This window comes from Arvicola amphibius, chromosome 9 (genome assembly GCF_903992535.2).
Source record: "Arvicola amphibius chromosome 9, mArvAmp1.2, whole genome shotgun sequence".
Lineage (NCBI taxonomy): Eukaryota > Metazoa > Chordata > Mammalia > Rodentia > Cricetidae > Arvicola > Arvicola amphibius.
In genome coordinates, this window is record NC_052055.2 from 60,281,894 (window position 1) to 60,408,145 (window position 126,252).

Consider the following 126,252-nt stretch of genomic DNA (forward strand, 5'->3'; position numbering starts at 1 on the left):
CCAAGCAGGCAGGCCTTGGACTTGGGCTGCAGAGGTCCCATGGGTCCCCTCCCAGAGCCCTCACTCCCACTCCTTAAGACAGAGAGAGACAGACAGGCTGGAGAGTGAGAGAGGGCGGCCCAAAGCCCTAGCAGGCAGGAGGAAGAGCGGGTGTGAAGACTGCGGTATAGCCAGGCTCCCAGTTCCACAGCTAATAGTAAAATTTTAAAGTGGCCTCTTCAAACTGGAAACAGAGACTGTAACCATAGTGCTCCTTCTGACTGCATTGCAGTCTGTCCTGAGGCTGAAACTCGCTTTGCTGGGGCTCTGGAAATTCAGGAGGCTCACAACTCAAGAAGCTGCCTCGGTGTATGGTGGTGAGGGTTCAGCAAAAAGAGAGACATCAGTCAGTCTGAGCCACTGGCCATTGTCTCCCCCAGCTTCTATTCCTGCCAGAGGCTCAGACTAAGGACAAGATAGGCACCATCTTTTTCTGTTTGTAAGATAGTGTACCATGTTCATTAACACATAGGGCTGAAGCCCTGGAGGTGTTCCTAGGGTCTCAGCAACTAGCCTGGATTCTCAGTCGGTAGATGTACTTCAGAGTCCGGGTGGACGACAAGGCTGAGAATAAAGCCCAGGTCCTGCCAAGGAAGGCCTGGACTTCCCCACAGTCCCAGCCTGTACAGCAGGGTTAGGAAGAAGACTGTGTTATCACCACCACCGAGTCCTTCTGTCCCGCTCCCCAGCTGCTGCACGACCCAACCTCAGGAGGCTCCACGCCCAAAATTTTAAAGTTCATCTGGTGGCACCCCCACCCCCGCATCTCGTGGTTGCGTTCCTACCCCAAATGGACAGAAAGTCCAAAGCATCCTCTCGCTCCATTCTGGCCTCCACTGATGGAGAGGTCAACTGTCAAGCCCTTAGGGGCTCGGATGAGACTAAGACTATCTGGATGAATCTGGACTTCTTTAGCCCTCGGCTGAACATTGATGGACAGGACTGCAGAAGAGGAAAGGAAATGAAAGTATAAAGGGTGGAGGGGCAGGAGCTTGGAGGCAGAAAGATTTAGGCCTCCTGGGGAGTCCCAAAGGGCGGAGCTAACTGACCAAACCCTCCCAGTCCAAACTCAGCTCTCGCTGCGCTGTTCCCTGAGAACCTGGAATAAGGTAGGTAAGGGCTGGTCCCTCCCCAGGTGCCCACTCTGCTCCCGCTGGAGCCAGAATCCAGGTTTCTGCCTCTCCGTGAGCGCTTCCCTCATCCTTTCTAGGGGCCCAGGCTGATGCCTCGGCTACCGGTTGGGTCCCCGCAGGCCTGCCCAGGACCCACGGGACCCCAAGGCCCGAGTTCGGGGGAGGGGGACTGGGGCGGCCGCAGTGAGGTCTGCAGCCCTCTGGAGCGCCAGGCCCTGAGGCCGGGAGGCGTGCTGGGCAATAGGAAACGGGTTATTAGGAGGGAGTGGTGGAGCCGGGCCAGGCAGGAAGAAGCTAGAATAAGAAACATTTTTGCTCCAGCCCCTTCCCAGTCCCGGGAGGCCGCCGCGCTAGCTGTGCGGACCGAGCCTTTTCCAGGCTCCAGACCGGCTCTGGACGTGAGATCCCAGCCGCCTCTGGGGAGGAGAGGCGGGGGTCCTGCCGCCCCTTCCAAAGGTGAGTCGAGGTCACGTTGGGCCGAGCAGGGTGACCCATCCCTGGTCTCAGTGGACTTTTCCTTCACGCAGATCTCAGCGACCTCTCAGAGATCGCTGAGATTTGTGCCAGGAGAGTTCAGTTTTAGCTGAATAAGAGAGCCAGCAGTCCCTGGGTTGTGGACACATACCTGCCTGTTACCCCACCTGAGAATGGGAGAGAGCTGGACAAATTCGGATGGGGAATCAAAAACTTTTCCTCTTGCTAGGTGTCCTGAGGCCTTTAGCTTCCCTTACCCAGTTCCAATCCATTCACTTAACTCTCTCTTCTATGCTTATCTGAGAAAATAAAATGGGCCGAAGGATTCTTCTCCTCCGGGAGCTCCCATGCCCCTCCAGGGTGCTGGGTTGAACTAGGGGTGACTTCCCCATGCCATTGAAACTCCTCACGGAGCCCACATTTTCCAGACCAGCTCTTGCTTCAGGAACTTGTCATTACAAGGCCATGTCCCAAATCTCACCTTTAACCCTAGATGGTCATAAAATTCCCCTGCCGTGGGTGTCCCTTATATCCAGGCCAAAGGGAATCCTAGTCTTTCCCCAGGCTGGGATCCTAAACTGTCAGTCCATTCTGGAGAGGCCTGCTCGGGCTGGCGGCTTTCTTAGGCACACTCCTCTGTTTATGAGCAGTCTCAGTGAGAGTCAGGGTCTGTCCTCTCTGACCCCCCCCACTACTGTTTGTTCCCCCACCTGTCTTCTCAATTGTCCTTCTATATAGCATGTAGTTTTCTATGTAGCATGTAGTATTCTATGTAACATAATTAGTATTCTATGTACTATAGGAGATCATTGTACCCAGCTTGTAGAAGAGAAGCCTGCTCCAGGCTTTGGTCAATGAGACTAGGAGACATCATGGCAGGCTTGTTCCTTCTGAGACAGAACTGGCCTCAGATTCTCAATCCTCCTGCCTCAGGAGGCCCTCGAGCGCTGGTCTGTGCCACCACACCTGACGATGGTTGACCTCTCAGTAACACCAAGTGCATCTTTCATACCACTTAACATACTGCCAAGTTACACTTCTCCATTTGCCTGGGAATGGCACACGATCTTGCGCCAAACCCATGGCTGAAGGTACTGGAGGCTTGGTCAGCCAGAGCAACCCGTGGACCCCTGTACTCCACAGGAGGCTCCTCTATCTGGAATCTCCCTGCTAGGGATTTCAGTCACTGACAATCAGCTGTGGTGTGAAAATAGTTCACAGGAGCTTCCAGAAAGAAGGGGTTTTTAAGGTTTAAATCCATACTGTCTCCAGAGTGTAGTGAGATCTCATTATCGTCCCTATCCCATCGGTCATATGAATCATCTCTTTGTCTATGGATTCATGCTGTGTACGTTACCTGCCTGTTAGTCACCTAGTAGCTGTCAGCGTTATCAGGTTGGCTGTGTAACACTGTGCTTATGATCAAGTAACCTCTATTTCACTTCACAGCCCAAAGCGCAAGCACAGCGGCGCTGACAGCTCAGATACACCAAGGAGAAGCTAAAGGTGCTTCCTTTAAGTTCAAGGACAAAGTATTTTCTTATTAATATTAATGTCTTCTGTGCCCAACATACAAGTTAAACTTTAGTATAGGTTTGTTATGAGTAGAGAGGAACAGGACGTGCAGTTTGGCCCTGTCAGTGTGGTTTGGGGATGCCTTACCTCAGATGGGGTGGGGCCATTGCACTGTACCACTTTGCAGATGCCTAAGACTCTAGAACCCAGGCTTGTTCCACTATAGCCCAGCACCATCGTGTTGGTAGACCGTGCAGGCAAATGCTGAAGGCAGCCATCCAAACAGCTGGGTCTGTGAGGCCCAGTGAGTGCTGAGTGCAGAAGATAGTTGAGAGCTTCTCACAGTACTTTTCCACCTTGGGACAGTCAGTGTGAGAGAGTCCTGCTGCTGGGGGAAGCAGGAAAAAGATTGACAGCCACCATCCAGGCACACACCTGAGGCTCAAACACTGAGAAATCTGGCAAAGAACAGACAGTTTCTGGGCCACGACGACACTATGCACCAGTCAATGACACCAGGGGGACAGATTGCTAATGTCTGCTGAGACTGGAGATACCTTTGTCCTGGGCTCACCTAACTCCAGGCAAATAGGAAGAGCAACGATTGAGGAAGGACTTGCTGTCCACCACTCATGTTTACCCAGTCATGTTCAGCACCCTTCCTGTAGGAGGGTTGTGAGGCTCCGCAGAGATGAGCCAGAGAGCTCAGCGCCCGCAGAGTAAGAACAAGAGGACTTTGCCTGCTATGATTTCCCTGCCTTAAGTTAATGTCTGAAAGTCGTTTAACACTTGTGATTTCTGGCCAACAGCAGCAATGTTTTTGTCCACACGTCTTTCATGCAATTTTGCTAAGGAGTAAAAGAGAACCCTAAGATCCAGATTATGCCCTGCCCCTGCCCCTTTCTTTTTTTTTTTTTTTTTTTTTTTTTTTTTTTTTTGGTTTTGGTTTTTCGAGACAGGGTTTCTCTGTAGCTTTGGAGCCTGTCCTGGAACTAGCTCTTGTAGACCAGGCTGGTCTCGAACTCACAGAGATCCGCCTGCCTCTGCCTCCCGAGTGCTGGGATTAAAGGCGTGCGCCACCGCCGTCCGGCCTCCCTGCCCCATTCTTAACCCGAGATGGGACTTGTTCCGTGCTGTCACATTCCCAGGGCTGGACCAGGAGTGGCTTCCACATGACCGCCAACCTTCCCCTAAGCTGCTGATGTTTAGAGCACGTTCTTTCCTCCCACACCCATGCTTACCCTCGTGCAGCAGCGTCACCAAGTCCCTGGTCTTGTGTTACTCGCTTTCTTCCCAGAGAGATGGGGAGGCACCTAGCAGAAACTAAGGGTTTCTTCCCTTTGTGGCCCATGTCCACCCAGCCAGCAATGTGGAAAGAATGGAAGCAAAGGGGATAGTTTGGCTCTGTGCCAGACACCTTTTTCTAAACTTGGTGCATCTGATCGCAGATGGATCAGAATTCCCTGGGGAACTGTTTACAAATACATGCATTTATTTATTTATATTTATTTATCCCCTTATTTCTTGATTTTTGGAGTCATGGTCTTGTTATGCAACCGAGGCTGGCCCCAGCATCTTGACTCTTCATTTGACATCCCCCCATTCTCCTGTCGCAGCCTTCAGAGTGCTGGATCGCAAGCACACTGTACCCTGCTCAAAGTACATTTCTGGCTGATCTCAGACAGACTGAATGAGTGACAGACCAAAGGATCTACATAGTTAACCCACTGCATAAAATTCTGAGATGCAGTAGAGCGGCAAGGGGTGCATGGGGGCAGTTCGGGAGGCAGAAGTTTGGTAGCATGTCCCAGGATGTCTTGTTGCTAGCAGTTCCCATCTCATGGTCTCTCCTTAGCTACTTTCTGGGCAGGTGAAGTCTGCCACCAATGGCTTCCTGCCCATGGCCTCAGGACCTCTGCAGAGTGCTTATCAGAATCCTAACTGGCTTCTAGCAGGGGCAATAGGCAAGAGGTCAGGCAGAGGCTGGGACACAGCTGCAGCTGCCCAGGTCTCTATTTCCTCCCCCAGACTGGGCCTCTGGAGCAGAGGAAACCCAGGCAGGAAGGCCAGGGCTGCCACTAGCCAGAAAGACCCACCAAGCCCCCCCAACCTGACCCTAGACATCCAGCTCCCAAAGCCTCGGCATCTTGGGTCTTCGTTTGGTACCAAGATTAGAACACGGGCCTCTGTGGTCTATATGACTGTATGTCCAGACCTTCTCCTGTCATATCACAGGACACGTATGTCCAGCCCTTCTCATGACACATCACAGGACACGTATGTCCAGCCCTTCTCATGACACATCACAGGACACGTATGTCCAGCCCTTCTCATGTCTTATCGTAAGTCACTCCATGTGCTAGCTCGCCTAGCTGGAGATTCAGCCTGTACATCTGCCGTTCAGACAGTCTATGTTTTGACTTCTGCCCTTCTTGCACAGCCTCAGCACCTACCCTCTGGTCCGAGGCATGGTGAAGGGAAGACTGGCACAGCTCCTAAAGTCCTAGTTGATTTGGTCCTGAGTTTCATTCAGGCACCAGAATCCCCCTTCTCCCCAGTGCTCATCCAACTTCTGAAGAGTCAAACACCAGGCAACTTCGCAAGGCCCAAGTGTGTTTCACTTCCCATTACCAATGACTCTTCTCACACCCTTTCCCAGGACAAAAGAGGGGGGCAGATGGCTCTGAGGGGGAACAGACTCTTTCCACCTAGACAAAGGCAGGCTGTGCATGGCTGCAAGCCTGGGGACGTGGCAGGGGCTGACACCACTGGCTCAGGACACAGAGAAGAAGGAGCAGTGCTGGAGGGGTTCTAGGCTCATGTTCCGGCTCAGGACACAGAGAAGAAGGAGCAGTGCTGGAGGGTTCTAGGCTCATGCTCCACTCTTGTTACTGCAGGACAGTTCTAATGGAGCCTGGCCAGTCCCCTCCCCTGGCCTGACTCCCTCCTCTAAGACCAGAGCTGGGAGGGGAGCGGGACAAAGAAATGGCTAAGGAGGTTATGGTGCTTGCCACGTAAACTTGGTGACAAAACCCACGTAAAGGTAGGAGGAGAGAACCAACTCCACAGAATCGCCCTCTGATCTCCACACTTGTGCATTGGCACAGGGGCCCTTAAACACAGACACAATAATAATGAATGGAATTTAAAAAAATCATATAACTGAGCTGGGGTTGGTGGTTTGTAAGGTCCTGGCTCCAGGTGCCCCCTTTAGACCCTGTTCTACTTCGAGCCTCCCTGCTGTGCGTGACTCCAGCCTGTCCTATCCAGACTTCAATCTAAACAATCTTGATTCCTGTTGCCGGCCTGGCGGGACCCTGAATGGCAGGAAGTGGAGACAGGAGCCTGTTTATGTTTGAAGCAGCCAGGCATGGGGGTGGGGGGCACTGGGAAAGGGTGGGCAGGGTGGAGACTGGAGGGGTTGGCAAATGGCAGAGGACAGAGGGGAGCTAGGAAAGACGTGTTCTTCCACTGTAGCTGCGACCTTCTGCTGCTGCCCACCCCCGAGTCTGCTCCTGTCGGAACCCAGCAGTGGGGCACAGAGCCGGGATGCCCTCTGGCTCACATCATTTAAACACAGCTCTCCACCCTTCACCCCCAACAGATGGTTTCCATGGGGAAGTGAAGCAGGACTTCCCTTGCAGGCCCCGCCCTAAAGTCAGACGTAGGAGTGGGGAGGTGGCTTCCCTGCCTCCCCCTAGAAATACTCCCAGTGATTTCCTCCTGGTAGGAGGGGACCTTGGTCACCACGGCTGTCACATTTTGCAGATCTTAACACATCTCTGCTCCTATCTCCAAGGACCATGACCTCAGAGATCCCCAGAAAGGGCCTTCTGATGCTGCTGGTGGCCTTGGGCCTAACCAAGGGTGAGTATGGGAGGGGCAGTGTGGAAACAGGGATCTGAATGGAGGAAGGCCATCTGGGCTCAGCTCAGCTTTAGCTGGGGCTGGATCTGAAGAGCTGAGAAAAGGAGCCTAGCAGGAGGGTAGACAGTGACCCCTATAGACTAGTCCCCCAGGAGCCTAGCAGGAGGGTAGAGGGTAGGCTCCTATGGACTAGTCCTCCAGGAGCCTCACAGGAGGGTAAAGGGTAGGCTCCTATGAACTAGTTCACCAGCTCCAAGCTCCTCTTTATCTTGATGATACTGACTTGTAGGCTGAAGTTCCTTGCAGGGTAGAACCTACATCTTGGGTGGAGGCAGTAGGGGTGTGAACAGGCGAGCCCAGGACCAGAACAGGACCTGTGGTAGGGAGAAGAAATCCCAGCACAGACAGTAGACCAAAGCTGGCTTCTCACAGTCTCCACGGCCTGTGTGGCTGGGGGTTAGTCTCCCAGAGAAGGACAGCAAGTGGATGCCACTAAAGACCAAGTCCTGAGGGTTTGCCTGTGAGATCAAAAGGGACAGGACAGCAGGAGGAAGTGCCTGGATTTCTCTTGTGTCTTCCAGGAGGTGTGGTAAAGGCCTCCAGGGATCGGCTGGTGAACTGCACTTGTGACAGCCCACACTGCAAGAAACCAACCTGCCAGGGGGCATGGTGCACAGTGGTGCTGGTTCGCGAACAGGGCGGGCAACCCCAGGTCTCTCGGGGCTGCGGGAACATGAACCAGGAACTCTGTTTGGGACGCCCCACAGAGTTTTTCAATCACCACTGTTGCTATCGATCCTTCTGCAACCACAATGTGTCCTTGGTGCTGGAGGGTACGTCCAGAGGCTCTTCTGCTCTCCCTCATCTGAGAAGGTGTGGGGAGGTGGGATGCTGGGATCTAACTGTCAGAGTGATCTGGCGCAGGGTCAAGAGAACTGGCCTGGTGGAGCTGGGACTCAATATCCCTCTCTCCCCAGCCACCCAAACTCCTTCGGAGGAGCCAGGAAATACCTACCTGCCTCTGATCTTGGGTCCCGTGCTGGCCTTGCTAGTCCTGGTGGCCTTGGGTGCTCTGGGCTTGTGGCATGTCCGGCGAAAGCAGGAGAAGCAGCAGGGTCTGCACAGTGACCTGGGCGAGTCCAGCCTCATCCTGAAGGCGTCCGAACAGGGAGACAGCATGTTGGGGGTATGGACCTGGGACAACCTGGGACCTGGAGGGTTGGGTATGTAAGCAGGAGCACCAGTATCAGGGGGTCACCCAAAGACGGCAGTGAGAATCAGGCAGTGGCCCAACAGTGGGACAGAGGTAGGGAGTGGAGAACGGGGCTGTGGCTGATGGGCAGCCACTCAGTGGCTACTTGGTATTCCTAGGACTTCCTGGACAGCGACTGCACCACGGGCAGTGGCTCGGGACTCCCCTTCCTGGTGCAGAGGACAGTAGCCCGGCAGGTCGCACTGGTGGAGTGTGTGGGTAAGCAATGAGTAACCAGGGACTAAAGGCTCCAGTAACCCTAGAGAGAACAGGAAGCTCTTGGCTTCCAGGATCACTAGTGGGGCCACCCTGGGCCGGAATAAGGGATTCCACTGGGCAGGACACGGGTTGGTTATGCATCAAGGTTAGGTTCTTCTGCAAGGACAGTTATGATAACCTAAGGGTAGCTCAAATCTGGGGCAGGATGTGTGGATTAAGTTATGTAGAGATTCAGGTTTGGGGTGAGCAGGATAGCTCAGAAGGTGAAGGCACGTGCTACCAAGCCTGAGAGCCTAAAGCTAACCCCTGGTGTGTACTTGGTGAAAGGAGAGATCCGTCTCCCACGGTTGCCTTTGACTTATACACGTGATCCTAGCCCGTGTGCATTAAACACACGCACACACACAAATAAATAAATAAATAAATGTAATTTTAAAAAGTTTAAAAGCTAGATCTGGTGGCATATGCCTTTAATCCCAACACTTAGGAGGCAAAGGCAGGCAGATTTCTGTGAGTTCAAGGCCAGCCTGGTCTATATGGCAAGTTCTAAGTTGGCCAGTGACACACAATGAGAACTTGTCTGGAAAAAAAAAGTCAAAAACTAAATTCAGGATTTGCAGAAGGTGTCTTTGCAGCATTCAGAGTTGGGGGTGGGGCTTCTAGGACTGTTGTGTGTCCAGTGTGTGACCCTTACTCTTCCCTTGGTCATTCATTGGCTTAGGAAAGGGCCGATATGGCGAGGTGTGGCGGGGTTCATGGCACGGCGAGAGTGTGGCGGTCAAGATTTTCTCCTCACGGGATGAACAGTCCTGGTTCCGGGAGACGGAGATCTACAACACAGTTCTGCTTAGGCACGACAACATCCTAGGCAAGGAGGAGACTCGTTGCTATTCCAGGCCTAGGTGTCCCAAGCCCCTTAGCTCAGGACTGGGATAGACAGAATGCTGGGCATTGCTCTAACCCTGAGTGACTACCAAACCTCTTCAACCTTTAACCTCTGACTCCAGCCATGTCATCAGCCTCTGCCCCTCCCCAGCCCCTCAGCCTTAGCTTCCCCTCAGCACCCCCGCCACTCCTTCCTCCTCAGTGCTTTGACGGAATCACACTCTTTTACCTACAGGCTTCATCGCCTCTGACATGACCTCACGTAACTCGAGCACGCAGCTGTGGCTCATCACCCACTACCACGAGCACGGCTCCCTCTACGACTTTCTGCAGAGGCAGACTCTGGAGCCCCAGTTGGCGCTGAGGCTAGCCGTGTCCGCGGCCTGCGGCCTGGCACACCTGCACGTAGAGATCTTTGGCACTCAAGGCAAACCAGCCATCGCCCATCGTGACCTCAAGAGCCGCAATGTGCTGGTCAAGAGCAACTTGCAGTGTTGTATCGCAGACCTGGGTGAGCAGGACTGGAGGGGCGGAGCTTCACAGGTGGGCGGGGCTCGTATGCTCGGTTCTGCCTGTTTCTGTGCGGGAGAGAATTAGCGCTTTAAAACCTGAGGCAGCCGCAGGTGGATCTCTGAGTTAGAGGCTAGCCTGGTCTACAGAGTGAGATCCAGGACAGCCAGGGCTACACAGAGAAACCCTGTCTCAAAACAAACAAATTGTTTCCAGTCCAGACTCCTCCGCCATTTACTCTACTTCCAGAAAGGGGACGGGGAGGCAGGAACGCCTTACTCTGACTTCTTCCAACCTGCCTGAAGTTCTACGATGTGAAATGGGCATCATAATGCCTACTTTGCCTTTGGGTTCTTGAGAACCTTGAGAATGGTATAAAGCAAAGGGTACATGGGACAGAAGTTCCCCTTTGGCCCCATCTGTATTCCAGGCCGTCTCAGGACAGGTCTCCATTGCCTTGCTCCTCTGTGTCTGTCCCTGTCCTCACTGCATCTGGCTCTAGCCTCGCTGCATCTGGCTCTAGCCTCGCTGCATCTGGCTCTAGCCTCGCTGCATCTGGCTCTAGCCCGCGCTCCTCTGGATGGGAGTGGCCATCCTCTGTGGGTGCCCTGGAGGACTGACAAGCCAAATACCCACAGGACTGGCTGTGATGCACTCCCAGGGTAGTGACTACCTGGACATTGGCAACAACCCCCGAGTGGGGACCAAGAGGTACATGGCACCTGAGGTGCTGGATGAACAGATCCGAACGGACTGCTTTGAGTCATACAAGTGGACGGACGTTTGGGCCTTCGGCCTAGTGCTGTGGGAGATTGCCCGGAGGACCATCATCAATGGTGAGGGCCCACCATATGCAGCGTGTGTGTGTGTGTGTGTGTGTGTGTGTGTGTGTGTGTAATAGATAGAGATTGGGCTTCCTTACTGGTAGGGGTGAGGATGGAGGGTTATGGGAGGTGCGGGGAGGGGGGGGCTGGTGCCTGTGACCTGAGGATTTGAGACTAGCTCTCCCAGCATTCCATTACTGCTATTTATCAACTAGTTTAGCACAGATGGACTTTTAAGGTTCCTCTGAGCCTGTGAGGGTGTGGATCTGGCCCTGAAGTCTTGAGTTAGAAATAGACACAGCTCAGTGGTAGAATGCTTGCCTGGTGTGTTCAAGGCCATTGGTTTTGATGCTGAGCGTGGGGGTGGGGGTGGGGGGCAGGGAAGCAGCTAAGCTAGCATTTATTGACTTAGTTATGTGCCACGATACACACTCCGAAGGTGTTGTCTTAATGAAGTCTCCTGTGGTAGGAGTTGGCATTGGTCGGTCGGGTTGCTGGGTTCAGTTACAGTTTTTGTTATGACAGTGAGCATTTTAGCCTCTCTGTGTGTAAAATTAGAATTAAAAAAATAATTGTAGTTGCAGAGATGATCCAAATTAAGTATTTAGAACAATATCTAAAGCTGTGCTTAGTGGCCCACACTTATAATCTCAGTACTCAGGAAGCAGAATTGCCCCAAGTTCAAGGCTGGCAGGTCTATATAAATAGTGAATTTCAGATCATCCAGGACTATAGAGAGACTCTGACAAAAATAAAAAAGAAATAAAAATGAAAAAGAATGAAAGAAGCAAAAAAGCAAACAGTGCCTAGAGCCAAATATTAGCGGTCATCGTGAAAAAGCACCTGTGTAAAATTATTCCATTTTATAAAGAAGAGTCTAAGAGGCAGGGGTATCGCTGGCTAGAGCAGCATCAGGACTTACCAGCCACCTGACTCTGGGCCAGTGTCCTCTGTCATGTGACAATTAAATGTTGACCCTTAATTCTTTGACTTCTTTGTTCACATGTGAGCTATCTGGTATCTGTGTTGCCTGCCTCTTGCAGCCTCGTTATGACAGCCGATTGCCATGGGAGACCTTAACTGGAAGAGGCTGGCAGAAGCCCTCGCCCTGTGCTTGCTGCCCTGTGCAGCCCGGGTTGATGGCCTCTCAGTCTCGGGGTAGATGGAGGAACACAGGCTGACGGCTGCGATGTTAGCTTTCCTGGAGGCTGTCCATGACCACGGTTGCCAGGAGTCCAGAAAGATCAGGGCCATCCCTGGGCCAGACTAGAGCTCTGCTTCCAGGGAGCAGAGATGCTCTCATTTCCTGGGCATCTACCAGGAGCCAGCCTTTTGCAACTTCATTTTTCCTCAGTGGTCACCTGTCGATAGCAGAGACCCAGGTGTCCCCGCTCTCCTAGAGTCTCCAGGGGTTCTAGTCTCTGAGCATGAACCGCTAGAGTCAGCTATGTGAGGCTGGAGCTAGAGAAGGGGCACCGCGACGAAACCAAAGAACTCTTGGGCCTGGCTACAGGCAGGAAAGGAAGGACTGGTGGACCGGCCTTGGGCTCCCTGGGCGGAGGGGAAGCTCTGTCAGCCCCACACAGACTCCGAGCGCATTATAAACACTGTAATCTTGTGTCAGCCCCGGGAACTGATTAAAGGCTCATTAGACACGCTCAGGCCTCTTCAAATCACTGATGAGGGCGCCAGCGGCACAGGGGCGGCCTGGAAGACCGCCATGAGGAGAACAGCTGGTGAAGGCTTCATTGAAGTTGTGGCCTACATGGTCACAAAAGCAGCCTAGGGTTGGGAAGCGGAAAGAGCCATGGGACTGCTTCTGACCCCACAGACATACCTTTCAAAAGGGCTCCTGTTTCGGTGCCCTTGGGATAACACGGGGTGGGGACGCTGCTGGCTGTGGGGTCTGCAGAGGGATGAACCTTCCCTGATAGGGAGCAGATATGCTATGGACCAGGGAATAAATCATTTCTTCTTTGGAGAGGTGTCTTTTCTGTCCTTTGTCCCTGTTCCAGCCCTACCATAGATGTAGCTGAGAGGTCAGAAGCATGGGATTCGGTGTTGGATTTTGGCCTTCAGTCGCTCACTACCTGCCCATCCTTAGAGACAAGTCACTGTCTTTAGAGCTTCTGTTCTGGCTAATGAGGAGAAGCTACTGTGCTACGTCCCTATGGGCTGCTGTGAGGTCTGTGCTCAGCGCCAAGGACCCTGCCTGGCACACAGGAAGTGCTCTGGAATACCAGCTGTTAGTATCACCAGTCAGGGAGTGGTACCCTGGCTACCCAGGTCCAGGATGGAAGACAGCTGAGGATGATGGAAATGTGATCCTGCCTAGGAAGCTAAGACGGGTTTTAAGTCCTGAGCCTGCTGTGACTGGCTGGACAAACTGAGTCCGGTGCTTCTTAGCCTGAGTCTCTGCATCCAGGACATGCACAGCATAGAGCTACCGTGAGGACTAGTGGGAGAGTGTGCCATGTGTTTATTAAGGCAAATACCACCTGGGAAGTACAAAATACATAGTAATTCTGTGCTATGCGTACAATTGTTACATTGTAGGACAGGGATTATACTGTAGGATTGGACCTTTAGCAAGCAATATGGTTTAGCTTCAGGTCCCTTGGGACAGAGGCCAGGCAAAGTTTTCCCCTGGGTGCTCTCTGGTCTCCCTAAGTCCCAAGTGATCACACTATCCCCCTCGAACCCCCAGGCATTGTGGAGGATTACAGGCCACCCTTCTATGACATGGTACCTAATGACCCCAGCTTTGAAGACATGAAAAAGGTGGTGTGTGTTGACCAGCAGACCCCCACCATTCCTAACCGGCTGGCTGCAGATCCGGTAAGGCCTCTGTGGGGGGTGGGCTGCAACTGGGCTGGGATTGGCCTGGGACAGGTGGATTCTCAGCTGGGATTTCTGGATTCAGGATCCTGTGCTTCCTGGATAGATCTTGGGTGTCCTGGGTGTTCCCCCTACACACCCAGCTTGTGAATCGCTCACCCTTCTTGGACCTTCTGGTCAATGTAAGATTTTTAGAACCTTTTTCCTTACCCATGAGAATCACAGGGTCGCTGCTAAATTTCTTCTATCAGGTTTTTCTTGTTGATTTTGATTTTTTTCAAGATATTCCACACTTACACAAAGCAATACAAGTATATATAAAAACATACATTATATATATATATACACACACATATATATAAAATATAATATAAATGCTTTTAAATACTCACTCTCAGACATGTACACAATACACATCTAGGCAGACTCGGTACCATGAGGACAAAAATTCTGTTTTTTAGCTTATCTTTTTTTTTGAGACAGGAGTCTTACTGTGTAGCCCTTTAAAAATCTCTTTAAGAGCTGGGTGTGGGGCTGGAGAGATGGCTCAGCAGTTAAGAGCACTGACTGCTCTCCTTAGAGGTCCTGAGTTCAATTCCCAGCAACCACATGGTGGTTCATAACCCTCTATAGTGAGATCTGGTACCCTCTTCTAGTATGCAGGCAGAACACTGTCTAAATAATAAATAAATCTTTTTTTTTAAGAGCTGGGTGTGGCAGCACAGGCCTTAATCCTAGCACTCAGAGGCAGAGGCTGGTGGATCTGCAGAGTTCGAGGCTAGTCTGGTTTACAGAGTGAATTCCAGGACAGCCAGGGTGACATAGAGAAACCCTGTCTCAAAAAACAAAAACAAGCCAGGTGGTGGTGGTTCACACCTTTAATCCCAGCACTCAGAAGGCAGAGGCAGGCAGATTGGATTTCCCTGAGTTCAAGGCCAGCCTTGTCTACAGGTTACACAAAGAAACCCTGTCTTGAAAAACAACAACAACAAAACCCAATATAAATTACTCCTTTCAACTTCATGCAAATATAATGTATTTTGACCACATCCACCTCATTCTTCTCTCTTACTCCCCCACCCCTGCTCCTTTCAAGAAGCCCCTCCTACTTTTCACTCTAATATTTCCACTTTAGTAACTGGATGCACTCAGTGAAATTTTACTGAAAGATAATAAATATATGCATGTATACATAAGAGGCCACATAGATGCATTCCTGTGCACACTCACATACTCACTCTCAGGAGCCAGAGGAGACAGGCTGCCACATCCAAGGGCCACTGAACTTCTTGGGATAGGCTCCTTCCTGGACAGAGGCCCACCCTTGCCACACTCTTGGTCACAGTACCCTGTGCACCAGGTCTCAGGCTGCAGAGGCTGTTCACCAGGGTGGGCTCTCCTGCTGGCTTGCTGCCACCTTCTTTCTCACTCTCCATCTTTCTTCTTCCATTTATCCTCCCCTCCTCACCCTTGCCTTCTTTCTCCCTTCTATTCTCTTTCGTTCCTTGCCTTTCTCCCCGCTGGCCTGGCCTTTCTCCTGCTATGTCTCCCACACTGAGCCATTGCTTCCTCTCCCTCTGCCTCCTTTCCATCTTCCTGATTCCTCTGCCTGTCTCTCATCCTCCCCCCCAGGTCCTCTCCGGACTGGCCCAGATGATGCGGGAGTGCTGGTACCCCAACCCCTCTGCTCGCCTCACTGCCCTACGCATCAAGAAGACTTTACAGAAGCTCAGCCACAACCCAGAGAAGCCCAAAGTGATTCACTAGCCTAGGGTCGCTGGACTCCTCCACCTGAAGCGTGTGGTGGGCAGAAGATGAACCCTATCTGGGTAGAGGTAGTGCAAGTGTGCACGCTGCCCTGTGTGTGCCTGCCCAGCTTGGCCCCCAGCCCATCCAGTCAAAAATACAACTGGGCTGAAATTCGATCTGCCTCTGTCTGGCCTGCTCAAAGTGGCGGGCTCTCTGACGCCTGGCTGGACTTCCCATCCCCAGAGCCAGCAAGGTACACCCCTGCCACTCCCAGGGCAGAGTAGACAAGCCGGAGAACCCCGGGCTCAAATCCTGGGCTTGCAATCTCTCCTACCCTTTGTCAGCCTTACTGCCCCACTGGAGCTGCCAGGATGGCACGGCGCCCTGTCTGACTTCAGCAGACACTCCATCGTGCCAGGGCCTAGCGGAAGAGACACAGCGGCCTCAGTTTCTCACTGTGGGTTTTTATCACTTCAGTGATGCCTTTCTTGACTAGACCCCGGCTAGTGAATGCCAGTCTCTCAGGTGAGGTGGCGCCTGATCCTGCCACCCTCTGTCCCCTTACCATCCCAGCTGACTTGTGAGGAGAAGGAAGGTCGAAACTGGTGGAGAAGAGCCAGCATTGCTCTGTTTAATAGGAGAGGGACCTGGCTGTCTTAAGATCTTAGATTTGGCCCGAGTGTCCTTTGAGGCGTCTCTGACCCCGATTTTCGCTGAAGCTCTGCATGCATGAGAGCTCAGTCCATCAGCCATCAACTGCTCCTGTCGCCCTCCCCAGTCGTTTGCCTCAAGCTGGGGTGTGTGATAACTCTGGGTCCAGGACAACCTAAAGCATCTCCTGGTCCACTCTCCAAACCCCAGTTCTTTCCTGCAGCTGTACTAGTGGCCACCGTAGGACTCGGGTCACACTGGACCCTCTGACTCCCTCTGTGGCTTGGCCGTCCTTGTCCCAGGGCTCAGGAGTGGTTTCCAAGACTGAAAAGAAATATGGCTCCTGTCAAGAAGCTTCCAGCTACCAGGGTTCTGCTCCCTCCTGGCCTTGACTCGTCCCGGCCCCAGAAAGTGTACCTCAGGAGGACTTGGCCTAGAACAACACCAAAAGCCTGGCATTTAGACATGTGAGGGGTGTACACTCATGTGCTGACAAGGGCAACTGAAGCCTGGGCAGATAGACTGAAGAGCAAGGCTTAAGGAGGAGAGGGGGTGGGGCTCAGGCAAGAGACAAGATCATCCTCAATCTTAGGAAGACCTGGCCTAGCTTGTCCCACTACACACACACACACACACACACACACTCCCCATGAGTGTCTCTGTTGTATGTCCTCCCATCGCCGTTTTTTCTCAAGCCTATCTCAGCAATGTACAAGGACCAAGGAGAACCAGGAAATGAAACTATATGAAAACAGAAAGTAGACCAGCGTTCCCCGGACCAGTGGGGCACAGTGGATGATTCTCTGGTGACTGCAGCCAGGGACTTGCGTTCCCACCTACAGGATTTTATTTCTACCGGACTTGGGAACAAACTCCTCCTTGAACTCCACAGCCAGAAACTGAAGACAGCAGCTCTTCCAGGGCTAGGAAATCCTAGCGGAGAGCAGCTGAAGGAGGGCGGAGAGCTGCCGAAGGAGGGCAGAGAGCTGCCCAAGGAGGGTTTGAGTGACGGGGGGCATAGAAAAGAAAGGGGCTCTCTAGAGACAGTTATGTCCAAATGCTTCTAAGTGCAGATGTACGGATGGAACCTACCTTTCTGTACTTAAAGATACACTTTATGGGAGCATTTAGCTGGTGGCATGCATGTAGTAGGGCCTGAATAAACCTTAGTTGCCCCCTGAGTTTCTGCTACGTCTTCTAAGGCTAGTACCTCCGCAGTGGTCCAGCTGCAGAGGTCCGGAGAGAACCCGAAGGGACGAGAAGCAGAGGATCCCAAAGCACACATCACCAAATTGCCCTTGGACAAGACCGCTCTAGAACGAGAACCGCGCTGAGGTTCAAACTTTAAATCTCTCCCAGGGTAGGAAACAACTTGATCCACGCCAGCCACGTCGCCCTCTGCTGGCCAACGGGCTGCCCAAGGCCGCACCCCCACCCCCTCTTTCCCCCGCCTCGCGGAGCCGCCTGGCTTCTCCCAGCAGGCCCAGGCCCTCCTCCCTATCCACACTGCGGCGTGCGTGCTTGCGTTCCTGCGCTCAGCTCTTCTCGGCTGTAGGGACTGTGCCTGGAAGCCACACCTAGCAAAGGAGCTTTTTGGGTCCTTACTCAGAGTTGGCTCCGCCCCTCCCTGTTCAGTTCCTTTTAATTCCCTCCTCAGATGCTTTCCACCCCTTGTCTGGAATCGGTCCACACCCCCAGAATGAAAAGCTCCTCTTACCTGAAAACCGATCCCTGCTCAGATAACACCTCATGCCCCCTCCCTCGCCACCCGGAAAATTGTGAGCGACATGTCACTGGAGGGGTGGGATAGAAAATGGAGGACAGGTACCCAAGGAGCTTTTTGGTACTGTCCAGCCCAGAAATACAAAGTTTCTAACAAAAGGGTATTGAACCTCTCTCAAGAAAATAGGGAGAGTGCCCAGTTTCTTCTGCGGTTGACAAGTTGGTGTACTCCCTGTTATAATTATGCCCCAAACCTGCAGCCTTCTGCACTGGAGCCATGGACCCCCTCCCTCGCACACACCAGGCAAGATCTTTCCAGAGGACTCTGGAAGAAGCCCCTAGACGATGGGGATGTTTCCCACCTTTTTCTCCTTCCAGGGCCCAGTGGTCCCACTGACATGCAGATGGTCACAGTGTGGTTGAGGACTGGAAAAAGGACAGTGGGAAAACGGCTTTGCGAGGTTTCCCTGTAGGCTGGGCAGGATCTGGCAGGACCAACCCTTTTCACCACGCTTTGGAAGAGTCCTTGTCAGGTCACTGTGGCCCAAGCCCTTGGGCACACGCACATCCCATTACTGCCTTGGAAAGAAGAGAACCCATAAGTCCTTTGCTCTTTGCTTCTTTTTCTTGATTTCCCCGGGAACCCCAGCCTCCAACTTCCTTATTACATATAAAAATTGAGGGTGCCACAGCATGCCGAGCTGAGGTGCCCCTGAAGCATAGCTGGGATACTGAGGCTCGACTCTTCCTCTGCCAAGGCCTCTTGGTACCCAGGCCCTCCTGGGCAGTTCTTTTCCTTCCTAGGCTGCACCTCCCACAGTCCTGCCTCACACCAGCCTGTAAGGAAGGTGCCCTGCTTCCTCTGCTTTATCCCTCAGCCAAGCGGTGTGGTGCACACTCGCAGTTCCAGCACTTAGGAGGAGGAGGCAGGAAGATCAGGATTTCAAGATTATCCTCAGCTACAACTCAATTTCAGGGACCAGCCAGAGCTGCAAACGAATGAAGAAATGATTAGTAGCCCAAGAGATGGCAAAATCATACTTTGAAAGCCCACCCTGAGGTGGACTGGAGGGTGCCAAGTCCAGTGTCCCGGGGCCGGCACTGATGGTAGCTCTGGGTGGGCGACTTTTGAAACAAGCTGCCTCTACCAGGGCCACGTTCAGTTTGCTAGAAATAGAGACAGAGGACTTCTTGACTTTGCATATAATTTGCATAATGTCATAGACACACTGTCTATTTTCAGGCAGTTTCCAGGTTCAAGTGTTGCCACCGATGCCCTGAGGGGTGTCATGTTGAGAGTCTCTTTTCTGTTCTTCCTCACCCACCCACTCTTATTGACCTACATCCCAACCGCAGGAGCACACAGGGTTGGGGGAGGGCTGTCCGCGGAGACCCAGCCCGCACCTTATCACCTCCATCACCAACAGCCTGACTGCTTGCTCAAGGGCAGCTGAGAGCAGCAAATGAGGTCTAGGACTTGGGTGCTCTGGCTCCTTTCCTGCCTCTGCTACCAGAACTGCCAGTCTGAATGTTCTGTCTTCTGACAGTTTGGAGCGGGGGATGGAGGACAGCTGGGAAAATAGATTAACCTGGGCTTGCTTGCCCCCAGATAATCACGTTAGGGCGACAAGTCTAACCTTCAGTCAGCCACTCCCGGAAGACCCCTCTGAGCCACCAGACTCCTAATTTGATGATTTTTGTTTTTTTAAGACAGAATTTAGAACTTAGGCTGTTCTCCCTATCGCGGCCAGGTTGGCCTCAAACTCTCCACCCTCCCGCCTCAACTCCCCGAGTACTGAGGCTACCAGCATGTGTCACCACACCCAGGTGGTGAACAATATCTCGAAAGCATCTGCTAAATAGGAAGAGGCACAGGCCCCTCCTCCCCTCCAGCCCCAAGTCTATGCCACATGACTGTGCCTGTCCCATGGCTGTGCCTGTCCCATGGCTGTGCCCTTCACCAGCACCAGCCTAAGGATTCAGAGGCAAACACCCAAAGGGCTGATTGCGATGACTTATGGCTGCTTGTGACCTTGGCTGGTACTTGGCTTCTCCTCTGGGAAGGAGGGGGACTGGTAGAGATTAAGGCAAGACAATTCTTACTTTATAGTGACCTGTCCTTGGTCCCTGAGGCTCCTGCTGGAGCTCCTTCAGCCATCACTAGATGCCAGGGCAATGAGTCTGGATCCTGGAAATCCCAAGGCAGCTCAGCCAGGCAGATCAGCAGCAAGGCACTACCCAGAATTCTTAGTCTTTGGCGTCCAATCCCCCTGGACCTGCCTCATCCCTTCAGGCAGGCGTTTCCTGTTGATAAGAAGCTCAGTTACAAATACTGATAAAGAGATGAAAAAGGAAACGGCAGGCTAGGGTAGAATGGGTATTTGGTCTGCCTTTTCTACCCGCTGCCATCCTCCCCCTCCGACTGCTTCCCAGAACTAAGTAGAAAATAGGCCCCCACCTCCACACTGGGCCTTATTCTGGAGGTTCCAGGAATTTGGTCTGAAGACTTACATAGTTCTCAGAAGCCTGTCCCGGGAGGGAAGATCTGGAAGCAGGAAGCATTGGGTGCTGAGTCCCCAAGTCCAGGGACAAGGGCACAGGCACAGGAAGGATGGTCCCACAGGTTGGTCCGTCTGGGTTCCCCCCCCCCCCGCTTCCTCTATCTCCCTCTTCTCAGAGGCCTGTACCCAAGTTGTGCTTAAGTGATTGGCTGGCCTATAATTAGTAGATTTTCCGACTTTCTATTCTCAGGCTTATTGATGGAAAGTCTCATTAATTTTGACTCTACTAATTTGGAACCTATGATCCTTCAGGACAAAACATGTGACCGATGTTTAAAAACAAGCAAAGCAAACAAGTTTTCAAGGCACACCCTATTGCACTCCTAGGGTTTGGATTTGCAGAGACCAATCTCTGAGTACTTTGCCTGTAGTTAGGGTGATATGCCACCAGGTGGGTGAGGAGGCCCAGCCTGCCTCCGGACTTTAAGTTGTCCTTACTCAGGGACAGAAGGTACCACGGTTTCATGTTTTGCAATTCTTTCCCCCCTCCTCCATACACAGATGCAATTCCTTAATAAAGCTGGCAAACATAAAGAAGTGGAGTAGGCAGTTCTGTGTGCTCGAAGTTTAAAAATTAACTAGCCTGGGCATGTAGCACTGTGCTTGAACACTTGCCTAGCATGCACAGATCCCTGGGTTCCATCCTCAGCACCACAAATAAGACAGAATAAAAGGAGCTGGAGAGATGGTTAAGAGCGCTGGCTGTTCTTCCACAGGACCCAGATTTAATTCCCAGCACCCACATGGCAGCTCACAATAGTCTGTGCTCTCTTCTAACCTCTGCAGTCACCAGGCACACAAGCGGTGCATGGACATACATATATATACATATATACAGGCCAAATATATATACAAACATACAGGCAAAAGATCCTTACACATAAAATAGTAATTCTTAGAAATTAAAAATAAAGTTTCAAAAAAAAAAAGAAAGGAAGGAAAGGAAAAGAAATAGCTACATACAGTTTGGAGCCTGCCTCCTGAATTCTTCACTGTTGCTAGGCCTGGTTCCCACCCAGCAACGCCCCCGTCCTACTTTGTGGTTCTCACTGTACTTTGACACTGACAGGGCGAGCAAAGGTCAGTAAAGGATTTTATCCTCATCAAAACCTTCGGAGCACTGACAGCTCCTGCGGAGGACCCAGGGTTGGCTCCTAGCTCCCACATGGTGGCTCACAGCCTTCTGTGAGAAACTCGGTTGTAGGGGATCTGAGGCCCTTTTGGGACCTCCTTGGGCACTAGGCATGTATGCACAGACACACAGGCAGGGAAAACAACTGCCTCAACAGATTTAACTTTCACCCAGAGGAGAATGTTCATGAAGTCCTAAGTCATTGTTTCCTTTGTTTGTAGGTTACTTTGCTTCTTCAGTGCTGAGACGAAGCCCAAGTCTTCAGGCATGTTAGGCAATCTCTCTGCCACTGAACAAGGGGCCGAGGATTTTGGTTACTTTTGGCAAATGTATGCTTTCATGCAATTTTACAAGTGTGAGTGGCGGGGTGCTGTCCCTGTCCTTGCTGCTCTGCTGCCTGAGGTCCCAAAACCTCGAAGAAACCCTTGGTCTTGGTTTCTTGTGTTTCTGTCCTTCCAGAATGACCTTATACAAATAGATTTGAATATGCAGTTTTGCCTCCTCATCCCTCAAAAATAAGCATATTATATACACTGTTCCATGCCTTCCTTTTTCAGCTGTGTAGCTTCGAGGACTTTATATACGGTATAGGTAATGTTTGCTTTATTTTATTTTTTTAATATTTATTTATTTATTATGTATACAATATTCTGTCTGTGTGTATGTCTGCAGGCCAGAAGAGGGCACCAGACCTCATTACAGATGGTTGTGAGCCACCATGTGGTAGCTGGGACTTGAACTCAGGACCTTTGGAAGAGCAGGCAATGGCTCTTAACCACTGAGCCATCTCTCCAGCCCCCATAATGTTCGCTTTATTTTTAGAACAATCTAGTACTCACTGTTTGTCACTGTTTTTTGAAAGTTTTTTATTATTTCCAAATTTTGGCCCTTATATCATGCTTCACAAGTAAATCAGTATAAATAAACATCAGTTTGCTTCGTTCATGTGAGTCTATAAGATAACTTCTGAAAAGTGGGATTCTTGGGCATATGACTTTGGCAAAAGACATCTGCTCCCACAGCAGTAAAATATGAGATTGGTTACGGGATGAGAGAACACAACCAGGCAAGCAGACAAATAGAAATTGCAAAGAACTCAAAAGTCAACCCAGGCACACTTGTGTACTGCTGCACACATGAGAGGGTCAAAAATCAAAGAAGTCAAGCCAGGCGCGGTGGGGCACACCTTCAACCCCAGCACTCGGGAGGCAGAGGTGGGTGAATCTCTCTGAGTTTGAAGTCAGCCTGGTATACAGTGGAGGACAGCCAGCATTACACAGAGAAACACAGTCTCAAAAAACAAAAGCAACTATAACAACAATATATATGTATGTTTATATGTATATACATTTATGTATATATGTGTATGTATACATGTGTGCACGTGTGCATATAATATGTATATTATACACAGAAATATACATACACTGCATACATACACACATACATATATACCTACATATACACATACTCACACACACATATACATATGAAGAGAGAGCTCTTGAGACTGAGGTGAAGGCCAGCCTGGGCTACACAGGGAGTTCCTATCTGAACAACAAAATGAACAAAACAAACAAAATGAAAGGCGTTTATGGAGGATGGACAGAAACGAGTGGGAAAACATTCTAGAACTGGTCACAGTCACCGTTGTACAGTTGTGTGAGCACTAGAAGCAGTGAACTGAATGTGTGCAGCAGCATGGTGAGATCTTTAAAATACACAATCGGAGCTAGACCTGAAGGATCGTATTTGCAGTTCCACCCCTTGGGAAGAAGGCAAGATTGCTGTAATGCAAAACCAGGCTGGTCTGTGTAATGAGTGCCAGGCCCAGGGCCACACAGTAAGACCTCAGGCAAACACACAAAAAGAATGTATATATACATGTATACACACACACACACACAATTTATTGGCAAAAGAAAAGACTGTAGTCGATAGCACAATGCCTTTTTATTTAAATTTAGAATGCATACATATTCAAGACAACGTTACATCCTTAACAAGGATGTGCACATATCTCAGGACATGGAGCAGCTCACTAGAGTGCCGTGGGTGTGGGGAACAGGAGAGGAGGAGACTGAAGTGAACCGGGGATGGAACTGGAAATCATATCTGGAGAGGCCTTGTCACCTTATGTAATGTGAGGATACCGTAAGACCTGATTCACCTGAGGCTGGTGTGGAGGCGGGGATGGGAAGGAGTCCAGACTACAAAGTTGAGTCTTCACTCCGTCACTCTTGTGCTCATGATCCAGCAGGAAACAGAAGAGAAGGAGGCATGCCATGTCCTCACCTTGCTGAGAGGGTTGCGTGTGAGGTGTCATGATCGTGTAGGTCAACGGCCTGGCCAGAGCTACAAGAGATAAAGTATTCCAGCAGCTGAGGAAGATGGCACACAGCCTACAGTCCTGGAGGTCTCAGCACTTGGGAGGTGGAGCCTGGAGGATCAGGAGTTCAAAGTCATCCTCAGCTACCTAGGGAAACTAGGAAGCCAGCCTGGGCTCCACAAGAGTTGACACTTCGTATAGCTAGATAAATAGTAAGTTTGCCCGTGGTAGAACATGATCCTTGCCCATAGCATCCTGCCTTCCATCTTATAGTGCTCTATGCTTCTCAGTGTTTCTGGCTCCCAGCCACTGGGTTTCTTACCTCCCTAGCCTCCTCCTGCAGGAGCTGCAGCTCAAAGGGAAAACCTGGAGTTACATATATGTATTTGTATATTCCTCTAGTTATATTTATTTGGATTAGCAAAGAGCTCTCCTTCCTGCATTTACTGGCTGCTCCCTTTGGATCAATACTCTAGTTAGATCTTTTGAGAAAGGAAATTTACATTCACACCCACACAGTTCCCTTAGTAACAATCTCCCGCCATCAGATCTGCCTGAGGTGACAATGGCCTTTGGGAGCACAGGTGCAGAGAATGACCTTACCTTGCTAGAAGCTGTTTTCTGATGTAGCCAGTATCTTTAAAAAAATTTTAAACTACATTTAAGCAGACTTAACAAGGTCTTAAAATAGATACAAAGTGGTTTTACCCACAAGGGGATTCTTAAAATATGAAATACTGTTTTTGCGCTTAGTCAAGGACTTCAGAAGACAAATTTACATTGCAAACAATTTCTATGCTAATTACAAAGTATTCTCTTCCGACCAGTAGGTAACAGTTTATGTTTCTGTTTATTCCTGAAATGAACACAATTAATTCTTTCTTCTTTTCTTTTTAACTAATGTCCACTCATTCAAAATGTCCTTTCCTTCTGGCAAGGTGGTGCAGAGCTCAAAGGAAAAGGCAGGAGGAACAAAAGTTCAAGGCCAGTCTCATCCGGATAATGAGTTCAAGGCCAGTCTAAAAAAGACAAAAGAGAAAGCAAGAAAGTAAAGAAGAAAGCTAGAAAGGAAAGAAAGAAGAAAGGAAGGGAGGGAGAGAGGGAGGGAAGGAAGGAGGGAGGGAGGGAGGGAGGGAGGGAGAGAGGGAGGGAGGGAGGGGGGGAGGGGGAGGGAGGAAAGAAGGAAGGGAGGGAAGAAGGGAAGGAGAGAGGGGGAGAGAAGAAGGGAGGAAGGAAGGGAGGGAGGGAGGAAGATCTTTACACCATTTTTCTAGATTTACCTTTTCTTTAACTTTCACGTGTAAAGTGGAGAATTTGAGGGAAACGCCATAAAAACCAATTATTACAGTAATCTTGAAAAGGGGATTGTGACTCTCAGAGCCTTCAATACATCTTCCAAGCATTTTAAACTCTCAGACCTGAAGCTCCCACTCTTTCTTGCTTTGAAGGTACAGGAGGTCCTTAAATACAACCTCTCCCTTTCAGGCTCCCTTCCTCGGGCCTCACTCCACCTACTGCTTTCTGAGACAGAATCATAACTATAGCTCTATGTGGTTTACACTGGCCTCGAACCTTTGCCACAGCCTCCTGAGAGCTGGACTAGAGGCAGTTCCATTCCCAGATAGCTTCCCCACTTCTGGTGACCATCCACCCTTCTAATGAAGTCAACACACTTTTCTCTTGGGTCTTTCCCACGGATGGGTAACTTTCTCCAGGCCCTCACCCCTCTATCTCTCACCCCACCCCACCCTTCCTTCTCCTTCCTGTCCCCTTTATGGTCACATTATTGGAAAAGTGTCTGCCTGCTCACTCCCACTCACTCCTCAGCCTACTGCCTTCTGATTTTGCCATGGAAACTGATCTCTTGGAGGTTACCACTGGCCTCCTTGTTACTAAATCTGGCGGCTCCTTCTCATTCCTTCCTTATTTAACAGCACTGACCATGCCCGCCCTGGCTTTCCCACCACCCACCGCAGGTGCCCCTCCACTGACTGCAATGCCCATCTGCTCCCCGCAGGGGTTCTAAACACCCAGACTGGGGTTCTCAACTTCGCACAACTTTCCTGCTGTCTCAATGCAATGTGGTGTTAATGTGAATAAATGACCCCCAAATGTGTGCTTCTGTTTGTTAAGACAGGGCCTCAAGCAGCTCAAGTGGAGGATTACCTTCAACTCTTGGTGTTCTAACTCTAGCCCTGGAGTGCTGAGACAAGCGTGTCCTATTGTGCCTCCTCTATTGAGTGCTGGGGACTAAACCCAGGGCTTGGGTTCAGTGTACGCTAAGCAAGCACCATAGCAACCGAGCTACATCTCCAGCTGCCAGAATCTGTGTCTCAACCCCTCTCCCTTCCGAGCTTGAGGCCTCCAGACTTAGCTCCTTCTACATGGTTCCTTGGTACAATCATGTCTGACAGAGATCTCCCACAACCTGTTACAGCCCCTATCTGAGAGCGGCCTGTTCAACAAACAACCTCCATTCGAGATTTTCTGTTACCTCCCACCAGCTCCCCGAGCCAGTCAGCTGAACACAAAACTTGGTCCACCCGCTCCCGAAGACGTTCTCCAGCACTCAGTTCCCAGCACTCTTGCCTAGGCCACTGGGCCCCGCTCCTGTTCACGTTACCTGTCCTGATCCATCCAGCTGGAAATGCCCCCTTGGCATGTCACTGTCCTCCTCAGACCTACAAATGTAGAAAGGCCTTGCTTACAGGTCCCTGACCAGCATGTGCCCCTCCCTCCCATAATCTAGTCCCACTGAATTTTTTTCCACTCCTTAGTTCCTTTGGCCTCTAGGCCTCCGTGTGTCCTGTCCCCTCTCTCCGGGACACGCTTAGTCTGGCTAACTGGCACTCATGGGTAGACATGGGTGGTGAGGTGGAGTGGACCTTGAAGGGTGACTCTGTTTCAAGTCTGTTAACTAACTCCTCAGGGTCTCCTCCACAAAGAAGTGTGTAACAAGACCTGCCATGCCTAATGTGTATTGATTTTTCAGCTATCTGACTTACCTCTACCCATCCTTTCTTCCTTATGCATGTAGGGATGGCAGGGATCCATAGAAACTACACAGGCAGCACAGCGTGACACAGCCCACCCCCACAGGCAGCTGGACCATCAGTTCTGTCTCTTAAACTCAGTTCTGGAGTCCGGAGAGACCCAGTGCTGGACAGCAGGTCTGAGTAGCAGGCTGAAGCAGATGCACGGAGGAAACAGAACAGAGGAAGAGGCTGCGGAGAGAGAGATGCTCTTCCGCAATTCATGTCCTTGTTGCAATGGCTGACGGAAGCCACTGCACTGACCTGTGATTTCGCCCTGCATTTCTAGACCAGACAGGGAGGAGGAAGGGGGTTCCCTGGGTTTCAGTACAGCCCTAAGTGACTTACATATCTTGTAAAACAATCATGGTTGAGGCCAGGGATGTGGCTTATTTGGTAGAGTTCAAAGCTCACACAAAGTCCGGAGTTCAATCCCCAGAGCCTCATAAAACCAGATGTGATGGGTGGGGCACGCCTTCGATCCCAGCACTTTGGAGTTCGAGGCGGGAGATCTGAAAGTCCAGGTCATCCGAAGCTACAGAGTGAGTGAGGCCAGCCAGGGTTTCAAGAGACCGTGTCTCAAAAGCAAGCAAGCAAACAGAATTTGCTTTGGAAATGAAACGAGCTTGGCATGGTGACTCATCCTGTAACCACAGCAATTGGAAAGCAGAGGGAGAAGGACCACCACAGATCTGTGCCAGCCTGGTCTATACGGTGAGTACCGGGCCTCCTGAGATACAGAATGAGACCGTATCACAAGAAAATAAAAATTAAAAAGTTTAAAGAAAATTAGAAGTGAGGCATTTACATATATAGTAGGTAGCAGTAATGAAGCCATATACTGAATGGGTTCATGAAGCAAGGGGCTGAGGTGGAGGATTGGGACTCTGCAAATGTGTTAGAAATAAGGCCCAGTGCTGAGCACTGGTCCTCCCTGTGAGTACATTCTCTCCTTCCTTTCTTCACTCTCTCCCTTTGTCCATGTGTCTCAAACCTCATTCCTTTCTTTCATCTTCCTCTGCTTCCGGGTTTGCTTTCAAATTTTTTTTAATTTTTCTTCTTCTTTTTGTTTTTTTTTTCCATACCCTATATTTGAATTGGTCTTCCCTCCCAAAACTCTTCCCCATCCTTCCCACCTCCTCCCCACCTGATTTTATTCTTTATCTTTCAAAAATAAAACCCTCAAACAAACGAACAAACAAAAACTCCACAAAAAGAGAAAATCAAAAGAAGAAATGAGATTTCAAAAATGCCAAAAATAAATCAAAATGAAGCAAAAAGTACACACACACACACACAAAATGGAGTTAGTTTGTGTTAGCCAACTACTCCTGAGCATAGAGTCTGCCCTGGAGTGTGGTTGATATACCCAGTGATCCTCCATTGGGAAAAGCTGATTTTACCTCTGCCAGACAGTATCATTTGCAAACAGCTTCTTGGTTCAGGGAAGATCATCATGTCTACTTTCCCTCTCAGTTTTGCTGGCTGTGCATGTGGCCACAGTCTCTGAGTTGATGTGTGCATAGTCCTGTTGTATTTGGGAGACACTGGTTTTTTGGAATCATCAACACCTCTGGCTCTTGCAATCTTTTCACCTCTTTTTCTAAATAAACCCCTAAGCCTTGAGGGGAGGGATTTGATGGAGACGTCCCATTGAGGATTGAGTGTTTCAAAGTCTCTCGTTCTATGAACATTTGAGGAACTCCCCCTCCCCCGTGGGTTCATATGTTGGAACACTTGTTCTCCAGTTGTGAAACTATTTGGGAAGGATTGGGAGGTGTGGCTTGTTAGAGGAAGGCTGTCATTCCCAATTAGTTCCTCTCTCCTTTGTGCTAATGGGCCAACATGTCAGCTCTCAGGTACTGCTCCAGTGACATGCCTACTTGTCTGTTGCCAAGTTCCCCATCATGACGGTCATGGACCCTAGCCTTCTGAAACTATGCCCTCAAATTAAACACCTTTTTTCTAAGTTGCTTTGATCATGGTGTTTTATAATTACATGAGAAAAGTAACTGAGACATGGGTCTCTGTGTTCCTTTCCACACACTGCAAGAAGTTTCTCTGGTGAGGGTTGAGGGAATCGCTAGTCTGCGAGCACAGCAGATGAGGAGTCATTGCATTGCTATGTCCCTTCAGCAGAACAGCAGAAGCAGGTTTTCTCCTAGGCCTGAGACCTTTCTAGTCTCAGGTTCTTGGTCACTTTTGCAGTTTGTATGGGGTCTATCTCATGGGGTGGGCCTCGAATACAATCAAAAAGTGGTTGGGGGGGCTAGAGAGATGGCTCAGTGGTTAAGAGCATTGCCTGCTCTCCCAAAGGTCCTGAGTTCAATTCCCGGCAACCACATGGTGGCTCACAACCATCTGTAATGGGGTCTGGTGCCCTCTTCTGGCCTGCAGACATACACACAGACAGAATATTGTATACATAATAATAATTTTTAAAAAGTGGTTGGTTACTCCCCTTATGTTTGTGCCACTATTGTACCAATACACATTGCAGGCACCTGAGTGATCCTTCTTGCTTCAGGCTCCTGAATGCAGGAACTACAGGTACACACAATTCTTTCTTACCTGACAAGATCTTCTATCGCCCAGGGTGGCCTTGAACTCTCTATGTAGCCAAGAACGATTTTAAACTCCTAATCCTACTGTCTCCATTTTATAAGTGCTGAGATTGCAGGAGTAAGCTGCCATGCCCACCTGGCTGTTTGCTTTTATTGAAAAGGAGAAGTACTGTATTTTGGAAGTGAGGGAGGAAATGGCACATGTTCCATCCCACTAAGTGGAAGCCATTGCTTCATTGCATGCATACTGCGTGTGCTTACCACTGTGGGGCGCATTCCACTTTGTGTCTGGCATTTCTCAGTTAGACTCTCATAAATATCTAAATATTTCTAAAGCATTTGTAATCATTCTAATGATGGTATAATATTTAATAATTTATTGTGTAGTTTTTATAAATCCATATATACATACATATATGTATATGTACATACATATTTCTTTTTTTCTAGCATAATCATGCTAGAAAAGTACGTGAGTAAGGATATTTTAAATTAACTTTTGGTTGGATTTTTTGTGTTTTTTTTTGTTGTTGGTGGTGGTGGTAGTAGATTTTTTTTTTTGCTTGTTTGTTTTTAGGGCTTTTGTTTGTTTTGTTTTTTTATTTTTTCCCCCTGAGACATAGTATCTCTGGATAGCCCTGACTGTCCTGGAACTTGCTGTGTAGACCAGGCTGACCTCAAACTCAGTGGCCCACCTCACCTGCTGGGATTAAAGATGTGTGCTAATACACCTGGCTAGCTTTTTTTTAATTCACAGAAACAGGATATATTTATCTTTATAAATGACAATATTGCTAGGCATGATGGCACACACCTTTGAGCCTTACACTCAGGAGGCAGAGGCAGGTCAATTACTATGAGCTCAAGGCCAGCCTGGTCTACATAGCAAGTTTCAGGCCAGCCTGGTCTACGTAGTGAGACCCTATTTCAAAGATAGAAGAAAAGAAAGAAAGAAAGAAAGAAAGAAAGAAAGAAAGAAAGAAAGAAAGAAGGAAGGAAGGAAGAAAGAAAGGAAGAAGGGAAGAAAGAAAGGTAGTATTGATAATACAGTCAAAAAGAAATTATTTACAATAATTTCACTGAACAGAGATCTTGTAAACATTTTGCTGGATGTCTTTCCAGCTCTTTTATGTATAATTTTAGATTATACTGTACATGTTTTATAACCTGTTTTTCTCAACCCTAATTATAGATCATAGACATCCTTTCGTGCCATTCCTTTTGAGTGTGTGTTCTTGAGGTTGCCTCCTGACTCTTACGGATGCTAAACTTAACAAGCTCTGCCGTTGAACTCTACCCCAGCCCCAATTCAACACTTTTCTACAAGCCTTTGAGGAGGGACAATACCTTATAGGCACAGCTCCCTCTGTGAACATTGACTGGGATACAGCTTCAGGAGCATGTCTGCTCACAGTTTTTCTTTGGGGACAATTCCCCAAAGTTGCAGGGTCAAGAAGCACGTGGAGGGACTGGAGCAATGGCTCAAGTGGTTGGGAGCACTGGCTGCTCCCGCAGAGGACCTGGGTCAAGCCAAGCTCACAACAGCCTGTAGATCTTATTCCATGGGATCTGACACCTGCACTCATGCACATATACCCACGTGCAGGCGTGGACATCTACACACAATTTAGGAACTTTTTAAATATTTTTTATTATGTATACAATATTCTGTCTGTGTGTATGTCTGCAGGCCAGAAGAGGGTACCAGACCTCATTACAGATGGTTGTGAGCCACCATGTGGTTTTTGGGAATTGAACTCAGGACCTTTGGAAGAGCAGGCAGTGCTCTTAACCACTGACCCATCTCTCCAGCCCCGATTTTAAGTGTTTTTGTTTTTTTTTTTTTTAATCTCTCGAGCTCCAATTTAGGAATTTTTTTAAAACAGCATTGGGGCATCTTGAGAACGACTGCTAGGCGTGAACTGAAGAGATATAAATTTGGTGAAATTTGTAGAGGTTCCTGCTCCGCTGCTACCCTGCTCCTCCCGAGAGAGGAAGGAAGAAAGGAAAAGAGGGTCAGGGGACGGCCTTGCTTTCAGGAGTGGAATTTTAACAGCAGGAGATGTTTTTTAGACAAGTGGTTCCAAACCTGTGGGTCAAACGACCCTTTTACAGGGTTGCAGATCAGATGTCCCGCAAATAGATATTTACATTACAATTCATAACAGTAGCAAAACTGCAGTTATGCAGTAGCATAGTCATTTTCTGGTTGGGGTCACCACAACTTGAGACGCGGTATTAAAAAGTCACAGGATTAGGAAGGTTGAGAGCCACTGAAATAGGGTGTTCTCTGAATGGAGAATTAGATGGCATGCACCTGTTCTGGAGACCAGCTGCCAGGTCCCTCCCCCATTCCTCACCTTGCTTCTGAGCAGTTCCCAGCACTTCTAGGTGATGACACACTTCAAAGGATGACACCTCTGTTTTACTGGCTGCATGACTCCGGAAGTCACTCGTGCGGCTGAGGCCTCAGTTTGCCCATCTGTCCCACAAAGCCAGGTGTGCATGTTCTGCAGATGCCTCATTGTCTTCCAGAGAAAGAGAGTAGCAGACCAGTCTGAGCTTTGCTCCAAGCCCACCAGGAGACACAGATGCTCACCACTAGCTCCATCTTTGATTTTTTTTTTTTTTTTTTTTTTTTTTTTGGTTTTTCGAGACAGGGTTTCCCTGTAGTTTCTAGAGCCTGTCCTGGAACTAGCTCTTGTAGACCAGGCTGGCCTCGAACTCAGAGATCCGCCTGCCTCTGCCTCCCGAGAGCTGGGATTAAAGGCGTGCGCCACCACCGCCCGGCCTTAGCTCCATCTTTGAAATGAGGAGAGAAAGCCAGGTGTGAGGCACTCACCTGTAATCCCAGCTCTCAGGGGATGGAGAGCCTTGTGTAGCTACAGTGAGCTAGAGGTCAGCCTGGGCTACATGAGACCCTGTGTCAAGAGAAGCAAAATGGAGAGAGAGTGGGAGGGGAGGGGAGGGGAGGGGAGGAAAGGGGAGTGGAGGGGAGGGGAGGGGAGGGGAGGGGAGGAAGGAAATGGTGCCAGAGGGGTTTGAATCAAGGGATTTTGCTCACCTGGTCAAGGCTGCTCACTTAGGGGCTCACTGAGCACTGGGCAGCTGGTGGGGTGCATGGGAACCTCCATAGACAGACAGCCCCCAGTGGCTGGCTGTGTTCTGGAGTTGTAATAGCTAGCCCCCTATTGTAGTGGCTGTAACAGCCTTGGTCGGAGTCTTCGGCTTTTATCAACAAGCCCTTTCTCCCCCAAAGTGAGGCAGCCTCTGCAGGTTCCCATGACAACAGCACGCCTGGGAAGGACTAGCTTGGGAAAAACCAGATTTTACTGTAAGGAAAAAAACCTGGCCTGAAGCCACAGGCAGGGCAAGCTGGGACAGGGGCTGTGTAGTGGGACTGGATCCTGGGGTAAGGACCACAGAGGTGTGAATGCTGGCTCTATGCAAGGTGCTGTGGCCCCATAGATGGCACTGAATCGCTGTGTGTACTAACTACATGAGCCTATGACAGACCTCTGAAGTCGGGGCTGTTGTTATTCCCACCTTATGGGCGGGAAGACTGAGGCACTGGCAGCCCGACTCCAGGACTGGCATTCTTGGCCTCTCAGAAGGTACAGTCTCTGGCAACTGAAAGTAGACAAGTTCCTTCTATTGTGACATACATTTTGCAAAAATAAAAATCATTATTTCACCAAGCATGGTGGAGCACTCTTTCAATCCTGGACTTGGAAGGTAGAGGCGGAAGATCTTTGAGTTCAAGGACAGCCTGGTCTGTGCCCTGAGTTTCAGGCCAACCATGGCTACAGTGAGACTGTGTCTCAAAAGAAAAATATATAGAAATTACTTCCATATTACAGATTAGGAACCAAAAGGCTAAAGAGCAGGCTGGAGAGTTGGCTCAGTGGTTAAGAGCATTGCCTGCTCTTCCAAAGGTCCTGAGTTCAATTCCCAGCAACCACATGGTGGCTCACAGCCATCTGTAATGAGGTCTGGTGCCCTCTTCTGGCCTTTAGGCATACACACAGACTGAACATTGTATACATAATAAATAAATATTTTTTAAAAAAAGGCTAAAGAGCTTAAATGATGAGCCCCAAATTGCATGACTAACAAATTATAGATCTAGGGTTTGAACCCTCCTGCCTACATCTGGAGGCCATGGTCCTCCTCTACCATGCTTCCTAAAAAATACCTTCACCATTACACTTTCCCATGAACACATTAACCCATTAGCCTGGGCAGATGCCACGGCTGACTGAGATGGCTCTAGGGGCATGAGTGGGCATAGTTCTGGACCTTTATCTCTGTGCCAATCCTTTCCAGCCCATATGCATTAGCACATTTGCACACGTTAGTACACACTTGCTCCTTCGGGCGTAAATGCAGGCCCCGGCAGGCTGACACTGTGCCATCCAGCCAGGAGTAGATCTATCTACCTCACCTAGGTTGGCAGGTGTGCCTGCCCACACCTGCTTGCTCCACCTGGGAGAGGCTATTCCCAGGCCTATCTCCCCACCCCAGCTCATTCTGTGTAATCAGGCTGGGACTTCCCGGGGGAGGAGAAACTTCCGGAGGCGTGTGAAGTCACTTGAACTTGTCGGAGGAGTCTTTCTAAACAGAGCAAGCTTTCTAAATATCAGTGTTGGAGGCCTAGGCTGCTCCGGATAGGGAGACTGTAATCCTAAAAGGACATTTCCCGGACTGTCCTGCCGGGATTCAACATGTTTTATTACTTGTAGCATGATTTTATTAGTTTGGGGGATGGGGTCCCTGACTCCTCTGGCAAGTGTAGTGCTCTTAGCTTAAACTGTTTATTGCATCTCTAACAGATTAGTGAACTAAGTTCTGGAGGAAGATGGTAACATTTGTGCAAGATAGTCACTCCAGGGGGCTGCGGCTCTTGGCATCACCCCAGGAGGCAGGAAACTAAAGACAAGTGCGTATGTTTTGCTTTCCTCCGAGGACTGGTTGTGGATAGGAACCAAGGACTCTTACACTAGGCAAGCTCTCTACTCTGAAGCTACATTCCCAGGCGTCTAAAGATACTTCTATAGAAAGTGGAGGGGGCAGGGGAAGGGCTGAGAGGAGGAAGGGAGGTGGGGGCGGCAGAGAGGAGGCGGGAGGTCAGAAGGCGGCACCATAGCCAAATCCCCTTGCTCTCCTGAGCTAGCTTTCTGTTGGCCCAGTACAGCGCTAGCTGGGCCTGTAGCAAGAGCCAGCTAGAGCGGCGGGTATGCAAGCGGGCAAAGCACTCAGTCTGCGACGTCCAGACTTCTGTCTCTCCCACCCCCTGGGAATTTCATAAATAAACCCCTGGACCTGTTCCAAGAAGAATTTCAAGGCTTCTCGGCGTGTGGTGTGTTTCCAGAAACACACCAATTTTACATGGTGCCTGGTGTGCAGAGTCCTCAGTGACTGGTAGGGAGGAATGCCGGTCGGGCAAGCCAAAGAGGAGGTGGGTCTGTCGGGTCGGATCGGGTCGAGCTGGGCCTGAGTGGGCCGCTGAAGCAGCTGTCAAGGGTGCGGCTACGTGATTGGAGCTCCATCTCTGCAGCGGGGCAGTTGTAACCTGGCTTTCCCAACCTGCCCAGAGGGCTCTGATTGCCCAGCTTCCCCTGCCCCACCCTGGGGCTTTGGCAGGATTCTCCACCAGGTTTTTTGAAAAGTGATGGGGTCCTAAAATAGCATAAAGTCAGGCTCTCTTTCTCTTTCTCTGTCTCTCTGTCTGTCTGTCTCTCTCTCAGTCTCTGTCTCTGTCTCTCTCTCCCCCACAGAATAAAGATCAGAAAAAGGGAGAGTGGGGAGTAGAGAGGACTCCAGGATTGGGGGGGGGGGGACCTAAGGACAATGAGAAAAAAAACAGGAAATAGCTTGTGTCTGTGTGTGTGTCAACGTGACAGGGCCAATAGCCTTGCTGGGTATCTAAGTGGGTAGCTGGGATCATGACACACCAGAGTCTGGCTAGGGGAACGTTGCTTTCCTTCCTGGGTTATGAGCTAAAAGCCACTCATTCCCAGGACCTAGGCCAAGGCCCGACTAACAGATTTTTCAATATGTACTCAAGGATAAAGAATTGATAGCCTATACATGGATTGCTAGAATACAAAATGGCAGTGATAAAGCCGATGGCTTCAAATAGCAAAATTGATAAGTGCTACCACAAAGCTGGAAGAGTCTATCAACCAATGAGAACCAAATGATGGAAAAGAAGAGAAAATGACTGCTGCCCGGGCCAGGCTATTAGTGACCTGGGGAAGACAGACAAACACACAGAGGAGGGGAAGCTTCCTGGGGGAGTCAGTCTGGAGCTGGTAGGTGTGTTTGCTGGGTCAGAGGCTTCGAGGACGTAGGTGGCAATCTCAAAGGACCTGCCCAGGGGACACTGCCAGATCTCAGGGACCTGAGGACACAGGGTTGGACACCACCTGACTGGAGGGTGAGGCTGAAGGGGTGTATCCACAGACACACCCATGATGAGCACACACTGGTGAACCTCCTTGTCTTGCCACCTTTACGTTGAGACTTTATTCCACACCGCTGTCCCAACTCATCCTGAACCAGGTGGCTTCCAGACACCTGCCACCATCTCAGTCACTCAGTTTCCTTGCCTTTGTAGTTCAAATACTCACAAGTTGAGCCAGTCTCTATGCTGCTTTGCCTTAGCCCAGATAGCCAGCCCTGGTACCATCAGCTGTGGCCAGAAGCTTGCCCACACAACTTCTAAATCTAGAAGCGCGTCCCCTGGAGAAGCAGGAACTACTGGAGAGCATGATAGACTCTAGACCAACAGGTAAGAAGGAAGCTTCTGTGAGGAGTCTCGGGGCTGTGGGAGAATAGGGAGGAGAAACCAGAGAAGCTGTTAGACTAGGTATTTGCTGAACTATCTTGGGCTGGGGGCTCAGTTCCTCTTCACTGCCGTGAGCTGAATGGTGTCACTACTAGATGGTCGTGAACATGATGCACACTCCGAGCAGCTTCCTGGGCCAGCTGGTGTCCAAAGACTGTGTAAGGGGTCAGTCCAGATGAGTAGTAAGTTCTCATTGCGTAGAGAGGTATTAACTGCCAATTTGGACACTGTCCCTGGATGAGACACTTGTCTCTGCTGAACCTCAGTTTCTCCACCCTAAAATAACAGGATCAAAGCTAGGCATGGTGACACATGCCTTTAGTCCCAGCACTCGGGAGGCAGAGACAGACAAGATCCCCAAGCTTGAGGTCAGCCTGGTCTACAAAGGGAGTTCCGGGACAGACAGAGAAACTCTGTCTCACCAAAACACTAAACTATAAAATAACAGGATCAGACCCAATGATTTAAAATTCCCTTCTAGATTGAGAACTTCAAGATTTTAAGCAACAAAGAAGCCTACATGCTCTGGAGAAGAAAGCCGACAAAGCATTTGACGGCTTCATGAGACATGGGTGTGTGACAGTGTGCCCAGAGCACCAGGCAAGGAAGACCAGGAAGTGAAGAGGTTGTAGTAGCAACAGTCCCAGAGCACTGTGAGGTTCTGGCCTGGAATGTCACAGGGGCCTGCAAACAAGGGCACCAGGCAGACAGGAGGAAACAGTGAGGGGCTTGCAACAACAGAATGGCCAGGAGAGCAGTCCTGTTTGGGCACTGGGCATGCTCACGTAGAAACTCGGGCATGAGTCATCACGGCTGAGGGCACAGGGCCTGTTTACCAAAGAGGCACTGGAGTGGAACAAGGTCAGGGTGAGAGTTGAAGACAGAAAGCTGGTCTCTAAAGTCATGTGTCATGTGGTAGCCTCTGGAGCGGAGAGGGAACAGGAGAGCCTGAAGGGTATATTCTTCAGGAACACCACAGCTAGGCTCCTTCCTGTGGGACCACTTGTGTACAGACTATAAGCTGCTGAAGGCAAGTGGGGTCACTAGGCATTTCTGGTCAACAGCAGTCCCTCTAGCCGTCCCCAGCTCAGCCACCAGGTACATCACCTTCAAGTTCTTTCTGTTGTCTCACGAACCCCCCCTCTGCTCACCTCTCCATCCATCCCACAGGCCCTCGTCCTCCAGTTACATCTTTTCTGGTTCTAAGGGACGCATCTGTCCCCACCCTAGGCTGATGAACATTTCCGGGAAAAAATGGTACGTCTGAAAGAGTCCCTGAGACTTCATCTTTCTGTTCTGTGGTTCCTGCTAGACTCCCACTTGGACATTCTTTATAGTTTTCTGAATCTCTAGATAACACTCTTATTTTTTCCACGAGAGTAAATTGTCACCTATCATTACCACTTTCTTCAAGCACACTCTCTGTCATAAGCCATTCATCCTTATGAGCAAATTACCTCAAAATGACTATACCTTGACTGGGAACATAAGATAAGCCTCATCTGCTTACACATTTTCTCCTTTCTCGCCTCCTTTCTCCTGTCTCTGAGACAGTAACATTCTCCTCCAGGCCACAGCTGGCCCCTGTACTTCTGGATTCTGGTTCTGTCTTTTATTCCTTCTTCTTCCTGTGTGTTTGATCTCCTCTTGACTCCTTCATGAGAGGTAATCTAGAATCTCTCTGCTTTCAGTAAAACAGCCCAACAAAGTAAGATCGCTCCTCTCACTTTGTGTATCTAACACCTTTTCCCCTCTTGTCCAGTCTAGAAGTCATCATTTTTAAATTGGATTATTTAGTTTATTTATATTTATTATAATTGTCCTTAGATTTGAACTTACTTTTATTTATTATATTCTTTCTACTTGTTGAATATTTCTATTTCCTTTTCATTTACTTGCTCACTTTCTTGGCTTGCCTTTTTTTTTTATCACATTTCCTCTTCTCTCTCTCTCTTTTTTTTTTTTTGGTTTTTCGAGACAGGGTTTCCCTGTAGTTTCTAGAGCCTGTCCTGGAACTAGCTCTTGTAGACCAGGCTGGCCTTGAACTCAGAGACCCGCCTGCCTCTGCCTCCCGAGAGCTGGGATTAAAGGCGTGCGCCACCACTGCCCGGCCACATTTCCTCTTCTCTTAACCTGGAAGTTATATAATCCATCTAACCTACTAGTGAATACTGAACTGGGTAAAGTATGCAATGAAGTCAACAATGACTTAGGTTTTTCATCTGACTCAATTTAAGAAGGCATTTTTCTATGAATATATATTTCTAAGTTGTTATATTTTTCTCTAAGTCCTATTTGGTTATGTCTTTTTAACTATCTCTATTATAATACTAACTATAAGAATCTCCTAGAGTTAAGGGTTGATTTCCTCTAGAGTTGATTTATTCCTCTTTTTTTGTTTTTTTTGTTTGTTTGTTTTTTTGGTACTACCACACATGGCCCTAGGTTATTGAGTCTAAATAGTGTGTCATTTCCCAAACTATCCAGGTGGGGTAGATTTTGAATGACAATATATCACGGAGCAGGCTTGCATTTATGAAATCTCCTGGAAGATTTTTGCCCTCACTTTCACCCAGTACCAAAGCTCAAGTCAGGCAATTTTTCTGAGGTGTCTGAAAGGAATGAATTATTTATAATTGGTGCCTGCACTAACTGTACTACCTTCTGTGGGTCAGAGCTTAGTGCAGAGAGTTTCTCCTGTGGATGGACCCAGGCTTTGTCTCCTACAAAACCATGCCTCAAGTAATCGGTGTGCAAACCCTCCCGAGGTGGAAGGCAGTCACCTGCTTTCCTCCTTGTCTACTTAGGCGTTTGTTTGTTTTATGCTGTTGGATGTTTCTGTGCTTTTCATACAAAACGTATTTCTATTCAGCACACATCGAGATAGCATGACAAACTAGACTCCAGCCGAGTCTAGCTCGGTGAGCTAATAAATTTAATGGGGTTACTTAAAGTAGCACGGCCCCTCGAAGGCAGCTACAGTTCCACCCCACCTTCTGCAACTTCACCCAAGAATTTCTTCTCACCCGGAAATTGTTTACCATCTATATAACCTCAGGGAGGGGACTTGTGATTCTCACAAATTTTGCTTCCTGGGTCTTGGGAGGCTCCCTCCTCCCAGGAGAGGATGTTTCAATTCAGCAGAAGCAGCTAGAGATGGACCCCAGGGCATTCTGGGCAAGTGTCACCCAGCCTCAGCCCATCTTTTATTTATTTATTTATTTGTTTATTTATTTATTATGTATTCAATATTCTGTGTGTATGCCTGCAGGCCAGAAGAGGGCATCAGATCCCACTATAGATGGTTGTGAGCCACCATGTGGTTGCTGGGAATTGAACTCAGGACCTTTGGAAGAGCAGGCAATGCTCTTAACCCCTGAGCCATCTCTCCATCCCAGGCTCAGTTCCATCTTGTTCTTGGTTTCTGAGTTCAAGATTCTTCACCTCCTTGCTAGTTTATCGAGTATTTATAATCGTTTTTCATAGCCATGTTCTTTTAAAGAGAAAAATGACCCAGGAGTCTCCTTAAACCTCAGCCTTCCACCCCATCCTCCACTGAATTGGCTTGGGCAGAAGTTACCAAGGGGCTTACACACTTAAACCTGAGTGACTCCCGGTCTTCTATTCCACACTAGACCCTAGCGGCCCGTTAGAAGCCTCCGCTGCGGGGTCCATGAGTCTGTCCTCTCTAGATGGTTTTGCTGCACGGGAGAGTCTCTCTTCCTGAAAGGTTGCTGCGCTCCTGGCATTCTTGTGTTCCCCTGAGATGTTTGAACTTGCATGCTGTGCACCTGGTTTCCAAACCCGCCTGCGGCTCCAGGTAGGTGATGCCTATCGCAATCAGGATGCCTGATGGGATTTCATGTCTCTCCTCCCATACCTGTCCATCTTTCCTAATCTAGGCACAGCTACGCATGTCAAGTCATCCAGGAGTTCTACCACACTGCCCTTCACGTCCCACATCCACCAGCCTTGCTTCCACCTCTCTAAAGTCGTCTCTTGAATTCCTTTCAATGCTGCTGCCTAGGATCCGCTCTTCTTCCTCTCCTGTTTAAGCTGTTGAAACTTCTTCTTCTTTGGTTTCCTTGGGTCAGTCTTGCCACGCTCCAATACTCTTTTGTATCAAGTTTTAGTTGGATCAGCAAAATTATCTTTAAAAAAAGATGTATTTTATGTGCATGTATGAATGCTTGCAGGTATGTATGTATGTATGTATGTATGTTTGCCTGGTACATACAAAAGCCAAGAAAGGGCACCAGATCTCTCATGACTGTATTACAAGTGGTTGTGAGAGGTCTGATGTGGGTGCTGGGAACTGAACCCAGGTCCTCTGTAAGAACAACAAGGGCTCTTTACCTCGAATCACCTCCCTAGCCCTGTTCCACAGACCTGTCTATCCAAGGAGCACTGGCTACCCAACAATCAGCCGTAGCGTGGCCTCTTCTTGGTCACTCTTCAGCTGCTTCCTGGAGAGCTGACAGGCTGAAACTTCGGCATGCCCCACTGACTCTGTGGCCTGCACCATAGTGGCCACAAACCATTGTTGTCTTTCCTGCTTGTCTGAGTACAATGACGCATTTCATGAAAGCAAGGACCCAAGACTGAGCAGGCAGACATGCTGAGTCTGGGGTACCGTGGGTCCTCTGTAAGTGCTCATGCTCTAAGTGGTCATCCCGGCAACCTGACATGAGTCCTCTTAATGGTGCCTTGGTGAATTGTGACCACGATGGAAACTGTCACACTGGGAGATCTAGTCACTGGAGCACAGGGAAGAAGGATTTCTTTTCCTAGGAAAGTGACTTCTAGGAGTCTGAGGGATTGAATACCAAAGGGACCCAGGAGTGGAGACCAGAAGTTCCTAGACTCTGCAGAGGTCTAGCCTGCAGTTTAAGGCTTCCGTACAGTGTGGCTGCAGGGGTTGTGGCAAGTGGGAGGGAGGGCAAGTGGGGGAAAGATCAATAAACAGAACTAAGTCACAGTTAGGTAAGAGGAGTCCCAGTGTGCCACTGCACAGGAAAATCACTGTGGATAGTGAGTTTCCATATTTGAAAAGAGCCAGGGAAAAGGTGTTTGACGGCTTCTACCGTAAAGTTGTGATACATGTCTGAGAAGATACGCTTACCCTGACTTGATCATTATACAGCGTATGCGTGCACAGAAATGTCACAATGCCACGAAATACAAGTGGTTTGTATAAGCCACAGGGAAGCAAGGACACTTCGCTTTCTTCAGGCATGGTGAGGAGCCCTGGAAGGGGGCACCCATGGGCCCAGTCACAGGAAACAGCAAAGGATTATGGGTGTGAGCTGGACATTCTGCCACCCTGCAGCCCAGGGCCTCACCTAGGAAAGCACCCTCCACCTCAGCAGATCTCATTTTCCTTCTTCAGCTTGGTTCTGAAGGTTAGTCCTTATGAGAGCGTAAGATGCTGCGGTTTTGAACAAAGCACAAGAGCAGTGGCCTGTGGCGTTAACAGTTGATTGTGTGCAAGCTCAGACAAGCTGCTCCTTCTCCAAGGCTCGGCAGCTTCACCTGCACATGGGGCACACTCGACATGCCCCCCGCCCCACTCTGCAGGATGGTAGCAAAGGCGGTGTTAATGCCAGTCGCCACTCTGACATGGTCTCCTGTGTCAGAGTCCACGTTAAGTGTTTTACATACAATGCCCTAGCTAATTCTCACAGCATCCCTACAAAATATGTACAAATGAGCGAACTGAGGTAAAAACTCTTGGCCAAAGTCAAGTGGTTATCAGGCGAGCAAATGATGGGTGTGCTGATCTGGGGACATAGGCTTTAGGTCGTTGTTCTGTTGTTCTGTATGCTCAGGCTTAGACCTTACTGTCTGGAAGTGCAGCAACTATAGGCTCCCTCTGTGACTTGAGGCCACAGTGGTAGTTAGACAGACATAAGGAACGATGATCTCAGAGTGGTGTTCCTGAGGGTTTAACATCCCCTTTCCAATTGCAGAAGTACTGATTGTATAGGATCAACTGGTATCCCCAACCCCCACTCCACCCCGCCCCAATGTGTGAATGTGCTCTTACCAGGAGTCAGATCTAGTGCAGCCAAGTTCTGATCACCTGGGCTGCCAGCATGGCAAGGACACCTGCCACTCCATACACTTAGGCAAAGGTAAGGGGATCAGGAGTTTAAGGCCATATTCCTGTGTAGAGTGAGCTCACAGGCAGCCTGAGCATCCAGGGCTACATAGTAAGACCCTGTCTCAAACAAACAACAACAAACCCTAGTGGTAATGCTTAGTAGCATCTTTCCTTTTTCTCCTACATATACATATCACCAACAAAATTTTAATATCGTAAAGTTTGGTATTTTGCATTTTCATTTAACATGGAATAACTTTCTCATGCCATTAGTTTTGTAAACCGATTTAAAGCTTTATTTTTATCTTGTGTGCATTGTTGTTTTTGCCTGTATGTATGTCTGTGAGGGTGTCAAATCTTAGAGTTATAAGACGGTTGTTAGCCGGGCGATGGTGGCGCACACCTTTAATCCCAGCACTCGGGAGGCAGAGGCAGACGGATCTCTGTGAGTTCGAGGCCAGCCTGGTCTACAAGAGCTAGCTCCAGGACAGGCTCCAAAGCCACAGAGAAACCTTGTCTCAAAACCAAAAAAAAAAAAAAAAAAAAAAAGACGGTTGTTAGCTGCCCTGTGGGTGCTGGGAATTGAACCTGGGTCCTCTAGAAGAGCAGCCAAGTGCTCTTAACTGCTGAGCCATCTCTCCAGGCCTGTATATACATTTTTAATGACTAGTGTTTCCTCACATGGGTGAGCCGTACATAGTTTATCTAAGCTTCTATTATTGCTTCTCTAGTTTCCAGCTTTCCCAATGATAAATAAGCAACGGAACATTTTGCGTAAATATTTAACCACATTATTTCCTGAAGACAGATAGCGTAAAAGCCGGGCAAATGCGAAGCATACTGAGAGACGTTTGATAGGTACTATCACACTATTTATCAAAAGGGTTCTACCTGAGGCAGCACCCTCACCAAGTCTCTCAGCTGTGCCAGTCTGGATCCATTTTGAAAAGACGACCGCACAGGTTGTTGTGTCCAGAGGGCTGCAAGGGGGAGTCTCGCGAGGAGGCCGGTTAGCAGCCCCGAGAGACGAACCCTGCGGGACTCAATGGGCCGGAGGGTGGGCGCTGGGAAGGAGGGCGAGCGCCAGCGGGAGGGAGGAGGCCGCCGGACCCCGCCTCCCCCGCTCTCCTCGGGGCTCCGCACCGGCGCGCGAGGTTGGTCGAGGCGAGCCTCCGCCCCTTTAACAGGGACACTCCCCTTTAAGGCGGGCGCCCGCGCGCACCCGGCCCCGCCCTTCGGGGGCGCGCGCGGCGGCCGCCGCACCGGCTCCCGGGAGCTCACGTGCCGGCGCGGAGCGAAGGAGCCGGGGACGCGCGGGCGGGCGGGAGGGAAGAGGGAGGCGCCGGGGGCGCGCGCGCGCGCTGGGCGCTGCTGGGCTGCGGCGGCGGTTACTATGGCGGAGTCGGCCGGAGCCTCCTCCTTCTTCCCCCTTGTTGTCCTCCTGCTCGCCGGCAGCGGCGGGTCTGGGCCCCGGGGGATCCAGGGTGAGTCCCGGGCCGGGGGGCGGCGCAGGATGCAGAGGGCCAGACGAGGCCTCGCACCCGCCGTGGGGCTCGGGCGCGCCCCCTCCCCAGCCGAGCAATATGGCCGGGCGGGGGGCGCGGAGGGCCGGGGTGGCGGGGGGTCAGCCTTGGGGACCCGCGCGCTCTTCCAGGCAGAGCCCGACCCGGGCGCTCCTTAGGTCGCGCTTCCAGCTCCCTCAGCTCCCTCCGCTCACAGCCCAGGCTTCCCCGAGATGTGGAGGTCCCCGGCTCCTGCCCTTCAGCACGTCCGTGTGAGGGGGGTTATTCCCTGCCAGCAGATGCTACTGGGGGCGCCTTTTCTCCCGCCAAGATTGTGGGGTTCGGCAAGGGGGGCTTGTTTCTCCGAGATGCCCTGATATCTAGAGCCCATACGTACCCTAGACTTACAAGGGTAGGGGGGGTCTCTAACCTTCCTTCAGCTTGGGTGCTCTACCCTCCCTCCCCTACCACCTTGATGTTCTCGGCACCGGAGTCACATTTCGCCTTCCTTGCTCACTCCCTTGGGTTCTGCAGGGCACCCTCCCCCTCGGATATCCATCCCTGTAGAAGCTGTTTGGAGGAAATGGGGCGAACAGGCCCCTAAACCTTTTTGGGGCTTGGCTTCCACCCCTCCAGCCCTGTGAAACCTAGTTTCCCAGCTGATAATCTGAATCTAGGCGTATTTGTGTTTGCTTTCCTCCTAGCCTCCCCCACCCCGCCCCAGGGGGCCATTCAGTTAATCACTTTGAGTATGCTTTTCAGGTGAAAACCTGGAACATCGTTCAACTCCCCACCCCCACCCCAATTTAATTTAAAGACCCCACCTTTGCACCAGCTCTCTGGACCTTGGTCAGTACTTTCGCTGTGGCTCACAGTGCCTCCTCCAGCACCCCACCACATACACACCCCTCACCTTCCAACCCCCAGGGCCTTGTGCGGGCCAGGCCCACCCCCACCTTTCCCACTACTGAGGTGTAGACATTTCTGTGGGACCCTTCACTGGCTGTGTTGTTTATGAGGCTTTTGGGGCTGGGAAGAGTACATGAAACCCTAAAATATTTCATTTGATAGTATTCTCATATGTGTCTTGGCATTGGGGTTGCAGATGAAGGTTATATTTGGCAGTTACATCGAAGCGATTATTGACCCACACATGGGTAATGGTGGGGCGGTTAGGATTATACTCATTGATCCTATTGGACAAAGCCTGCTGCTTTGACTTCTCAGCGGCCCCCAGCCTTCCAGCAATGGGAGATCAAGTGTGTGTGGTGTGTGCCTGGGGCTTACACACACACCACACACACACACACACACACACACACACACACACGATTCTCAGGTGGGTCTTGCTTTAGTAACAGACCCTCAGTAGACGACACCATGCTACTTTGGAGTCTGAAAAACAAGTTCATTATCTCCTGCTTGCATGTGTTGTCTCCCACAGTGGTGAGGCTTGTGCAGCGGGGTCTTTGTTCCCCGGCTAATGCTTCTGTTAGGCACTGTGCTGTGTTCTTGGTGTTGCTGCTTTGTCATAGGTAACTGTGTGGTGGAGACTGACAAACAAGCTGGAGGTGTACAAAAAGAGCCTTACATTTGCAGGGAGAGAGTGGTTTTCGTAAGTCAGACTGTTTGCTGGGCCTTATGGGCCACAGTTTTGGACTATGTGACCGTGCTATGTCTCCAGCAGGATAGTAAAATAAGGAGTCTGCGTCTTCGGGTCTGTCATGTTATGTGTGTCTAAATAAACCTTTAAGTCCCTCCAGTGGGGTTAATATCCTGCCTCCAACATCTCCAGGATTTTGAAGCAGTCTTTCCCTACTGATTTGGTGTATCTGTCTGTGGGTTTTGCTTGTTGTAACATAGTTAAGAATGTTTAATTGGTAATCCAACTGGTTCTGCATGTAGTAGAAGTCAGTGTGTTGTTTTTGTTTTGTACCTTCCCTAAAATGAATGTTTGTTGGGGTGAAGGTGGGTGGGTATAACAGGGAGCTGGGTTCTTTTTTTGAATTCGGTTATGTGTCCAGCAAACATTCTCTGAGGCCTTTAAACTTCTTGGCCAGACACTGCAGTTTTTTCCGGGACACATCTAGTTGCCAACAGTGCATGCTACAGAGACCACTGTTGCAAAAGGCTTAAAGTAAAACGTCACTTCTGGGAAAGTAGAGGCTGGGATAACAAGAAGTTGATTTTTTTTTCCCTCCCCTGCATTTCCTATACAGTGCTCCTCTGTGTGGGCTGGAGAAGTGGCCCAGCCAGGCAGTTCTCATGCCTGGGGTGTGGACACTGTGTGAGGGCAGTAAGAGATAGGTGTTCTATTAATTAATGAAAACTGGGCCTTAGTACAAAGCCTGTGATAAGGGGAATGATGTCACCCTAGAAACAGCATCCATTTGATAGGTGTGTGTTTTCAGCCCTCTCTCAGGAATTTTCACATTAATATTATAAAATGTAAAATTAAGTTAGGAGAAGAACATGACATTCATTTTTTAAAGACAAAAGCAACAAGAGAAAGGCATTTGAGGTTCTGACAGGGACATTTTGCGTTTCTGTGAGCAGCAGCCCAAAGATGTAATCCCAATCCCAGTCTTGTAACTTTGTTCAGTGGGCATGGATTTGAAGTGCAGTGGGGGAGAGCTCCTCTAGAGAGAAAGGGAGCTCTGATTAGTTTGTTCCAACAGCTCCTGGGGCAGATGTGATAAAGCATGTTAAAATGGCTTCTCCGGTTAAAGGTTAGAACCAGATGGAGGGAGGAGGCTGGCGCTGGGCACCTTGGTCTCCTTGTAGGTTGTCCTTGAACAAGTAACTGTTACTGCCTCAGTTTTTCCTCTGGAAATAAGAAAATACTGTATGTCACTCTTATTGGGACATTTGTGAGCTGACTTACTGATAGCCAGTTGGCAGGGAGGTATTTTTAGACAGTCTCTGACTTCAGTGAAGAAGCAATGTTGGGTTACTTTTTATCTTATGGGGCAGAATAACATACTTTGATTGATAGACACACCACATGTCAGTGTGGCTCATTTCTTATTTTGCTTTTTGGTAGCCAGGGTTCATATTTCCTCGAGTTGATTTCTGCCTTTGGCAGGCTTTTTCCTCATAGGCCCGGCAGCATACCTGGGCTAATCAAAGACAGGCTGAGGGAGTGACCTGCTTTAGGCTTTATTGGTTGGCAATGTTATGCAACTCTGGGTGTGTTTATGGTACTATGTAAATGTTACATAAGAACATGGAGGCTGAGAGGTGGCCAGGATGGCAACTGTGAACACAGGAAGGTTAGCCCGAGGACTCCATCCGGGAAGACCTTGGGAGTCTGCAGGCACTAGGGGAAGAAGCTGTACTTTATTTTCCTCTAAACCCCTTTTAGATGATTGTGCCTTTCAGGGGGGACTGCTGTGTTATAAATAGGTTTATTCTCCACCGGTGAGCTAATTGTAACCTTGCTACCAAAATATGATTCGTAAAGAGGAGCTGGGAGAGGAGGGACATGCTTCTGCTTTCGGCATGCCCTGTCGAGGCTGCTTGTTGCATTTGGAACATGAGTTGAATTGTGTTGCAGTCTGTTCTCATGAGTACCCAGGAATACAGGGTATCGCGGGGGAAATGGAATTCCCAGCTCAGGGCACTTTAGATCCTCTTTATTTTTGAAGGTTAAATTAGAATACTGCTATGGTGGCTGTATGTCAATTTTATTCTCTTTCTGAAGTTTGCCTTAGAACAGTAGTCAACAGTAATTCTGGGATCCTGCCTCTTTGTGCTGAGTTCTTGTGCTGCCTGGTACGGAGGCATTATCTCCTTGTCCCCTCCATATTTACAGAGTCCTGGCCATCCTCCTCACCGAGCTTACAGTGCTGGCCGAGCCGCAGGTATCCTTACCCCAGTCCTGCCTAGACTGGGGATGTCGCTGGCGCTGTGGCTTCTGCAGTCTGACTCCAATTTCTCTGTTTGCTCTGAGAGTGGGCTCGAAGACCTGCTCTGTTCTGCTCATCTCAGTGCTCCTACCCCATGCATGGCTTACCCTGCGCCTGGACCCCAGCAGCGCCATCTCCACTCTTGCCTACTGTGCCCACTTGTCTACCTGCTGGCTTCCATCCAGGATAAGTGGAGCATGGAGCACCAGTGGTCCTGAGAGCAGCCTCCTTCCCCTTCTCTAGACCCTCTAGAGTTTGGTTTAGCCGGGAAAGTTTCCATTTCAGCGGACCTTGCCCTCTCTGGATGGCAGAGGTAGTATCTCTTGAGGCCATGTGGTCACCTTTTTGGGGGGCTTGAGGCACGGTGTGGTTTTTGAGACAGGGTTTCTCTGTGTAACCTTGGCTGTCCTGGAACTTGCTCTGCAGACCAGGCTGGCCTCGGACTCACAGAGATCCACTTGCTTCTGTCTTCTCAGTTTGTGGTTGTCTTTTTTCTCTTCTTCTTTCTATCCAGTCTGAACCCTGCATTTGTCCTGCTGAGTACTTTACATAATGAAAATACAAATATCACATCGCCCTTTTATTTACATAGTTACATATAGGGGATTTCTGTGTTCATTCAGTTGGGTATGTTCCTAGAACAGTTTTTGGCATGAGGAAATAACACAGAATAATGAACAAAAGTTCCCAAATGCCCACTGTTGTGGAACTCAACATCACTGTGGCTTAAGCTAAAAATAAATAAGTAAACACAATTACTGGCTGAGTGCTCTGAAGAAGATGGGCTGGAGTGTGCCCAGTGCGGCCATTCCATCCTCTGCTTGACTGTGCACTCTGCCTGGTAGTTAGAGTTGATAAGTGGCCACTGACACTGCTAATCCATCAGAGCCATTGCTCCCAGGGAAGTACAAGGTTAGGTTCTTGCAAGCCTTGATCATAGCCTCGTCATCAGGTGAGCCAGAGATAACCATTGTTCTGCATAGACACACTATTTAATACACATTATTGGTGTTTGGAACTTCAGCAAAAACTGTAACTCTTGCTTGAGTCAAGCTTACCTAATGCATCATTCTGTCTAAGGCATATCACTGTCGTCTTGTGCTTGAGAACACTAGACACCACTTCAGCACTGTGCTTGGGGACTGTTTTACATAAAAAATCATCAACAAAAGTATGGCACTAAATATACTGCCAAGAGGACATGTGTTTACAGTATGAGAGCCGAAGGAAAGCAGAGTGTTGCCTTGTTTGACCTCCACTGGGAACATGTGTGTTAGGCTGCTCAAGTCTTACTGCTGTGTGCGTGTCCTCGAGTAGCCAGGAAAACTGTAAGCATTGTGTTTTGGGGTTACAGATAACTTTTAGCAAGTAGACAAATTCATACGAATGGAATCAGAATAATGATGTTTAATTTCATTAGTTAAACAAATGTTCTAGAGATAAATTACATGTAAAATTTTGAGGTCTTTTTGTATGTGTATGATGTATGCATATATGTAAGCAGGCACACTTGTTCATGCATGCATGTATGGAGACCAGAGATTGATGCCAAGTTTTTTCCCCATCATTGTCCACCTTATTTTTGGAGACAGGTTCACTTGGATAGATTAGCTGGCCAGCAAGCCCATGGGGGGTCTGGCTATCTCCCTACCACATGTTTTCCCAGTCCTTGGCGCTTATGTGGGTGTTGCCAGTGCTGCGGTTCTGAACTTAGGTTCTCATGGTCGCTCAGGGAGGAAAGAGTTCAGTCACTGAACCTTCACCCTAGTCCCTAAGGACTGATGGTGTCACTGCACCTAAATTTTGTTGTTGTTGTTGGGTTTTGGCAATGCTGGGGATGGGATCCAGAGTCTCATGAATACTGGTCAAACACTACACTTCCAGCCCTCAGAATTGTAATATACACCTCGAAGTCCTGTAAGTAGATTTGCATATATACATCGAATATATTGTTGGTGCACAGATTTTATTAGCACTTGGTGAGCACCTCCAATGCACTAGACATTAGCATGGTAGCTAATATAGCTACATATATTACATATATTACATATAACATATAGCTGCCTTTCCTCATGATGCCTACCTTCTGCCAAATGAGATGGACAGTGGACAGCTAAGGGGATTGTGCTTCCTAGAGCCACCTTCTGCCTCCCACAGAGTCCTGGGACTTGATGTCTACCCACCTGGACCCAGTCAGTCACCCTGGTGACACCATCACCAATACTGTTAATGTTGGTGCTACTTAGGGATTTGACAGTCAGTTGATGTTCAAGTAGATGGGCTTGGTGTCTTTGAACTTGCCCTTTAAAGACTGATTCTCAGTCCATTGCAGAAAAGAAATTAGAGATTCTCCATCTGGCTTGGAAGCAAGCAAGCAGCCACGTTATAAGTTTCCCGTCCCAACAGGCACATGGCAGTCAGATAAGGAGCTGAGAGAGTGGTCCTTTTCTTATAGTAGGAGAAAACTGGGGCTTTGAGTCTTTGCCAGGCAGTGGATCTAGCAAACAACCATTAAACTTGGAAGAGGACCTCATCGTAGAGGAGAATTTTAGCTGACACCATCTTGCTGTGCTTGGACTCTGACCTGTAGAAACTGAAATAGTAAAGAGTTGGCTTTTTTCAATTACATGTACATGTGTGTGATGAGTAAGACAGCAGTGGGGGAAGTGAAACAATAGGAGAAATAATCCAGGATGGGCTTGAGGATGTGGCCCAGTAGCTCAGCATCTCTATGTGAAAGTCCTTGCAGTGATGTGGTGGCATGTCTGTACTCTGAGCAGCCAGGAGGCTGAGGCTTAGAATTTATATGAAGGGGAAATGGGATTTATGGGCTTTCCAGGTTAACTTGGGTTGAACTGACCCGAGGAGTTTCTAAGCATTTGTGGAGGAGCCCCTTTGCCCTCAGTCATCAGGCGTTGTCTTAGTATGTGTTTGTATATCGCACTTAACACACACTTAACACTCGTAGTCGTAGATAAGATTGAATCAGTGCAACCCCGTGCGTTTCTGAAAACCTGGGTATGCCTGGCCTAGAGCTGAATTAAGGGGAATATCCTTGCCTTTTAGCAGTTTGTTCGCTTGTTGGAATTCCGGAGAACTGCATGAGTTAGGGATCTCCTCATTCACTGGGGTGATGGTGGCAATAAAAGCATCTCTTGTGGAAGTGCAGCTCCTGGGCACTGAGCTGGCTCTGGGCTGTTCACTCCTGTGCAGCTGGTCTTTGTGCTTGAGAGGTGACCAGTGCTTGGATGATGGGACTCTAAGATGTGTGACCTAAGTGCCGGGCTCTACTGAGGTGCTTCTAACCCAGCTACCACCGCAGTCTTCCTCTGCCTTCTCCTGCTGCAGGTTTTACCCGCTCTGTCCCATGGCCCTGCTGCTTCCATGCGTTTCAAGGCTCAACTCCTGGCCCTAAGATTGGCATCATCAATCTCATCTGGGCCTGGTCATCTTGTTGCCCTTTCTCTAGCTGGAACCTTAGCACTGTTGCTGGCATTGTCATTTCGGTGTGCGCCTAGTGCGCCTTGTATTTCCATGACCCCAAGCCTTTCCTGTCTCTTCTCTCCTTTTCCAAGCTAAATATAATATTCCCAGGGAATTCCATCCTCCTATGTTTTCCTGGTCAGCACCTTTGCTTATGGTAGTGTTGGGGGACACATTGCTTGGGTTTCTGCTCCTCTGACCTTCAAACTGGTCCCTCAGCTGGACATAGAACCTTGTGGATTTTGAGTACCTAATAAATTTTTTAATTGAATTTGTTCATTTTCCATCCTCTCAGTAAAATCCTAGGTAAATAATTCCAGTTCTGTCTTGCTATAATTTATTTCCTGATATATTTTTAATCATTTTTTAAATGTCATGGATATTTTGCCTGCATGTCTGTATATGTACTTCAGGTGTGCCTGATATCTTTGGAGGCCAAAAGAGGGTGCCAGATCCCCTGGAACTAGAGTAACAGATGGTTGTGAGCTGCCAGGTGGATGCCGGTAACCAAACACAGGTCCTCAGCAAGAGCAGCCGGTACTCTTCTGAGCCATCTCTCTAGCCGGCCCCTTGTTCTATTTTATTTTGCTGTGGCTATTTGTGAGTTATTTGGACATAATAATTTCTCACCTCTTTGATATCTGTGTGTGATATTACATATTCGTTTTATTGCAGCCAAATTAACTTAATGTCAGCCTCATTAGTTTCTCCTTCTTGGTTGATGTTTGTGTTTGTTTGTTTGTTTTTTCTTCTGCATTACCCTAGTTGGCAGAAAGTCATCCCTTGCTCTTCTGCCTCACAACTCTGAGGTTCACTGCTCTCTGCTTAAAGTATAGTAAATGGGTGAGGAAGAGAACACCCGTGATAAATATCCCCCTGCTCTAATGAGCCAGGAGTGTGTCTACACAAGTGTAGCCAAAACAAACAAACAAAAACCCTCTTGCTCTCTGTGTTTGTTATAAACTAAGTTAAAGAGAATAAACCAAGTTACTGAATGTTTAAATACAGCAGCTGAGTCTGCATGTTTAGGTCTGGGAGCTTTGCACATGTTCGCTCCTAGAGATGTCTGCTTAGTTTGCTCTTGCAGTTCTCCTGGGCAGCAGGTGGGCCCTTGTGTGAAGTTCGGGTATTTACCATCGTCATAAATTAAATTGCAGTGACAGGTCTCCTTAGCATAAACATCAAACATCTCTTCTGAGTGAGAACAAAGCTTTCATTCTCTACACCCGAGGCTTAAAGTTGAACTTGTTTAAACAGCTCTCTAGGGTTGGGTTTGTCTCCTAACAGATCTCAAAAAGGGCTGCTCACAGAATGGTGTAGTGTGGGCCTAGCTTTCCAGACACCTTTCTCTTATGCAAACTCCATTCCAAGATCTTTTCCAAGTCTGGAATTAAATGCCAAGTTTATCAAGTGCCTTTATTGTTAAACAGATGGGGTTTGCCCCCAATACAAAAACTGCCTTTATTGAGTCAGGTACATTTTTTTCCATAAGTTTTTTTTTTTCCAGAAGTTTTCTGGATCCTACCAAGTACATTGTGCCTCTGACTGTATAGTGTCTCAGCACTCAGAACTTTTTGTCTTTTTGAAGATTCACTTTTGATGATCATGAAGGATGAAAATGAGACTTTGGGAGGGGGTAACCAATAGCATGTAATTGCTTTGCTGACACAAAGTTTTTCTACTTAGTATAGTTAGAACTTTGGGGCTCAGTATCTGTCCCCAATTACTGCCTTCTCACCCTTTTCTGCCCTAAGCAAACCAAATATCACCTCTGTCTGTAGCAGTTCAGATGCCTCTATTCAGATTTTCTGTTGTTGTGATGATGGTGGTGGTTTTAATTTATTTGTGGGGAGGGGCACACGTTCCAAGGCACGTGTGTGTGTGTGTGTGTGTGTGTGTGTGTGTGTGTGTGTGTGGGTGAGAGAACACATGAGACTCTCAGGGGTCCTGTGTGTTCTCTCCTTCTGCCATGAGGGTCATAGGTCATCAAGCCGGAAGTTTTTTCCTTTTAGTGTGAGGGTCACAGGTCATCAGGCAGGACAGGAAGTGCTTTATTAGCCGAGTCATCCCACTAGCCCCCACTACAAAACTTTAATAACTATTTTGGCAATTGTTTATATCTGTAGTTATTGTTTTTCATATTTTAAGCAGTAGGGGAAAATGACAGTGTAGGGGGCTGAGGGTGCAGCTCAGTTGGTAGAGACTCCTTGCCTAATGTGGAGAAAGCCCGGCTCCTGATAAAACTGCACGTGGTGGTACATGATTGAAATCCCAGCACTCAAGGGAGCCAGTCAGAAGAAGTGCAAGGGTAACCTGGGGTGTCTGAGATCCTCTCTCTAGAGTAAAAGAGATTTGGTGGGGTAGCACGTGTCCTTAATCCCAGCACTCGGGCAGTCAGGTGGATCTGTGAGTTTGAGACAATCCTGGTCTAAATAGCAAGTTCTGAACCAAGCAGGGCTACACAGTGAGACCCTGTCTCAATATGGACTAGAGAAATGGCTCAGTGTTTAAAAGCACTGGACCTGGTTTAATTCCCAGTGCCCATGTGATGGTTCACAACTATCTGTAACTCCAGTTATAGGGAATCTAATGCTCTCCATGACCTGCAAGCACATATCTGATATACAGACGTGTGTGTGTGTGTGTGTGTGTGTGTATGTGTGTGCGCGCGCATGTATGCAGAAAAAACACATAAAATTAATAAATCTAATATAAATAACTTGTCAGTCTAGAAATGCATGTAACTTATTGGGCTGAGTTTACCAGATACTGTGTTAGATGGATAAGAGAAGGATCAGGAAAGGTGACAGAACCCCGGCATCCCTTCTTGTGTAGGTCAGAGATTTTTGGGACATGGTGGGAGACCTAGACAGCACTTGGAAAAGTACTTTGCCTCCAGATCATTTTCCTGTGCATAACTAGGATTTTGTTTCGCTTTTGTACTTGGAGATTATATTACACAGTCTGCTTTGGGTGTGTGAATTTATGGTAGTTTTACATTGTTATAAACACATAGCTGAATTGACTTATTTTAACCTTGAAAGTGCACACTTGGTGGCATTAAAGCCTTCCACAATATCCAGACTACCACCATTATGGAATTTTAAAGTTTCTCATTACTCCAAGAGAAAACTTTAATAAGAAAACTCATTAATCATTGCCTCCACCCTCACTAACACCTACAAACCCCAAGTCCGTGTTTGGGCATGTCATCTAGTGGAACCACATGACACGGTTTCTTTTCTCTTTAGTGTTTTCAGGATTCATCCATATTGTAGTATGTGTAATTGCTTCCTTCCTATGGCTGAGTAATGAATGACTCCGTTGTATGAATACCCCACATTTTGCTTATCTGCTCATCATTTGATGGGCATTTGGAATTTTTTGTGACTATTCCTGTACATGTTTTTGTTTTCTGTTTCTTTTTGGTAAATAGCTAGGAGTAGACTTGGCTGGGTTAGGTGGTAATTCTACTGGACTATGTGGGCTCTGTTCCTCTTATCAAGGGACGATCAGGTGTTTTTCTGCAGTGCTGTATACCGTGGTTTTGATGATTGTGTGTGGGGTGGGAGTGCCCCTGTGGAAGCCAGAGAGCGTCTTTGGGAGTTAGTGTTCTACTGTGAGGCCCCAGGAACCAAGCTCGACTGGCTAGGCTTGGTGGCACGCTCCTTTTCTTACTGAGCCATCTTGCTGGCTTGTCTTGTTTTGTTTGTTTTTGTTGTTGTTGGTTGGTTGGTTGATTGGTTTTCTGAGACAGGTTTTTCTCTGTGTAACAACCCAGGCTGTCCTGGAATTCATTCTGTAGTCCAAGCTGGCCTCAAACTCAGAGATTGCCTGCCTCTTCTTCCCAAGTGCTGCGTTTTATTTTGTGTTTTTAAGATAGATCTCGCTATGTAGCTCACATTGACCTGGGACTTACAGCCTCCTGTCCAGCCTCCTGTGTACTGGTTACAAGTGGAGTTAGTTATGTTTTTAACCTACTCTCTCCCCTGAGTAAATTTGCTGAAAAGACATTTTCCCTTTTGAATGTTCTAGGTACAATTGTTGAAAGCAGTTGATCATAGATGTATGGTTTTGTTTCTGAACTCTCAATTTCTTTGATCTATATGTCTGTCCTTGTGCCAGCAGTTAAGTATGGCTTTGTGGAGAGTCTGAAATTGAGAAATGTAGGTCAGTGTGGGTCCTTCAACTTTGTTCTTTTCTTTTCGTTTTGTTTTGTTTTGAGACAGGGTTTCTCTCTGTAGCTTTGGAGCCTGCCCTGGAACTCCCTCTGTAGACCAGGCTGGCCTTGAATTTACAGAGATCCACCTGCCTCTGCCTTCCAAGTGCTGGGATTAAAGGTGTGCGCCACCACCGTCCAGCTCAACTTTGTTCTTTTATTTCTGCTCTCTATGATTGTCTTGACTATTCAGGATCCCTTGTAATTTATATGAATTTTATCGTCAACTTTTCTATCACTGGGTCGGGGGGCACTGTCAGTTTAATAGTAATTGTTGTGTCATCTCATACATAGTAAGTGTACACAGCAGGATAGCTGGAGCAGTAGCTTGGAACATGTGTGCTCTTGTATAGAACCTGCTCGCACCACTCCAGGCAACTCGCAACCACCTGTAACTCCAGCTCCAGGAGATCTGGTGCCCTCTGCTAATCTCTGAGCACATATCAACACACAGGTACAACTACACATAACTAAAAATAAAATAAATCTTACACACACACACACACGATAGGTAAGCATAGATAGGCTCATACCTTTAATCCCAGTACTCAGGAAGCAGAGGCAGGCAGGCGAGTTTGAGATTAGCCTGGTCCTTATAGTGAGTTCTAGGAGAGCCAGAGCTACATAGTGAGACCCTGTCTTAGATAGATAGATAGATAGATAGATAGATAGATAGATAGATAGATAGATAGATAGGGAGAGAGATGATGATGATGCATTTAATATATATTATGTAGAATTTATATCTTGGTGAACAAATTAGGTTCCCAGTTTTTTTATATTATGAATTTATTTTGAAAATTCCCCTTATAACTACATTACTACATCAAAGAAACCCTGGAGAAATATACCTCAAGTCCTTAGTAACTAGAGAGCACTAATTGAAGGGCTCTCGGATTCTGTACCCTGTATTCAGTGATGTTTAAATTTGTTTATCTTTCCACTGCTCTGCTTCTGGTGTTATGGCTCCTGCTCTGGGAGCCACCATCAGCATTTACCTACACCTTTAAAGTTTAAAGGAGGAATGGGGATTGTGGAAGGCAGAGAATAAGGCAACCCTAGTCAAGAAAAAGTGCACTAGCCTGCCAGTGGTGCACACCTTTAATCCCAGCACTTGGGAGGCAGAGACAGGTGGATCTCTGTGAGTTCCAGGCCAGCCTGGTCTTCTACAGAGCGAGTTCCAGGACAGCCAGGATAGTTTACACAGAGAAATCTTGTCTTGAAAAACTAAAAAAAGAAAAAAGAAAAAAAGAAAAATAAAAAAGACCAAAATCTATCATACAGTGTCTGTGATAGCTTTAGAAATTTTCCAGTGACTGGATGTTCTTTGAAGTAATTCTGCATTGTGCAGCCCCAGAGTTCGGAGGCTCAGTGGCAAGTGAGGGTTCTCTCTCAGCAGCTGGGAGGCACAACTCAGAGTGTGCAGATGTCAGACAGCAAACCTGTGGGAAGGTAGGCTGCATCGAGGCAGAGCAGGAAGTAGCCCGAGTAGGGACAGGACACCTGAGACTGCTCACAAGATCTTGTCCTTATATGGAGTAACTTGACTGGGGGCGGGGGTGGTGATACGATGCTGACCTCCTGACCAGTATAATGAGGCTGGACAAGCCACAGAATTAGATCAGACAGGAATGATGGCAGACCTTAATTATCAAAGGAGGAGCCTGTTTGTAGTGACTGGTCTCTTCCACTGAACATGACGAGCTGAGTTTGATCCCCTGAGATCCACATGGGGAAGAAGAGAGCTGACAGACACAGGAGTCCTCTCACTTCCACATGTGGATTGTGATGTGAACTCTGAAGGTGAGAGCAAGCTCGCTCACTCTTCCCCTCCCTGCCCCCTTACCTCTTACATACACAAACATACATGCAGAAAATACACACACACACACAGATATTTTAAATAGCCCACTCTTAAATCTTAGAGCTATTAAGGAAATACATTGGATCCAATTTTGAGTTTTCAATAGAATCTAGTAGATACATAACATAGTCTGAGAGAGAGAATGCTTCATCTTTGCCAAAGACTGTGCCTGTTGAGCTGCAGGAGGACGGTACTGAGGACACAGTGTTGCAGTAGGGCCTGTTACAAAAGGAAATTCTGTGTGTCACTCATCTAGTTAAAATTTGAACTGACACTGGGCATGGTGGTATCCCATAAGTCAGGATGCTGAGGCAGGAGTTGAAGGCTGACCTGTGCTACATAGCAAGACCCTGTCTTGAAAAGCCAAAAGATAGGGGCTGGGGAGATGGCTCAGCTCTTAAGAGCACTTGCTGCTCTTGCAGAGGACCCAGATTTGGTTCCCAGCACTCACATGGTGGCTCACACCCATCTATAACTTCAGCTCCAAAGGGTCTGACACCCTCTGTCTTATACAGGCACCAGGTACATACATGGCATATATACATCCACAGAGGCAAACACTCATACACATAAAATAATCAAGTAATAAAGCTTAATAGAAGACCAGGCCCATGTAAAGATGCACACCTTCTTAGCGCTCAGCAGGTGAAGGCAGGAGGATCAGGAATTCAAGACCAGTCTGGGCTGTGTGAGACCCTATCTCAAAGAAAGACAGCAGGGGTGGGGGGGAAGCAAAATTGAATTGGTTGCAAATCAGACCTTCAGATATAACTGAGTTACAGAAACTGCAGAGGCGGTACATGCTAAAAGGGCACCACTAGGAGCCAACAGAACCCAGAATGTGGGAAACTCCAGGATAAACCACCTGGCTTCCTCAGCAAGTGCTTTTCCTGGAAATGTTGGGGCCTAACATGTTTAAGAGCTTTTAGCTAAGTGCATTGAAACTTTTTTTTTTTTTTTTTTTTGGTCCAGATTTGAACAAACCAACTCCTGAAAGTTTTTTTTATTGATTTTATTGAGCTATACATTTTTCTCTGTTCCCCAACCTCTCTCTCCCCTCCCATGATCCCCATGCTCCCAATTTACTCAGGAGATCTTGTCCTTTCCTATTTTTCATGTAGATTAGATCCATGTATGTCTCTCAATTAGTTTTCTAGGTTCTCTGGGGTTGTGAATTGTAGGCTGGTTTTCTTTGCTTTATGTCTAAAAGCCACTTATGAGTTGAGTACGTGTGATAATTGTCTTTCTGGGTCTGGGTTACCTCACTCAATGTGATGTTTCCTAGATCTATCCATTTGCCTGCAAATCAGAGAAATGCAAATCAAAACAACTCTGAGATTCCATCTTCATCTGTAAGAATGGCCAAGATGAAAAACACTGATGACAACTTATGCTGCAGAGGTTGTGGGGAAAAGGAAACACTCCTGCATTGCTGGTGGGAATGCAAGCTGGTACAGCCCCTTTGGATGTCAGTGTGGTGGTTTCTCAGAAAATTAGGAAACAACCTTCCTCAAGACCCAGCAATACCACTTTTGGGTACAGATCCAAAGGATGCTTAATCATGCCACAAGGACATGTACTCAACTATGTTCATAGCAGCTTTGTTTGTCATAGCCAGAACCTGGACACAACCTAAATGCCCCTCGACCGAAGAATGGATAAGAAAAACGTGGTACATTTACACAATGGAGTACTACATAGTTAAAAGTATCTTTTAAGGAAATGGATTTAGGGGGCTGGAGAGATGGCTCAGAGGTTAAGAGCTGGCTGCTCCTCCAGAGGTCCTGAGTTCAATTTCCAGCAACCACATGGTGGATCACACTCATCTGTAATGAGGTCTGGTGCCCTCTTCTGGCCAGCAGGCATACACACACACAGACAGAATATTGTATACATAATAAATAAATAAATAAACAAATGAACAAATAAATAAATAAACAAACAAATAAATAATGGATTTAGCTGGGTGGTGGTGGTGGATGCCTTTAATCCCAGCACTTGGGAGGCAGAGGCAGGTGGATCTCTGTAAGTCTGAGGCCAGCCTGGTCTACAAGAGCTAGTTCCAGGACAGACCCCAAAGCTATAGAGAAACCCTGTCTCAAAAAACCAAAAAAGAAAGAAAAGAAAGAAAGAAAGAAAGAAAGAGAAGATAATGGACTTGTGAGCACTGATAGGCACTGGGAGTGTTAGGAGTGTTGTCAATGACAACGCTGAGCAGTTTAAGATGCAACTTGTAGATTCTCAGAGCTACCCTGGGACCAGCTGCCCTGCTGTGCCCGAACTCGTGGCAGTTAGGATCCAGGCACAGACGACAGAGTTTTGGGGTAGTCTCTCAGAACTTGTAGAGTAACTGAACAAAACTCTTTTTCCTCTGTCTTTAGCATTGTCATGATAAGTGGTCATTTAATTTATTTTGTGTTGGGGGGAGGGAATGCCACAGCAAGCGTTTAGATTAGAGGACAACTTTCTGGATTCTTCTCCTCAGATGTGGAGTTTCCAGGGTTCAAACTTGGGTCTTCAGGCTTGGCAACAAGCACCCTTATCTGCTGAGCCTTCTCACCAGCCCAGTGGCCATTTTTGAGCAAACATTTACTGTGAGCTGACTCCTATTCAATCCTGGAGATCCAGAGGTGAATAAAACACAGTTTATTCTTTAAATGGCACTTCAGCCAGAACACTGTTAAGTGACCTGGTCTGCCTGTTGTAAAGAGATTCCAGAAAGTCCTAGTTGTTCACTAGATCCAGAGTAAAGTTGAAGTCACTGATGAGTGATGTCTGTGGGCTGTGGAGTTTCTCTGTGTAGACCTGGCCACCTTGGAACTCGCTCTGTAGACCAAGCTGGTCTTGAACTTAGAGATCCATCTGCCTCTGCCTCCTAAGTGCTGGGATTAAAGGTGTGCGCCACCTGATTTGGAGTTTTTTAAGGAAGTAAAAATGTCTATGAATAAAAAGAGTGAGGTGATGGAATATGAACTGTCAAAGACTGACATGTGTCATGTGCCTTCTGTCTCACAACAAAAGAACTTTTTTTACTGTATATACAGACCTGCCTTTGAAAACTAGGGTGACCAGCTACCATGATGTGTTTGACACAGCCGGCTGCTTAGAATGCAGGTGGGTCAGCTGGAGTCAGGCTGCAGGAAGACTTGGGAAGGTCCTCTGCTCAGGAAAACAAGCGTCTGACCTGGTAGGCTGAGAGGACATCTGCAGGATGATGAGTTTGCCTGGGTAGGTGTTTCCAGTGGTTCTGAAAGTTAGGGTTCCTGTGCATTGTTGGGGGCATTGGAGAATACTGTGAAATTCCTGTTCGTAAGGTCTGGAGACTGAAGATGTGCACTCTTGTGTATATGCTGTTTATGAGCTCCTTGCCTTCTTCCTCATAAAGCAGAACAGTTAACCTGCCTCAGCTCTGAGCTCTGTGGGGCTCACATAAGAAGATGAGGATGTCAGTCTGTGCAGTGTGCCCTTACAGCAACAGCTAAGAGCACCACGCCACACTAGAAAGCCACTGTCTTTGTCTTAATCCTATGAACTTACTTGCATGGCTCAATAGTGAAGCTCTTACCTAGCAAACCTGAGGCCCTGGACTCTACAAGTATCAAGTATCAATCAGCCTGTCAGAAAAGAACACCCACCAGACAGCCCCTACGGGATGCATCAACAGCACCAACAAAGAGCTGTAGGGAGGTTGGGTGAGGTCCAGGGCAAGCCACTGCTGCTCATACAGTGATGGCTTTAGAAACTGCTTAGTAGGGGCTGCACGGTAATGTGATCCTGAAGACTGCCCAGTAGATGTGGAAGAGGCAGGTTCAGTGTGCCTCCCTCCCCGGGACAGTGCTCCATGCTGTGTTGTCCCTAAGGAGTAATGAGTAAATTAAGAGTCATGGTTGTTCTCACTTTGCAGCTGGTTAGGTGTGTTTATGACCAATTCCTGGACAGAGCAGGCTGCTGTGCAGTGTGCTCCTGACTCTGAGGTTGTGGGCATCCCCTAGTGATGTCTTGTGAGGCTGTGAGTATAAGCTCTTGGTGATTCCTGGGGCTTCCTGGCTGAGCACAGCTTTGAGCATCTTTGTCCTCCTGAGGCTTTACAGAACACAGCCAGAGTCTCCCCAAGCTGGGACTTGGCCTTTCTCAAAACAACTTTTCTTCTGAATTGACTTTGCATTGACATCTTAACACAAGCCACCTTCCAGTCAGACGGAGTTTGAACTATGCACTAGTCCTGCTGCAGCAGCTTTGTCTTTGGTTCAGGTTTGACTAATTAGACTCGTTAATAACAGTCTGTTCTGGGGAGAGCTGCCCATGTTCTGGCCACTTTCTTCTCTTCCAGTTTTCCTTTCTTTTTTTTTTCTTTGCAGTATTGGGGACCAAACCTAGGGCCTTGCACATGTAGACAAGTTTCTACGGCTGAGTAAAATCCCAGCCTCTGTCTTGTTTACACATGAGTGAGGTGGTGGCTCTGCTGTGATTGCCACTCCTAATATATCTTACTAGTGGTAGAGTAAGGAGCGTTGTAGGTGCGCCCTGCTGTTTACAGGCATGGGCAGAGTGACCTGATGCGTCACCGTGAGACTTCACAAAGCCTGTTGTCATTAGCCCAGATTTAACTTTTCAGAAAGAATTAAATTTAGGTTACTAAGTTTGTAGTAAGTTCAGAACATGCTTATAATTTTATTATTGTTTCTTTTGTTTCAGTGAAAAGTGTTAGCAGGCAAGTAGCCAAGAATGTTTCTTTAGTGGCGTTTAGGAAAGGGCCAGGACTCGGGACAGAAAGGTGGGGACACCGTGGTTTCTGAAGAGCAAACCCAGAAAGCTTGTTGCTGGAAAGGGCTTGAGAAGCCATCTTCTTCAGTTCCCTTTTCCGGTTGATCATGAGGAAAGTGAGGTTGAGAGAGGTCAGGTGACTTCCCCAAAGCCACACAGGCCACACGACTGTTGAGCAGCTTCTTTCTGAGGCTGCAGCTCGCCACTTCCTACTTAGTGTAAGAGGCGTTTTCCTTGTCTGTGTCTTTTTATTTCAGTTTTTACATTACAAGGAGAGTTTGTTTATTGAGTACATCCTATTGCAATTTCTTTAGAGCATATGTGATGTTTCTGTAGTCCTGTGAATAGCCATTAAACAGCCTGCTTTACAGCGTCAGCCCAGACAGTGGGGCGGCGCAGCGGGGCGAGCTGAGTTCCAGGTCATGTGGCCAATATTAGAACTGGCATTTAGGCTTGAGGTCTCTGTGACCTGTTACTCCATGGTACCCCTGTGGCTCCTGGTGATGTAATGCAGATCTCTTCAGTGTGGGCAGTGGGGATGGTCATCTTCAAAGTGTGTCCTGTGTGCTGCAAAAGGCAAAGCTATGCTCAGTGGGTGGAGTGAGCCCTGCTCAGGGGAGCCCCAGCACTTAGCAGGCGCTTGGCTAATTTCCCTCTTGTCTCTGAAAGATAAATGGTGTTTTCTGGTTGAATAGTTGAGGCCCAGACAGGCTCAGGGACTTGCCCAGCTCCTTATCACAAACCCACATGGCCCATTTCCTAGCTTATCCTCGGCCCCTTTTAGCATAGATTTCGCCACTTCTGCTCTTTTCTGTCTTACACCAAGATTGTCTAAGTACTTCCCAAAAATAATGAGCCACGTGTGGGTGTGTTCATTCTCCAGAATGAATCACTGTGAACGAGGCCAGCACCAACGAAAGAAGACTAAATATCAGGAATCAGGGACTCCTGACTCCTCTGCCCCACTAATTGATGGACTCTACAGGGACTGCTTTTGAAAAGGTGGCTGTGGGTTTGGCTGTGTGTCTCACCGTGCTCAGAACAGTCATCTCTTGAAGTTGCTAATTTCCCTTTCTTGTTTCCCAAAATAGACCCAATGCTGTTTTCTTTGTTGGACGGCACAACATGGGTGCTGAGATGTGTGCTCCCTGTAGGGAGCCCCTAAGGGACACAGAAGGGGTCGGCAGGACTCCTGGAGGAAGAAAAGGGGGTCCTACCAGGTGTTCTGAGACTTGAATAAATTTTAAGTTCTTAAGAGGAGTAAGACAGAGCTTGACTTGGAGGCCTGTGATCCCAGCACTGTAGAGACAGGAGGGTGGAGGGTTCAAGTCCAGCAGGACTACTTAGTGCAGCAGTCTCAGACAAACAAACCAAATGAGAGAACTTGCAAGTGCAAGCCTGGAAGGGAAATTTGAGATTTTCTTCATCTTGAGTCTAGAAGGTTAGACTTGAGGTCCAGGGAAACCTGCTGGAAAAACTCCTTTTCTGATCTGAGTCCTTGTCTTACCTGCTTCAGATACTCTGCCTGTGAAAAAACAGTGTAACCGAGCTATGGGCAGGCCGCTGCATGTTTGGGAATTCATCTGAGAAGATAGAGATCTCATCAAACCCTGCAAAACACATGGGGCCCTACATGGAAGGGCTCCATGTTTATCTGCTTTCCTCTTATCCCCACCCCCAAATCCTTGTGTCCTTGTGTCCCTGAACGGGAACAACACAGGGTTGATTTTTCAGAGCGTGGAGGACGAGATGAAGACGAGCTCTCTGTAGCCCGGGCTTTCCTTTGGATTGGCCACAAATCTTTTTGCTGTAGTGAGCTTAGGGTGCAGGCCTTCCCACCAAGTGTGCCATGGCGGTCTGCGCTCTTTCCCCGTCCCTTGGTGAGTGGGTGCCCTATTCAGCACTGCAAGTCCCAGCTTCAGTATTGCAGCCAGTGCTGCATTCCTGCCCATCCCAGGAGCTCAGTAGAGGAGTAGCAACTGTCTGTGCTATTCTTGTTAGTCAGATAAATAAAGGATTGCAGATTCCAGGGCTGTTGAGTAGCTTTCAGAGGCGCCAAGTTCATTTACAGTGATTTCCTGTCGGTGGCATACACTTATGTGTGGTACATACCCAGCAAAACTCATTAGTGCCAGTGGGGATTGTGTATCCTGCCTAGTTGAGAAAAGGGGGGAAGAGAGGGAGAGAGAGTGTGTTACACACACACATGAGTGTACATATGCATGCCAAGTGCTGCCTGGGTCCTTTTGGTATGGTTTAAATTTATTACACACTTTATATGCATGATCTCATTTCCTCCTCGCAATAACTTTGTGAAGTGGGCCTTCAAATTCTGTATGGAGAATATCCTCCTTGGCCCTCATGAGAGGGTACCAACCATGAACTAAAGGGAGAAGGTGATAATGGAGGCCGGGGAAAACTTCAAAAGAAGTAGTAATTGAGGCAGAATTTTAAAAAGGATTTAGGCAGGAAAACAAACAAACAAAACCCCCAAGGCCAGCGCTGCAGTGAAAGGGTGTAGGAGAGCTGCATGCCTCGTCCTGGAAACCGGGGTGCTTGGTACCCAAGGACTCCTCCTGGGTAGCTTTGTGTGGAATGTGGAGAGCACCTGTTCTCCAACAGGAAGGCTCCATCCATCTAGCAGGGTCATTTGGAAGGAGTAGGTTGTTCATTTGTCTTCATGGGCATACAGCAGAGCCGTTAGGAACTGTGGGGCGTACAAAGCTTTGTCTGCGAGCTAAAGTGCGAAGGTGCCTTCTGAGGCCACCTTTCCTGCCCGTTTCTGTAAACACTGCTTATTTGGGGATATGAACTGTGCCAACGGGTCCTTCTGAGTCTGGAAGAGGGCCTGAAGGAAGATCTTACATTCCTATTGATACCTGTTCCTCTGTGTCCTGTAGCTCTGCTATGTGCATGTACTAGCTGCCTACAGACCAACTACACGTGTGAAACAGATGGGGCCTGCATGGTCTCCATCTTCAACCTGGATGGCATGGAGCACCACGTGCGCACCTGCATCCCCAAAGTGGAGCTGGTTCCTGCCGGAAAGCCCTTCTACTGCCTGAGCTCTGAGGATCTGCGCAACACCCACTGCTGCTACAGCGACTTCTGCAACAAGATTGACCTCAGAGTGCCCAGCGGTGAGCGGACACCCTTCGCTTGTCTCCCTCGTCCCTCCATTCTGCTATGCTCTTTCCCAGTCCCTTGGCTCAGTGGTAGCTGAAGGTGGTTTTTAGATGCTCCCTGAGGTGATGGCAAATGCAGTCAGGCTTGCTCCTCAGAAAGCAAGAAGAGATTTCCTAGTTAGTCCCAGAGCTAGCAGATGCTTGTGGGGTAGGGAACGTCAGCAGCAGAGCCATGTGAAGGGACACACCTGGGGCTGGGGTGAATCAGTGTGAGCAAGGCTAGAATTAGAAAGGGTGGCGAGCACAGCGGAGAAGGGTAGACAGCTCCCTGGGCAGCTCTGCCCTTTAGCAGGTCTTTCTGAGGGAAGACTAACCAGAGCCTGGAGGAGCCTGGGCCAAGCTTGCAATTCTGACATACCTTGAACATCCAGAGTGGGTTTGGTTCCACTGTTGGATGGTGGTTCACTGAGGGAAAAGTGGCATCTGAGAGTATCCAAGCATAGGCTAGCCCAGGAAAACCAGAGGAAACCACAACCAAGGGTCTTTAACATGACGTACAGTTTCGGGGATAAATTGGGCCACAGCATTCTCTTGTTTTGACTGGTTCTTCCCTCCTCTCACTCGTTTTCCCAGGGCACCTCAAGGAGCCTGAGCACCCCTCCATGTGGGGCCCTGTGGAGCTGGTGGGCATTATTGCTGGCCCAGTCTTCCTCCTGTTTCTCATCATCATCATCGTCTTCCTTGTCATCAACTATCACCAGCGTGTCTACCACAACCGCCAGAGACTGGACATGGAGGACCCCTCGTGTGAGATGTGTCTCTCCAAAGACAAGACACTCCAGGATCTTGTCTATGATCTCTCCACGTCAGGGTCTGGCTCAGGTACTAGGTTCTCCAGGCACTGTGTGTGTTGGCCCTTACAGCTGGTTCTCAGCAGGAGAGAGTGTTTATGAGGAAAGCTGGGCCCTGCTGTGTTGAGTCATTTGGTTTCATAATTCTCATCTGGAGTCTGACGTGTAATAAGATATGATAATGGCTATACCGAAAACCTTTCATTCTCCAAAATTCCAGAGGTCAAGTGCAAAACTTTTTCTTCAGAAACTCTGCCTCTCTCCAGCTGTTGTAGCTGTGTGTCTGTGAAGACCGAGCTGTTCGTCTGACCAGTGGCATGCTCAGTTGAAGGGCTCCTCAAACAAGAGTGTGTCGGATTCCTGAGGTGCTGACAGCTAATCATTGATCTCTGCACAGCCACAAGGGGAGTTTGAGGACACTGAGCAAAGCTTAGAATGGAGACTTGGTGAATCATTGACTTGTTCCATTGCCCATGGTCTTTCAGTGAGAGTTATCAGAAAGGCAGCTTTGGCTTCCAGCATAGTTTGGCCCCCTTTTCCTGTAGTGCCTGTTGCTGTCCAAGGCTTTCTTAGATGAGACATTGAACTCAGCTGTGGACCTTGACATGAAACTAGAACTCAGGATGGAAAGACCCGAGGTTGCTCAGGTCTCAGGAAATAGCTCAACTAATAAAGACAGAAAATGTTAAATATGTGGTTGTAGTAGAACATAGCTGAAATCACCTGTACCCCAGCACTAGCACTCGGAGGCTGAGGCAGGAGAATTGCCTCAAGTTCAAGGTCAGTGCAGGCTGCCTAACAAGTATCAGGCCAACCAGGACTACATAGTGAGTCTCTGTCTCAAACCCAGCTCAGCTAACTATTAGATGTGTGTGCGACTGGAAAGACACGTTGCTGCTGCTGCAGTGAAGATAAATGATATTGTCAGAGCTATTCTGTTCTTCTGAAACATGGAAACAGCATTCAGAGGGCAGTGTTGTCACGCGAGCTGGAACCCAGGCCTCACTGAGACTCTGTTTCTCTGCCATGGGCTGTACTGTGGTTATGCAAGGAAGATGTGCCATCAGTTATGGCCAGGTGCCCTCCAAGAACACAGGGATTCTGTGAGGGCTGACTCCTCAGCGCCAGTGGTTTTGCCGTTATGAAGCTCGGCAGCAGAGAGCACCAACATGAATATATTTAAAAGCTGCATATTTTTAGAAACCTAGAAATATCTGGCGTGTGCTTTTCCACCAAAGGCAGGGCAGTGGCTGAAAGTGCCTGAGAGAGAGAGTTCTGGTGTCCTAGGGTTTTCAGATCCAAGTCAGCTGAGGTCGAGAAGTCCTGTACACATTTTGTCCAGAATAAGACAGTTCATGGCTGTTTCCCCTTGGGTAGTTCAGTCCATTCTTTGGTACAGATTGTACAGAGCTTCCAAGGTGTTGGTTTTGTTTTTAATTTTGTTTTTTAAATTATGTGTGTGTTGCAGGGGTGAGCAGGTGAGCAGACCAGAGGGTCAGACCTGTTGGAGCTGTATTTGCGAGCCACCTCTGACGTGGCTCTGGGAGCTGGCTCAGATCTTCCGGAAGAATAGTGCACTTTCTTTCTTCTTTTTTTGGGGGGAGGAGGGGACAAGATCTCACTATGTAACTTTGGCTAGCTTGGAACTCACTATGTAGACCAGGTTAACACGAAGCTCATAGAGATCTACTGTCTTTGCCTCCTGAGTGTTTGATTAAAGATGCACACCACCATGCCTGGCTCAGTATGTGCTCTTAACCATTGAGCCATCTCTCTAGCCTGGTGTTGAGTCTTTAAAGTACTAAGTTCACGTCATCTTTTAACGGATATGTGCCGAATGTCCTCTGGAAACAGAGGTTCAAAAGAAGCTGGCCTAGGGTTGGATAGGCTGACAGGGTTGTTGAGGGATCTTACAGAGGTGTGTACATGGCAGGCAGGCAGGCAGGCAGGCAGACAGGCAGGGAACATTCCAGACCACAGAACAGACTTTGAATGCAAAGAACAAAAAGCCATGAAGGTTTCCCGGTGTGTTTATAGACTCACAATAAGGAGTTGGGCATGGTATGCCTATTGCAGGCAGAGGCAGGCGGCCAGGTATAAAGGGCTGTGGGACCACACTTTGTCTTGCGGGTCAGAGCTTCCCCTGAGAGTTCTTACATGGGCAAAGGAATGCTTTTTTCCCTCCACTTTGGATGAAATGAAATTTTGGCAGTGGTGCGGAGGATGGATCCATTCACTTGCCAGTCTCCTGTTAGAAAGGGCGGGTGGAGCAGGGCTGATGTGGGCGTGGAGGGCAATGGCAGGGTGAGATGAGGGTGAAAGACCAGTGGGAAGTCTTTTAGAAGGGGCCAGAGTATGACAGGGCAGAGCGTGAGGGCAAGGATGGGCCTGACAGACCCTTCCGCCGGCCCTGTCCAGTGTGAGCAGAGCACCAGTGTGCAGTCAGCCCTGGAGTTTGAGTCCTGCGTGGTTTTTGTTTGTATCAATTTGAACTAGTTATATAATATCCCCCTTTGAGCCTTACTAGTTTTCTTGTCTGTACGGTGGTGATAATAGCACTGCCTGCCTTCTGAACATGAAGAAATGAGGTAATTTATGTAAAGCCCTTAGCACAGTAAATCCACCAAACCTAGGAATTACTAACAGCAGTTATTTGGTCCAGGGAGGGAATGGACGAAGATAAAGTCAGTCATGGTGGTGAGGGTGATTGGACAGCTAGAGACAGACACTGAATGAGGCAAATGAAGCAGTGGTGAGCCCTCCGGGACGGTCAAGTGAGTCATGAGTTAGTGTGGGTAGTTGCCAGGTACACCTGGAGCCTTCCTGTGAGTAGGGCTCTCTCTAGAGAGCTGGGTACCCTAGGAGCTTAGACCATAGGTCCTGTTGGCCATGCAGCATTGCCCTCTAGTGGCTAGTGAGCAGGGTGGCCAGGAAGGCAGTGCCCACTTCGGGAGCCCTGCTTTCATTTTTTTCAGTTTCCCATCAGAATAAAGCAGGTACTGATGTGTTCGTAAATGTGGTCAAAGGTGTGCATGCAAATTTCTTATTCAACAGACCAGAGGAGAAGTTTTTTTTTGTTTTTTTTTTTTTGTTTGGTTTTTTTTTTTTTTTGGTTTTTCGAGACAGGGTTTCTCTGTGGCTTTGGAGCCTGTCCTGGAACTAGCTCTTGTAGACCAGGCTGGTCTCGAACTCACAGAGATCCGCCTGCCTCTGCCTCCCGAGTGCTGGGATTAAAGGCGTGCACCACCACCGCCCGGCCAGAGGAGAAGTTATTGACTGAGGGGCAACTAATCATGTGTGTTTTCTGTACCGACTTGCACTTAGACTGCCAGTGGTTACCTAGATGGCTCAGGTCTTACTGTAGGCCCTCTGTGGCTACTGGGCTAGAGGAACCTGGAGAGACACCTTGTTGAGAGCCTTTCTGGGGACGTATGCTGAGTGGCAGACTCAGAGTTTAGCAGATTTGCAGTATCAAATTTTCTCCTCATTCTTTGGCCCACAGGGTTACCCCTTTTTGTCCAGCGCACAGTGGCCAGAACCATTGTTTTACAAGAGATTATCGGCAAGGGCCGGTTTGGGGAAGTATGGCGTGGCCGCTGGCGAGGTGGTGACGTGGCTGTGAAAATCTTCTCTTCTCGTGAAGAGCGGTCATGGTTCCGGGAAGCAGAGATCTACCAGACAGTCATGCTGCGTCATGAAAACATCCTTGGGTTTATTGCTGCTGACAATAAAGGTACAGAGTATCCCAAAGTCAGTGGCATTGTGGGGGGACACTAGAGAGACCCGGCTGTCCTGCAACACACAGAGGAAGTCTGGATGAGATCATGGTTTCAAGCCCTTTTGAAAATGTGGAGGTTTTTATGCAAGAGAAGCTCACATGGAACCCAGGTCATTAGGCAAGTAGGAAGGCTCTCCTCACCCCACACCTGCACCGAGTGTGGGCCTGTGGGGACTCCCATTTGTTTATTTTGAAAATCCCTGTGATAAGAAATTATGGTTTCCCCCTCCCAGGAAAGAGTGGTGACAGAAATGCATGCAGTGATATCCTACAACACAGCCAGCTTTGTATACTCTTGTTGTGGCAGCCACCGAAGAACAAAGACCTGCCTGTTACCAGAGTGTTACCTAGTAGTTGTGAGACTGTACCTAAGGCCCCTGAGCTGCTGCTGCTGATTTCCCATTTCTTCCCCTCTTCTCCCTCCTCCTCTCCTCCCTCTCTCCTCTCTTCTCTCTCCTCTCCTCCCCCTCTCTTCTCCCTCTCCTCCTCCTGTCCTCCTCCTCCTCCTTCCCCTCTCCTTTTCTTTGTTAGGGAGGGTGGGAGTTGAGGCAGAGTGTTGCCATATAGTACAGCCTGACCTCAAATGTAGTCTTGTGTCTCAGCCTCTCAAATGCTGGGATGTACGATGTGTGGACCACACCTGGCTGTCCTGCTGCAGTATTGAGGTTTTTGCTTGTGCCCGTCCCTATTTTGAGGACCTCATTGATGGGTAAACTGACAACTGTTGGTTAGAGGCAAGTACAAGCCAGTCTAGGTGAGCGATATTGAAGGCAGGCCCTATATAAGCTTGACAAACATGGCAAAAAACTAGACAGAAAGGAAAATCCATGTGTACATGTGCAAAGGTAAGTTGTGTTTGGGTTCTGCAGATAACATGAGAGAAGCATTGGAGAGATAGGCAGAGACCATGGTATGCTGGGCTTGTGTGTGTGTGTGTGTGTGAGCGTGTGTACTCGCTCACGTTAGCACATGCATGTGAATGTGCTCGTGTGGTTCTTGTGTGTGAAGTCAGTGTCTTTGTCTTTCTGTATTGTTCTCTGTAAATGGCACCTTTTGTCCCAACCACCCAGTCCCAAATAAACACAGAAAAACTTATATTGATTTCAAAATGTTTGGCTGATAGCTCAGACTTATTACTAACTAGCTCTTACAACTTAGTCCATTTCTATTAATCCTTGTACTGCCCCGAAGCTCATAACCTTCACCTCTATCCCATTGTGTATGTCTGACTCGTTCTCCATCTGGCTGGCAACTCCTATCACTCCACCCTTCTTCATCCCATCATTCTCAGTTTGGCTTTCCCACCTAACTCTATCCTCCCTTGCTATAGGCCAATCAGCTTTATTTTTAACCAATGAAAGTAAAACACATTCATAGTGTAGAGAAGGATTTTTCTTTTTATTTATTTATTTATTATGTATACAATATTCTGTCTGTGTGTATGCCTGCAGGCCAGAAGAGGGCACGAGACCCCATTACAGATGGTTGTGAGCCACCATGTGGTTGCTGGGAATTGAACTCAGGACCTTTGGAAGAGCAGGCAATGCTCTTAACCTCTGAGCCATCTCTCCAGCCCCAGAGAAGGATTTTTCTACAGCAGTTCTCTGCCCACTGTTTTGAGCTAGTCTCTCACAAAACCCATTGGCTGGACTAGCTGCCAGCAAGTCCCTATGATCTTCCTGTTTCCACCCACCAATCTGATGCTAGTGTTACAGGGATGTATGTCACGCCCGGTTTTTATCTGAGTGGTGGGCATCCAAACTCAGGTACTCATGCTTGCACAGCAAACCCGTGAAGGAAGCACTGAAAGGGTTGTATTTGATACTGAACACAGAGGTAACCATTCGAATGCTGTTCATTAATTTAATAACATTGGTCGCTGTGGGCCAGGGCCTCTACCGGGCTTCCAGATCATCTTACATAAAAACAAACTACACAGAGATCCCAGGGGACGAGGGGACAGACACCTGACAGGTAATATACCTGGAGCACAGAAATTGTGAGGTAACTGGGTCATGTTTTAGAAGTCTCTAGCACTCACGACACACCTGCCCTGTGGCACAGTAACTAGAGGCTAGTGTCCACTGAGCCTTTGGGAAATGCTAAGATTTGGTTTTGCTCCTAAGCCAACCACAGAGCTTCTTACGGTGCTGTGGGGTTGGAGATGGCCCCAGCTGCCCCCAGCTGCTCCCAAGCTGAAGAGAGTCTCAGTCCTCTGAGGAAGTGGCTACTCTTGCAAACGTCTTAGAATCATTGGAAGGGCACAAACCATCTTTTTGTAACAAACCAGTGGGCCCTTAAGAAGCAGTTGCTGGTTAGAGTATGACGCTTGTCGGGGTCAGAGGTGCCAAGGTTCTCTATTGATTCTGGCAGCTGATGTGAGCTGGGATCTGACTGGTGACCCCGCATGAGAACCAGGGAGAGGGAAATAATTGGGCTCCTTTTTCTTGCCTTTTACCATGATATATTCGGTGTGATGCCCTGGAACTAGCACCAGTCCAGAATTTGGGAGCTCTCAGTTCAATTTCTAATCTTCCCAGGGACAACAGCATAGTCTATTTTGATTCCTGGCCTTTTTCTTCCCTTCCCTTCCCCTCCTGTCTTCTTTCCTACTACAACCCCATGTGAAAGAGAAGATACAGTGCTTGTTACACTCCTTCCATTGCTTCTCTAAAGGGCAGGGTAGGTTTTCTGGGAGTACTCGGGCTGGTCACGCATGGAAAAGTGTTGTTGGTTCTGTAGTAGTGGTGCACGAAGGAGTTCCTCCTGCTCTCGTCATGGTTCCTGGCCCAAGGATGGCCACAGGCTGGAAAGAGACTTTTCAGTTGGACAGGTGCCGGGCTCTGGGTTACCCAGCATTCAGGGAAGGGAGAGGCCTTTGAGGTGTTTCCTCCTTGGCAGTGGCAAATGTAGCTTTGCGAATCTCATGTCAGGGTTGTAACAAAATGGAACCCATTGCTTTCCCTAAGCACACTTTGTTCTTTCCTGGCTGCCTCACATTGCAAATTTGTCAGTAAAATGGCATAATGTTTAGAATTGTCCGCACTCCTTTTCAGTGTTCCCACACCACAGCCAAAGCAACGGAAAGAAGAGTTACTTTGTGCTCACTGTTCCAGGGGTTGAGTCCATGAAGATGAGGCAGCGGCAACAGGCAAGGGGCTGCTGGAACAGCAGCTGAGAGCTCACATCTTGATCTACAAGCAGAAAGGTGGCTCAGAAAGCCTGCCCTCACCTGTCCCCAGAAACATACTTCTTCTAGCAAGGCCCCACCTCCTAGGCTTCCCAAACAGCCAGCAACTGGGTCAGGCAGTCAGATGCCTAGGATAGTGGAGCAGGCCTGAAAGAGAAATGCTGCTCCCTGTCCACCCTGGAGTTGCTGTAGGGAAGTGGGGTTCAGCGGAAGCCAGAGGTATAGACGCAAGAAGTGTAAATCCAGGGTCCTGAACCTGGCCTTGTCTGGTTACACTGCACACCTTCTTGTTGCTGTCACAGTCTCCTGCTCAGACTTCCTTTGTTTTCTGCAGATAATGGCACCTGGACCCAGCTGTGGCTTGTCTCTGACTATCACGAGCATGGTTCCCTGTTTGATTATCTGAACCGCTACACAGTGACCATTGAGGGGATGATTAAGCTGGCCCTGTCTGCGGCCAGTGGGTTGGCACACCTGCACATGGAGATCGTGGGCACTCAAGGTGAGCATGAACAGGAACAGGAAGCTTGAGACGAAAGACCTATCCATCGTCGTCTGGTCCTCTTCACTGAGGTAGCTGGGGCCAAACTTTGGGAATGGTAGTTTCATCTGAGTGCCAAACTGTCTGAGGAAGAACAAAAGCTAAACATGTTTGTTTATTGACTCTGTCATCAGCCCTCTCATGAGGAAGGTCTGAGGTGAGAACTTGGCTGCTGTTAACATGTGGCTCAGTGGTTTGCTTAGGAATAGCATTTTGGGGTGCACTGTGAAAGAGTGGAACTAAGAAGAGGTCAGCATGCCACAAGCAAGAGTGCAGGAATCTCATGCTGAGATTGGGCACTGCCTTGCACGTCTCATGGTGGCAAGACACGGGACCCACCTGTCTGCAGGCTTTCCTGGAAGAGAACCAGGCTTCATGCCAGATTGTCTTGTTGGCTCCAGATCCTGGGCTTGCCTCAGCAGCAGGTGTGAGCTCTGGGGCTTGATTGGCCCTGGGCAGCGGCTCTTACTATGTGTGGTAGGAAGCCAGCGTGACAGTCAGGCCCTAGTGTTGCAGGACTAATGTCAGCCCCAGTCCTCAGAGTCACCAGTTGTGTGTGCTCAGTTGTTCCCCTGGGCTCTTCAGGGCTGGTGAGTGATGGTATTATAATGTTGGACAGTAACCCTGTCATTCTGAGGCGTGTCAAGTACTTCAGAGAATGCTTTGATTCTCTCCACATTCCCAGGAAGTACCATTATTCTAACTGTCCAGAAGGCGGGGGGGCGCAAAACCAGGACTCGGCTCACAGAGTCTGGCTCAGAATCCATGCATTTCCTGTGTGTTTATCTTCCTTAAATGTACCTGGTTTTGTTTCTGCCAGGGAAGCCTGGAATTGCTCATCGAGACCTCAAATCAAAGAACATCCTGGTGAAGAAGAACGGCATGTGTGCCATTGCAGACCTGGGCCTAGCCGTCCGCCATGACGCAGTTACTGACACCATAGACATTGCTCCAAATCAGAGGGTGGGAACCAAACGGTAGGAAGGCTCTAGGCTCCAGCCCTCACTCATCAGAAGGAAATGAAATGTCTCCTTGTCCTTGAATGGCAATGTTGGTCTTCCCTTGCTCACCTTGGAACACTGCACAGTAGTCCTAACAGGCACTAGTGCCAGGCAGAGCCCTAGGGAACTGCGTGAGCTGTGGGAAAGAATTTAGAGCGGGAGGCCTGGTTTGGTGGCACACACCTTTAGTCCTAGCACTTAGCAGGCCGAGCCAGGCAGATCTCCATGAGTTCAAATACACAGTGAGACCCTGGGGTAAGGCTTACTGGAGAAATGACTCCGTGATTAAGAGCATATACTGCTCTTGCACAGGACCCAAATTTGTTCCTAACACCCATAGCAAGTTGGATGGCTCACTTGGAATTAATTATAATTAATTCCAGCTCCAGGAGATCCAGAGTTCTCTTCTGACCTCCTTGGGCGGGGGGAGCACACACACGCACAGAGACAGGCAGACAAATAGTGAAGATAACTATTTTAAAATAAAAAGGTAGGTGGTGATGGCTCACACTTTTATTCCCAGCACTTGGGAGGCAGAGGCAGGTAGCTCTCTTGAGTTCAAGGACAGCCTGGTCTATAGAGCGAGTTCCAGGACAGCCAGGGCTACACAGAGAAACCCTCTTATTTGTTTTGTTTTAGTTTTTGAGTTTGTTTTTGTTTTTTTGAGACGGTTTCTCTGTGTAACAGCCAGGCTGTCCTGGAACTCTGTAGAGCAGGCTAGCCTTGAACTCACAGAGATCCACCTGCCTCTGCCTCCCAAGTGTTGGGATCAAAGGTGTGAGTTACCACCACCAGGCAAGAAACCTTGTCTTTAAAAAACAAACAAACAAACAGACCAAAAAATAAAAGATTCTGAAGCAGGGTTTTGGAGGATAGGAACCAGTCCTGACTGATGGCAGTGTAGAGCGTGGCTTACAGAACCCCTTGAAGGAGGCAGGGAATGTATTATGTTTGAGTTTGCAGGGCAAGGGTGCCAGCCTGGAGCAGAACTAATGAGGATTGGGGACTGGCTACCTGAAGGGTTTGGCTGCTTTCCGCTTTATTGAGAAGGGAAGGAACTATAAGCTGACATAAGATGGAGGGTGGAAGAGAGGGTCTGTGCTGCGTCTAAGTGGATTACTTAGGCTGCTCCTTTTTGTCGTTTTGACCTGTGATTGCATCTACTCAGGCTCCAAAGTGTAGCTGGGAGCATCTGCATCATATAATTACACACAGCCGCTGTACAGAGTCACTAAGTGTGATTTTGGTCACCTCTAGAGTTGTTTTCCCCATCTGAAGTCAGGTGAGATGAAGTCAGAGTGAAACTTAAGGTCGCTCCATCACTGCTCTCCCTGTAAAGTGACGGCTCCAGTAGCCACCTGTGTGGTCCCACAGCACAGACAGTGCCAAGAAATCCAAAGAGGCTCCAATGAAAGCATCTATGCTGAAACTTTCAGCTTGAATTCAAAGCAGGTTGTGTAGCAGAAGACAAGTGCACACTCCCGCTTCCCAGAGAGCTGCGTTGGAGTAGTGTTCTTACACATCCAGACCTCATGGGATGTACGTAACTGTGTTCCTCTTGCCATTCCAGATACATGGCTCCTGAAGTACTTGATGAAACCATCAATATGAAGCACTTTGACTCCTTCAAGTGTGCCGATATCTATGCTCTTGGGCTCGTATACTGGGAGATTGCACGAAGATGCAATTCTGGAGGTACCTCCATCCTGCTGTCTTTCAGCATTATGAGTTACCCAGTGGTGCTGCTGCCCCACTTCTCTACAGCCTGTGGAATGTTTGGTTCCCGAGTCCTGGAGGCAGTTCTGTTGAGACGGCAGCTTGTGTTATGTTTGTTTGCGTGGGCTAAGGATGAACTAAGGGCTTTGTTCATGTTAGACAAGACTCCTCATGTTCTAAGCCTTAGGACCAGCTTGTCGAATAGTGTTGTTCTTTGTGATAATCATTTTTGATAGCTCATTAGACACGTGACACACACACTCTTTCTCTCTCTCCCTCCCTCCTCCTCTCTCCTCACTCATTGTCTTTCTTTGTAACCTGTAGTAGAGGAGAATCCCTAGGCTGCATATGGACCAGGGTTAAAGAAGAGTCGGCAGTTTGTTTTGACATCTAAGCCTTCCAGATGCAGCCCTAGCCACATCTCTGGGGAAGCCTTGTGCTTCCTCCTTGCAGTTAGAGTGGAGCTTTCCAGGGTGACAAGTGCTCGTAGGACTTTCTTAAAGTGCCTTTTCTTCTCTCGTCATTAAAGAAACAACCAAGCCTGACAGCCACAGTTGCTTGTTCACATCAGAACCTGAAGAAAAGGTAGCATCAGGGTTAGCAGGAATGTTTTTATTGTCAACTTCTATGAGTGTCTTATGATGGCCTCCAAATATCCTGTCATATTCTCAAGTTCAAGAGCCTCTAAAGTGCCCCCTCCAGCAGGACCCTTTTTCTATTCCTACCATTTTCTGACCGTGATGTGTGTGGTAGACGCAAGTAATGGAGGAGTTACTCAGGTAATCATGGGCTTGGGCCTCTTAAATTTTGATCAGTATGACTAAGTAAAGCTGATCAGGAAGATTCTGGAGCTAGAATGCAATATACATCCATATGTACGTACATACATACGTGCATGCATACATATACGAATGTAATACATTCACAGAAACATGTGTGCGTGTGTGTGTATGCATGTGTGTATGTATATGGAGTATAAGCCCCAGCATCCCCTTTTCCACAAAGAAAAGTATCATGGGTCTTTTAAAAAATTGTTGTGTGTCTATGATATGTATGTGTTCCCATAGGTATGTGCACGTGGGTACATGTGGAGGCCAGAGGGTCACCTCATGTTTCTGAGACTGGGTATCTCATTGAACCTGGAGTCCATAGGTTAGCCTGAATGGCTGAGCTGTTTCAGGGATCCTCTTGTCTTTGTCTCTCCTCCTGCACTGGGTTCCAGATGTGTGCTGGTTTTTATGTGAGTCGGTTGCTCATGCCTGCACATAGGCGTGTTAACCACTAAGATGTCAGACAACACTTAAACTGTGAAGGGGTCCTTGTGCTCTTCCTAGTAGTCCAGAAGCCAGGGCTGACTGTGTAGGAGCCGCAGCACTTCCTCACCGCTTGCTGTGTGTACCCATTGATATCGTCACCGCAAGGTTGTAAAGACAGAAGTATCACCCTCATTTTGTAGCTGAAGAAAGTGAGTCAGAGAAAGGCTACGCGCGCAAGGTCACAGAGCTGAAACTATAGCAGGCCAAGGCATCAGCTCCAGCTCCCAACTGCCCCTTAGACAAGTATTACCATGTCAAATTCTCTGTTTAAAAATCTTACCTAATAGGGCTGGAGAGATGCTCAATGGTTAAGAGCACCAGCTGCTCTTCCAGAGGACCTGGTCCCAGCTTTCATGTGGCAGCTCACAACTATCCATAACTTCAGTTCCAGGGGACCTGACTCCTCCTTTCTACCTCTACCAATGCCAGGCACACCCACGGTGCACACACATAAATCAGGAGACATTTGTACACATAAAATAAATAAATCTTTTTTTCATTTTTGGTTTTTCAAGATAGAGCTTCTCTGTGTAGCCCTGGCTGTCATGGAACTCGCACTGTAGAACAGACTGGCTGTGAACTCAGAGATCGCCTGCCTCTGCTTCCTGAGTGCTGGGATTAAAGACATGCACTGCCACTACCCTGCACTTACTATGGCTTCTTAGGTGTAAATCTAAAGGATAAGGATTTAAAATATGGGGGTTGGAGAGAAGGCTCGGTGGTTAAGAGCACCAGCTGCTCTTCCAGAGGTTCTGAGTTCAATTCCCAGCAACTACTTGGTGGCTCACAACCATCTGTAATGGAATCTGATGCCCTCTTCTGGTGTATATGTATATATAATAATCCAGAAATCTTTAACAGCACACACACACTAAAAAGAAAAAAGAATTTGAAACACTCCAGTTACTTCACTTTTAAAAGTGCATCATGGGATGCAAAAGCAAGAGGACTCCACGTTGAAGGCCCCTGTGGATTTGGTGAGGCCCTGACATGAGGTGGGGGGCTGTGGTTGTAGTGCAGTGGTGGACCGCTTGCCTGTGCCCTGCTGTGGAGGTGAAGATGTATAATCCTGGCTCCAGAAGGCTGAGGCCTGAGGCCAGTATAAGCCACATATAGCAAGACTTTACCTCAGAAACACAAAGGGATGCTGGGGTAGGACGGAGTCTAGTGGGGTGCTTGCCCAGCTGTGTGAGGCCTTGGGTTTGACAGCACATACAACTCAACTGGACTGCACTTAGCGCAGCGCTAAGTCTCTTGGCTCAGAAGGTCACCTGCAGTCTATGTCCTTTAGTCTCGCTGACTGCCTCATGTGAGGGCCATGAGGCCTCCTTTCCCTGATATCTCCTATGAATTGCTGGTTTGGTATATCAGTTAGAATAACATCCAGGTTGGGATTTTTTTGTTTATTCGAAGCAAAAATACATGGTGGGCATTAGTATGGGCTTCTGATACAGAGTACAGAATGTCAGCCCTTCCCTTTGTGATGCTGACAGCCAAAGGTTAAAATTCCAACATGCCAGCTTTCAGTCAAGTCTGCACCTCCTGTGAGTCAGCTGTGTGTGTTCTTGTGAAGGAAGACTGCCAGGGGTTCGGCTGACCACACCTGTAACCCACCTCAGAGACTGAGACTGAGGACCATCTGAGACACTGTGTCGAGCCAAAAAGGGGGAAAATAATAAAAGTACAGCCTCACCCACTTTTGCTTCCCACGGTGTTTGCTTGCAGCAGGAAGTGCAGGAGGATGCACTCCTTCCAGCACCCAGGGTTTTCAGAGGAGCCGCTTTGCTCTCAGCATCCGATAGGACGGAGCCTTCTTTTCTAGCATTAGTGTGAACTGATGGGCTTAAAAATTCCCTTCTCTCTTGGCTGGGTGGTGCACGCTTGAGGCAGGAGGATCTTCGAGTTCAAGGCCAGCTGGTCTACTTAGTGAGTTCCAGGACAGCCAGGACTGTGTAGAGGGCCCTGCCTCAAAAGAATGGAACAGGACCTTGAGAGTGTGCTTGCAGGTTCTAGCAGGGGAGAGCAGCTGCTTGTGTGCCCTTGACCAAAGACTGCTCTTCTTCCATTTGGGGATGGCGTGCAGCTTCAGGAGGCCCGGGGCACACATGGAATGGGGAGGGAGGAAGGCGATATCCACCTAGCCAGCCAGATCAGTTGAATCCACCCTGGCATTGATGGGGCGACAGATGTCCCAGCCAGACCGCTCTTACTGCTCCTGTCAGACTTCTAGCTTCTAGTCTCTTCAGATGTTATCAATTCGGTCATTTGGGAAATGGTCACATGACCCTAGTAGTCCAACATTTTCTGTGCTTTTTTTTTTTTAATGAATGAATGAAAGGGTTTTTTTTTGGGGGGGGGGGGGCTATGCTTGTCAGCTTTTGTTTTTGCTGTTGTTTCTGTCTGGAGTGGGTATAAGACTAGTTTGAACTCACAGTACTGCCCCAACCTCCCATATGTGGGCACCAGGAGCCTAGACTGTGTGTGGCTATGCTCCTGTGTGCACCTTGCTGCCGTGCCTGGGGTCGGCAGCCTTCTCCAAAGGAACTGCGCTCATTTTTGTGGGAAATCATGGCACAGCTCGAAGCAAAGCTGTCGCTGGGTTTGAGGTGACTTGCCCTTCCTTCTGCTGGTGACTGGGTTATTTTCTTCTAGGAGTCCATGAAGAATATCAGCTGCCGTATTATGACTTAGTGCCCTCCGACCCTTCCATTGAGGAAATGCGAAAGGTCGTCTGTGACCAGAAGTTACGACCCAACATCCCCAACTGGTGGCAGAGTTATGAGGTAGGGAGCTTGCTTGACACTTATGGCTTCCTCCATCTGCTGAATTTCTCTACGGGGGACAAAGGAGGGGTTTTGTCTATATCTTAATGGGCCAACTCTCAGGTTTGCCTTCTAAGTGTATCTTTTTTTTTTTTTTTTTTTTTTGTTGGTTTTTCGAGACAGGGTTTCCCTGAAGTTTCTAGAACCTGTCCTGGAGCTAGCTCTTGTAGACCAGGCTGGCCTCGAACTCAGAGATCCGCCTGCCTCTGCCTCCCGAGTGCTGGGATTAAAGGCGTGCGCCACCACCGCCCGGCCTAAGTGTATCTTTTGTCTGAAAATCCAACATATAAGACTTTGTGATCATTAACATAGTGCCTGGCCTCGAGCAATGGGCTGTGATTGTGTTCTGCACACTGCACGGATTACAGGTCTCTGAGAGTTGAAGGTAGTAAGTGTGAGTGAGTTTTCTTTTTAGAGGTTGCTCTGGTTCCTTCTCTGCACAGAGGTCTATGCAGCTGTTCCCGACTCTGAAGTACCCAAAGTCCCCAGCATTCCTGTCCCAGGCAGCTCAGAGAACGGGGTGCTCGGTTTGTGCTGTTATACACACTAAGTCCTTTGCGGCTGTGATCATTTTTCTGGCCATTAGAGAGTATCCCTTTGGAGGTGAAGCCATAAGAGAGGTAGTTAAGAAAAGCCTGTCAAAATTGCCTGTGGGTGTAGCCCAGTGCAAGGCCTGGGTCCATCCCTATAGAACTGTCAAATAGAAGAGTGACCAGGAGCTGCAGGCCATGGAGACTCAGCCATGGCTTTCAGACAGAGGCAGGCCCGAGACAGTGGTCTTGGTAGAAATTTTGCAGATAAAAGAGGTTGAGAGGGAAGAATGTGGTGAAGTGGTGGAGAGAAAATTTGAATTCTAGTCATAAGGCACTTAAAATGGGGAGGTAGTTGAAATGCGAGGAGTTTTATGATAGACCCTCATCGTCCTGAAGACTTAAGGGACGTGTGGTCTGCCCAGCACAGGGCACAGGCCCTGTTACTCACAGCACTGCTTTTCTTACTTATGCAGCTTCCTTGTAACAAACAAACTTAGACTTGAGGTTCACTGTGCTGACTCCACATCCGGAGTGGGTTGTAGACAGCACTGCAGTCAAACCAGTTAGCACACCTTTCATTCGCCCACTTGCCTTTACAGCTGTGCTAATAAGAACCTCTGGGGTCTTCTCTGGGCAGATTTCAGGTGTAGGCACAGCTCTGATTCTGGAAACCATAGGGGTAAAGGCTTTCTCTTCAGGTATGAGTAGGGAGTTCCCCTCTACCTTTACGGAGCCTGGCCGCTAGGGGGTGTCTCTGCACCTAAGAACACAATTATGGTCTCACATTTTAGCCAGTGCCTTTGATTGCCTAAGGGAACAGCATTTCCCAAAATGCACCTTGGGCACCTTGAAGTGAATTTAACTGAGTATGAGGCTGAAACAACCCACCTTCTGGTGCTGCCTTTCCCTCCCTTGTACACCTGCCCCTTAGGGAAGGAAGAGGCGAGGAAGACGTTGTGGGTGGTTCTGACCTGACTGACAGGTGGCAGTGAGCCAGCGCCAATGGCCAAGGCTTCTGTGGGTCACTTAGGTTTCTCTGTGCAGGCACTGCGGGTGATGGGGAAGATGATGCGTGAGTGCTGGTACGCCAATGGTGCTGCCCGCCTGACAGCGCTGCGCATCAAGAAGACTCTGTCCCAGTTGAGCGTGCAGGAAGATGTGAAGATCTAAGCTGCTCTGCTGCCTACACAAAGAACCTGGGCAGTGAGGATGACTACAGCCACCGTGCTGAGCGTACTGGAGGCCTACCTCTTGTTTCTGCCCAGCCCTCTGGCCAGAGTCCTGGCCTGCAAGAGGGACAGAGCCTGGGAGACGCACACACTCCCACTTTGGGTTTGAGACACAGACTTTTTATATTTACCTCCTGATGGCATGGAGACTCGGAGAGCAAATTATGTAGAGAACTCGATGCCGCAAGTTGAACTGCAGTGGGAAGTACACAGAACCCAGTGCATCTGGCACGTAGCTAGAAATGGTGGCGGGGTGCTGGGCTCTTCCCCTGAGCCACCCCTATACTTTGTGGTCTGTTGGTCTGGAGGTTTTCCTCCAGGGACCAGTCAGCCTGGCAGCAAGGTATTGAGAAGAACCGGAAGTGTAGCCCCTCTCACAGGCAGTCCTGAGCCACACTATCCCTTCTCCTCACGGACATCTAGAGGGACTGCCACTAGAGAGGCCACCTGCTGCCTGTCTGTCCAGCCAAGTGTGCATGTGCCGAGGTGTGTCCCACATTGTGCCTGGTCTGTGCCACGCCCTTACACGTGTGTGTATGTGTGTCTGTAGGTGCACACTTACCTGCTTGAGCTTTCTGTGCATGTGCAGGCCAAGATGTGCTGGTGCCTCTGTCACAGTGAGCAGCGTCTGGTTAACTTGGTGCCCTCCTGAAGGTCTCTCCTGTCCCCAGCCTCTGTCAGGGTGGTCCTCTTCTCAGCAGGCTGCCCGCCACCCTGTGTCACAGACCTTCCTCTCTCCCATTTCAGACCAGAACCAAAGGTGGCCCACTTGTCCATGGTAGGAGAGGCTTTTGGGTCAAATGAGGGGAGGAGAACAGAATGAACAGAGACAGAATGTTGTACGAGTCTTGGGTGTTGTGTTTCAACATCAGCTGTGGGAAACGAGCCAGCCAAGGGCATCTTCCTCAGCACAGTGAGGAAGGGAGGGCCAGGAGATGTGAAGCCAGATCTCTGGACTCGGATTGGAATGTGACATCTGTTTGTCCCACCCCAGAGTCTACAAACGGCAGTGTATATTTTTGGTGGTGGTGGTGGTGGTGGTGGTGGTGGTGGGTTTGGGGTGGGAAGGGATGGGCTGCAGGGAGTGGGGAGGGAGTCGGGTGGGAGGGAGGCATCTGCATGAGCCTTCTTGTACTGGATTCTCTGATGAGGCTAGAGGGAAGATGAGAGATTCGCATCCACTTCAGGGCCTTTACTGAAGGGAGCAGTCTGAGCTGAATATGGTGTTTAACCTAAGTGTAGTATTTAATGGATTCTGGAAGCTTGGCTGTGGGTGGTGATTTGGTCAGCATATCTTAGGTATATAGAACTTTGAAGCCATAACTTTTAACTGGAGTGGTTTATTTTTAATTCATTTTATTTTATTTTATTTTATTTTATTGGGAAGATCAGGATTTTAACTTTAATACTTTTAAGTTTTTATAAAAGGAAAACCATCTCTATGTGACAATTACCTCTTAGTCTGTTTGTTTTTAAAGAAATCCCTAAAACAAACAAAACACCACAGAAATTCTCTAGAATCAGAGGCACATAGTTGAGTCACTGGAACGTTTGTCCTTGCACCTGAGCCTGCTCCCACTCAGCGGTGAGAATTTTTCCTCCCTGGGGACTCGGTGTCTTGTATTGCATGCACACCCCATCCCTCGAGCACCCCAGCCTTTTGTGCATTGTCCACCTGGTTGCACCCTTCCCAGACATTTGCTCAGCAAGTTTGGGGTGAGTGCCTGTGGGGACAGGCTGGCTGCTGCGTGCTGCACCGGGAGCATTGAAGGAGGAGCTGAATCGTGAGTGGATGAGCCCCATTTTTGAGACCAGAAGGGCCCATGGCCACCGGTTCTGAGAGCCTTTGTGAGCCTAGGATTACTGTTCTTAAGACCACTGAGGAAAAAGGAGCCTATAGCCCACCGGGCAGAGAGCAGTGAGGCCTGGAGTTGAGAAACCCAGGTGAAACCCCAAAGCACTGCCTTGGTTGTGCGCCCCTTTCTGCCCCAGGGGAGGCATGAATATACACAGGGAAACTGCCTCCAGCCCAGCTTCTCCTGCCTTGGGCTCCCCGTTTTCTTAGCCTTTCTATTTATTTCCTGGTGTAGAACTTCTTTCCTCACATTAAAGGGATCTTCCTTTAATTCTTTCCTCGCATTAAAGGGATCTTCCTTTAATTCTTTGGGCCAATTTACTGGCCATTGAACTATTTCCCTTGAGTCCCAATTATGTCATTGGGGGAACCTCTTAGCCCACCCCTGCTGACGTCCTGCCCCCACCTGCAGCTGCACCTTGTGATTACAGATGACGATGGAACTGTAGAGTCCTCTGCTGTCTGCCAGCACACACCCACAGTGACTCCTGCGCCACTGGCCCGCACTGGGGCCCTTCTGCCCCTGCGTGTAGTCCAGCTCATCCGCCTCTCAGGAAGACTTGAGCAGGTTTGGGGAAATGCCACCCATCCCACCACTCTTTACATTAAGCCGAGGGTTGGGAGAAACTGAAGCTGTGTTTTGGCTCCCTAAGGCTACCCTGATCCACAGGGCTACCTGCACCTCTGGATTCTGGATTCACAGACCAAGTCCAAGCCTGTTCTTAGGTCGCCGTCAAGGCTCCTGAATGGCATTCTCGGTACTTCTGTTTGTTTTTGTACAATTTATTAGAAAGGACTGTAAAATAGCCACTTAGACACTTTACCTCTTCAGTATGCAAATGTAAATATGTTGTAATATAGGAAATTTTTGTTTTAATATAAAAACGAGCCTGTCCAGTTTCTGCTGTACATTATTAAAGTTTTATTCACAGAGCTGCTGTGGTGCTGTCTGCCTTCCATATGTAATGACTTCCCAGGGCTTGGCCAGGGTGGGGATGGTGGGGCCCGTGTGTCTTCTGGAACTTGCCGTGTGACCGTCCAAAGCAGCCGGAGGTAGCAGAGACTGCATTGTGCTGTGTTTTTAGCATTTTGATCTGTTTACCAAAAAAGACATTGGTCCTAATTGATGACGGACCACTGAGTCCAAGGCAGATAAAGAGCTTCCCCAGTGTTACTTCCACTTGCCAAAGCATGGCTGATACTCATCACTCTAGTTGGTGCTTGAACCTGGGAAAGTGGAGCCTAAAAATGAAGCCAACTAAAGTCTCAGGCAATAGTCAGCTTTACTCAGAGCATCAGACAGTTTATACTCCGAGGGCAAAGTTCCCACGAGCTTACACTGTGCACAACCACAGGGACACGCCGCGTGTGGCAATAGCCAGTCCTGATGAAAAATCTGAACTGAGATCACCTGGAAGGGGCACATAAACACATTCCAAGAACAAGTCCGAGTTTTTGAAGAAACAGGTCACAAGACTCTTGTTTTCTTTGAGTGTTCTCACAAGCGCTCAGTTCTCACACGACTCCATTCTTGGACCTTGTTCCAGCAGGCTGGGTGTAAATGTTCCAAAATAACGAGCTAGGTGCAGTCTCAGGCTCAGATGGGGTCCCTAGGATTCCTTCCGCCAGGCACCCAGTTCTGCTGCAGTGTCGCCAGAGATGACTGAAGCTTCATGTTCTAACACCCGGTGCCACAACTTCTGTCTGTAGACTCCGCTGCGTACTAGAAAGGACAAGCGGCCCCTGGGTGTCTTCTGCAGGTTTCCAGTGCTCTCGTTCTCTCTTCTAAGCAAAGGCCCATAAGAGACGTTTGAAGGTGGTTGTCATATTGTTCAGTTAACATTAGCAAAGGTCTATTGAAAACTTACTGTGAGCAGGGAAAGGACTCAATTGGTAAAAGCATTTGCATGGTAAGGTGGGAGACTGGGACAGGAGAATCGTCCTCTAACCCACCTCCATGCCGTGGCATGTGCGTGCACAGCGCCCTGCCCCAACACACACAGCACGACTGTCAGAATGGTAACGCCTGTGACGCTGTGCACATCGAGTTATCTGAAGAGTGAGTCACTTGGTATTTTGTTCCACAGCCATTTTTGACCCCTGGATTTGTGTTTGGATTTTTATGGTCTTGGGAATATGCTTGCTAAACACAAAGCAAAATTGGGAGTAATTACGGTGCCAGCCACTGCCGAGGGGAACATAAACAGGATGTGACAAGAGTGAGTGGCAGGTTTTGGGTGAAGCCAGTCATGGTAGGACTAGGGTTCCGCAGAAAACAAGCACTGCGAAAACAGAGTTTTTAGAGGGGTGCGTGAGAGACAGACAGGTTTTAAGGCACTTAGTTGTGAGGGGAGGCAAATCAAAAATTTGAAAAATGGCCAACAGGCCGGGGCCCCGCAGGGAGAGTTGGTCCGACAGTCTTGAATCTGCAGGCAGAGTTCTTCCTTGGACGCCTCAGTGCAAGGCTCTCAACTGTAGAAAACCCATCCACATCCATAGACATGCTGTTGTTTGGATAAATGTCCCCTAAAGGTTTATATCAAAAGCATGCTCTCCAGTCCCAGTGCCACTGGGATGTGGGGGACTCTACGCCCTTGGGAATATGCCCTTGTATTAGTCACGTTCTCTCGGTTACAAAGTTCCAACAGAAGCAACTTTAAGGAAAGGCTGTCTGGGCACTGTTTGAGAGCATGGTCTGCCTGACTGCAGACGGCAGGAACTTGAAGATGCAGCTGGTCACGGTGCCTACCCAGGGGCCACAGCGGCTCATTTGAGAGACAAAGATGGGGGGTGGTGGACTCTGGAGGTTTCAGGGACAGATGAGCTTTTAGCTATTTCCTGAGTATCCTTAGGATTTAAAATATAGGCAAGACACAAAAACGTGTAAGCCAGGCCCCTGTCTTCAAGGTCACATTTGTACAAATATAAGGCAGATTAGGGCAAGTCCAATTACAGAGCAATACTGGGCATCCCAGAACCACAGGTGAGGAGTCTGGGGAAAGGAGGACAGGACTCTCCAGGGCCTTCCTTGCTGGAGGGACAGATGGCTACTGGGGGAGGCAAGACCATGGTAAGAACAGACTGGACGCTGAAGAACACAGGAAAGAGGAGGTTGGGGTAAAAGGGACATCTATTTTGAAATAGTCACTGGCCTGCTGACTGAGCGGGGGAGGGGCTCCAGTCAAAGATGTTACCATTCAAGATCCACGCTGCAAAAGACAAGGTAATTGGGGGGGAATGGGTGGTGACCAAAATATATGCATGTATGAAATTGTCAAAGCATAAAAAGTTAAAAACCGAGCAGAAATACTACTGTGTCTAGATAGTATAATTCTAGCACTGAGGCAATTTTAAGGCTAGCCTGAGCTACATAACACCTGTCTCTAAATCAAGGGGGCCCTGAAGTGTGAAGAACTGAAGGTATTCGGCCTTCAGTCCCAGCTCTTGAGAGGCAGAGGCAAAGGTGGCCAGGCTGGGCTACATAGTGAGTCCGAGCCAGCCAGGGATACAGTGAGACTCTTGCTCACATGATCTGAGCCTGATCCCCGAAACCCACGTAATGGGAGAGAACCAGCGTCCGTAGGGTGTCCTCTGACCTCCACACCCACACAGATATACAATAAATACACGGCTGGAGACATGGAGTGGTTGTTGCTCTTGGAAAGAACAGGGGAGTCATCGTCAGTGCCCACATGGCAGCTGACGGCTGTCACTCCCATTCTAGGAGACTCCAGCAGCCTCTCCTGACCTCTGTGGGCAACAGGCATGCACTTGCATACATGTAGGCAAAACACTCGTTTTATAAAATAAAGATGAATCGTGACAACAACACGAATCCAAACATGATCATTGTGGCCACATCAAGGCAGCCAGGAATATAAGAAGGTGGTTGCCGGAAGCTGTTACTGTGTTGAGAAGGGGCAGGCGGCAGAAGTGGCAATGCTCTTACCTCTGCTGAGACAAACTCCCTCTGTGCTAATCAGTAAATTTCCCTCTTGTGTTGGTCTCCAAGTTTTTAAATTGATTTATTTTTATTTTATGTGCATATTTGTCTGTGTGAGGGTGTCAGATCTTGGAGTTATAGACAGTTGTGAACTGCCATGTGGGTGCTGGGATTTGAACCCGGGTCCTCTGGAAACGCAATCAGTGCCCTTAACTGCTGAACCATCTCTCCAGCCCCCAAACGTCTCCTATTAGCTAGCATGCCTACTGTATCATAAGTTAAAGCCTACTGGAGCTGGTGGTGCTTAGCTATCATTCACACTGATTCTCAACGATGTATAAAACTGGTATGTGGTGATGCGTACGTCTCAGCAGAGAGGCAGAAGAGAAGTTCACGGTTATCCTTGGCTGTATACTGATTTCAAGGTCCTGTGATGAAGACCCTTCTTAAAATCAAAATCACCAAAACAAAATCAGAACCTTACTTCCCACTCTTCATGTAGGGATGATGCCATTGAAGGGGATCTTAATTTGTTCCTGCTGAGAATCCGTCTGGACCGGATAGGGCACGCCTTTAATCTCAGCATTTTTTTTTTTGAGGCAGAGACAGGCAGATCTCTGAGTTCAAGGCCAGCCTGGTTTACAGAGTGAGTTTCGGGTGAGCCAGGGCTATGTTGTATGATGTTTTACTCTTTTGGTTTTTTTTTTTTTTTTGAGGGTCTCACCACCCAGCTCCCAAATACATCACATACAGAGGCTTACATGAATGCCTGGCCTTAGCTTGTTTCTTTCTTTCTTTCTTTCTTTCTTTCTTTCTTTCTTTTTTTTTTTTTTTTTTTTTTTTTTTTTTTTTTTTTGAGACAGGGTTTCCCTGTAGTTTCTAGAGCCTGTCCTGGATCTAGCTCTTGTAGACCAGGCTGGCCTCAAACTCAAGAGATCTGCCTGCCTCTGCCTCCCAAGTGTTGGGATTAAAGGTGTGCGCCACCACTGCCCGGCCTTAGCTTGTTTCTTGCCAGCTTTTCTTAAATTATCCTGACTACCCTTTGCCTCTGGGCTCTTATCTTTCTTAATTCTATATATATTTTTTTACTTCTTTCTCTGCGGCTTGCTGCGTGACTGACCCCTGATGTCCTCCTCTCCTTGTTCTCTTGCTCCTTGGTTCTCCTTCTATTTATCCTCTCTGCCTGCCAGCCCTGCCTATCCTTGCTCCTACCTTGCTATTGGGCATTCAGCTCTTTATTGGGACCAATAGGTGTTTTATACAGGCAAAGAATCACAGTTCCACAGTTAATCAAATGCTATACTGCATTTCAAGCAACACGCTTGAAAATAATATTTCCCAACAGGGCTACATTGCGAGACACTGGGAGGCATTTTCTCTTTTGAGTCTCCCTCCTTTCAGATAACTCCAGCCTGTGTCAAACTGACACAAAACCAGCCAGCACCAGTCCCATGTCAGAACAGAGCCCAGCTGACTGAACCACCTTCTAAAGACTCTCCCATCACTCCGAGGGCTGAGCCTGTGGGACACCAGCATGCAAACACAGCCGAGGTTGTGAGCAAGCACAGGAGTTGTGTGGCCCTGCTTGCTGTAGGGAAAGTCTGTACTGACTTTTGGAGGAACCTGCAGTGGTGGTGGTGGGGAGGACACGACAGGACTGGGAGGAGAGACAGAGCCAGTGGGCAGGAGACACATGGTTTGTGATCAGACACAAACCACTGCAGAAAGGAGAAATTGACTTCTGTCTGGAGTCAATGGCAGAGCCTTGGTCTAAAGGTCTAGCATGTGTTTTGGGTGTTGGGAGTCTGATGCACAGCGCTGTCCCAGATAGGAAGCCAGGGATTATGCTACGGAACAGGTGTGCGTTTGCCAACAGAGAAGAGCTCTGTGGAGTCCGGGCCCGAAGAGCTGTCACTCTCTGCCTTTCCCACGAGTGCCTGTGCTGAAGGGAAGGTAAGATAATATATACTCCACATCTTAGGAGTAAGACGTTGCTGCCCTGAGGAGAACCAGACTGAGTGTCCCTTCTGTGGCTCCAGCCTGGCCGATCAAGGCCCCATGGCCTCTGGATGCGACTAGACCATGAGACACCCATATTCAACGCAAACTGTCCTGTCTGGCTCCTACCTGAAGACCTCCTCGGAGTCTCGTCTCGTCACCGAGCTGTATTGGATCAGGCCTGCTACTAGAACCCTCCCCTAGCCGGGCTCCCCGCACCAACATCAACACCAGCCCATGAACATTGTTAGGCAATAGAAGTCATTAAGAAAACAAGCATTCCCTGCCCACCCAGCTGCCCACCGGCTGTTCTACACCTCCTGCAAGCAGTGATGTCATACAAAACTCTCATTCCTGGTGGACCAGAGAGCCAGCTGAGCCCCAGGCCCTGCCCATGCTGCCACCCACCCCCACCCTACCCCCAGGGCAGAAGCAGAGGCATGCGTCCGCAGAGCTGTTCATTTTCTTGCAGTTCTGGGTCCTGAAGTAACTGCTTCACTAAGACTCTAGGAAGGCCTGAACTTCCACACTGTAGTGTTCCAGCTTCTTGAGGGCACCCCAGAGTTTAAGCAAGTTGTGAGGTCATGGAAGTCACTTCTCCCATTTCCTCACAGGGGATTGTGGATTGTTGGGAGACTTGGCAAAGGGTTGTCCTAAGGAAGTGAGAAGGGGCTTTATTCATTCGACATTCCCTACTAATCCACACAGTTCCAGGTCCCTTCTTAGACTGACCCCCATCTCAACCAGGGCAGCTGAAGCCAAGAACTGGGAAACCCGAACTCCCTGGGAACAGGACACCTGCCTCTGCATTAGCTGCAGACAGAGTATAGATTTCTCAGGAGCAGATCCACAGGGGACTTGCTGGGAGGCATGGGAGGTGGGGGGGGTTGGGCAAGGGACATCTGGAGTGCAGAGGCCTGCTGATGGCTGCAGCAGACTGGAGGACGAGAACAGATCTAGACAAGGGGCGTGGCTTATGAAGGAAGATTGGGGAGAGCAGAAGGCTGGGGTCTGGAGCTGTGCTGTGAAGGGAGGTTACTGTTTCCAGAAAACCCAGCAACTGCCTCCAGTCCCCAGTGCAGTTCCCCTGCATCACCTCCTGTAAACACCTGCATCTTGCGTCACCCTCTAGGTACAGTTCACCCGCCCTGTACCCGTACGCGAGCCGGGCAAGGGCCTGGAGATTGAAAGAACACACAAGAGACCTGGGTCATTCGAAAGGAGATCAGCCGAATGCCATTTATTCAAACTTAGGGAAAACCTTAAATACCTAGCTGCTGTACAACAGAATACCCCCCAGGCAGGTGGGAAATTACCATGCCCAAGGTGGAGTCAACAATGCCCTATAGCTAATCACCAGACAGGGCAGAGGGAGCACAGGAACAAACAGGAAATGCTGGCTGGCCAGAGACTGTCCTCAAAATGAACCCCGGGAACAGGGGTAGATCCATGGACCCTACAACCTCCCTCCTTATAAGTCCCTCACTGTGAAGCGCAGATCCTCCTGACAGGGACAAAGGCTGTGTGTCCAGATGAGGCAGGCAAGAGTCTGGAGATTTTCCACCACAAAGCTCATGACCAGCAGAGGGCATCACCATCCCACAGGGAGGCACCCAGGACTATCCTTCCCCTGCTGGAGAAACCAAGGAGATAGCAGAGAAGCAAGGCTCTCCCCCAGCTGTCTGGAGTCCTGGCTTCTCAAGCCCATCCTCTCTTAGGCTGCTGTTACAGGTAGGAGGGCTTGAACCACACTCATCTTTTCCAGAACGTGAGGCCCCCTTCCAGCTCTGAAATCCTAGGATTTGAGGAAACCATGCCAGGGACTTATAGAAATTGCCTTTTCTGGGTTCACACCGGCTCTGGGTTTTCTAGCACCTTCCTTCTCAGATGAGAACTTCAGTTCCCTGTGCTGGCTTCTCCCTGGAGGTCAGAGGCTGCCGGCCTTGCACGAACTGGGACTATGGGGAAGACTATCTGCTCTCAGTCAGCAGGAAGGAGGTCTGTGTCTAAGGCTGTTAGACACAGATTCGTTAGGTAATCCTCTGGAGTAGAAGAGGTTGTGCAGGGTCCTCTTGGGGAGGGGCCTTTCGTGGGTAAGCACTGGAATGAATATGAAAGAAACTCTTGGACCGTCTGTCTTTGTAATTCCCCTCCCCCTCCCCCCGCTACAGATGTCGTCTGTCAGGAGCAGACAACAGACGGTCCAGGGGTCCATCTGTGTTAATGTTCTCAATAGAGTCCCACCGACACTCCCTTGGCCCCTCGACTGATTTCCACTTGGTGATTAAAGGAAGGAGAAACACTAAGGTAGCTAGACCTCAGTTCTAAGCCACCCCTACTCCCAACCCCACAAGCATCCTGTCATATGGACTTGTGCAATTTCTGAGTGTGGAGGAACACCCCTTCTACCTCCCTCTTGTATGGTGTCCTTGTATGGGGCGCAGGGGTCTGGGGGTGGGCAAACACAGGGAAGTAGCCAGACTGCTGTACTGAAACAGGTAGAAGAAAGCCTTCCCGGCCTCTGAGATATGGCCTTCTGGGCCTTTGCTCCTCCTGCCCTGGCCATGGTATGTGGTATATGTCTTACATAGTGCATGCACAGTATGCTGTCCCCTGCCGGACCAAGCGCCTGTTTATACCAGGGTCCAGCCAGTTCCTGGTACAAAGCAGGGCCCACTGAAATCAGAGGAGGTAGGCTGGAGGCCCTAGATCCAGGTGGCCTTGTTCGGGTCCTCAGCTTTGCCTCAGTGATCCTCCTTCTCCCCGCAAGGTGCTTTCTGCCTGGATGTTTTCTTCTCTGTCAGAGGGTAACAGTGGTACCTACTTCATAAGGTTGAAGCGCACATGTAGGGCTCATCTCAGAATGTGGAACCGGCGCTCTCTGTGGTGGCCTAGACACTGACCACTTTCCTCTCTCACTTCTTATTGGGAGTTACACAGACATGGGCTGGGTCATCAGCTTCTCCTGCACTCTGGCAGCCATGGTAACAAAGAGCATGAGGAATGGTGTCTAAGACAAGATTAGAGAATGGCTCAGCACCCGCCATGCCCCAGCTCTGAGCACCTACTTTCTGAGGAAAGGGAGCCTGAACGGGGAGGAGGGCTCTGAATTAAATCCACCTGCAGGTTTCCGTTGTCTCCCTTTCTCCCGGCTTTGGCTGGGAAAGGAAGGATGCAGGTAGAAGGTGAAACCCTCATCCCCTCACTCCCACTGCGAGGGGCTTCTGTGGTCAGTTCATAGATGTCTCCCCGTCCTTCTTCAGAAACCATAACCCTCCCCCTGCATGTCCCACCTCCAGGCTTCCCCACCGAGTCTGACGCCCCCACCCTCACCCTCCTTTCCCGGATCTCAAACTTCCTCTCAGCTTTTTTACCACTTCTTACTGTGTCCGCATCTCCACGAACCACTAACGCCATCTTTCATTCCCAAACTTCAAATCTCACTCCAACAAGCATTCACAGACTACTTCCAGTAGCACTGGAACCCCTGTTCGGCCCAGATGTCCTGGGTGCCGTGGGTGATTAGGCCTACCCCCACTGAGTACCCAAGTTCCCCAGAGTTTCCTGAGCCCGGCGGTCCAAGGCGCGCTGAGGGCGGGGCTCGCCATAGCGGGTCCCCCACCTCCGGGGCGGTGCCTGCGTGTCGGGGGCGAGGCCATTGGAGGCCGCTCCCCACGCCTCTCGGGAATCTATAAAGCAAAGGCTACACGGGGCCCCGGTCGGCTGGACTCCCCCAGCCATCGCCAACAACCGAGAGCAGAGTGAGCGCAGCCTCTAAGGGGCGCCAGGCGCCGGAGCCATGACCCTCCGCCGACTCAGGAAGCTGCAGCAGAAGGAGGAGGCGGCGGCCGCGCCGGACCCCGCTGGTCCGGCTCCCGACTCGGAAGCAGCTCCGACCCGCTTCGGGCCCCCCAACCGCCCGCCGCTCCGCCTGGAGCCCCGGGGGACGAGCTGTACGCTGCGCTGGAGGACTACCATCCTGCGGAGACTGTACCGGCGCGCTCGCAGTGTCCGGGGGGTACACTGCCCCGCCGAACGGTGCGTTCCTAAGGCTACCCGCCCCCAGACTCAGTACCGCGTGTCAGCGCCAGGGCCACCCGCCTCGCTCGGCCCTGTCCTCAAAAGGCGCCCACTCCCGGCTCGGAAGGCTGTGGTCCCCGCCACCACGACGCCCCCAGTTGTTTGGCTCTCCACTCCACTCCCCACGCGCGAAACGCCCCATCTCCTCTCCACTCTCCTGCTTTGACTCTTCCCCAGCACCCCCTTTCTCCGCCTGGCCTCCATCTGGCTTTCTGCCGCCTCCCGCTCAGCCTGTCGGTGTCTAGAAGTCTAGAAACTCTCAGGACCCCACTCCCCGAGCACCTCCTGAAGTTGGAGCAAGAAGGGTAGGGAAAGAACCCCGCCACTTGCTTCAGACAAGTTGAGGGTCCTGGAGCCTCGGGCGGGAGAGAAACTAATGGCTCCTTAGAAGTAGTGCTGCAAATTCCCGAGAACACCCCCTCCGCTAGGACGCCGGGCTTCCCGGGCTCAGGGCCTCACGCTTTGTCCCGCATCTAAGATGCGGGTTGTGAGAGCACCGCCCTCCTGACTTCAGCCAGGACCGGACGCGGTGGGAGAGGTCACAGGGCAGGAAGGATGCGGGCCGCACCCGCTCGCTCTCTGCGTCCCCCCCCCACCCCCCCTCCGTTAGTGAGACTGTTCCTCTGGCCTGGGAAGACCTGAGTGTTGAGACCACAGACCTAGGTTAGGGAGAAGGGATGGGTGTGGGTGGCCTTTCCACGCGGCCCCCTCCTTCTGTCTGGTCCCTGGCTCCCCTCTTCACACAATGAACAGCTTGTTGAGAATTTGCATTTTATGAAAATCTGGTTGAAAGACAAAGGGGTCTCTCTGTACTACCCAGTCCTTCCTCCTTGGCCTATTTGGGTACTGTCCCCACCCTGAGGCTAATCTTTGGTTCTGAAAGAGGGTCCCCTTCTCCTCCTAGCTTTGGGGGCAGCTTGGGGGTTAGGGAGTGTTACCTAGAGCACAGTCCAGGAAGGCCTCAAGCTGTTTTGGCACTTTGGGGAAGGGCTGATCCTGGATGGGACTTCCTCCATCCTCTAAGAACTAACATCTTAGGAGGGACAGAGTCTGTTTTAGGCTCTCTGGGGCCCTGAAGAGTTAGGGGGATCTTCTCCAAAAAAGAAACCCCCGTTTCTCAACTATAGTGTGAGACAGGTTTGACTCGGATTTTTTTTTTTAGTTATATACTTTGTTAAAAAAAATGCACGGCAATATCAAGAGACTCAGGTCTATCGCATCCACAGCCGGCCCCCCAGGCAACCTGTTCTCAGGAGCTTTGGCACCTCTACCACCTTCAGGCTGGCATTGCCAACCTCCTGTCCGAGCTCCTGACTCTGCTTTCCCAGACTACTGTCTGTCTGAATCATTAAATGGACAATCCCAGCTGGCTGGCACCCTGGAGTTAGTTAGGACCTTAAGTCCTGTGGCTTCTTACCCTTCTTTCTCTGCAACTAGGGGAAAGCTCCTGCCTCAGCTTTTGGGGCCTGGAAGGCCTGGCCCATCAGACATGATCCCAGCAGTGAAGATCATTATAAAGTCACAATCTTCCCCAAGCTGGTTAGCCGAAGATAAGAGGTCACCCATCTAGAACCCAGGACAGTTGTGTCCCGGAGGTCCCCGGATTGGTGTGAACTCCGGGAGGGGGAATAGTAGCCGCAATTGGCAGATAGTTACACCAGCACCAAAGCAGAGGACGAGTTGGGAGGGAGGATATGGCAACGGAAGTGGGGTGCTAAACCTCAGAACTGGGGCTTCTCCGCACCTGCCCGAGGGTAGCCCCACTTCTCATTGTCTTTCCTGGCCATTTTCCTACCAGGGTTCAGGATTCCGGTTGGAAGAATTTCAGCCAGAGCCCTGAACAGCAGCGGTGAGTCACCCCCACCCAAAACCCCTGCTGTGGTCCAGAAAAGTGAGGTGTTGGGGGAGGGGGAGCACCACACAGCCTCTCAACCCACTCCCCCTGGAAGGCATCTCCATTCTTGAGCATGACTTCCCTCCTGGGATTGAGGGGCAGGTGGGGGTGTGGGTTGTATGAAGGGGTGGCAGAATAAGGGGGGCACTTTTGAGTCATTAGGTGCTCCTTAACCACCCCCAATCTCTGTCAGTTGCCTCTTCCTGGATTAGTGAGAGGTGGCTGCTAGGAAGTAGGAGGACACAGTGGGAGTATCCTAACTTGTCCTCTGTGGCTTCCCTAAGCCCCACCCAGCCCACCACAGTGGACCCCAGACACTATATGACCAGATGTTTGAGTCTGACACCCCAAACCTTTAGTCTTGTGTGGGTCCCATCCCGTGGTCTCATCCCATGGCTGCACTTGGATTTGAGATGTGGACAGGGCTAGGTGCTTACCCTAGGACCCGAAGCTTAGGTTCCCTTTTGCCCTTGTCTCATGCCTGATTTGGACCTGGCTTCCCTTAAAATGGGCCAGCAAACTGTGGCCTACTGGACAAACTTATTTTAATTTTTTTGGTTTTATTTTTTTTCTTGTTTTTTTTTTTTTTTTTGTTTGTGGTTTTTTTTTTTTTCTTTTTGTATTTTGAGGACAGGGTCTTTCTACAGACCCCTGGCTGTAGACCAGGATGACTTTGAACTCACAGAGATCCTCCTGCCTCCACCTCCCCTGTGCTTAAAGGTGTGCGCCACCATGGCCAGCATATTTTAATATTTTAAAGGGTTGTAAAACAAACCCTTATGACAGAAGCCATCTGGCCACAAACCTAAACTATTTACCACCTGACTCTTTGCAGTAAAGTTCACAGACTCTTCCAGGAACTCGGAAAGCACTGGACAGACACAGGGCTTCCAGGCTCCCTGCTCCTGCCCCAGAAAACTCAGGGCTAAAAGCTCCTTTCGAAGAAGGGGGAGTGAGCTGCATTGGGTGGCAGGGGGTGTGACTCAGGCTAGGAGCTGGAGGCCGGCTCTCTAGAGCCTTTCTGAGGCTGCCAGACTTAAAGGGGCCTTTAGAATCCACTTTATTCTGCCTCTGGCTGGCGGGAAGGAAGGGGAGGGGGTGGGCAGAGGAAACCCTGGACTCCCCCAGCAGGCTAGAATCTGGAGTGGTTCCAGGACCATTGTGTCCAGCAGGCAGCCTTCAGTTCGGGAAGGGGTGGCCCCAGGCTCCCCTCCCCCAGCCTTCACATCTGGTGGGCTGGCCACACCACAGCTGGGAGGAGCGGCTGTGGTCTGCGCCCAGCCTCGTGACTGGCCCCCGGGGGGGTGGGGCTGTCTTCTCCCCAAAGCAGCTGAGCTAGGATGCTCTAGCCCTGGGGCCAAATTGGGGGCCTCAGTTACTGAGTTGAGTCTGTGGCTGGGATGCTGCTAGGCACCACCTTTCTCAGGGACAGCCTTTCCTGATGCCTCCCTCCTCCCCCTGTAGATGGCTGATTTAATTCTGTGCAGCTCCCTAAGGCCAATTTCAGTTGGGTTTGGGAGGGGCATTCCAAAATCCGTAAAGAATGAGCTGTCACTGGAGACTCTGGGTCCTCCTGGAATGTTCTAGATCAGACTTCATCCTTGAGAGCTAAGCTGTGGGGCTGCCACACTCTTGTTTTTGTTATTATATTTTGAGACAGAGCCTCACTATGTAGCTCAGACTCAAATAGAACATCCTCCTGCCTCAGTATCTCAAGTGCCAGGATTACAGATTTGGGTCACTATAACCAGCTAGCTCTTCCATACTTTCCTGGGTTCTCGTAATCGTTACCCTGTATCTTCTGCAGGAAGGTGCTGACTTTGGAGAAAACAGACAACCAGACCTTTGGCTTCGAGATCCAGGTGGGAAAAACTGGGCATAGAGGAGTGAGGGGTCAGGAGGCCAGTCTGAAGGCTGGGCAGATCTGTTTGCCTCTGTTCTGAGTGTCCTGTTGCTTGTTCACAGACTTACGGCCTTCACCACCGAGAGGAACAGCGCGTAGAGATGGTGACCTTCGTCTGCCGAGTTCACGAGTCCAGCCCTGCCCAGCTGGCTGGGCTCACACCAGGTAGACCTTGAGCCCAGAACACAGGGCTCTGGGATAGTGGAGAATTTTACTCCTAAGAAGAGGCATTAATGTTTTTTTCTCCTTCATCCTCCAACTTGGAGAAGGCCAGAAAAGAACAGAATCTGGTTTCAGACACACTGGCTTTTTAGTGTGGGACCCTGTGTAGTTCTTTTTTTTTTTTTTTAAATATTTATTTATTTATTATGTATACAATATTCTGTCTGTGTGTATGTGGGCAGGCCAGAAGAGGGCACCAGACCCCATTACAGATGGTTGTGAGCCACCATGTGGTTGCTGGGAATTGAACTCAGGACCTTTGGAAGAGGAGACAATGCTCTTAACCTCTGAGCCATCTCTCCAGCCCCCCTGTGTAGTTCTTGAGTCGTGAGACGGTTCCCTGAGCCCAGAGCAGAGCCCAGGGAAAAGATGGTACTCCTGCACAGCTGTTCTGCTTCCTGGCAGCTGTGCGGTCCAGCTGGGCAGAGTCTGGTAGAGGAACGATCTACCAGGTCTTTCAAAATGGTCCATGAGACCACTCTTCCCTACTCCAGCTGCGCCCAGTGTCTTTGGCCCCTTACCTTCTCTCCCACATACAGCAAACACTTTGCTAGGTAGTTCCTGGTTGTCCTTGCTGTAGTCTCACAGCCAGGATCCATATTGGTTTTTACAGATAGCAAACAAGCACTTAAAGTCTCCAGCAAGCCCTGCTTAGGGTCAGGGCCTAACCTCCAAAAGCTGAAGCTTCGCATGCCTGGAGCCATTGCAAGCTCCCAATTGGGCACTAATCCCATGCCTTCCCTATACTGAAGGAGTCTAAGACAGGTCTGGGATAAACAGACGTAGCTAACTCCAGAAGGAGCATGGGAACCTGGGAGTGCTCCTTTTGGGAGAGAGGGCTTCCTGGGGGTGTGTCTCACAACTTAGCTCTTCTCAGATCCCCAGCACTGAGCCTAGGTTTCTCTCTCCAGCAATCTGGTGGTCTCTGTGCAGGGAGAAATGCCTATGGTTTTGTATACTTTTGTTGTATTTTGAGACAGGGTTTCTCTGTGTAGCTCTGGCTGTCCTGGAACTTACTCTGTATACCAGGCTGGCCTTGAACTCACAGAGATCTGTCTGCTCCTGTCTTCTGGGTGCTGGGATTAAAGGTGTGCACCACCACCACCCAGCCAGGTTCTGTGTATTTTAATTGGGGTAAAAGAGATGCCCAGATCCCCCCACTATGTGGAAGGGAATTCAGGGATAGTTCTCCAGGTTACCATTCTGCCCTTCCTGGCTAAAATCCTTCCTTCATGCCCTGGGGAACGGGTGCTGACTTCTCTTCCTGGCAGGGGACACCATTGCCAGTGTCAACGGCCTCAATGTGGAAGGCATCCGGCACCGGGAGATTGTTGATATCATCAAGGCATCTGGCAACATTCTCAGGTATTCATGTCTAGGTGCAGTGCCTAAGGGCTCCTGAGCGCAGCCTTGTGGTGGCCCCTCCGCCTTCAGGCTCGCTCAGCCTTTGTCCCCTCAATCCCTCAGACTGGAAACTCTGTATGGGACATCCATTCGGAAGGCAGAACTGGAGGCGCGCCTGCAGTACCTTAAGGTGAGGACCAAACCAGGCCAGGTTCTACCCTACTTTTCCCATGTTCTGGCCTTCAGACCCACTGTGAAGGACTCCATTTTTCTCAGCCTCCCTCAGCCCTGGGACTTCTGTGTGTCCCCATATCCTGCTGGTGTCTGCTAGTCCTGACAGTTGGCTGCATGTGTCTTACAGCAAACCCTGTATGAGAAGTGGGGAGAATACAGATCACTAATGGTTCAGGAGCAGCGGCTAGTGCATGGTGAGTATGTGGGACATCTTGACAGATGTCCCCATCGGTGTCCCCCTCTTAGAACTAGCAGGCTGCTGGCTCACAGTGCAGAGGCAGAGGTACTGTTTCGGACACAGCATCGCCCTAAACTGATACACCCCGTTTTGTTCTCCCTGTTGCGCTCTGGGCGTTAGGGTTGAACACCGAGAGAGAGTTGCGATTTGATTTATTTTTAAAAAGAAAACAATTTCTCTTAATCCCAGCACCCGGGAGGCAGAGACGGGGGGGGGGGTGATTTTTGAGAGTTTGAGGCCAGCCTGGTCCCAGGACTGCCAGGGCTATGTGGAGAGACTGTCTCCAACAAAGAAGTCTGCGTGTGTCATTCCTTTCTGTGGCCTCCCTTTCTGTCCCAGAGTGGCACTCTTGAGTTCATTAACTCCAGCTTTAGAACCAGAAGGCTGAGGCTCAAGGAAGGCCAACAGGAAAGAACTGGATATCCTGCCCGTGCCCTCTGACCCTTAGCCTAGGGTACTCAGGATTCAGGAAGCTCCCTGGTCTTATGTCGCCACAGGCCTGGTGGTGAAGGACCCAAGCATCTATGACACACTGGAGTCCGTGCGCTCCTGCCTCTACGGTGCCGGCCTGCTCCCAGGCTCGCTGCCCTTTGGGCCTCTGCTCGCTGCGCCTGGGGGTCCCCGTGGGGGCGCGCGGCGGGCCAAGGGGGACACCGACGACGCCGTATACCACACGTGCTTCTTCGGCGGCGCCGAACCGCAGGCGCTGCCACCCCCGCCGCCCCCCACGCGCACGCCAGGCCCAGGCTCCACCGAGGCCCCGGCGTCCGTGTTGTGTCCCGCTCCCCGCGCCACGCTCAGCCGCAGCGCCAGTGTGCGGTGCGCGGGCCCGGGCGGGGGTGGCGGCGGGGGCGCGCCAGGCGCGCTCTGGACTGAGGCCCGCGAGCAGGCCCTGTGCGGCGCCGGCCTACGCAAGACCAAGTACCGCAGCTTCCGCCGGCGGCTGCTCAAGTTCATCCCCGGACTCAACCGCTCCCTGGAGGAGGAGGAGAGCCAGCTGTAGGGGCGCGGGTGGGCAGGCGGGAGGTATTTATTTATTTATTCATTGTAACAGCCAGTGCAAAAAGCAGGAGCAGTAGTGCCGGTCCAAGGACCTCAAGAGCCCAAAGCTGCGGGAGAGGGTCCTTGCTAGCTCTGGCAGGTCTGGTCTGTTCACCGCTTGTCTCTGCTGAGGAAAAAGGGAGCCTGGTTGCTTTCTTTCCTCCCCTACATCACCACAGGATCTCTGCAGGGGGCGAATAGACACTGGGAGTTGGGAGAGGTCTGAGGGACCAAAGAGGGCTGTGCAGCCTACAGTTTGGGTCAGTTGTGCCTTGTGGGGGGCCTGTCCCAAAAGCCCTCTCCTCAGCTTTACTTCTCCTCAGTTCTTCTCCTTGGGGAGAGGAGATCCATGATGGATCATTCCCCACCCTGTACACAGAGAGAGAGAGAGACAGACACACACACACACACACACACACACACACACATCCAAGGGGACAAGGTGCTGGGTCTCTCTCTTGAGTCTTGACCCCTAAGGGCTTAACCCCTCTTCAGGGGCCTGTACTAAGTGGGTCGTGCCAGGCAGGGGTCCTGGGTTCTGTGCTCCTTGGGGAACAGGAAAGAGTATATTCAGGTGGGGTGGGGCAGTCTGGACTGTACTCACCGTTTTTTGTTGTTTTTTTGCATATGTTACTTCTAAACCACAAACTGTATAAAATTGATGGCATTTTGCGTCTGTGTCAGCGTGGTAACTGCCTGTGGGGGAGGACTGTGCTCAGGCAAGCTCTGACTCCACCAATGCAGCCCCCTCCAAACACACACAGGCTGCGTTTTACATCTTTCTTTTAGCCTGAAGCCAAGGAAATTGTCTAGAGGATTTTAATGAACATGTACTGGCCTGAATTGAGCCCCCACCCCACCCCTCACAACCCGAGCCTTCTGTTGGCGACCATTTTTGAAGCTTTCATCCCCAGATCCTCACAACAGACATAGGGGTCTCTTGTCTAAAGTCCCTTACTGTCCCTGTGGGAAAGCCTGGCTCACTGGGGGGAGCACCTGAGGTTCACAGACAGCCACTGTCTACCCACCCTGTGACAGGTTCAGTCCCCTGTCCCCAGTCGGCCCATTCCTGTGAGCCCTGAGCGTCTTATTTCTGGGCCTCTTACTGCTCTGGATGCTGGCTACAGACCTTCCTGGTCTCTGCATTTGATAATCCACAAGTGTCTCCTACCTCTCTAAGGCCTGCCCATCAGTCAGATGTGGCCACGCCCTCTGTGACGTCACCACGTGGCACTGTCTTTACTTTGTGGGTTTAGCATTCGGCCTGCCCTCCCCACTCACATGGTCGCTTGCTTCTGGCAACAGAGCCCAGGGACTTTCTTCTTTATGCGCTTCCTGCCCAATCCTAGTACACAAGATCCTCAATACCGTGTGTTCCAGGTTAGCCCCAGAATGTCGCCACGTGCCTTGAAACAACCCACTGAGTGACAGACTTGGAAGTCACACGGCAAGCTAGCAGCAGAGTAGGGCCTGGCACCTAAGACCCCTACTCCATGTCAGTGGCCAGCATTCAGTTGTAGCTTTGAGAGACACGCCCTTCCCTGGGCGCACCCCACTCCACAAAAGGCGTTTCCCTTCCGTGTGTGGACATCATTTCTGCCCCCATTCTTAGGGTTACCCTTCACACACAGCAGTCAGGTGACCCTTCCAAAAGCAAGCCTAGAGATGGCACCTGAGCACTTGGGAGGTGGAGGCAGAAGGAGCAAAGATGCCAAGTCTAGCTTCAGACAGCAAGTTAGGCCAGCCTGGGTTACATGAGTAGCCCTCATTTCAAAACGGAAGAAATGCCCAAGCAGACAAAAGCACATGTTGTATATATGAACCTGATGACCTGTGTTTGATGCTCAGAACCACGAAGAAAGAACCAGCTCCTAAAAGTTATTCTGTGGTACCGTGTGGCTACTGTAGCACATGTACAACTATTCCGAACACAAATCTCTCTCACACACACACACTAAAATACACACATTTAATTTTAAAAAGTTTGTTTTGAAACTTCTGGAACAAGGTCTTTTTATGTAACCCTGGCTGTCCTGGAACTTGCTATGTAGACCAGCATCATTCATAGTGATCCTCCTGCCTCTGCCATGAGTGCTGAGATTATAGGCATGTGCCACCACGCTTGACACATAGATTGTTTTTTCTTTTTTGGCGGGGGCAGGTTTTGAGACAGGGTTTCTCTGTAGCTTTGGAACCTGTCCTGGAACTTGCTCTGCAAACCAGGCTGGCCTTGAACTCAGAGATCCACTCGCCTCTGCCTCCCAAGTGCTGGGAATAAAGGCAGGCACCACTGCCTGGGAAACCTTTCTTTTTCTTTTTTCTTTTATTTAATCAAATCTCAACTCTCTGTCTGCTTGAAACCTATCATGGCTTCCCCTGGGAGAAAGATAATCAAGTTAGAACTTTTACCATGGCCTGCCCATCACCTTGCTCTAAGCAGTCCCTCAACCCCTGGAAGCCTTGTGTAGGACACAAACCCATCCACACTTTATTGGGATGGTTTTCATTAGACCTTACGGAATCTTCTCTTTGCCTCTCTATGCAACCTCAGATTCTTTCTCCTTTCATGTCACTGGTATTCAGACCAAACTATCTGCTCCTATCCCCAACTATGCCAGCCTGTCTCTGGCTTCTACCTATGCTGTTCCTCTGTCTATAGTTTTTCTGGATTGATTCCTTGTCCTGAGGTTTCAACTTAACAACACCCCCTCAAAGATTTTTCTGGGTCCCCTGGCATCAATCTCTGTCCCCATTATTCTTTATCTAAGTCATTTCTTTTCTTTATGGTATTTTCTTCAGCTTGGTAGTCACGCTGACTTCTTGTATTGATATTCCTGTGTCTGTCTTGCCCTTGTTGGGGCAGGGTACAAAGCCTTATTTAAAGTTGTACCTCAGGGTTGGGGTGTGGCTCAGTGCCAGGGACTTCACGTGTGAGGTCCTGGGTTCAGTCCCCATCGTGGCAGTAAATAATAAAGATGAAAACCAACTTGTGAGTCAGTTATTAAAGCTGCCCCCAAGGGCCTCATCCAAGGCCCACCCACCGCAAGTGCTCCATAAAAGCTCAAGAGGGTCACGTGCCTTCTGGGACCACAGCTGGGTAAAGGGAAACTCTGCCTCTCCACCTGTCAGCCCCAGGGGTGGGGAGAGACGTCCCCTCCTCTGCCTCACCTGCAGCTGGCATCTATGGGCTCCTCTAACAATGTCCCTTTGGGGGTGGGCGGTGGCTGCCATGGTGGCACCTGCACCTTGACATTGTGGTTTTCCTGGTTTGGGAAAGGAGAACGTTTGATGAGGAAAACAGCTTTTCCACCCTCTTGTGTTTGAGCAGCTGCTCTGCTTTGACGTTGAGCATCCCTAGCTCTTGGGTCTAGAGGGGGAGCCCTCTCACCTTTATCCCCAGAGCCCATGACTTCCAGGAGGCCAGCTGCCTGGCACAGGTCAGCCCTTGCTGGGCTTACGGGTCTTCCTGGGTCTTCCTGGCTTCCTCCTCCCAACCCCACTCTCACCAGCCTGTCCTCACCTCCCAGCCATGCAGCTGGTCTCAGAGTGATGCCAGTGGCCCTTGCCCAGGCTGAAAGGGCTCCTACTCAGCTGGTTTTTCACACCCAGGAGAGGGGGAGAGTGGTCCAGGGTGGGGCCAGATCCCACCTCTCAGCTGATGGATGACGGCACCAGCCTCCTGCCGTGTAGGTGGGTGACAGGGAGTGACTAATGTATGAGCTGTGTTGCTAAAAATTAACCTAGGGATCGTGTTTGGTGGAGGGGGTGGGAGTGTGTGGGAAAGGAGCAGGGACTGCAGCATTGTGTGGTCGGTATTCCCTGTCCTCCCTCCCTCCCCTTCCTACCAGCCTTCTGCTCTGCCCCAGGCAAGAAGGAGCCCCCAGAGATTCCAGGGAGGAAAGTGGGCTCCACTGAAGGTGTCACACAAGGTGGGAAAAGGTGCAGCCCTTCAGATGAGATTTTGTCCGAGGTCCCCACGGAGCTGGGCCCCTGTCCCAGCTCCCCAGCATAACTTCTCATGCTTGGATCTCCTAGTTCTGCCCCCCTCCACCTTGGGCCAGAGAGGGGAGGCTTCCTGGAGGAGGGGCATAGAGGTCAGGGTAAAGAGATGGTAAGGAATGGGTTGAGTATGTAAAACTGGTAAGACTTACCTGTGGGAGGAGGATGGGGTAGGGGAGGTAAACAAAAAGTGGCATTGACAGCAGGGTCTGAGATGCGTCAGATCACAGAAGGAGGAAGGAGTCCAGTTAGGAGGGATCCAAGTTCCATGTGAATGAGAACATTCCTATTAAAGTAGGCTCTTAAAACACGGTTCAGGGGGCACGGAAAAGGGCCTTGGATACGGAAAAGGGCATTGTTGGCACATGTGAAATCATCTGCTGAAGAAGTGACTTCATAATACCTTAGGTCCCCCAGAAAACCACACCAGGGAACTTAAGAGGGGTGACCCCAAGAGCAGAGGCTGGATCTAGAAGGTACTTTCTGCCCACCAGATGACGAGGGATGGAGTTGGAGAAATGAGAAACCTAAGGGATTCCCCAAGGTCAAGACAGACGTCAGGTTTTGTCTGGCTGGAGGCTGCCTAGTCCTGCATCAGCGAGTGGATGAAATGACCTTAACGAGGAAATGACAGCTCAGAGAGGCCACAAAGTCCTTGAACAGGAGACTGAGATGAGACACTTGCAAGCGGGACAGGGTGCTGCTCTCTGGTGGGGACCTGGGAATACTGCACCTCTAGGTCCGGCTCACACGTCCTCTGCCGTGGCCCCTCCACTGTCCCGCCTTCCTTGTCCTCTAGTCTTTTGTCCGAATCACCTGGATGTCCTCCCGTCTGGTCTCCCTTACTTCTCCTTGCAGCTACAGACTTTCCAGGGAGGAACCCCTACTCCATCCACCTCTGCTCCCTGCCAGCTCAGGGCCTGGCACCCAGTGGGAGATCCAACAGTAGAGATGGGAGGCGGCTCTGATCCTGTGGAGGAACAGACAGTAAATTGAGGACACTAAACATACTTGATTTCCACCAACATGCTTGGAGTCTGAGAGTTTCCAAACTTCACTGGGCAGGAGGAGCTCCTGCTTGCCCACCTGCCAGACACTGGAATTTCTACTAGAGAGACCACGCCTCCTGGAAGCTGGCCCTTCAAGAGAGAACATGCAAATTCATACAAAAAGTAAAAGTGATACAAATGTTGCCTTTGAGTCTCTTTCCCAACAGGTCCTGTAGAGTCTGTAAACTCACTAGATTCCCTGTCCACTCGGCAAGCTTAGGGTGACAGCCCCCACCTACACAGCAAACTCAGTACTGTCTGGAATTCTCCAGATTCCTCCTTTATGGAAGGCCAGCTCGAACCCTACTTTCTCTGCTCAAACAAGCACCAGTTTGGTGGTTTAAGTGAGGCAGAGGACATTTAACGGCACTTGCGGCCCCTCCCCATCACCTTCCTTTATCATTCTGGTCTAGGTGCTCAGGGTTGGACCAGGGCATTTGTGTTTTCAAAGTACCCACAAAACAGCAGAGCAGGAGGCACCTGTCCTTCCAGCTACTTGAGAGGCTGGCACAGCAGGATCCTGGGAGCATGGAAGTTTGAAGTCGGCTTGGGCAACATAGAAAGATCCCCAATGATGGAGGTAGAGAGGAGAAGGAGAAAGAACAGGGCCATTTATAATACCAGCACTCCAGAGGCTGAGGCAGGAGGATCTCAGCTTTGAGATCAACCTGACCTGCATATTGAGATGCTATCTCAGAAAGCAAGAAACAATCAAAAACCAAAACCAAAAAAAAACCAACCCCCCCAAATAAAACAACAAAACCCCACCAGATATTATGTAAAGATTGTGAAAAGTGTTGCACGTAGGTTACACTAGGTCTCTGAACCCATTCCCACCAACACCATGAACTGCCAGTACTGACAGAACTAGTGGGTGTATCTGCCTGGGGAATGGGAGACCAGGGGTACACCTCTCACTGCCAATGAACCCCTCTATGCTGCTGGCCTCCTCCCTCACAGATTGGAAGGCTAGGATACCTTTGGAGGCACTGCCATCTCCATTCAGTTAGATGCTAGGTGGTCACAACCTATACGCGGGACATGCAAGGGTCTGGGTGCAGCCAGTGCTCGGGGTGTGGTGAAGGGGTGGACACCGGGGAAGAAGCACACAGCAGGTTTACCCATTGCGGGGAAGAAATCCGACTTTTGCTGGCACTGGGGGTTTAAGCCCCAGCCCCGGCGGAAGAGACTGAAGGGCTGAAATGCAAGTTCTGGACTGGATTAAAGTGGGATGGAATTAAGAGGCGACACCCCAGTGGAGTCAGCTGGGCATCGCCCTTACCACCCTCGCCCACCCTAGCACTGAGAGGCTGACGGCTGAATTGCAGAGGCAGGCTCTCTCCTGGAGGCGGAGCCGCTACGAGCAGAGTGTGGGTGGACATGGGGACTCTGCCTTGTGTTTCACAGGGAGCTGGAAGGGAAGCAGGTGGCGGAGCCTAAGTGAGTAACCGCCGCCCTGCCCAAGCCGATCTCTATGCCTCAGGAAGTCCGGAAATGCGATGCGGTCCTCCCCTCCCCTGATGCACCCTTTTTGTCCTTGCACAAGCCAGGCCCTTCTTGCACACCCGGGTCCTTTTTACACACCCAGGCCCCGGGCCCGGGCCCTCCTTGCCCAAGTCCACTTGACTCCACGCTCCCGGTTTAGCCTCCGGCCGCACATACGTTGCGTTCAACCTAGGGGATAACCTCCCTCCCAGTTACAAGCCCGAGCCTGGAGGCCCCCCTCACTGCTTGCCCTGAGGGGCGGGGCGGGAGTGGGTTGTGGTCCCCGCTGCCTAGCTGAGCGGCAGAGCGGCGTCGCCCTCTGCTGGCTCACTCGGGCACTGCTCCCCTCGTCACCAGGCCCCTGACTTCCAGGCTTCAGTCCCTTCTTTACTTGACTTTTACTTTTACTTTTTTAGTTGTCTTTGTTTTTGTTTTTGAGACCGGATCTCAAAAACATATATTTTTATGTATATTTTCAGTCTGTTTTCTTTTTAAATTTTTTATTGTTTTTTATTTACTTATTTACCATGTCAGTTCTCTCCTTCCGCCATATGGGTCCTGGGGATCAACTTCAGGTTGCCACGCTTTGTGGCAAGTACCCTTTCCCCAAGTGATCTCACTAGCTCTTGCAGCCCGTTTTCTAAGCATATGAAGACGGTAAGTGGAGCCATTTGTATTAAATGCCATTTTTGTCCCGCTTTTTTTTCTCTCTTTTTTTCTCTCCAGAAGCCTGGGCTCTGACATCAGGCAAACTTGTCCTGTCAAATCATCTTGTCCGAGTACCTCCTTCAGCACCACTGTGCAGGAGGGCACACTGTACAGGCTGAGAGGAAGCCCTGCACACAGTGTCACGTGTGCCATTCCAGGTCCCTGCCCTGAGAAGGACTGGACTCCAGACCACCTGACCCTGGAGCACACAAGAAGGAAAGAAAGGAGGGGGCGGCCCTTGCCGCTCTGACCTGGCTCTATCCCCAGCCCTGCCCCCTCAGCGTTTGTCCAGCACACCTGGTATTTCCCCGCCAAAGCGTCTTCTGACTCTTCCTCTGTCCCTGTGGCCTTTGCCCAGATAGTGACACGATTCTTGCGTCGTCCAGACCCTGCTACTCGGTCACTGAATTCTGTGCTCTCTCACCATTCCCCACGCTCTTTTCCCCTACTGTGGCGGTTGCAGTTTTTATTAAATAGCATTCTGGCTTTTTTAAAAAAGACTGTCTCATTATGTAACTCTGGCGGGCCTGGAAATCAATATGTGACAGATCAACTTGGTTGGCCTTGAACTCACAGAGATCCTCTGCCTCTGGAGTGCTAGGATTATAGTAGGGACATATCACTATGCTCAGTGTTTTGTATGCTTGTATGTGTGCGTGTTCATGTATGTACATGCCTGTTGGGTGCACCTGCATGTGTGTGTGTGTGTGTGTGTGTGTGTAACATAGGTCAATGTTGGGTCTCTTTCTCAATTATTTTCCCCATGCCCCATGCCCAGGGCTTTTTGAGAGCTTCATTTGATCTCTCTGGTTCCTAGGAAATGATCTGGCACCCAGTGGGCCTTGGATAGTTTATATGACTAAATAAACAGACCCAGTTTCTCGCATCTAAAAGGCAACAATGCCACTTATGGCCAATAGAGGGCACTACGACACAGCTCCTGAGTAACCTCTAGACTCTAGGAAGAGAAATTACAAAGCCCATAGACCTGTCTCTCCTCACTCTGAGTGTTCCCAGGGCTGGAACCAGCAAGTCCTCTCCTCCCTCCTCCAGCTAATCTGTCCTGGTGGCAGCCTGGAGCTGGTATGCCCTGCCCAGTTCACCGAGCAGCAAGCTCTGTTGCCTGAAGTCAGTGTACCCTGTCCAAGGCTTGGACACACCCCTTAGCAGCTGATGCCCCAGAGGATCACACCCTGTCCCTGGCTCTGCAGCCTGACAGCAGTGACTGGGAGTGCTGCTAGCTCCAGGTTTGCTCTGAGGTCGGGACAGGAATACTTTGTAAGTATGGACATTAGTGAAAGGGAAGATACTCTTTCACTGCTGCAAGGCTGAGTGAAGGTGGGTTTGTGGAAGGGATTAGGCGGTGCAGGAGAAAGAAGTTAAAAATAACAAATGCCTTTCACCAAGCGTTTATTAGGAGCCAAGGCTGAGGAAAGCGATCCGCAAATATTGTCTAATTATAGCCAACACTTACACAGTGCTGACCTTGGGCCAGGAGCTCTTTAAGTACCTCATGCATACAAACTGTGCAGATCCTCATGACTCAGGGAGAAAAGCAGTATCCCTGATCTGCTTCTACACAGAAAGGAAGGCTTGCCATGCTTAAGGAACTGGTTGCAGACGGCTCAGGCAAACAGGACTGGGGGCAAACCAGAGTAATTTGCGGGAACGTGCTCTTAAGTCACAACCACATCTCAAAGAATATAGCCTTTTACTGCAAATAGTAAAGCCCAGGGCTGGAGAGATGGCTTGATGGTTAAGAGCACTGACTGTTCTTCCAGAGGACCTGAGTTCAGTTCCCAGCACCCACATGGCAGCTCACAACTGCCTATAACTCTAAGATCGGACACCCTCACACAGACATACATACAAGCAGAATACCAATGCACGTTTTTAAAAACAGCAAATAGTAAAGTCCACCAGAAGCATACTGTGAACAAGTGTATCTGACCAGACTACCCACCTCCCACACCGTACCCCCAAGCTCCACCTCCCATCCCCACAGGAGGAGGAAAGCGGTGGGAACTGGCACAGGGTTCGTCCAGAGGACTAAGGTCAGATTCAATCAAGGCAGAGCCTAAGGGGTTGAGAGCTTCAGTTCATGGAGGAGAAGATGGCCATCTAAGCAGGCTGGTTGTCTGTGTAGCGTCCTCAGTGGTTCCTCTAGATCCTCAGCTCCTCCCACACCTTTGAGGTGCCTCCCTGACTGGGGGAAATGAGAACAGTCCCAACCCTACCACAGCAACCCCCAACTCACCTTCTAACTTCTGGCTTGTTATATAATCTGCTCTCTGTCCACTCTTGGAGATAGTCATGGCTCAGCAGAATGGGCTGGGGGCATGATGAACGGTTCTTAGGACCATCAGGGACCGCCAGGTGCTTCTTAAGTGACCCGAGGGTCTACCATAGTTCAGGTTGCCCACCCTTTCTGGGAGGTGGCCCTGCCTGTCCTACAGGAAACAATCTCAAAGTGGCTCTGTGTTTGGACATTTACGACGTGAGCTGAGGGCCTGGTGGATCACCTGGCTTACAGCCTGCACGGTGGCAGCCAAGAGCCACTCGGTCCTCCTGGAAGACCCACATCTGGGTCTTCTCCACAGCAAGCACTTGGATGCCATCAGCACATCTGGGCATGTTGCTCTTCTGGGTTCTCTGCCAAGGCCTCTCGGGTGAAGAGGAAGGGGATCTGGCTATATAGTAGGGACAGAGGTCTCAGGCTCTGGAATCCCATCACCATAAACACTGAGTCACTGCTGTGTGACCCCAACCCCTAGACAGAAGGAAGCACCCACACACTCTGATGCCCACTGGAGAGGGCAGAGCAAAACACGCCCTCTAGGGATCAGGCGCTAATGTTTATTCCTTAGAGATCCATGGGCAGACTTTTAAAGACCATGCAGTCTTATCATGTTCAAGGTAAGTGGGGTTTCGTTCCCAGTATCAAAAAAAACCGATGATTATCATCACCCATTTCTGTATCTTTTAATATCTGCCAGGCCTGGTGATGTATACCTACTATCCCAGTTACTCATGAAGCTAAGGCGGGGGATTGGAAATCTAAGGCTTGCCTGGGCTGCAGAGTGTGTTCTATGCCAGTCTCCTGAACTCGTATAGACTCTGTTTCCAAGTAGAAAATAAAAGCCTGGGGGTATAGCTAGAATGCGAACGGACCCGGATTCGATCCCTAGACCACAGAAAACAAACAAACAAGGCTGGGGATATAGTTCAGCTGATAGAGCGCAGGACTCTCCCATCTCCTGGGAGTGCACCCTTCCTCTCCCAGACCCTGTCCCTGCTCAGGTACCGCCCTGGGGGTTTATGGGTCCTGGATTTGCAGAGTGCTGACACTTGGCCCCACAGGTAACCCAGACTCCCTAAGGGGAGCACCACACTGTCTGCAGCACAGGGAAGGACTCCCTCTCCTTTGGCACTCTCCTGAGGGGCCTGTCAGCAGTAACCAGAGCTGGCTCCAGAGCTGGCTCCATAGCCGAGAGCAGTAGGAACATCATCTCTTGGCAGCCTGGGACAGCACACAAGATCCAGCAGGGCAGTCCTCCCACAGCCTTCAGAGCGGCCCCTACTGGCCAGAGCCTGAATCATCTCTACTCCAGTATACCTAGTCTGAGCCAAATACTTTTCCCCTCCCCTCTCTCTTTTTCCTGTTTCCTTAAAAAAAAAGAATGTGTGCGTGTGCGTGTACATGTGTGTGCGTGTCTGCGCGTGTACATGGAACCTTACATAACAAATGTGCTACCCTCTCAACCCTCTTTTCTTTCAATTTTTAACTTGTGCGTGTGGGGTGTTTTGTCTGAGGTGGTGGCTAGTTTTTATGTGAACTTGACACAGGCAAGAGTCATTTGGGAAGAAGGAACCTCAATTGAGAAACTACTCCCACCAGACTGGTCTATAAGCAAGCCTGTGGCACGTTTTCTTAACTAATGATTAATGGGGGAGGGCAGTGTTTTGAGGGAGATGCCACCCCTGGGCTGACAGTTATGGGTGCTATAAAGAAGCAGGCTGAGCAAGCCATGGGGAGCAAGTAAAAAAGCAGCGCCCTCCACGGCCTCTGCATCAGGTCTGCCTCCAGGATCCTCCCAAGTCGCTTTTGATCATAGTGTTTTGTCACAGCAATGGAAACCCCAGCTAAGACAGCCTGAATGTGTGTGCCCTTTGGGGTCGAATGTACACACAGTTGTGAGCTGCCATGCAGGTGCTGGGAATTGACCCTGGTTCCTCCGGAAGATCAGCCAGTCCTCTTAATGACGGAGCCACCTCTCCAGCCGGCCAGAGGTCTTGCTTTTATAACCTGATGACATCTATAGAGCAAAGATTACAATTTTCTCTTTTTGGCCCCAGCTCTGTAGTAAGACATGAAAGCCAGAAGTAACCAATTCAGCTCCTCTCTGGGAGGCAACGGTGTGCCTGTGAGGCCCTAGGGGCTGGCATGTGAACCCTGCCTTGTTACTTCTCAGGATGTGACAGTTCTTGGGGCCGCAGTTTCTTAAATACCAAAGCAGTGCTTACCTTACAGGGCCAGTGAAGGAAGAGAGAAAGCAATGAAAGCTGTCAGCAAGCACCGGGCACAAGGGCCTTCAAGGAGACCTTCCCTGTAGGTCTCTTGCCACTGTCCTCCCTGGGCATTTGCCTCACTCAGCTCTTTTAAGAAACTAGGCTCTGTCCCACCTCTGACTTTCCCATGTACTGTTTCCTATGGTTGAAATCAGACAAAGTCCCCTCTTCTTAAAAACTGCTTTAGGCTGGACATGGTCGCCTTTAATCCGAGCACTTGGGAGGCAGAAACAGGCAGTTCTCTGTGAGTTCAAGGCCAGCGAAGACTACGTAGAGAGATCCTGTAGAAACAAGCAAACGAACAAGGGCTCGAGAGATGGCTCAGAGGTTAAGAGCACCTATTCTACAGGTCCTGAGTTCAATTCCCAGCAACCACGTGGTGGCTCACAACCATCTGTAATGAGATCTGGTTCCCCCTTCTGGCATGCAGGCATACATGGAAGGAATGTTGTATACATAATAAATAAGTAAATCTCTAAAAAAAAAGAAACAAACAAACAACTGCTTGGTAGAGGAACATTTTTGTATCCCTCTCTAAATAACAACTTCCTGCTAAATGTCTCCTTGACCTCCCATATTTTATTTTCTTTTTATTATTACCATAGTTAATTTTAATATGCCAACCTGACCAGAGGCTAAGACATGGCCAGATAGCTAGTGAAACATGATTTCTGGGTGTGCAAAAGGATGATTCTAGGAGGAAGCAGCCTTTGAATGGCTAGACAAGGTCAAAATTGCCTTCAGTGGGCTAGTGAGACGGCTCAGCCAATGAAAATACCACACGAGCCTGGAGCCTGAGTTCAACCCCTGGAATCAGTGTAAAAGATTGATGAGGTTGCACACATCTGTAATCCCAGCCCCCTTGCAGCAAGACAGGAGGCAAAATCAAGAGCAGCCTCCAGAAGCCTTCCAGCCACCCAGTCTGGAGTGTGCTGCATAGTGGCAGACACAGGAGAGCTCCTGTCTCAACAGATGCATGGAGAGAAAACTGACCCTTACACGTGTGCTGTGACACACACGCAGCTCTCCTGACCCTCACACGTGTGCTGTGACACACACATGCAGCCTTCCTGACCCTCACATGTGTGCTGTGACACGCACATGCAGCTCTCCTGACCCTTACACGTGCGCTGTGACATGCACGCACAGCTCTCCTGACCCTCACACGTGTGCTGTGACATGCACGTGCAGCTCTCCTGACCCTCACACGTGTGCTGTGACATGCACACGCAGCTCTCCTGACCCTCACACGTGTGCTGTGACATACATGTGCAGCTCTCCTGACCCTCATGTGTGCTGTGACATGCACACGCAGCTCTCCTGACCCTCACACGTGTGCTGTGACATGCACACGCAGCTCTCCTGACCCTCACACGTGTGCTGTGACATACATGCACGTGCAGCTCTCCTGACCCTCCCACATGTGCTGTGACATGCACACGCAGCGCTCCCTTTCTCTCCCTCCCACAGGCATCTCATACATGTACACACTATAAACAATAAATAAAAGATTTTAAAAGATAGTATTCAGCAAGTAGATACAAATTACTTGATTCAAAGAGCGCCTGAATAGAGCAGACGTGTGTGGGAGCAGAAGCTCACTCTCATGTGAGCTGAGGCACTTGCATTCCGTGTGGAACGCCTGGTCCTCCAGACTCACGGAGGGATGTTCTCTGTTCTCCTGGCAGTCCTGGGTGGTCCCCCAATTTCCTGAGATATTTCTCTACATCTCCATAGTCAGAGATCCTTGCTATCCATTGTGGATATCTAGAACTTCACAGGCCCTCAGAATCTCAGGAGTTCAAATTCCATATGCTAAACAGTGTAATATGCACATATAACAGACACACATTCTTTCCTATAATTATGTAGGTTTTAAGACAGTTTTACTGTATAGCCTGGGGCCAGCCTCAAATTAAAGATCCTCATACCCCAGCCCCCTGACTGCTGGGGTTACAAGACGTCACATCTGGCTCTTCTTTAAAGCTTCATGTACTGATAATGCCTAGTGTGATAAATGCTATGTGAATTATTGTAATGCTAAATTATTTAGGGAATAGTGACAAGAAAAAACCACAAACCTCTGTATAGGTCTAGCACAGGTGTAGTTTTGTGTTGTTTTCCTGAGTCATTGAAACCTACCCCTGAGAAAGGGAGGCTACAGACAGCTGACTAGGTGCTATGGCCTCTCGTTCCTCTGGAGAAGTCTGATCAACAAAATCAAAATCGTTCGACACCAAACTGAGCTCTGACCACCTCACAGGCAGAGAGGGGTCTCTTGTTCTCTGTTGTGTCTTCTCACAGGGCTTTGACATATTATCAGCGGAAGCGTGTCCAGCTTTCTGTACCTCGACATTTCTCATTTCTTTCTTCTCTCTGCTTCCAAGTTGTCTGAAATTTTGCCGTTTTTCTAAAACAACAAACAGGAGTTTTGCCTGCGTGTATGTATGTGCAACTTGTGAATACCTGGTGCCCGCTGGGGTTAAAGAGGGCGTTGGAGTCCAGGACAGATGTTAAGAACCCAAACCCAGGTCCTCTTAAGAACAGCCAGCGCTCTCCACAGCTGAGCCATTTCTCCAGGCCTTCTGTTTTGCTTTTTTGAGACAGGGTTTCTTGTAGCTCAGGCTGGCCAACTCTCAAATGTTGATTATTACAGACGTGTGCTACCACGCCCAGCAATTAACTTCATTTTTGCACCGTTGCTTGTGTGAGTCGAACAGAAAAGGGCCTAAGAATTGAGGGCATTCACCTTTACTCGCACTCTGTACCCCTAGGGACTGGCTGGAACAGATTTGGGATGTCAAATCTTCAAACCAGCCCTGCTGCAAATTTCCACACACCCTCATCCACCCCCCTTATCCGTGGGCCAGGCACCCCCACCCGGACAATGACGTCTATTTGCATACACCAGAGCCAAAGGAAGCGTTGGCTCAGCGACAATTTGCATAGTCTCGTGCTATTGGCTGGGAGGGCGGCGCGGCAGCCAATGGCTCGCAGCGGTGTTTCCAGCGCGGCTTGAGTGATGTAATGGAATCCTGGCTGGCCCTGCGGGCTCCCAGCGGACCGCGCGGTGACGTAGCGGCTTCCCCGGCCGCACCCGGCGCGCTGGTCCTGGCGCGGGCAGCCCCGGGCTCAGCGCTGCTGCGGGGGACCGCCGCGTTCCTTCCGGCCCGGTGCTCCGGTGGCGGGTTCCGGGGAGGAGGGCTCGAGACAGATCCGGTGTCGGGCTAGGTGACAGAAATCTGGAACCTGACACCGGAGGATGACCGAGCTCCTGCCCCTCTGGTAGTGTGCAGCTCTGCAACCTTTGCTTTTGTTGACAGCATGAAGTTTGATTTTGTAACTCTGTAGTTGCCGAGGATTTTGATGTGTTTTTAATCAAGAGCCCTGGCTTTGATTTGTGGGAAATCTTGCATTAACTTCCTCCATTTCCGGCCTGGTGACCTGGGCCACTTTCTCACGTTGGCCCGGATGATCCTCAGTGGCAGCAACAACAACAAAAGGACAACGAATGTGGAAACACTTGAAGAAACACTGGAAGGGGAGGAAGATGCTCTCTGCTCCCACCCCCACCCCTATTCCAGTAGCTTTTTTTTTTTTTTTTTTTCGTTTCGTGGCTTCTTTTCAAGACGGGGTTTCACTGTGTAGCTCTGGCTGTCCGGGAACTCAAATCTGTAGACCTTTTACTGGCCTTTGACTCCCAGAGATCTGCCTGCCAGTGGTCTTCTTGAACCCTGGGATACCCCCTGGGAAACTCTCTACGTATCCCCATTTTGTATGTTTGTCCTTGAGTGTATGCTTAAATCTGGGGAGAGGTGGGGGACACCCCAGCCAAGTAGTTCTTGATCCTAAGGCTGAGGAAGGGACCTATGAAGGGAATTCCCCTTTCGAGTCCCATGTGAATTCTGGGTAAGACCTAGGCAGGGGAGTCCCTTCTGGGCCCAGCAGGTTAGTTAACCCCTCCACATCCTCTCACCCAGGCAGGGAAGAAGTGAGGTGATGACTTCCCAGCTATGGGCGACTGAATCCAGGCCACCAAATGTAGTAGATGGGCCTTGGGCCTAGTGGCTCACCGTGGCTTAGTGATTTTCCACCCTTGGGACCTTCATCCTGTCCCTGTCTCATACCTTGCAATTTGGGACAGCCTAACCTCCATAGGTGTTCTTTCTCCATTTCTAGGTCTGTCTTTTCCATACTGTACCCCACATTCTCCTCCTCCAGGGTGGCGCTGGGATGGCAGTGCTGGTGAGGTCTGCTTGTCCCCAGCAGGGGCGATGGCAAGGACGAGGGGACACTATTCTGGGGACACTATAGTAGACAGTGCTTTCTGAGAGTTAGAAAAGCAGGCTGTGGGACTGTTTGGCCACTGGCTATCAGCTAAGGGAACCACAGTGGGGCTATTTTTGGGGTATCTGTTACAACACTAAGAGGTCACATTGCCCTATCTGCACGCCCCTTCCCCCAAATCACCAAATAAACACTTTTGGGCAAAGCTAGGCCAAAGCTTTGCAGGGACAGTTCCAAGACGTCTAGCCCTGGCTCTCTCAGGTCTCCCTGAATGGAAATGGCAGATCTGCCACTGTCTCTACCCGCCTGCTATGTGCTTTATGTCTGTTTCAAAGACACTGTCCTCATGATAGTGCCAGGAAACAAGTGTGGTGCCATGCTTGTGTCTACAGAAGGAGCCAGGAGCTCAGAGGCCAGACGCTTCTTTGAAGCCCCACATCTGGAGAAAGCTGGAAGCTGTAGGCCAGAGAGTCCAACTCCTGGGGAAGAGCAAGAAGAGCTAAATCTGTGTTTCCTCCATGTCCAGGGGGTGCCCTCCCTGTCCAGGGGTGCTATCTGTGTCCAGAGATGCCCTCCGTGTCCAGGAGGTGCCTTCCATGTCCAGAGGTGCCCTCCGTGTCCAGGGGGTGCTCTCCGTGTCCAGGGGTGCCCTCTGTGTCCAGGGGTACCCTCCGTGTCCAGGGGGAGTTCGCTATGTCCAGAGGTACCCTCCGTGTCCAGGGGTGTCCTCCGTGTCCAGGTAGTGCTCTCTATGTCCAGAGGTGCCCTCCATTTCCAGGGGTGCCCTTTGTGCCCAGAAAGTGCCCTCTGAGTCCAGGGATGCCCTCCGTGTCCAGGGGTGTTCTCCATATCCAGGCGTGCCCTCTGAGTCCAGGGGGCACCATTTGTGCACAGGAGGTTCCCTCTGTGTCCAGGATTCCTCCACAGCTGCTCAGATCTCTCAGTGACCCGTGCCCATCACATGCCACTTGGACCTCAGCCAGTCTCTTCAAGCCATCCAAGAGGGTTAGCACTTCCCGTCTTGCTATCTGCTTTATTTTATTATAATAGATAATTGAGGCACGTTGGGGTAAGATTATTTATAGAGAGACCTCTGTGGGCTGGAAGCCTCCATGGAAAAACTGCTAACAGCATTTTTTTCCATTCCTGTCTAAATAAATGTACTTCTCCTACACTGGCAAGTATTTTAGAATGTATTTGCAAAAAGACTTGTGGAAAAATGAAAAGAGGGAACAGGGCAGTTTCTTCTTTCCAAAGCCCATCGGGAGGGGGCTTTTAGGGCAGGGGCGAGGCCTGCCTGAGGCCCCCTCACTCAGGGCCACTGTTGTGCCTGGGTTCCTTTGTCTGCAGAAGGATATACTGTTGAGTGTGGGAAGAACAGAACTGACTCTGGGATTCTTAGCTAAACCAGAGGTTCTAGGCTGTGAAGCAGGAGAGAAAAGGGCTCTGGGCTTTCCAGAGAGTAGGGCAAGTCCAGTGAAGGACTTCTGCAGGTGGGAGAAGAAAATGATTCCGGAAGTCATTGCTCTGGAGTTTGGGGTCTCCTGAAGAAACCTCTGAATGCAGAAGGGATTCTTGACCACATGGGTCCCGACTAGCGGCTGGTGGAACGGCACAAAGAAGGATCCTTATGGATGGGATTCTCGCTCTCAAATGGGTCCTCCCTAATCACCTCCCAGTCAAGCAGGCTAGGGGCAGAGACACCCCTTAGCTATCCTTAGGTTGGCCGTTTTGGCCTGAGGCTTTGCTGTTTCCTCCAACACTGAAACATTTCATCTTACAGAGTCCGACCATGAAGTAGGAAGGAAACCAACTCAGAATAGCTTCAGGAAATCCCTGAAACTGACCAGATTCTCTAGGCTCCTCTCTGCCAGAGAAAACAATAAAAGCTGAGAGCCCCTCTCAGAGGGGGTGAAGCTGAGCTCCCAAGAAGAGTCTCAAACACGAGCTGAGCTGCAAAGCAGACTCTGAGACTGGCTAGCTGTACGGAAGAAGCAGAAGTCGTTCAGTCTGGAAAGTCTAGACAACTGAGGCACCAGCAAAGGGCGCTCCAACCTGCTGAGCTGCCTGCAGGCTGTGCACTGTGCTCCAGGTTCCCACCTTTGTGAGCTGTCACCCATGTTAGGCTAGGCCTTGATGACACAGCTGTCTTTGAATTATTTCTGCTCCTGTAAGTAACTCCACGTCTATAAAACTCACTGATTTGCCTAGTTGGGCTTCAGTGGTCTATGTTCTTTGTTTTTTTGTTTTTTTGTTTTTTTGGTTTTTTTTTTTTTTTTTTTTTTTTGGTTTTTCGAGACAGGGTTTCTCTGTAGCTTTGGAGCCTGTCCTGGAACTAGCTCTTGTAGACCAGGCTGGTCTCGAACTCACAGAGATCCGCCTGCCTCTGCCTCCCGAGTGCTGGGATTAAAGGCGTGCGCCACCACCACCCGGCGGTCTATGTTCTTTGGTCTGTCTTGTGATTCCTATCTGGGTGAGTAGACATGTGGATTGTGTCTCCCCAGGAAAAGGTTTGTCACACAACATACGTGGCACCTGAACAGGGACACAACAGGACCAAAGATGAGTTAGGGGAAAGTGAGCACCTAGCTCTGTGTCTGGGTAGCAAGGCACGCAACTGAGGCCGAGAAGCCTGAGCGGGAAGTATCTGCTAAGGAGGTTCTGGCAGAGCCACCCTTCCTCTGTGCATGCTTGCGTGCCTTTGTGCACACTAGACACAGCTGCTAAGAAGCAGTTGCATGGCTCTTGCTCTGGATGGTGAGACATGCAGCCAAATCTGAGCCATCAGGATTAGGAGCGTCTGTGGGAGGAACTGCAGCATGGCGGTCTGCACCTGTGTAGTATGGGTGGCATGTCTGCTTGATGAGCGGGGCTACCGTGTGCATATGGAGTTAAAGGTCAAGAGGAAATTTTGTAGTCTTGAGATTAGCATACAAGAGTAGAGACTGTCGGCAGGAGGTGTCAGAGGCTGTGTGTAGGCAGAATCGCATCTGAGGTGAGATGGTGACCAAACAGAAGCTTGTTTGTGTAAAGGAGCAATTGCAACAAGAGAGGGAGGTGGAACTAGCATCCTCCATGTTAGCCTCAGATTTGGCTACTAAATGAGATAAACAAGAGGATGAGGTACAGGAGATGCTCTTCAAGCCCAACTTTTTGTAGAAAATGAGGGAAAATCTCTGTGAAATCTAGCATGCAGGCATTAACCATGGTCCAATGCAAGAAACTAGTGTGATCAAGAAATACTCAGGCCTGGAGCTGCTGAAATTAAGAAAGACTTTTAACAAGCAAGTAAAAAGCCTGACTCAGGCTGGCTTGTGAGGCTGTGGGGCATGGGAATGGATGGAATCAGTTTGAGTGTGATTGTAGGAACGCTGAGTGATGTGACTTCCATCTCCCCTTAAGGCCAAGGCTGCATGACCTGCCACAGTGTGATGGAAGTCAGTCCCTGGTGGACACTTGTTTCTCTCCATCTAAAGTCCCCGTAACCATCAGGGGCTGGAGGACCACAGAGGAGGCTACTGAGAGAACGAGGACTAAGAAAAGTCATGTTGGAACCCTAGTTCTCTGGGCCAGACAGAACTGTGAACAGAAGAGTTACAGACAAGGCTGGCCCAGCAGGGACCTCAAGGCTGGCATGGACTTAGTGGCTTTGCTGAGCCCTTGGTGGGGCAAGATCTTTACAAAGTAGAAAAGGCGTTGGCAGACGGCAGTAACTTAGACCCTTATGTAAAGAGAGTCCTTAAGTGAGACGGCAACCTAGCAGAGGGAGTGAAAAGGGAAAGTGAAGGAAAAGGTCTGACTGCATTGTTCTGTAAATGTGCCAAGATTTGTGACAAGCTGGAGATCCTAAGGAAAAATTGGTAAAAACTAAATTGTGTGCTGCGGGACATCTGGGTGGCTGTAAAGTCCGAGAGCAAGCAGTTCAGGGACATTGTGATAGAGCAATACAGGTGAAGATGATCAAGTCTGACCCCACACTTCCCTCCAGCAAAAGGTCACACCAGGGTAGAGATATTTGCCCAGCCAAGAACTCCCCCAACGGCCAGGTATGGTTGATGGAGAAGCAATAGCTACAGCGACATCCATAGTGCCAATCCAGGGAGCCTGCAGGTGCAGCTGGGAGAGCTGGTGCTCCCCACTCCTCGGCCCTGAGTAGGTGTGAGAAAATTAAGTCGGGTCCAACTGAGTTCATCGGGTGTGGAGAAATGTAGGAGACTCCATGGAGGAGTTCCAGGATATGGAATGATTAAAGATGACAGGGAGCTAATTAAGTCTGTGCCTCCCATCCACGCTTTGTTCGCAACCTTGATCTGTGGAGGACCTCCCGTGCTGTGTCGGACCTTGATCTGTGGAGGACCTCCCGTGCTGTGTCGGACCTTGATCTGTGGAGGACCTCCCGTGCTGTGTCGGACCTTGCTTGCGTTAGGCTTTACTGTCTTAGTTGCGAACCTCTGGGGTCACTTGACAGTAAGACAGGAACAGCTGACTTTTGGATTACTTGGCCAAGGCTATCTTTGTAACCCCACACACAGGCAGTCTGACAGGCACATCCCATCTATTTAGTTTGTTATGAGATGGGGGTTTGGGATGTTGTCTTGTCCTGCCCATCCTCTGGCAGATGTTTTGTTATATATATGATGTAATGTTAACCTTTGGGTATTTGCATATTTGGAAAACCATTGGAGAGATAATCGGGTATGGTTGGTACTTCTGGCCACTTTACAATCCTACTGGGGCTGGGTTAATTGAAAGAAAAAAATTCAAAAGGACATTCCCAGAGGCCATTGTTATTGAATGAAAACCCCGGTGCCAGGGGTGGGCTACCTTCCTATGAGTTGTTGGCTAGGGAAGCCCCTAGGCCCAAAAAACCCGTAAAGGCGCTCTCTTCCTGTCCTTTCTGGCATGTGCACGTGTGTCTCTCTGTCTTTCTGTCCCTCTCTCTCTGGACTCTGTCTCTCTCTCTCTCTCTCTCTGCCCCCCTCCCTTTCCCCTCCATAACCCCCTGAATAAATATTCAACATGTGTCAAAAAAAACCCATAAAGGCTTTGTTTGAACGCCAGAGCTAGACGGTAGCTATTGCTGCAGACACCACTTGTACAAACTTGACTGGAGGACATGGAGAAATCTAAGTGGGACTGAACTGGGAACTCCCAGTGTGCTGGCTGGCTTTCATCATGTCCAAAGGGCCATGCAGGCTGCTGGTGGGAACGTCAACCGACATTCCTGCTTGGCTGTCAGCCCTGCACGCTAAAATACTGACTGCCACGCAGGATGTTCCCTGCTTGTGCAGAGTGGCTCGGCTATCATGAGTAGACCAGTAGCCTTCCAGTTTGGAATTTCAGGCTGTCTCCCCAAGGGACTGTTCACCATCTGGTACAAAATCTAGGACACAAACCTGTAGCTGGGGAGGTCGTAAATCCCAGTGGGAAGCGACTTCTACGGTTTTACTAGATGGTTGGGATATGAGGCCAAACTGCCTCTGTGTGTTTAGGCCCATGGATCCCTTGTTCTCGGCCTCAACACCTCTAACCACCGGGAAGCTCTGTGAACAGACATATTGCAGCATGTGACCTGATTTTAGCCATCTGTAGTCACCCTCCCAGACTCGGGGATCCTAGCAGAAGAGGGGGCAGAAAGAAAACGTAGGAACTGTGGGAAGGGATGGAGTGTTGTCTTACAGTTTCCTGAGACAGAAACATTCCATGCTGCAGGGAAAGCTCTTTAAGTAGGAAGGGAAACTACTCAAAATAGCTTCAGGAAGTCGCTGAAACAGACCAGATTCTATAGGCCTCTCCCTGCCCCAGTAAAACAAGAAAGCTCAGAGGAAGTAAAGCTGAGGTCCCAAGACTCTAGCATCACACTAGGTGAACTGTAAAGAAGACGGAAGAGCAGATCAGCTTCCTGGAGAGGCTTAGACCAGGAGGCTCCTGGAAAAGACACTCCACCTGTTGACTTGTCTGCAGGCTGTGCAGTGTGCTCCAGGTTCCCAGCTTTGTGAGCTGCCATCCTTGTCAGGGTGGGCTTTGGTGCATGCAGCCGTCTTTGGGTCACTTCTGCCTCTGTAAGCAACCTTAATAAAACTCACTGTTTCACCAAGTTAAGACTTGGCGGTTATCTGTATCTCGGTCTGTCCCGTGTTTCTTATCTGTAGTGAGTAGAGGTGTGTGTTGCGTCTCCCCAGGAAAGTCTTGTCACACAACCAGGCTTCCTGTGTAGCAGCTTGCTCAGGACGGGTAGTTCTCTCATTTTCAGAGGCTTTGGACCACCTTGGAGTCCCTCATCCTGAAGGCCTTGCTGGGAGGACTGTGCTTAGCAACGGCTGTCAGAGATAGAAGGCAGTCAACACTGTGAATCACATAGTCCACAGAAGAGCGGGGAAAACGAAACCTGAGTGCCTACTGTGTGCCAGACAGCTGCTGGGGTCAGGTCACTACAAAAGGTGGCTAAAGACTAGAGGCTCAGAAGGTTACGGGGAGTTGTCCAAGGTCACCCAAACATATGGAGTAGCAGGATTAGTGAATGCCCCTGCCTCAGAAAGTGGTTTTTCAGGAGACATTCACGGTCTCTTGTTAGCTGCTTTCTCCGGGGGGAAGCCCTATACCCTGCTACCTAGGTTTCTTGCCTTTGGGGAGTTTACACAGTCCCACAGGCTGAGAGACTCATGTCACCATGGGGTGCCCACAGGCTCAGAGGTAGGCGGCGGGGTCCTGACCTCTCAGCAACCTAATTGCTGTGTGACCGTGCGTTTGCAGCCAAGCTTCTCTGGGGCCTCACTTTTTCCCCTCAAGGGGAAGTCCCTGTTAGATTTATTCATAGTTGAATGTCGGGGTGGTGTCCGGGAGGCCCAGAGAGGGCTCACCTGGAAACAGCAAACCCCACCCTGGCCCCAGGCGGGCACGTTATGTAACAGGGTGTGCGGGCGGGAGAGCTTTGGAGGCGTGGGACGCGGGGGCGGACGCTCGCGGCTATTCCGGGAGCCGCTATTTTTAGCCATTGATGAGGCTGCGTCGGCCGCCGCCGCCGGGATTCCGGAGACGTCAATGGGCGCGCGTCACGGTCCCCGCCCGGCCGCTCGCCGGGGGAGGAGTTGGGGGCGGGGGGCGCGGGCGCGGCCGGAACCGCGGGCGGGGGCGCCCGGCACGGCGGGAACGGGAGGCGCGGGCGCGCCTGGCATGGGGGCGACCCTGCGGGTCGAGCGGGCGCGAGCCCGGAAGGCGCGGGCGGAGACGCGAGCGCAGCCCGTGGGGGCCAGGTGAGGGGCCGGGACGGCGGGGAACCTGCGTCCACCAAGCCGCGGGTCCGCCGCGGTCCTGTCCTGCCCGCCCCGGGTGCGGCTGGGAGGGCGAGCAGCGCTGGACGCGGCCAGGCCCGAGGGATGCCTCCACGTCCGTTCTGGCGGGAGCCAGAAGCCCCAAGTCACCCTACCCGGGAGGCGCCACCAAGCTCGGGAATCTATTCGGACCTTGGGGACAGCGATGGCTCCAGAGGGTGGGTCTGCGTGGATGCAGGGCTCAGTTCTCTTACTGGACACATTCCCTCCTCCCGAGTCCGTTTTTTTTGATAAGTGACCCGAGGGACTAGAGGTGCTTTCGGGGAAAATTGTGATTGTGTTTGGATCTAGTGCGATGGGCATGCTCTCTGGGCGGCAGGTTCCTAAATGGTGCTGATGGACCAGGGACTCCTGCACTGGGACATCACAACCAAGGGAAATGTTTGTATCATTGACTTGGGCGAAGACTTGACAGGGAGCCAGCTGTCATTGTGGTGACCCAGAGGCTAAGAAGAATGACGGTGTAAACTGTGCTGTAGGTCATGATTTTCAATGATGGTGTTTGCTGGGCAAAGATTGCTACACCAATGAGGTGAAGTGGCTCTAATAAAAAATGGTGAGCCCTTGGCTGTCAGCTCAGGAGTTGCAGGCCCGGGTGCTCACCTTCGCAGTCACAGAGCCTTGCACCTGCTCCTTGGGAGGGACTCAGTGGAGCCAGGTTCCAGGTCTAAGTAGCCAGACAGAGGGGATGGATGCCTGACCACGGTTTCCAGAGCTGAGGACCTTTGCTGGTTTCAAGCTGTATGACCAAGAACAAGTTTCTTAACCTTTTTAAAGGGTCTGGTCTTTCTCAGTGCAAAATAAAAACAACCCATTTCTTGTACTGGGGGATGCATTGAGAAAACGCCGGAAAAGGCCTTCGCCGTTGCTTTTATTTTGTGCCCATTGTCCATGAACTGTGTCCAGGTTCATGGGCTTCAGGAGGCCTGCCGTCCATGCCTCGTGCAAGTGAAGACTTTAGTTAAGAAAACATTCAAATACATCATAGGAAGGACTAGCAGGTTTCTGGTGGTCCCTGGAGGGGCTGCCTAGCCCCAGAAGTAAGGTCTTCTGATTCAAAATTGTGATTCAACTAAAAGCAAGACTCACATTTCTCTAGGATCTGTTCCCAAATGGAGCTAGAATGTTCCCCCACCTGCCTGACTTTCCTCAGGTGACTTTTCCCCGCCACAGGCCCCCACACCTGTCCATCTTTGTTTTGCAGTGAATGCTGTGGTTCTGGGCTGACAGCATTGTGTTACAGTCAGGGAGACAGGTGACAGACAGGTGAGAGGTCAGCATCATCCTGTGTAGACAGGTTAGTGAGGGGCAGGGCCCTAGGAAGTTAGGTGGAGTGGAAACCTGGTGCATGGGAGGAAGCAGACAGACAGACAGATGTGGGACAGTAACTTCCCCGGTGGAGGAACAGCCAATGCCAAGGCCGTGGGTGGTGAAAGAAAGCCCACGTGACTGGAGCATCGGAGAGCTGAGTGAGGAGTTGAGAGCTGGTATGGTAGCTGACTGTTGTACGTCTGCCCCTTCAGAGACTTCCTTCCTCTCTTTTCAGCTGCCCTAGCCTTGGTTTTGCCCTCTGCACGGGGCTTTTAACTGGTTCAGTCCTGCGTTTGTAGCTGGGCCCAGGGTGTTGCCTTGCCCAAGATCTAGACCTCAAGGGCACCCGGGTCTTTCCCCGCGCTGGGCACAGGCCTCGCTCACAGTAGTTAGGAACGCTGACTGTGTTGCTGTTAGGAGGGCATTTTGGTCTAGGGGCAGGAGATGGGATAAGGCACCGTTCATCAGAGCTGGGAGTCAACTTCTTTGTGTAAGGTGCCAGGCGCTGGTCCCTCTGTCAACAGAGAAAGAAGAGGGGACTCAGTCCACCCTGTGATGACAGGTAGCTCTGTCCTGTTTCTGCTGCATGCGAGGGCAGCAGCACTGTCTGCCTGGGAAACAGATTTGCTCTTTGCTTTTGTGTGTGTGTGTGAGAGAGAGAGGGGGTGGG

The 126,252-nt window shown here is 49.8% G+C and overlaps 3 protein-coding genes and 1 long non-coding RNA gene across 7 annotated transcripts; 3 read left to right on the forward strand and 1 right to left on the reverse strand.

The window, feature by feature from the left end:
- The first annotated feature begins 1,509 nt into the window (after positions 1-1,509).
- Acvrl1 (activin A receptor like type 1) lies at positions 1,510-15,479 on the forward strand. Of its 4 annotated transcripts, XM_038342217.1 has the most exons (11): positions 1,516-1,628; positions 6,059-6,204; positions 6,961-7,028; positions 7,610-7,861; positions 8,006-8,214; positions 8,400-8,499; positions 9,221-9,367; positions 9,620-9,895; positions 10,533-10,730; positions 13,426-13,556; positions 15,189-15,479. In XM_038342217.1, the coding sequence occupies exons 3-11, from the start codon at positions 6,965-6,967 to the stop codon at positions 15,321-15,323; spliced, it is 1,512 nt and encodes a 503-aa protein (XP_038198145.1). In that variant the 5' UTR covers positions 1,516-1,628; positions 6,059-6,204; positions 6,961-6,964; the 3' UTR covers positions 15,324-15,479. The 4 variants fall into 4 exon arrangements, with proteins under 4 accessions (XP_038198143.1, XP_038198146.1, XP_038198145.1 ...); XM_038342215.1 differs by lacking the exon at positions 6,059-6,204 and having other exon boundaries at positions 1,510-1,628; XM_038342216.1 differs by lacking the exon at positions 6,059-6,204 and having other exon boundaries at positions 1,523-1,628; positions 6,930-7,028.
- An 8,021-nt stretch (positions 15,480-23,500) lies between these two features.
- LOC119822197 lies at positions 23,501-27,070 on the reverse strand. Its single transcript, XR_005286745.2, has 3 exons — positions 26,706-27,070; positions 26,324-26,381; positions 23,501-23,726 (listed from the first exon to the last, which is right to left on the reverse strand). It is a non-coding gene; the product is annotated as an uncharacterized LOC119822197 (long non-coding RNA).
- Positions 27,071-43,602: 16,532 nt separating this feature from the next.
- Positions 43,603-83,120, forward strand: Acvr1b (activin A receptor type 1B). Its single transcript, XM_038342789.1, has 9 exons — positions 43,603-43,733; positions 64,890-65,129; positions 65,748-65,996; positions 69,468-69,698; positions 73,268-73,435; positions 74,295-74,451; positions 76,046-76,170; positions 80,160-80,290; positions 81,907-83,120. Exons 1-9 carry the CDS (start codon positions 43,643-43,645, stop codon positions 82,030-82,032), a joined length of 1,518 nt encoding a protein of 505 aa, XP_038198717.1. The 5' UTR covers positions 43,603-43,642; the 3' UTR covers positions 82,033-83,120.
- A 10,509-nt stretch (positions 83,121-93,629) lies between these two features.
- Positions 93,630-101,519, forward strand: Tamalin (trafficking regulator and scaffold protein tamalin). The gene is given in 9 exon segments (XM_038343186.2): positions 93,630-93,780; positions 93,783-93,925; positions 95,773-95,816; positions 97,669-97,723; positions 97,827-97,929; positions 99,258-99,351; positions 99,454-99,520; positions 99,692-99,758; positions 100,300-101,519. Coding segments are annotated over 9 exon segments (1,173 nt in total). The 5' UTR covers positions 93,630-93,686; the 3' UTR covers positions 100,806-101,519.
- The last annotated feature ends 24,733 nt before the right edge of the window (positions 101,520-126,252 follow it).

Coding starts and splice junctions, on each gene's coding strand:
- Acvrl1 (XM_038342215.1), top strand. CDS start 6,965: ATGACCTCAGAGATCCCCAGAAAGGGCCTTCTGATGCTGCTGGTGGCC. Junction 8,500..9,220: donor CGCACTGGTGGAGTGTGTGG/GTAAGCAATGAG, acceptor TCATTGGCTTAG/GAAAGGGCCGATATGGCGAG. Junction 9,896..10,532: donor GTGTTGTATCGCAGACCTGG/GTGAGCAGGACT, acceptor AAATACCCACAG/GACTGGCTGTGATGCACTCC.
- Acvr1b (XM_038342789.1), top strand. CDS start 43,643: ATGGCGGAGTCGGCCGGAGCCTCCTCCTTCTTCCCCCTTGTTGTCCTC. Junction 74,452..76,045: donor CAGAGGGTGGGAACCAAACG/GTAGGAAGGCTC, acceptor TTGCCATTCCAG/ATACATGGCTCCTGAAGTAC. Junction 76,171..80,159: donor ACGAAGATGCAATTCTGGAG/GTACCTCCATCC, acceptor ATTTTCTTCTAG/GAGTCCATGAAGAATATCAG.